Source organism: Boleophthalmus pectinirostris, unplaced genomic scaffold, assembly GCF_026225935.1.
Source record: "Boleophthalmus pectinirostris isolate CB_2022bp ecotype Guang Dong unplaced genomic scaffold, ASM2622593v1 HiC_scaffold_16, whole genome shotgun sequence".
Classification (NCBI taxonomy): domain Eukaryota; kingdom Metazoa; phylum Chordata; class Actinopteri; order Gobiiformes; family Gobiidae; genus Boleophthalmus; species Boleophthalmus pectinirostris.
Genome location: NW_026571095.1, coordinates 34,957,974 through 35,101,624, shown reverse-complemented (window position 1 = coordinate 35,101,624; position 143,651 = coordinate 34,957,974). Strand labels below are relative to the sequence as shown.

Sequence of the window (143,651 nt, the reverse complement as noted above, 5' to 3'; positions counted from 1 at the left end):
ACTCTGATCACGCTTATCGGAAGACGTTTGGAAACACGCGGACGATGACTTCCGGTGTATTTCCCGACACTGGGCATGTGATAAAACCGTGGATTCAACAGCAGCGTCTTCACAACCTGACAAAGCTTTTCATGTGGGACGGGACTCTAATCTAAGAGTGTTTACCCAGTCTCAGTTTTGAGTCTGTGTCCCCTGTCTCAGCAGATTTATCCAAAAACGTGGTTGAAATGAGTTTTCCTCCGCCCTTCACATCAAGGCGTCAAAGCGTCCAGTTTCTATGTAAAGTCGATGTGGACGCGCGACTAGAGCGTCCTGCGTTTTTGCAGCGCGAATCGACGCGAAAAGCACCAGCGCGTCCAAGGCGTCAGAGTCAAGAAGTTGAAAATTTGAACTTTTCGCGTTAGATGTGCCGCGTCAACCAATCAGGGACGAGTATCCAGAGACGCAGCGACGTTATTATCAGGAAGAAAAACCCGAGAACCAGAACGAGAACCACAAACATGAGCGGAGCATAAATATATACACCACAATCACAGAGTGGATCGCGAGGACTACACCAGGACCGGACCAGGACTAGACCAGAGACTAGACCGAGACTAGACCGAGACTAGACCGAGACTCGACCGGGACTAAACAAGGACTAGACCAGGAATAGACCGGGACTAGACCGGTATTAGACCAGGACTAGACCGGGACCAGACCGGTATTAGACCAGGACTAAACTGGGACTCGACCGGTATTAGACCAGGACTAGACCGGGACTAGACCGGGACTGATCCAGTGTCATTAGTGGAGTATAAATATATATACGCCCCAGTCGTCGACCCGATCTCCTCCGCTGATGTTTTATGTCATAAAAACACTAAAGTCTCTCAGTCTGGTCTGACATTGTTTTGGGAAAAGACCTGGACCGGGCTCTTGTTTCCAGGGCAACGGACGCGCGTCAAGTATTTTTCTCCCGTTTGTCCACAGCGTCAAAGATGCGCGTCGGGGGCGTCTAAACTCAAATGCAAAGGCTCCAAATAGAGACGTCAAGGCGTTTTTTTAACGCTTTGATGTGAACGGCCCTTTAGAGATCGGGTGAGGAGCTCAGTCACATGGGAGGAGCTTGGAGTAGAGCTGCTGCTCCTCCATGTCAAGAGGAGCAGCATCATTTCCGGTCTCTGGGCTGGCCTGGGAACACCTCGGGGTCCCCCTGGAGGAGCTGGAGGAAGTGTTCGAGGGGAAAGAAGTCTGGGAGTATCTGCTTAGACTGATGCCCCCACGACCTGACCCCGGATAAACGGAAGAAAATGGATGGATGGAGATTTATCTGTCACAACCATCACCACTGATTTGACCTTTGACCTCTGAGTGTACAGCTAAAGTGCAGAAAATGAGGTGGTCTGAGATCTTTACTGTGTTAGAGAATGAGAAAATGTGAACGTTTCAAGTCTGTGTTTGAAGTCTGTATTTTGTCCCATTTCAGAATTAGACCTGAAACACGTTGCTTTATTTGTGTCCGTGTGAGTTGTGTGAAATTCTCCAGTAAAACCCAAAAGTGCAGCTTCTGTGTTTGAATTCATCAGTTAGAACATTCTGAGCTGCTGTCACATAAACATTTCTCAAAAACGAGACACAGCTGAGACAAAATAAACCAACCAATTAAAACAGGTCGTATGAAGTCAGTTTGGACAAAATACGAATAATTGTGTTTTTCCTTTGTAGTGCAGACTAGCGAGCACCAGATTTTCTACCAAAATAACAACGCGACGCTGCCGAATCCTCCCTGTATCACCGAGTAATGCCGGGCGTACACTGTGTGATATTTTGGGTCGTGTCACTCAGCCTCAGCTTAAACTGTACGACCAAATCTCAGGGTTTAGAAATTCACAGCTCACGAATCATGTTCTCACACTGAACGAACCGATGCTGCGCACACTGTACGTTCACATAACGACCCGAGTTTTTGTTCCGGAAAAAGAAAACCACAAAGAAGAATACCACGGAATTAGAAAACCACACACACAATGCTGATCCAGACAAAAAACAGACACAGACTGGTTCTTTGGCAAGTTTGTGTCAGTCCAGTAGTTTTCTCTGCGCGCACGGACAAGCCCAAAAAGAAGAAGCGATGAATCTGCTCAAAGAAATGTCTGGGTAGACATGGCAGACGTGGGCAGTCGTGGACAGACGTGGGGCAGACGTGGGGCAGACGTGGGGCAGACGTGGACAGACGTGGGGCAGACGTGGGGCAGACGTGGACAGACGTGGACAGACGTGGTTCAGACGTGGGGCAGACGTGGACGTGGGCAGACGTGGGGCAGACGTGGGGCAGACGTGGGCAGACGTGGGCAGACGTGGGGCAGACGTGGGCAGATGTGGGGCAGACGTGGGCAGACGTGGGGCAGACGTGGGGCAGACGTGGACAGACGTGGGGCAGACGTGGGCAGACAGACGTGGGACGTGGAGACGTGGGGCAGACGTGGGGCAGACGACGTGGGCAGACGTGGGGCAGACGTGGGGCAGACGTGGAGACAGACGTGGACAGACGTGGGGCAGACGTGGGGCAGACGTGGACAGACGTGGACAGACGTGGGGCAGACGTGGGCAGACGTGGGGCAGACGTGGGCAGACGTGGGCAGACGTGGGGCAGACGTGGGGCAGACGTGGGGCAGACGTGGGACAGACGTGGGCAGACGTGGGGCAGACGTGGGGCAGACGTGGGGCAGACGTGGACAGACGTGGGGCAGACGTGGGCAGACGTGGGCAGACGTGGAGACGTGGGACAGACGTGGGCAGACGTGGGCAGACGTGGGGCAGACGTGGACAGACGTGGGGCAGACGTGGGGCAGACGTGGGTGGGGCAGACGTGGGCAGACGTGGGGCAGACGTGGGCAGACGTGGACAGACGTGGGGCAGACGTGGGGCAGACGTGGGGCACAGACGTGGAGAGATGTGGGCAGACGTGGGGCAGACGTGGGCAGACGTGGACAGACGTGGGTAGATGTGGGCAGTACGGGTTGTCAGTTCTTCAGAAGGAACTAGAAGTAAATAGCATCAAGTTTTTCACCAAACTTCTGTTCTTTGTTGCTGGATCAGCTGCGCCTCCATGTCCTGCATCCAAAACACTCACCGGCGCCATCGTCCTCCACAACCTCATATCCTGCTTCCTCTTCTGTGTCCGCACATGCTCAGTCTGACAGATTCTGGCCAATCGTCTCATGGAACGACTTCAACAGAACGAAACCCTCACGAGAGGCGACTGGATTTCAAACAAGTTTAATATTCTTGTGACCTATGAATGCCGATCTGGAGCTGGTCGTGAGATTTTCTTTACCCCATGTTTACGACACGAAGCACGACACACGATGAAGCCAAAACTCGGCCCGATCCCCAAAACAGTCGCACGAGTAAAAAATCTGCTCAAAAAGGGTCAAAAGTCGCAGTGTTCTTAAGAAGATAGCGGTGTATCTGCAAAATGTGTGTGGAAATTTGGGGTTCAACATGTAAAACTTACCTACAACCTTTATTTATTTTACAAAAAAGGGCCTTGAAAATGATCACCAACAGTCATTGTAGAGAGCCATCCAAGCCAATATTTGTTCAACTTAAAGTGTTGAAAATGCAGGATATTGTCGACTTAAGTCTCCTCAAAGTCATGTATAAAGCAAAGTGCAATTTATTACCTGTAAATATTCAAAAACTGTTTGAGATGAGAACAAGCCACTACAGTTTAAAAGGAACCTACATGTTTAAAAAACCCAGAATCAGAACCAAGGTTATGGAGCGAAGTGTCGCTGTGAAAGGAGTTAAACTTATGGAAGAGTCTTGACAAAGAAATAAAAGAATCAAGTACGGTGACGACATTTTAAAAACATATAAAATCGAATGCACTGTGTCTGTATGAAAAAGAAAACTAAGTTGTGTATAATAATGAAGATTTACTGTTTGCAATTGATCAGTAATTGTGCCTGAACTGATCTGGAATGTTTCGTGATCATCGGTGTTGATGTTTTGTCTTGAAAAACGGAAAGGGGGGCAGATAACATAAGATTTTTTCTTTTTTCTGCTCCTTTTCATTCATTTCTTGTGTGTTTGATGTTGTGACACTGTCGATGTCTTTTTATGCTTTATGAATGAAATAAATAAATTAAATAAATAAAACTAGAAAAGCACTCAGTGAGCGCAGACCTCCGCCAAGGACTACAGTCCCCCTCATATTAATTGTGTTTTCCATAAATATTTGTCTTGTAACTTTCAATTTGGAATATGAAAGAGGATCCCATTGTCCATCCCTGAGTCAAATTTCATGGGGTTTGGTCAATAATTAACCGAGATATTGAGAAACAAAATTTTTTGGCCCCATTTACCACAATGTTAACTAAAATTTCAAAGTGATCCAGAATCCAGGATTTCTTCCGGATCACCCCCAAAATGAAATCAGTTCTTCCTTTTCACATTTCCAACAAATCCTGAAAATTTCATCAAAATCGGTCCATAACTTTTTGAGTTATGTTGCTAACAGACAAACAACAAACAAACAACAAACAAACAAACGCCGGCAAAAACATAACCTCCTTGGCGGAGGTAATAAAATAAAAAATGGCGTCTTGAAACTAAGCGATTAAAGTTGACTCAAACATGCACGAATCACTCCAAGTACAACTTTAAACCATCAATGAGAAGAGAAACAACTGTAACACGGTTAAAAAAATTCAATTTTGCGTAATAGTTTATACGGTTTAAGTTTTTGTGACAGGGCATCAGGTGTAAATGTTGCGGCTGAAGTGCAGTGACGGTGTTTTTTTCCCACAGGTGGCGTCTGAAACAGGCCGTCCTGAAGCTGCGGGAGGGAGACACCATCGACCTCCTGAACCCTCCTCGGACTGAAACTGTGACGACGCAAGAGGTTTTAGACACCGGGGAGTGGGAGTGAGACTCAACCTCAATAAAACATATTTATAAACTCAAGATCTGACCTTATGTGATGATGTTTAATGAGGAGGTATTAAACTTCTACCGTTTGGTTTTCTGTGTCAAAATGTGTGTGTAAATGTGTGTCGTATTCTCCAGCAGCTTCATAAATCTGCCCCAGTCACCAAATCTTCAACCAACAAGCTCCACAAAGGATAAACATTCTAACATGAAGAATTTATCCACAACTATCAAGAGAAGAAAGACGAAAACTTAAAGGAAACAACGAAGACGACGCATTAGAGACACACTGAACAAAACTAATGTTGTGGTCATGAATAAAACAGAAGGAACTTAAATTAAAATTAAAAATGTATTTCATGATGTAAATATTGGCATGGACCAGGACTAAAACAGGACTGAAACAGAACTAAAACCAGGTCTAAACTGTCGGGTGATCAGGACTGAAACCGGAACCAAAAACAGTTAAGTCCTGGTTCAGTTTGAGTTCAGTTCTGGTTCAGTTCTGGTTTAGTCCTGTTTTAGTCTTGTTTTAGTCCTGGTTCGATCGTGGTTTAAACCTGGTGCAGTTTTGGTTTAGTCCTGTTCAGTCCTGTTTTAGTTCTGTTTTAGTCCCTGGTTTAGTCCTTGTTTAGTTTTGGTTTAGTTCTGATTTAGTCCAGTTTTACTCCTGGTTTAGTCCTGTTCTGGTCCTGTTTTAGTCTCGTTTTAGTCCCGGTTTTGTCCTGGTTTAGTCCTGGTTCATTCTTGTTCAGTCCTGTTTTAGTCCCGTTTTAGTCCCGGTTTAGTCCTGTTTTAGTCCAGTTTTAGTCCTGGTTTAGACCTGGTTCAGTCTTGATTTAGTCCTGGTTTAGTCCTGGTTTAGTCCTGTGTTTAGTCCTGGTTCAGTTCTGGTTTAGTCCTGTTTGAGTCCTGTTTTAGTCCTGGTTTAATCCTGATTTAGTCCTGGTTTAGTCCTGGTTCAGTCCTGGTTTAGTCCTGGTTTAGACCTGTTTTAGTCCTGGTTTAGTCCTGTTTTAGTCCTGGTTTAGTCCTGATTGAGTCCAGTTTTAGTCCTGGTTCAGTCCTGGTTCAGTCCAGTTTTAGTCCTGTTTTAGACCTGGTTTAGTCCAGTTTTAGTCCTGATTTAGTCCAGTTTTAGTCCTGGTTTAGTCCTGGTTTAGACCTGGTTTAGTCCTGGTTTAGTCCTGGTTTTAGTCCTGTTTTAGTCCTGTTTTAGTTCTGGTTTAATCCTGATTTAGTCCTGGTTTAGTCCTGTGTTTAGTCCTGGTTCAGTTCTGGTTTAGTCCTGTTTGAGTCCTGTTTTACTCCTGGTTTAGTCCTGTTTTAGTCCTGGTTTAGTCCGGGTTTAGTCCTGGTTTAGTCGTGGTTTAGTCCTGATTTAGTCCTGTTTTAGTCCTGGTTTAGTCCTGGTTTAGTCCTGGTTCAGTCCTGATTTAGACCTGGTTTAGACCTGGTTTAGACCTGGTTTAGACCTACAGTCCCATGTCCCGTGACCCCTGCCCCGATGCTTTTATTTTATTATTTTGGAGCTTTCAAAGATTGTGTATGAACTTAAAGGAACAGTCAGAGTCTCGGGGGCATATGCGCGTGTGGGGCTTTCATCAGGTTTCTCGCTTCCTCTCAAAAGTGTGAATAGTGTACGTGATTTTGTGCTTCCTCTCAAACCTGCCACTTTTATAATGACTCTTGATGCATATAAACAGTTTTGAAAGGAAGAAAATGATAAAGAACTGAACCAAAACAGTCAAAATACAAAAACTAGATGATACTTTCGCAAAATATTTCATGAAATTGCAATTATATTTTGGATAACCATATTTTTAGGACTATAAGTTGCACTTTTTTTCATGGTTTGGGTGTTTCCTGCAACTTAAATTTTCTTAATCGATCTTCGAGAGAATTAACGATCGATTTTTGATTAATCATTAATGTTTTTATATTAAAATTATCATCATTATAAAATAAATAAACTTTACCACATATAAACCGTAACCACTCTAGAGTCACATCAGTTTGTTTGAGATTATAATGTGTTAATGCAGCTTTGATACTTTTTTTTTACTTTTTACAGAAACTAAACTTAAAACCACATGACTCATTTGCATAAACCAGAGGTGTTCACACTTTTTCATCATGTGAGCTACTTACAAAATGACAAATGATCTACCTAATACAAAGCCAAACAAACTGCACTGAAACACTCTGTGCCCCTTTTTTGGCCCTTCCCCCACAGTTTGAGAACCTCTTCTTTAAGAGAACTTCCTCTGGCACTTTACACAAAACTGTGAAAAAAGTGAAGGAAGATTTTTAAACCTGTTTTTTAAAGTTCCAAACTGGAGTTACATTCTTTTCTGGTTTTGCAGTGATATTTACCAGCCTCTGCACGTTTACCAAATCAAACGCACATCGTGACAAACACAGATGCATTTGTGCACTTTTGTTAGACAAACTTCAGCCAAATGTGGCAGTAGGTCTGTTCTGTAGATCCGCTCTATGCTGTAGACCTGCTTTGTGCCAACACTGTAACACAGATTTAGACTGGTTTTTTGCTTCACGTTTGGTCTTGCTCTTCTAATCAGCCGCACTGTGGGAGGGGCTTGTGTTCGCTGTACGCAGGAAGGAGCGAGAGCGTGAAAAGGCGAGGGGCGGCGTGCTGACGTGAGGCAGATGAACAGGTAGGATGTTTAGGAAGTTGAACCTGCCCTGTGATGCACGCTGGTACACGAGGGCACACGCTGTTGCAGACGAGCCGTGCATAGGGAGCGTGTGTGTTTGTGATGCGCCGTAGAGTCTCCGCGGGTTTCAAATGAGCGCACAGGCTGCACTGAGACGCCCCACACGCTCCTGCACCCGCTACAAGTTTTATTACCAACAGCAGCGGCCGGAATGAAATATGATCACACTTGTTGAGTGTCAGACCTCGAGTGAGAGACAAGACCGAGTCCAAACGCGATCGAGTCCGAGACGAGACACGGCGATCTACCCACACGACCTTGGCGATCGACTGGTAGATCGCGATCGACGTATTGAGCACCACTGGCATAAACTATAAGCGCTGCTCTTATCTCTTAGTGCAGCTCTTTATTTAACATCATTTCACTTTATTTATGTTGGTCACTTTATTTATTTTGGCTACCTGTTGTGATGAAAAGACTGAAAAGTGTTTGTTTTTTGGACGCATGCGACTCAACTTTATGTTGCAGTAACCGGGATACTGCGTTTACATGCACCGTGACCAAACCGGGACACTCAAAAAAACTGCCAGAGCCCAAACTTGGGACTGTGAGGCCAAGATTCCAGTGTTTGTGTCAGACGCAGCCTCGTCTCGTTACGCTACACACAACAACTACATTCAGTTTGTTGAATAAAAATTAACGTGATCGATGAAATTCTTAATGATCAATTATCGATTAGTTGACTAATCATGCCCATCCGTAATTTCCAATCCAGTCCATTTTATTTCTAGAGCAAATTTCACAAACAGTTTCCAAAGTGCTGCACAAATACATAATTATAACAGCAATAATAAGATGATAAAATAAACAACTAAAATAATACTAGTCTTAAAATAATAAAACCAGTAAAATAACATAAGAGCAAAATCATAGAATAGAAATAAATAAACCAAAAAGTAAATTAAATCAATAAAAGCAATAAAAACACATAAAAATAAATAAAAAGACACAGAGGAGCACACAACTCATGCGGTGTTAAAAGCCACAGAATAAAAGTGGGTCTTAAGACGAGACTTGAAACTCTCCACATTGAGGGCTGTTCGGACGTGGGGGGGTAGAATATTCCAGAGTGTTCCAGAGCGTTCCAGAGCATTCCAGAGCGTTCCTAGAGCATTCCAGAGCATTCCAGAGTGTTCCTAGAGCATTCCAGAGTGTTTCAGAGTGTTCCAGAGCGTTCCTAGAGCGTTCCAGAGCGTTCCTAGAGCGTTCCAGAGCATTCCTAGAGCATTCCAGAGTGTTTCAGAGCATTCCAGAGTGTTCCAGAGTGTTCCTAGAGCATTCCAGAGCGTTCCTAGAGCATTCCAGAGTGTTCCAGAGTGTTCCTAGAGCATTCCAGAGCATTCCAGAGTGTTCCTAAAGCGTTCCTAGAGCGTTCCTTGAGCGTTCCTAGAGTGTTCCTTGAGCGTTCCTAGAGCATTCCTAGAGCGTTCCAAGAGCATTCCTAGCGTCCCAGAGTGTTCTACAGCATTCCTAGAGCGTTCCTAGCACGTTCCAGAGCGTTCCAGAGCGTTCCAAAGCGTTCCTAGCACATTCCAGTGTTCCAAAGCGTTCCTAGAGCGTTCAGAGTGTTGCAGAGCATTCAGACCACAGAGAAGGTCCCGTCCTCCTGGTTTTAAGTCTCGTCTTAGGTACCCTGAGCTGGAGCTGGACCTCGGGCCTCAGAGCGCTGGGGGAGGGGGTATAAATTTGGATGAGGTCCAAGACGCACTGTGGGGCCAAAACATTCAAAGCTTTAAAAACAAACAATAAAATCTTTCAAATCAATTCTAATTTGGAGTGAGATGGAGAGTTTGTTAAACTTGTTCTGTTCTGTTGTTTATGTTATAGTTTTTCTGAAGAACTGTTCATGTGTGACGTTAACAGTCTGTTGTTCTCTCTTCTATTGTTATTGTTAGAACTTGACTTATAACAGGAAATTTCGCTTCCTGGTCTCTGATTTTACAAAATAAATTTCCCCCAAAAAGTGCAACTTATATATGTTTTTTTCTTCTTCATTATGCATTTTTTGGCTGGTGCGACTTACACTCCGGAGCGACTTATAGTCCAACAAATACAGTAGTCTCTGGAGATGTCCTTGATCTGCCTGGAATGTTCCACAGTGTGACTTTAAGCAGCTCTCCTTTACATTTATTCAATCACAGGTGGTTTTAAAGCTCAAAAACACCTACAAAAACAGACATTCTGACTGTGAGCGGCGTCACCTTTCCACAGATCTGACACAGGTCTTCATGAAATGCAAAGTAAAATGATCAGTTTTGTGGGGCACTGCTTTTTTTGTTTTAACCGTTGGAAAGATCTTGTTTTTTTTTCCGCTGATCGTCACAATAATCAGATGAAGTGTTTGCAGTTCAGCAGAACGGGCCCAGAGCTGAGGTTGAAGTGTTGCACAAACGTCTGTGAAGCAGAAGCACCACATCCTGCCTCATTCATCTTTTATTCATTTTGTCTTTTTGCAGCTTTTCCACACTTTTACTCTTTTACAATTCTTGATTTTAATTCAATCAGTGCCAAATCTGCACAATATATTTACTCATTTCTTCTGTTTTTATTTTGAGTGTCATTCTTTGTTGTTGCAGTCAAGTTGTTGTCCTGTGTCCATGAGTCCCACACAGGCTTCAGCGTTCCCACGGTCATGGAAATCCTGGAAAAGTCACGGAAATCTGTAAAGTCAATGAAAGTTTTAGTATCTCTTTCATGCAACTACAGCATTTTGTTAAGTTTTGTGTCCACTGTCCCAGCATTTTTACCCAAAACCAGTAATTTGTCCCACTTTTACACAAGAAATGTCCCATGCATCCCTATTTTTGACTAATTTCATTCCTGCCGACAGTAAACAGAGACTAAAATTGTGATTTGTTTAGGTAAAATACAGAAAAGCTGCTTAAATACGACCAAAACACAAAGAAAATGTGACTATACTGACTCACAAATGGGCCAAGTGCAACAATTCTGCCTTCATTACACATTTCTCTTTTCACAATTTTATTATTACAGGGTTCCCACGGTCATGGAAATCCTGGAAAAGTCATGGAAATGTATAAATTCAATGAAAGTTTTGGAAAAGTCATGAAATTTGAGAATCTCTTGCACTTAACTACATTGTTCTGTTACGTTTTGTGTCCCCTGTCCCAGCAGATGTATCCAAAACTAGTGATTTGTCCCAGTTTCATACAAGAAATGTTCCCAGGTGTCCCTATTTTTGACCAATCTGATCCCTGCCAATAGTAAAAAGAGACATAATTTGACATTTCTTTGGGTAAAATACAAAAAAATCTGCTTAAAAACGACCAAAACATAAAGAAAATGTGACTATACTGACTCACAAATGGGCCAATTGCAACAATTCTCCTTATTTACATGTTACTCGTTTCACAGTTTTATTATTACAGGGTTTCCACAGTCATGGAAATCCTGAAAAAGTCACAGAAATTTGTATATTCAATGGAAGTTTTGGAAAAATCATGACATTTTTGTTTCTCTTTCATTCAACTACATTGTACTGCTAAGTTTTGTGTCCCCTGTCCCACCAGATTTACCCAAAACCAGTGATTTGTCTCAGTTTTAACACAAGAAATATCCCTATTTTTTAACAAATCTGATCCTGCTGACAGTAAAGAGAGACTGAAATTGTGATTTGTTTTGGTAAAATACAGAAAATCTGCTTAAAAACAACCAAAACACAAAGAAAATGTGACTACACTGACTCACAAATGGACCAAGTGCAACAATTCTCCTTATTTACATGTTACTCGTTTCACAATTTTATTTTTACAGGGTTCCCACGGTCATGGAAATCCTGGAAAAGTCACAGAAATTTGTAAATGCAGTGAAAGTTTTGGAAAAATCATGAAATTTTAGTTTCTCTTTCATGTAACTACATTGTTCTGTTAAGTTCTGTGTCCACTGTCGCACCAGATTTATCCAAAACTAGTGATTTGTCCCAGTTTCATACAAGAAATGTCCCAGGTGTCCCTATTTTTGACCAATCTGATCCCTGCCAATAGTAAAAAGAGACATAATTTGACATTTCTTTGGGTAAAATACAAAAAAATCTGCTTAAAAACGAACAAAACGTAAAGAAAATGTGACTATACTGACTCACAAATGGGCCAAATGCAAAAATTCTCCTTATTTACACGTTACTCGTTTCACAGTTTTATCATTACAGGGTTTCCACAGTCATGGAAATCCTGGAAAAGTCATGGAAATTTGTAAATGCAATGAAAGTTTTGGAAAAATCATGAATTTTTTGTTTCTCTTTCATGCAGCTACATTGTTCTATTAAATTATATGTCCCCCGTCCCAGCAAATTTATCCAAAACTAGTAATTTGTCGCAGTTTTACACAAGAAATGTCCCAGGCGTCCCTATTTTTAACCATTTTGATCCCTGCTGACAGTAAAGAAAGACTGAAATTGTGATTTGTTTTGGTAAAATACAGAAAATCTGTTTATAAACAACCAAAACACAAAGAAAATGTGACTATACTGACTCACAAATGGGCCAAATGCAACAATTCTCCTTCATTACACATTACTCGTTTCACAGTTTTATTATTACAGGGTTCCCAGAGTCATGGAAATCCTGGAAAAGTAACAGAAATTGAAAATGTCATTGTCCAGGCCATGGAAATTTCTATATCCAATTAAAGTTGTGGAAAAGTCATGACATTTTAGTATCTCTTTCACACAACTCCAGTGTCCTGTTAAGTTCTTATTTGACTATTCTGATTATTTCTGAACGTTTGCGCCTTTTGTTTATTAAAATAGACGACAATAAATGCACTGACAGGATTTTGAATGTTCAAAAAATATAATTCCAAACCATAAATTGAGTGGAAAGTGTTAACATTTCATATTTAGCTCTAAAAGTCTGATCAATTCTACACAGGTCGTCATGAAAAATTCACTTTAGGTCATAAAAAAAGTCATGGAAAAGTTTTGAAATTTTGTCAGACAGGGCTGTTGGGAAGAAATGATTGAATTTTTGAGACATATTTCAAGTCTGTTTTCATTTTCTAGAGCTGGATGTCTCATGTTTGTGCCGGAAATAACTTAAAGTCTGCACGTATTTATGAACCTTATGGGTGATGACATTTCCTGGACACATATTTATACACGAATATTTATGGACAAATAGACGCATCAAGAATTTCAGACTTCTGGTCATCGCTCAATTCATACTGGGAAGGATTTTCTGAAAAAGTGAGCATCAAACCTCCATGTTTGTTTTCCCAGTGGGATGTGTCGATCTTTTCAAGTCTTTTGAACCATATCACTTTTGTTTCTGGTTCTGATATTGTCAGATTTTAGTTTTGGGATTCGGACATCGTTAATTGTGTGGTTGTTGGATCCTAACAGCGGAAAACGACTCGAGAAATGTGTTTGTGAACTTCATAAATGCAAAAGTGAATCAGATGTGTGTGACTCAAACCTCTGTTCAAACTGTTTCTCTTCCCAACGGAATTGAAAAATAGTGAAAGGTGAAGGCGATGGGCAGGATTGATTAACAGGAAGAACCAAAAAGGAAACATTTGTCTGACTAAATCTTCCTGAGTTTGTAGAGAACATTTTGTATGTGGAGCGACGACAAAACAAAATCCGGTTTGTTAATGGAGAGGAGCAGAAGACAAACAGACTGAGCTGCACTTTCTTGTTCTTGTGGTTTTACAGAAACATCACGTCTTTGTCTCTTTGCAGTGGAAGATGTTTCTTAGTGCCTTTCACTTTCGCGATGACTTTTTAAATTCGTAACTGAGGTTGAGCGAGGGATCAGGGTTTTGTTTTGTCGTCGCTCCACATACAAAATGTTCTCTACAAACTCAGGAAGATTTAGTCAGACAAATGTTTCCTTTTTGGTTCTTCCTGTTAATCAATCCTGCCCATCGCCTTCACCTTTCACTATTTTTCAATTCCGTTGGGAAGAGAAACAGTTTGAACAGAGGTTTGAGTCACACACATCTGATTCACTTTTGCATTTATGGAGTTCGCAAACACATTTCTCGAGTCGTTTTCCGCTGTTAGGATCCAACAGTCACACAATTAACAATGTCCGAATCCCAAAACTAAAATATGACAATATCAGAACCAGAAACAAAAGTGATATGGTTCAAAAGACTTGAAAAGATCGACGCATCCCACTGGGAAAACAAACATGGCGGTTTGATGCTCACTTTTCACAAAATCCTTCCCAGTGTGCAAATTCTTGATGCGTGTGTGTATTCATGAACAGATATTTCCGGACAGATTTCTGTGAAGAGATAATTATTCGGAAACATTTATGGACAGATGTCTGAAAGTAAAACTATCACCTCATCACAAAGTGCAGGATGTGGTTGATGTTTCACAGTCCAACAGGTGCAAACAAAGACACGACCTGTAAGAAGTTTCATATTTACTGAAGACTCCAGTGACGAGAAAAGGTCCAGCGTCACGTTATCAGTCCAATCCTCGGCCTCTCACCTGCCTCGACTCTGCACCCACGGGCTTCTCTCTGCCTCGGGTGCAACTTTATGCTTAATTAAACGAAGGGAAACTCCAAAAACATGACTTATGTTTGAAAAGAGGTGACTGGGCCTCTTGTTCTTTTGATGGCCTTTGATAAAACAACAACTTAACCTTTTTAGATTAAAGAAACGGAAACACCTCGCAGTTTCCTCGAGATCGCTTTCTACGCTATCTGCAAACATGTGAAGCTTCTTGTCTTTGCACAAAATAAATGTGCACGTATGTAGGGATGTTTGTGCGATACTCTGCTCCTTTTAGAGTCAAATTTAAAGAGCCCAGAGTCACAGAAGTTTGAGCTGAACTATAACGAAACTCAGTAAAACCACAGTGAAACCCACAGCAACAGACGCGAGCTCCAACAGCCACATCAAATCAACAACATCCACAGCGTTTTACCATCTAAAAAAACAGCAAAAATCAAAGGTTTATGGCCCACACTGGAAAAAAAACAACATCTACACTGAAAAAATTGTTCAAGAGGGGTTGTTCAAATTGCAAAAACAAATTTGACAACAATAACAGGACTTTTTTACATTTCTCTGTCCAGCATGTTTAAATCTTACAAAGGTCGCTTGATTGTGGCGGATGTTAGACCTGCATGTTTTAACCAGACTGAGGAAGCATGACTTTATTATCATTTCTGGTGAGGCTCCTCCCTCTGGAATTCTCCTCCCCAATTTTTTGGAGGGAAAATTCAAATGCAGCAGGACACAGGACAGATCCAGGAGCAGAGACACACAGTGTGGAGCAGGAGGATTATCAGAGCTGATGTGGAGGTGAGACTTTTTAAAGATTTTATATGTTTCTCCAGCCTAGAATGTCGTCATTGTTAAAACATGTTTGTGGTGTTTTATTTGAAATTAGAGTTAATGTAAGGACAGCTTGAAACAAATAGTATTTGACTGTCCATCTACAAGAGTGTACAGAACGAGAAAGAGAGAGAGAAAGAGAGTGCAAAACCCTATAGACGCACAACTTTCAGTCAACAGGTTTTATCAGTCAAGGGCACAGAAATCTGGAACAACATCCCAGCTGCTATAAGAGACTCCACCACATTCAGTTCATTTAAAACTAATCTGAAGCGACGGCTTAAGAGAAACCAGATCTGTGATCACTAATGTTCTGCTCCTATGTAAATGTCAGTGTTGTGTGTCATGCTTGTGTGTTTGTCTATTGTGACGCGTTTTATGTTCTTATGTTTTGTGTCTCTGTGTCTCTGACCTGCCAGGGACGACAGATGAAGCCTTAGGGCTGATTCTGGCGTATTTACAAGTGTATGTTCATGAATATGCATTGTCCCTTTTAAATAAATAAATAAATAAGTGTGACAGTTGTACTAAGATGTGAATGTGTTTGTTCCAGAGTCTTGTACAAACACAGAGTGACGTCCAGGTTCTGCTGAAGCTGTGGGGAAGTTCATGAATGTTACAGCTGATGTTTCAGGAAAAAGGAAGATGTTTGAGAACCAACAAACCACAGAGCACAGATGAACAAAGTAAGTAAAACAACTAAAATGATTTTAAACGAATTTTTCAAAATGAACTTCCTATTGAAACAGTTCGTGTTTGTACAGGGTGATGTGACACTAGGAGACTTTATACCAGATGCCCTCCCTGTTACTGTGTTTAGAGGAAGAAAAGCAGCACACGGTGAGTTTTCTTTCTGCAGATACAGTTTCTAATGTTCTTGTGATTCTGTTCTGGTCCATTATTGTAGTAATAAGTGCTTTAAGTGTATTTAAACATGTACAACAGAGTAGATCATCATAATGTGATCATCATGTGTTATTCTGTGTCCACAGGCAGAGACCAGAGCTTCTTCACTGGAATAAATCTTCACACTGTCCAGCTCCAAACTGTGTGTCTCTGTACTTGTGTGTCTCTGTGTGTTTGATTCTGTTTAAGACAATACAGAACTGTGTAAAACTAAAGACTGTTTTTGTATTATTTTACAGAATTAGATCAATTAAATTAAATTATACATTGTGGGGAAGCTGGCCAAAGTGGTCGAAGTAGGAGGCAGATGACACAAAAAAAAAAGGTGTCTTACGTGGACAAAATTTATTTAAAAAAACAGACTTCTGGGTTTAACCAACAAAAATACAAATAGACAAAAAATAAGTAACTCAAAGCAAAACACCAAATACCTGCACAGAAGTCTCTCCCTAATTAGTGACACCTGCTTGCCTTTTATACTCCGCCCAGCATTCCCCCAGGTGAGTAACAATTCCAGGTAAAGCAAAGCAAAAGGTGTCTTTCCAAAATCAAAATGGTTAACATAAATTAAGGTGAGTTTAAAATAAGACAAAGGCCCACTTTGTCACATACATATTTATACATTTCATGATAAGGCAACATAAGATAAATATGTATATTCAGCATGATTTGATAAAATTTCATCAACATGAAAAAGTGATGTTCATGTTCTGAGAAAAGTATGTGTAGAGGAGATCGAAATAAGTTTCAAAGCCTAAACATAATTTTATTGCAGCAACCGCTTTCCATAACTTTTTTACACAAATCCAGCAACCTTTTTTTTTCAGTGTAGGTAAGTTAAAATGATTTAAATTAAGAATGTTCGACTTTATTTGAGTCGATTCAGCTTCACAAGTCAAATTATCCACTAATGGAATAAGAGTGGTTTTCGTTAATTCAAGCAACATTTGATTTTGTTTCTTATTTTAAGTGAAGCAAGATGTATTTTCAGATTTTAAGTACAAAAGCTCTTATTCCACTGGTAGATCATCACCCAGTGCCTTCGCTCAATTACATTTTTCTCCAGCGACTAGTTCAGGAATCAGAATACACTGGACGATTCGCAAAAACCCCAAAAGTGCGAGTTCGGGCACGAGCCAATCAGTGAAGAGACAGACATTCTGTGTTGGCGACGATTCCTGAGAGGATTTAAAGCTGGAAAAAAGAGAATGTTTGGTGAATTTTATCAAGGGGAAAGACGTTATTGTTCTTCTTCCTACATTTGGATTTGGTTCATTACATACGTCACGACCAAATAGCAGAGATTTTCTTAACACAAGTCGTCTGAACTTGGTTAGATTTTGTTTTTTGCAGTCTAAATCAAACTTGGAGAAACTTATCCATGCGTTTGTCTCCAGAAGGTTAGATACTGTAATGTTCTGCTCACTGTTCTCTCCAAACAAGCTGTAAGACGCTGCAGAACATCCAGAACATCCAGAACATCCAGAACATCCAGAACATCCAGAACGCTGCAGCTCGAGGCTCGGGGTCGTATCCAACTGACTCTGATCCAAAGGGGCCGGATCAGAAAACTCATGTCATATAAACCCCAAAAATAAAAATAAGTTCAAATATTTGTGCAGAGAAACACAAATCTATTACAGAAATCTTTTTTAATTGATGAACTCTTTTTTTTACAAAATATTATAATATTATGAACAACCTGAAACTTTAAGAAAAATACAATTTCAACACAATGTTTTAACATGAACTTGTATAAATAGGAATAAGTCAATTTTTGTTGTAAAATCCTGCACTCGGCTCCACTTTTCTCATGTTGGACATTTTTCTGATGAGGGTGTCACGGTCAACAGTCAAAACGATCGTCCTTTAAGAGCGTTTGGAAAGAGACAAGTCTTCATTTGTGCTGCTCTGGTGGGAGGGGCCACGTACAGAGACGCTGGAGACGCTGCTGTGATAAACACCACAGAAAATTAATACGATTTTAATAAAAAATAGAATTTAAATATTTGAGTACAAAATCAGACGAGGGCCAGATTAAAGGTCTTGGAGGGCCGGATCTGGCCCCCGGGCCGTATGTTTGACACCTCTGATCTACAGTGTTTATGTTTATATGTTGTAAAGTTGAATTTATTTAAGCAGATTAGTAGTGCAGATAGTAATAATAATGATGATAATTTTAACATAAAAACGTTAATGATTAATTGATAATCAATCCTTAATTCTCCCGACGATTGATAAAGAAAATTTAATCAAATGCCCATCCTTAATTCCCACCAAGACAGAGTGGGACACTTGAGTCGGTATTCGTGTCCATATGTGAATATCTTGGAGATGTGTCTCTTGTGTTTTAGATGAGAAATTATCATTTAATTGAATATTTCACATTATAATGTCAAACGGGCTGATGTGGCTCTAGAGTGTTTATGTTTATATGTTGTAAAGTTGAATTTATTTATGCCAATTAGTAATAGTAATAATAATAATGATACTTATATAAAAACATTAATGATAGTATGAAAATAATGTAATAATGAATTCAAATGAAAATACTTCAAGTTGAAGCTTTTCTCAGCAATTTTTAGTTGAGATTTAAAAAAAAAAGATTAATTAGATGAATTAATTACAGATCATAATTAATTAACCTCTCAATTTTTTTAAATCGCTTGACAGCACTATTAGTAACAATTAATAAATATTAACAAAAGGATTAGGTCATGATTAGTTACTGTGTGTGTATCCAAAAAATTGCAAAGTAAAAAACCACAAAAGCAGAGACGGGAGGGAGCGTGCAAACTTGTGAAAATAAAAAAAAAAATGCTGCAGTAGTTCTTAGTAAACGTCCTTTAAATGGGCACGTCTCCTGTCTGCTAATTCGTGCACAAAGCCACACACGCACAAAAAAAAAAAAAAAAAAAAAAAAAAAGAAACAAAGCACCAGCCCACTTTTTTAAATCACCACAGAAACACAAACGCACACACAGAGTCACATCCTCCCAGCCTCAGGGACCTGCAGCCTCCACCGACGGTGAGTCAAAACTAAAAACGCAACTGAACAAACACAAACACGCGCAATATGTTAAAGAATTTTTAGTCATATTTACGTCAAAACACACAGACGTTTCTCTGATTTAGTCACTTGGTTCTTAGTTCTCACAGATGAGCGCACACTGCAACCAAATCCATTCACCGAAATCCATTCACGCTTTTTGTAAATTAAAGCCGCACTGTGGAACTTTTTGGTTTGTCGCCTGCTCTTCCAGCGGAGGTGTCAGTGCTCCATGAATTATTATAAATCAAGGGAGTCAAAGTCAAATTCAGAGTGACAAAATTAAGAACTGGGACTAAATCGTGGACCAAACGAAATATTTATTGCAAACTTTCAACATTTCTGCAGTTATTACAGTTATTTTATCGTGTAGGATCATGTTCTGAAAACAAAATTTGATGAAAAACGACCTTTTGTAAGCTGAAAATTGAAAAAAAAAAAACACACTTTGTACAAAAAATGCACAAGAGATAGAGAAGTAAATAAAAGTGAAGATACAAAAACGTGTTTGATTTACATTTTTGTGTATTACTGTAGTACTTTTGAGGATACTACATCACAGTACTTCAGTTCATTTTGTCTTCTTATGTACTTTAACTTCTTGGGTTCTTTGTTAAAGACTTTAAAAAGAATCCAAGAAGTTAAAGTTTGTTTCTGTAAATCAGGAATGGAAAACTCAAATTCACAAAGGGACAAAAATTAAAAACTGGGACTAAATCGTGGGTCAAACTAAATATTTATTGAGAAATTTCAGCATCTCTAAAGTTATAACAGTTATTTTGTCATTAAGGATCATGTTCTGTGTATTTCCCTCTGTTTTACTCTATTGTTTTGTGTATTACTGTAGTACTTTTGAGGATACTACATCACAGAACTTTAGTTACATCCAAAGTGCACGTTCAAATTTAAGCCAAAGATGTTCATTTTGTCTTCTTTTTAAACACAGTTACATCCAAAGTAAAAAACAGAAGTGGAACGGACATGTTCTAGTTTGTTCCCGTAAATCGGAGTGTGTCAAACTCAAATTCACAAAGGGACAAAATAAAAAAACTGGGACCTTTTCTTATTAAAATAAATGTTTAATAATAGTTTTGCTTAAATATTGAATCCAGAACAAGCAAAATATAAATTAAATATGTTTTTTGTTTATTTATTTCATTCATAAAGTATAAAAAGTCATCAACAGTGTCACAAAAGGAGCAGAAAGAAAAGAAATCGTATGTTTTCTGACGCCTTTTTTTTCCCCTTTTCAAGACAAAACATCAACACCGATTGTTACTTAAAAACATTTCACATCAGTACGTTTCAGTTCAGGCACAATTATGAATCAATTGCAAACAGAAATCTTCACTTTTATGCACAACAACTTCGTTTTCCTTTTACATACAAACACTTTGCATTCGATTTTATGTGTTTTTTTTAAATGTCGTCATTGTACTTGATTCTTTTATTTCTTTGTCAAGACTTTTCTGTAAGTTTACTCCTTTCACGTCGATGCTTCGCTCCATAACCTTTTTTTTTTTAACATGTAGGTTCCTTTTAAATTCTAGTGGCTTCTACAAAGTGAATAAAGCTGCACAATTTAGTGAGAACTTTACTTGATGCAACATGGCGATCGCTTGGGAAATTTTGCCTTTAGTGTAATAACAAAATTTTAAATAAATAGTTAGGGGTGTAACGATACCCAAATCTCGCGATACGATATCGTCACGGTACGATATTTATTGCTATATCGTGGGAAAGTTCACGATTAAGGACGTAACAGCATCCGAATCTCTCTGGACGATATTTTCACGATGCACATCTCACGGTACGATATTTATTGCGATATTTTGTGGAGGCTAAAACTGTTAACATGCTTCTTTTTTCCTCTTAAAATGCCTCGACAAGATTTAATCCAAAGAACTAAGACTTAAAAGTGTTAGAACTGTACGATATTTATTGCGATATCATGAGAAAGATCACGATATGGTGGGGAGGCTCACGATTAGAAATGTAACAATATCTAAATCTCTCGGTACGATATTTCCACGATATACATCTCATGGTACGAAAAATATCAAAATATCGATATATCGTATCGTTTAATGTGATGATACAGTATCGATATCGGGGACTGCTGTATCGATATATCGCCAAGTCTATTTTTTGGTATATTTTACTCAGTTATTTTGTTACAGCGCTAGTTTTTTTTTTTTGCTTGTTCAGAAGAAAAAAAACTATAATTTATGAGAAACATTTGACATTTTCACTGTTTTGATGATTAAAATATTTGTGTTTCATATGAACTTTTGCACAAAAATTGGTTAAACAAACACTTTCGGTGTCACAGCCACGATTTAGCCACTATTTTTTATTGAACCGTATCGAATTGATTTGAAATATATCGTATCGAACCGAAAAAGCACTGTATCGAGATATGTATCGTATCGTGACCTATGTATCGAGGTATGTTATCGTATCGTTGCCTATGTGTATCGAGACATGTATCGTATCGTTGCCTATGTATCGAGACATGTATCGTATCGTTGCCTGTGTATCGAGACATGTATCGTATCGTTGCCTATGTATCGAGACATGTATCGTATCGTTGCCTATGTATCGAGGTATTTATCGTATCGTTGCCTATGTATCGAGGTATTTATCGTATCGTTGCCTATGTATCGAGGTATTTATCGTATCGTTGCCTATGTATCGAGACATGTATCGTATCGTTGCCTGTGTATCGAGACATGTATCGTATCGTTGCCTATGTATCGAGACATGTATCGTATCGTTGCCTATGTATCGAGACATGTATCGTATCGTTGCCTATGTATCGAGACATGTATCGTATCGTTGCCTGTGTATCGAGACATGTATCGTATCGTTGCCTATGTATCGAGACATGTATCGTATCGTTGCCTGTGTATCGAGGTATTTATCGTATCGTTGCCTATGTATCGAGGTATTTATCGTATCGTTGCCTATGTATCGAGATATGTATCGTATCGTTGCCTATGTATCGAGACATGTATCGTATCGTTGCCTGTGTATCGAGACATGTATCGTATCGGCAGCTTCATAATGATACCCAGCCCTAATATTTATTGCGATATTTTGTGGAGGTTAAACATCTAAAACTGTTAAAAATTCTGCTTCTTTTTCCTCTTAAAAGATTTAATCCAAAGAACTAAGACTTAAAAGTGTTGGAACTGTTATTTCTTCTTGTCGTCTGCACTGAAACGGAGCAAAGGATCATGGTCTATGTAGTTCCCTCTGTCTTTTTTTTTTAGCTCTTGCTGCAACTTAACTCTTCATTTAAGCAAAGAGACTTGTAATTCAATATCGTATCGAATCTTTGTATCGGTATCGATCGCGACGGTCCACGATATCATTGTGAAAACTCTGACGATACGATATCACGATATTTCGGTTATTCTTACATCCCTATAAACAATGTCTCTAAAGTCTCTCTGAGTCTGACATGTCTGCAGTAATTCCTCCTGTGAATAGGCTCGCCTTTCCACAGATCCGACCTGTAACGTGGTAGTCTGTGGAACGTTCTAGACAAAGCAATAACATTTACATAGAGACGAGCGGGTGGCGGACCTTTCACGAGAAAAGTTACGCCGCCGTGCTAAAAAAAAAGTACGATACTGGAGCAAAAGTAAAAGTATCACGTGAAAAAGTCGACTAAAGTAAAAGTATTAAAGTACCTGATTAAAAATGTACTTAAAGAGTAAAAAGTAAAAGTATTTTGCACAGATTTTGACATAGATTAAAGCTTCAAATGTAGTTTTCGTTTGTTTGAATTACAAAACACTTTCCGGCAGGTCTTAAACGATAATCAGAAATACTTTAACTTTTTCAGTCCTGTCCAAAAATATACTCGAGTAGAAAGTACTGACACTTGATCTCTCCACTTTAAAAACCTAAATATTCTACTTCAGTACCAGGATTTTAATACTTTTAGGACAAAACGTGCAGCTACACTCAGTCACAAAACGAACGCACAAATAAAAATGTGAAAATTTGATCTGAGAAAGCTGAATTTGGGCCAAAAAGTGCAAAAAATTGTGCTAAAAAGTGCAAAAACAAGAGCGGTAAATCTTTATATAGTACAAATTGTGAAACATACACATTATAAGTTGTTGTATTTGCAAAGAAAACCATTTTGAAAACAAGAATAGTGCCAAAATTTGATGAAAAACTACCTTCCTGCAGGAAAAAAAAACGTGTTCGATTTTCATTTTTGAGTAAATTATCTCATCTTTATAAGACGCAAAAAGAAGAAGTGAAAAACAGATGGTTTAAGTTTTCCATATCAGCGATTTCTGTTCCTTTTTTCGATGAGCAGATCTTGAGTCATTAACTAGAAGAGCGCCGCCTGTGTGTCCTTGGGCAAGACGCAAGATCCTGCCCACGAAACGAAGGAGTGTTGATGTGGTTGGTGGTTACACGTGGCTGAGGAAACGCAGAGTGACTCAATCGGAGCGAACCAGGATCTTACCTCAGCAGAAAGAGCGTGACGAAACTTTTACAACAGACTCGATTTGACTCACGATATAATTATATTTGTCCCGCGAGATCGTTTCCAATCTGGATCAGAGCCGCAGATCGACGACAGACACATTATTTATTCAAAATGTTGTTATTATTTTATATTCTGTTTGTTCTGGATTCAGTGTTTAAGCAAAACACTGAAATGTCCTGGTTTAGTCCTGTTTCAGTTCTTTTTTAGTCTTGTTTTAGTCCTGGTTTAGTCCTGTTTTAGTCCTGGTTTAGTCCTGTTTGAGTCCTGTTTTAGTCCTGTTTAGTCCTGGTTCAGTTCTTTTTTAGTCTTGTTTTAGTCTGATTTAGTCCTGGTTTTTTAGTCCTGTTTAGTTTTTAGTCCTGTTTAGTCCTGTTTAGTCCTGGTTTAGTCCTGATTTAGTCTTGGTTTAGTCCTGATTTAGTCCTGGTTTAGTCCTGATTTAGTCTTGGTTTAGTCCTGATTTAGTCTTGGTTTAGTCCTGGTTTAGTCCTGATTTAGTCTTGGTTTAGTCCTGATTTAGTCTTGGTTTAGTCCTGGTTTAGTCCTGATTTAGTCTTGGTTTAGTCCTGATTTAGTCTTGGTTTAGTCCTGTTTTAGTCCTTTTAGTCCTGATTTAGTCTTGGTTTAGTCCTGATTTAGTCTGGTTTAGTCCTGTTTAGTCCTGGTTTAGTCCTGATTTAGTCTTGGTTTAGTCCTGATTTAGTCTTGTTTTAGTTCTGGTTTAGTTCTGTTTTAGTCCTGTTTTAGTCCTGTTTTAGTTTTTAGTCCTGGTTCAGTCCTGGTGTTGTCCTGTTTTAGTCTTGTTTTAGTCTTGTTTTAGTTCTGTTTTAGTTCTGTTTTAGTCCTGGTTTAGTCCTGTTTGAGTCCTGTTTTAGTCCTGGTTCAGTTCTTTTTTAGTCTTGTTTTAGTACTGATTTAGTAATGGTTTAGTCCTGATTTAGTCTTGGTTTAGTCCTGATTTAGTCTTGGTTTAGTCCTGGTTTAGTCCTGATTTAGTCTTGGTTTAGTCCTGATTTAGTCCTGGTTTAGTCCTGATTTAGTCTTGGTTTAGTCCTGGTTTAGTCCTGGTTTAGTCCTTTTAGTCCTGGTTTAGTCCTGGTTCAGTTCTTTTTTAGTTTTGTTTTAGTCCTGGTTTAGTCCTGGTTCAGTTCTTTTTTAGTCCTGCTGTAGTTGTTTTAGTCTTGTTTTAGTTCTGGTTTAGTCCTGTTTTAGTCCTGGTTTAGTCCTGTTTGAGTCCTGTTTTAGTCCTGGTTCAGTTCTTTTTTAGTCTTGTTTTAGTCCTGATTTAGTCCTGGTTTAGTCCTGATTTAGTCTTGGTTTAGTCCTGGTTTAGTCCTGATTTAGTCTTGGTTTAGTCCTGAGTTTAGTCCTGGTTTAGTCCTGATTTAGTCTTGGTTTAGTCCTGATTTAGTCTTGGTTTAGTCCTGGTTTAGTCCTGATTTAGTCTTTTAGTCCTGGTTTAGTCCTGATTTAGTCCTGGTTTAGTCCTGATTTAGTCTTGGTTTAGTCCTGATTTAGTCCTGGTTTAGTCCTGATTTAGTCTTGGTTTAGTCCTGATTTAGTCTTGTTTTAGTCCTGTTTTAGTCCTGTTTTAGTCCTGGTTCAGTCCTGGTGTTGTCCTGTTTTAGTCTTGTTTTAGTCTTGTTTTAGTTTTGTTTTAGTTCTGTTTTAGTCCTGTTTGAGTCCTGTTTTAGTCCTGGTTCAGTTCTTTTTTAGTCTTGTTTTAGTACTGATTTAGTCCTGGTTTAGTCCTGATTTAGTCTTGGTTTAGTCCTGAGTCCTGATTTAGTCTTGGTTTAGTCCTGATTTAGTCCTGGTTTAGTCCTGATTTAGTCCTGATTTAGTCCTGTTTAGTCCTGATTTTAGTCCTGGTTTAGTCCTGATTTAGTCCTTGGTTTTAGTCCTGGTTTAGTCCTGATTTAGTCCTTGTTTAGTCCTGGTTTAGTTCTTTTTTAGTTTTGTTTTAGTCCTGGTTTAGTCCTGGTTCAGTTCTTTTTTAGTTTTGTTTTAGTCCTGGTTTAGTCCTGGTTCAGTTCTTTTTTAGTTTTGTTTTAGTCCTGGTTCAGTTCTTTTTTAGTCTTGTTTTAGTCCTGATTTAGTCCTGGTTTAGTCCTGATTTAGTCTTGGTTTAGTCCTGGTTTAGTCCTGATTTAGTCTTGTTTTAGTCCTGATTTAGTCCTGGTTTAGTCCTGATTTAGTCTTGGTTTAGTCCTGATTTAGTCTTGGTTTAGTCTTGTTTTAGTTCTGGTTTAGTCCTGTTTTAGTCCTGGTTTAGTCCTGTTTGAGTCCTGTTTTAGTCCTGGTTCAGTTCTTTTTTAGTCTTGTTTAGTCCTGGTTTAGTCCTGATTTAGTCTTGGTTTAGTCCTGGTTTAGTCCTGATTTAGTCTTGGTTTAGTCCTGGTTTAGTCCTGATTTAGTCTTGGTTTAGTCCTGATTTAGTCTTGGTTTAGTCCTGGTTTAGTCCTGATTTAGTCTTGGTTTAGTCCTGATTTAGTCCTGGTTTAGTCCTGATTTAGTCTTGGTTTAGTCCTGATTTAGTCTTGGTTTAGTCCTGGTTTAGTCCTGATTTAGTCTTGGTTTAGTCCTGATTTAGTCTTGTTTTAGTTCTGGTTTAGTTCTGTTTTAGTCCTGTTTTAGTCCTGGTTCAGTCCTGGTGTTGTCCTGTTTTAGTCTTGTTTTAGTCTTGTTTTAGTTCTGTTTTAGTCCTGTTTTAGTCCTGTTTTAGTCCTGGTTTAGTCCTGGTTTAGTCCTTTTTTTTAGTCTTGTTTTAGTCCTGATTTAGTCCTGGTTTAGTCCTGATTTAGTCCTTGGTTTAGTCCTGATTTAGTCTTGGTTTAGTCCTGGTTTAGTCCTGATTTAGTCTTGGTTTAGTCCTGGTTTAGTCCTGATTTAGTCTTGGTTTAGTCCTGGTTTAGTCCTGATTTAGTCCTGGTTTAGTCCTGGTTCAGTTCTTTTTTAGTTTTGTTTTAGTCCTGGTTTAGTCCTGGTTCAGTTCTTTTTTAGTTTTGTTTTAGTCCTGGTTTAGTCCTGGTTCAGTTCTTTTTTAGTTTTGTTTTAGTCCTGGTTTAGTCCTGGTTCAGTTCTTTTTTAGTTTTGTTTTAGTCCTGGTTCAGTCCTGGTTCAGTTCTTTTTTAGTTTTGTTTTAGTCCTGGTTTAGTATCGGTTCAGTTCTTTTTTAGTTTTGTTTTAGTCCTGGTTTAGTCCTGGTTCAGTTCTTTTTTTAGTTTTGTTTTAGTCCTGGTTTAGTCCTGGTTCAGTTCTTTTTTAGTTTTGTTTTAGTCCTGGTTTAGTCCTGGTTCAGTTTTTTTTTTAGTCCTGGTTTAGTCCTGGTTCAGTCCGGCATCACAGTTTAAGTCATGAAAACTGAAAAAAAAAAAAAAAAATCAATTTTCAGTTTTTTTTTTTTTTTCATTTTGGTTTTGGAGACAAATAATGAAGAAAATCACCGTTTCTTCATTTTCTTATTTTTGGTTTTATTTTGAAAAAACGGATGAACGAACGACACGCGGACTCTGACGTGATTTACGCGCGATCGCTTACTTTGTTTTTCTTGTTTTTCCAGTCTTTGAATCATGGACGACACTTCGGACTTGGACAACCTGTTGGACATAGAGTACCTCCTCGGCCTGTACAACCAGTCGGAGAACACCACGGACCCCGCCTACGTCGTCGAACACAGCGTCAAATTCTGCTCCAAGTCCGACGTCAACAAGTTCGGCGCCCAGTTCGTCCCCGCCTTCTACTTCGCCACCTTCGTCTTGGGTTACCTCGGCAACGGCCTCGTGCTCGTCATCCTCTTCAAGTACGAGGAGCTCCGGAACGTCACCAACATTTTCCTCCTGAACCTCGTCCTGTCCAACCTGATTTTCGCCTCCTCGCTGCCGTTCTGGGGCACGTACCACTTGTCCGAGTGGATCTTCGGCGGGTTCATGTGCAAAGTCGTCAGCAGCGCCTACCTGATCGGCTACAACAGCTCCATCCTCTTCCTCACCCTCATGACCTTGGACCGTTACCTCGCCGTGGTCCACGCCATCGCGGCCGCCAAGAATCGCAAGAAGGCGTACGCCGTCGTGGCCTCCGTCGTCGTGTGGCTGGTCAGCGTCGCCGCCAGCATGAAGGAGATCGTCTTGCGCAACGTCACGGAAAACAAGCTGCACGGAATTCTTTGCGAGGAGACCGGATATTCGCAGGAGGTCATCGAGCGCGGGCGTCTCGTCAGTTTGTACCTGCAGTTCTCGGTGTTTTTCCTGATCCCGCTGTGTTTGATTTTGTTCTGTTACGTCAGCATCACCGTCCGCATCCTCGCCACGCGCATGAAAGAAAAATGCCACACGATCAAGTTAATCTTCGTCATCATTTTCACCTTCTTCGTCTTCTGGACGCCGTACAACATCGTGTGTCTGCTGAGGGCGGTGCGGCTGTCGAGGGCGGACGACGGCTCGTGCGAGGACTGGGTCAGCCTGGACTACTCCCTGTACGTGACGCGGAACGTGGCGTACTTCTACTGCGGCATCAGCCCCGTCTTCTACACGTTCGTGGGGAAAAAGTTCCAGAGTCACTTCAGGAGACTCGTGTGCAGACACGTGCCTTGTCTGAAGAGGCGTTTGAGTCTGAGCAGCCAAAGCTCCAGGACGACGTCGCAGAAATACCCCGCGAGCACCAACCAGGCCAGCGTCTTCAGCCACGTGTGAGCCGCAGCCGGACTCAAAAGACTTGGACTCGAGACTTCGGACTTGACGTGATAAAACGGACTAAGACTTGGGACTTATCTTGGACTTGAAGGTCAGTGACTTGGGACTTGAGAAGACTTGACGCTTCTCCTAAAAATATATATCTGATTGTATAAAATACTTGCGCCGCTGACTACGAGAGAATGTTGTTGTTGTTTTTTTACATCGGGCTTTTCCGCACGTGAGCAGTGGCTGGTCGACAAAAAGTCAGTGTGGTCGCTCGTTTGTTTTGTCAGTTTCGTTGAGTTTGTTTGTCATGAGAAAAACGTGTCTTATTTTGAAGTAGGTTTTTCATTTAGTAGTTTTGACGTGACTTCATCATCTTCCTCTAAGGCGACGTTCAGACTGCACCTGAAGTGACCCAAATCTGATTTTTTGGCCCCTATGTTCCTGTATCTGATCTTTTAATGTCAGTCTGAACCACACAGATCTGATTTTTTTCAAATATGACCCATGACACTTGGATATTTGCTCCTGAAACTGATACATATCTGATCTTTTGACATGTGACTTCAGTCTGAACAGTCAGGTCACATTCATCCACCTACACGTTATCAACAAGACACAAACGTCACTATTCTGCGCTGAAGTAGGCGAAAATTGTTAATGAACTCTGTGTCACTGACAGTGTTGGGAAGTTTACTTTTAAAATGTATTCCCCTACAGATTACAGATTACATACCCCAAAATGTAGTTTGTAATGTAATCCATTAAATTACTTAAAGTGAGTAATGTAATCTGAATACTTTGGATTACTTGATTTGCTGTAGAGAAGCAAAGACTTGGATTTCTTCACATAAAATATTTTTTTCTGCTAAAAGACAATAAAAAGCCCAGACTTTAGTATTGATGGAAGAGGACGAGACACGTTCCGCAGGGCGTGGTTTAGTCCTGTTAAATCCTGTTTTAGTCCTGGTTTAGACCTGGGTTCAGTCCTGGTTCAATCCTGATTTAGACCTGGTTTAGTTTCCGGCAATGAGTGGAATTACAAAAAAAAAAAAAGAAAGAAAAAAAAAAAGGGAATAGCCCAAAATGTGTAAAAAGGAAAATGCCACCGTGTAATCCATTTATTTCAACAAAGTAACTGTAATCCAATTACCACTCACTGAAACAGTAACTGTAACTGAATACAGTTACTCATAATTTGTACTCTGATTACTTAACACATGTAATCTGTTACTCCCCAACACTGTTAACAAAACACCACGACCAAAAACCTCGTCCTTCTCCTTCTCAATCTCCTCCTTAAAACAAGTAAGTTGTTCATGTTCTGGCTCCGGTACGAGAGGAACTTTAAAATCTCCAGGTGCTCGATGCTGCGTCCATGTTTGGACAACTTCTGTAAACACAGAGACGCTCGCTGCGGTTGACGTCGTCGTGTCTCCAGTGTCACATGTGGGACACTTTTGGACCGTTTACTGTTCACACTGGAGTCACACACGTCACATTTAACTGGAAACGTGAACGACCTCGAAAAAACATGGGATTTCACAAAAAAATCTGAATTGAGCGTCAAGCCCTGCAGTCTGAACGTAGACTTAGTCACTGAATCCTGAGGATCAAAAATGTTATTTTGAAAAGTTAAAACTCACCGATGACTGTGGATGTTGTACGAACATAACTGTGGACGATGTTGATGTTGTACGAACATAACTGTGGACGATGTTGATGTTGTACGAACATAACTGTGGACGATGTTGATGTTGTACGAACATAACTGTGGACGATGTTGATGTTGTACGAACATAACTGTGGACGATGTTGATGTTGTACGAACATAACTGTGGACGATGTTGATGTTGTACGAACATAACTGTGGACGATGTTGATGACGAACATAACTGTGACGATGTTGATTGTTGTACGAACATAACTGTGGACGATGTTGATGTTGTACGAACATAACTGTGGACGATGTTGATGTTGTACGAACATAACTGTGGACGATGTTGATGTCGTATAACTGTGGACGATGTTGATGTTGTACGAACATAACTGTGGACGATGTTGATGTCGTACGAACATAACTGTGGACGATGTTGATGTTGTACGAACATAACTGTGGACGATGTTGATGTTGTACGAACATAACTGTGGACGATGTTGATGTTGACTTGTTGATACCGACGCTTTTTGCCGACCAAAATCTCTGTTGTGACGTCATTTGCGTTTTCTCGTTTTTTACAGGAACAAACTGGAACATGTCCCTCCCACTTCTGTTTGGTACTTTGGATGAAAACTGAAGTACTGTGATGTAGTATCATCAATAGTACTAAAGCAGGCATGTCCAAACTATGGCCCGTGTGCCAAATGCGGCCCTCAGACACATTTTTCTTGGCCCTCAGACTTCCAGGTGAATTGGCCCAAATGACCTTGCATCAATTAAAAATTAACTTTCTTCTGCAAGTTTTTTGAAAATCGACTTCGATAAAGCGAATATTTAATATTTAGTGTTTGGTTTTAAGGATCTTAGCGTGAATAAAAACTGATGGTTCATTCTAACGTGTTAAACTGCACATACGGCCCTCGATCTGCTTCGTCTGTGTTTAGATTTGTGGCCCTTGATGAAAAAAGTTTGGACACCCCTGTACTACAATAATATAAAGTACTACAGTAATATAAAGTACTACAGTAATATAAAGTACTACAGTAATAAAGTAAAACTGAGGGAACTACACAGAACATGATCCTTAATGACAAAATATCTGTTATCTCTTTTAAATCTGAATTCTTTCTGTTCTGACTCTAGTGATTCACACTCAGGTCTTGACAAAACATTTAAAAAGACAAAATTTACTTTCTACAACTCTTATATAAATATTCATATATAAATGTAACAGGACCAAGAACAATTTAGTTTAAAATTCATATAAACTGCAAAAATCTAAACTGTATTTGGTGCTTTTTTGGTTTAAAGATTTGAAATGACTTGAAGCTCAAAGCAGACGACTTGAACTTGACTTGGACTTATTGGCTAGTGACTCGAGACTCAACTTGGACTTGACTCGGACTTGACTTGGGACTCGACTTGGACTCATGGGCCAGTGACTCGAGACTCAACTTGGACTTGACTTGGACTTGACTTGGACTTGAATTGGACTTGACTTGGACTTGGTTTTGGACTTGACTTGGACTTAACTTGGACTTGACTTGGACTTAACTTGGACTTGGCTTGGACTTGACTTGGTTTGGACTTTTGGGCCAGTGACTCAAGACTCAACCTGGACTTGCCCATCTTTAACTTGGGACTCGACTCGGACTTGAGGTGTTCGACTTGAGACTTACTAAACAACGACCTGGTCCCACCTGTGGTCTGGGCACTTTCACACTGCCACTGTTGCCAGCAGAGGGCGCAGCACTTTTTTAAATGACAGTTTTTAATTTTTCTGAATTGAGAAAAACTGAAAAATACAACAGAAGCGTCTTTAAACTGATGATTTATTATTGTTTTTTAATCTAATGTCACAAACAGACCTGGACTTGTGTTTTGTTTGATTCCTGAGCTCTTCTCTCAAACTGAAAACGCTCTGCTCCACCTTGTGATGTCATGCGGTGATACAGGAAGCGCTCCACTGTGTTTTTAAACTCCACACACCTTCACTAGAATCATTTAGATTTGGATTTCAGCCCCGAAACTGTCCGAATCTCGACTGAACTACAAAGTAAAAAGTAAAAGATAAAAAACCGCTCATTTAAAAACCACCGCTTCGTGACATCACAAGGTGGAACAGGGCGTTTTGGGCTCGGGAGAACACAACTCCGGGTCTGTTTTTTGAGAAATTAACGGCATTTTAACGGTCGGAAGAGTCTAATTTGCGAAATACTGGACCTTTAAAACGGACTTATGATGTCGTAAGACGTTAAACTGCCGACGTGTTCAGGATCTTGTGCAAAACTCGGACTAAACCATGACTAAACCCGGACCGGACCGGAACTCAACCAGGACTTCAGCTGCACACACTGATGTCATATATAAATGTATTATTGAACTAAAACTATTTGCTTTTTCATATTTTATTGTTTTTATATTATTAGAGATTTTTTTGTAGCTTTTTCCTTTATTATTTTCGTTCATGTCAGATTATTTTATTATGTAGTTTAGGTCAGATCTGTGGAGAGGCGACGCCGCTCGTGTCAGACCGTCGGTTTTTCTGGGTATTTTTGAGTTGTAAAAAAAAACATCCTGTTATTGTTATTTCTGTTCAAATAAAAAACAAAGAGTCGAAGTTTGTAGTGATTTTCAGATTTTTTTATTACGGAAAATGAAACTCAACACATTAAACCTTAGAAATGTTGTTAATTTTCAGGACTAAACCAGGTCTAAACCAGAACTAAAACTGAACTAAACCAGGACTAAACCAGAACTGAACCAGGTCTAAACTAGGACTAAACCAAACTCTAAACCAGGACTAAAACCAGGACTAAAAACCAGGTCTAAACCAGGACTAAAACTGAACTAAACCAGGACTAAACCAGAACTGAACCAGGTCTAAACCAGGACTAAAACTGAACTAAACCAGGACTAAACCAGAACTGAACCAGGTCTAAACCAGGACTAAACCAGGTCTAAACCAGGACTAAAACTGAACAAAACCAGGACTAAAACTGAACTAAACCAGGACTAAACCAGGACTAAAACTGAACTAAACCAGGACTAAAAGGGACTAAAACCAGGTCTAAACAGGACTAAAAAAACTAAAAGGACAAAACCAGGACTAAAACAGGACTAAACCAGGTCTAAACCAGGTCTAAACCAGGACTAAAACAGGACTAAACCAGGTCTAAACCAGGATTAAAACAGGACTAAACCAGGTCTAAAACAGGTCTAAAACGGGACTAAACCAGGACTAAAACAGGACTAAACCAGGACTAAAACAGGACTAAACCAGGTCTAAACCAGGATTAAAACAGGACTAAACCAGGTATAAACCAGGACTAAACCAGGTCTAAACCAGGACTAAAACAGAACTAAACCAGGACTAAAATGGGACTAAACCAGGACTAAAACAGAACTAAACCAGGACTAAAACAGGTCTAAACCAGGACTTCAGCTGCACACACTGATGTCATATATAAATGTATTATTGAACTAAAACTATTTGCTTTTTCATATTTTATTGTTTTTATATTATTAGAGATTTTTTTTGTAGCTTTTTCCTTTATTATTTTCGTTCATGTCAGATTATTTTATTATGTAGTTTAGGTCAGATCTGTGGAGAGGCGACGCCGCTCGTGTCAGACCGTCGGTTTTTCTGGGTATTTTTGAGTTGTAAAAAAAAAACATCCTGTTATTGTAATTTCTGTTCAAATAAAAAACCAAAGAGTCAAAGTTTGTAGTGATTTTTTATTACGGAAAATGAAACTCAACACATTAAACCTTAGAAATGTTGTTAATTTTCAGGACTAAACCAGGACTAAAACTGAACTAAACCAGGACTAAACCAGAACTGAACCAGGACTAAACCAGGACTGAACCAGGACTAAACCAGGACTAAACCAGGACTAAATCAGGACTAAGACAGAACAAAACCAGGACTAAACCAAGACTGAACCAGGTCTAAACCAGAACTAAACCAGGACTAAAACAGAACTAAACCAGGACTAAAACTGAACCAAACCAGGACTAAAACAGGTCTAAACCAGGACTAAACCAGGACTAAACCAGAACTAAACCAGGACTAAACCAGGACTAAACCAGAACAAAACCAGAACTGAACCAGGTCTAAACCAGGTCTAAACCAGGACTAAGCCAGGACTAAACCAGGACTAAACCAGGTCTAAACCAGGTCTAAACCAGGACTAAAACAGGACTAAACCAGGACTAAAACTGAACCAAACCAGGTCTAAACCAGGACTAAACCAGAACAAAACCAGGACTAAAATTGGACTAAACCAGGACTAAACCAGGTCTAAACCAGGTCTAAACCAGAACTAAAACAGGACTAAACCAGGGCTAAAACAGGTCTAAACCAGGACTAAACCAAGACTAAACCAGGTCTAGACCAGGACTAAACCAAGACTAAACCAGGTCTAGACCAGGACTAAATCAGGACTAAGACAGAACAAAACCAGGACTAAACCAGAAACTAAACCAGGACTAAACCAGGTCTAAAACTAACAGGACTAAACCAGACTAAACCAGGACTTAAACCAGGTCTAAACCAGGACTAAACCAGAACTAAACCAGACTAAACCAGGTCTAAAAGGACTAAACAGGACTAAACCAGAACTAAACCAGGTCTAGACCAGGACTAAACCAGGACTAAACCAGACTAAATCAGGACTAAAACCAGGACTAAACCAGTCTAAACTAAACCAGGACTAAACCAGGTCTAAACCAGGGACTAAACCAGGACTAAACCAGAACTAAACCAGGTCTAGACCAGGACTAAACCAGGACTAAATCAGGACTAAACCAGAACTAAACCAGGACTAAACCAGGACTAAAACAGAACTAAACCAGGACTAAAACAGGACTAAACCAGGACTAAACCAGGTCTAAAATGGGACTAAACCAGGACTAAACCAGGTCTAGACCAGGACTAAACCAGGACTAAATCAGGTCTAAACCAGGACTAAACCAGGACTAAACCAGGTCTAAACCAGGTCTAAACCAGGACTAAAACAGGACTAAACCAGGACTAAAACTGAACCAAACCAGGTCTAAACCAGGACTAAACCAGAACAAAACCAGGACTAAAACAGGACTAAACCAGGACTAAAACTGAACCAAACCAGGTCTAAACCAGAACTAAACCAGGACTAAAACAGGACTAAACCAGGACTAAAACTGAACCAAACCAGGACTAAACCAGACTAAACCAGAACAAAACCAGGGACTAAACCAGAACTAAAACCAGGACTAAACCAGGACTAAAACCAGGACTAAACCAGGACTAAAACAGGTCTAAACCAGGACTAAACTGAAACCAAAAACCAGGACTAAACAGGACTGAACCAGGTCTAAACCAGGACTAAACCAGGACTGAACCAGGACTAAACCAGGTCTAAAACAGGACTAAACCAGGTCTAGACCAGGACTAAACCAGGACTAAATCAGGACTAAGACAGAACAAAACCAGGACTAAACCAGAACTAAACCAGGACTAAACTAGGACTAAAATTGGACTAAACCAGGACTGAACCAGGACTAAGACAGAACAAAACCAGGAATAAACCAGAACTAAACCAGGTCTAAAACGGGACTAAACCAGGACTAAACCAGGACTAAAACAGGACTAAACCAGGGCTAAAACAGGTCTAAACCAGGACTAAACCAAGACTAAACCAGGTCTAGACCAGGACTAAACCAGGACTAAACCAGGACTAAACCAGAACTAAACCAGGACTAAACCAGAACTAAACCAGGACTAAACCAGGTCTAAAATGGGACTAAACCAGGACTAAACCAGGTCTAAAATGGGACTAAACCAGGACTAAACCAGAACTAAACCAGGACTAAACCAGGTCTAAAATGGGACTAAACCAGGACTAAACCAGAACTTAACCAGGTCTAGACCAGGACTAAACCAGGACTAAATCAGGACTAAACCAGGACTAAACCAGAACTAAACCAGGACTAAACCAGAACTAAACCAGGTCTAAAATGGGACTAAACCAGGACTAAACCAGAACTAAACCAGGTCTAGACCAGGACTAAAACCAGGACTAAATCAGGACTAAACCAGAACAAACCAGGATTAAACCAGGACTAAAAACAGAACTAAACCAGGACTAAAGGAACTAAACCAGACTAAACCAGGTCTAAACCAGGACTAAAACTGAACCAAACCAGGACTAAACCAGGACTAAAACAGAACAAAACCAGGACTAAACCAGGTCTAAAACAGAACTAAACCTGGACTAAACCAGGTCTAAACCAGGACTAAAACAGAACTAAACCAGGTCTAAACCAGGTCTAGACCAGGACTAAACCAGGACTAAATCAGGACTAAACCAGAACTAAACCAGGACTAAAACAGAACTAAGCCAGGACTAAAACAGAACTAAACCAGGACTAAAACAGAACTAAACCAGGACTAAACCAGGTCTAAAATGGGACTAAACCAGGACTAAACCAGACTACTAAACCAGACTAAACCAGTCTAAAAATGGGACTAAACCAGGACTAAAAACAGAACTAAACCAGGACTAAAACTAAAAGGACTAAACCAGGTCTAACCAGGACTAAACCAGGACTATCGGTAAACAGACTAAACCAGTTCAGTTCTAGCTTAAACCTGGTTTATCAGATTTTTTTTCATTTGGGGAGACAAATAATGAAGAAATTTTTTTTTTTTTTCATTTTTAATGTTGGTTTTTTTGAAAACAAATGAACAAACACACACAGATTGGTGACCTGAGTCTGGGTTCAAATCACATTACAACCATGAAATAATCTTAATAGCCTAATGATAATTTAACAGAATACTAAAATTCCATGACTTTTCCAGGATTTCCATGACCGTGGGAACCCTGGACTCATAACCGGGATTCTCGAGCACATGTAAACTCACTTTATCATCACATTCTATCTGCAAATCTGTAAACCAACACCAGCAGAAGGAGGTCGTGACGCCGTCTGAAACCCGACAACCCAATAACATCACCATGACGACGAGCAGGTAGCCGCCGTCCGACAGTAAAGTTACGAAATGCAGCTTTTAAACTCTTTCGTAATCCCTCTCGTCCTCAGATCCTCTCCCGTCAGACCACCACGGGCTGGATCTCGTGGTTCTTCAGGTGCTCGTGATACAGGTCCCTGTCGTTGAACTTCTCCGCGCACACGCCGCAGGAGAACGAGTGGTTGGCGTGGCCCTCGCAGTGTTCCTTTAGCCGGGCCGCCGAGCTGAAAGTCCTCTCGCACTGGTCGCAGGACAGAGAGCCCGGGTGGACCAAGCGCTGGTGGTTACGCAGAGTCGACATGTAACTGAAAACCTACACAGAAACAAAACATACGATGCGTTTAATGGTGGCACAGTGGAGAAATTAATTTGACAGTTTTTTTTACCAGTTTAGTTCAGAGTAAACACATCCCAAGCATTAACAGTTGAGAGGATTTCAAGACGTTAATAGCGTTCATTGAAAAGTATTTGAATGTACAGTATTTTTTGGACTATAATCCTCTAATTTTCTCAAAAATCAACAGTGCGTCTTATAATCCGGTGCGAGTGTTACGGCTACCGGAGTCAGGAACCTCAAGGAGTAATACACAACGCCGGGCGAATTACACCACGATCTGCGGATGGATCGGTCTCGAGTGTCTTCCGAGCTTTCACCAAGGCCGGAATTGTTAAACTCAGACGCTGAACATGAACAATATGATGGATTTGTGCATGAAGAATGAACTGAAAAAGTGAGTGTATTGTTTTGTATTTTATGTGTTACTGAACAACTGAACAATGTTCAGACTAGGGACGGGCATTCGATGAAATTTTCTTAATCGATCGTCGGAAGAATTAACGATCGATTATCGATTAATCATTGACGTTTTTATATTAAAATGATCATCATTATTATTACTATCTGCACTACTAATCTGCATAAATAAATTCAACTTTACGACATATAAACCGTAACGACTCTAGAGCCACATCAGCCCGTTTGACATTATAATGTGTTTAATTCAGGTTTGTTCAACTCTCACAGAAACAAAACTTAAAACCACATTTGCATAAACTAAGCGAAGATAAAACTCCAGCTCTTGTGTCGCTGATGTGGTTCAATTTCTGTCGGATTAAAAGACATGACTCAGGTGAATACAGGTTAGTGTGACCAGATTTGCGTTTGTCAAAACCAGGACAGCGTACGGGGGGAGGGAGGTGGGGACTCGTCATCCACATTGAGCGACTCTCACCTGGAAAAACTTTTTCCCACTGGACACAGAAACATATGTGCTGCTTTATACACTGTGCACATGGACTCACACTTGTCCCGAACGCAACAGAAAGTGTGGAATTTCTTGTACAAATCATCGTTAAATACACATTTGTGCTTCGGTTCGTTACAGACTGACCCACTGTTTGTGTCTCGCTCCTTCTGATGCAGAGACACATGTACACACCTGTTTGGTCACGACACACACAACAACATACATTCGGTTTGTCGATTAAAATTAACATAATTGATGAAAATCTTAATGATCAATTATCGATTAATTGATTAATCATGCCCATCCTTAGTTGAGAGTATTGTGAATGAGTTGAATAAAGTTTGACTTATCTGTTTTGTTTCGCTCCATGTGCCTTATAGTCCGAAAAATACGTAAGTACGTACCTGTAGTGAACCAGCAGCGTGAATGAATTTTATTATTGTATGTTGCATACAGATATACAATAGGTCAGACTACAAACACAAATTAATTCATTTAAATATTGTAGTCTGCCGTTTCTTCTAGGCTTTACACAGAAATTATTCCAACTTATAAATATTTCAATTAAACACTCATTTGAACTTGTGATCATCATTACACCAGAACATATCAGGGCACTGGGTGAACATTCAATCAAAGGATTCCTGAATACTTGGCTCACACACAGTTTTTGAAACTTTTTGTTTGTTTTTTTTAGTTCAGTTTTTGACGTCATATCATGAGATTTTAACAAACCAAGAAATGCAGCATGTGCAGTTCAAAGGAAACAAGATCTACTGATCCTACCTGATCAGTACTTCTGCCTCTCCATCTGTCTCTCTCCATCTGTCTCTCTCTCTGTCTGTCTGTCTGTCTCTCTCTCTCTGTCTCTCTCTCTCTCTCTGTTCTATTGCTGTCTCTCTGTTCCGTCTCTCTCTCTCTCTCTCCCTCTCTCTTTCTTTCTGTTTTCTCTGTCTGTTTCTCTCTTTTCCTCTCTCTCTGTCCGTCTCTCCCTTGGTCTGTCTCTCTCTCGCTAAAAAGACCAATACAACAAAAAAATATCTTCACTTTCTTCTCCCAGCTCACACTACTCGTACTGTTTACTGTTGTATTTAGATTTTTCTACTGTATCTTTACCTTTTCACACTGGTCACACGGGTACGGTTTCTGCGCCTGGTGCGTCTGCTCGTGCCGTCTGAAGTCGCTCACTCTCACAAACTCCTTCCCACACTGGTCGCAGGTGTAGGGCTTCTCTCCGGTGTGAAGCCGAATGTGGATCTTCAGGTCTGTGGATCGGACAAAGCCTTTGGAGCAGAAGTCGCAGATAAACGGGCGGGGGTCGGTTTCGTGGTGCGTGCGGAGGTGGATGGTCAGACCGCTGGAGTAGGAGAAGGCTTTCCGGCACAGAGGACACCCGTACGGTTTCTCGTTGGTGTGGATTCGCTGGTGGATCTTGAGCGAGCTGGAGATGGAGAACCGCGAGCCGCACTGGTCGCAGCTGAAGGGTTTCTCCCCCGTGTGGACGCGGAGGTGGACTTTGAGGTTGGCGGCGCGCGTGAAGTTTTTCCCGCACTCTTGGCAGGTGAAGGGGCTCTCGCCGCTGTGGGTGTACTGATGCGCCTTCAGAGTGTTGGGCCTGGCGAAGGTCTTACCACACTCCTCACAGCCAAACATGGTCAGGGCTGAAGGTCAGAGTCTTCGCTTGGAGTTTCTGTAAAAAAAGATAAAAGATGAATGAATAAAACAGTTTCTTGGCCTGTCACGATATTTACTACACGGGCTTAGATCAGGGGTAGGCAAACTTTTTTACTCGTGGGCCACAAAGGGTTTTAAAATTTGATGGAAGGGCCAGACAAGGAGCAGATGGATGGAGTGTTTTAGTAATGCACCTCATAAGAGAAAAAAAATAACATGGGATATGTAGAAAACATGTGCTTGAATTTCAATTGAAAATCATTACAAAGCATTACAACTTTTACTATTATATTTTTATTAAAATATATTTATTATTAAAGGGCCGCATTTGGCCCCCGGGCCGTAGTTTGCCCACCCCTGACTTAGATCGTAGTTTTCAGACTACAAGTCACACCAGCCAAAAATGCGTAATGAAGAAGAAAAAAAACATACAAGTCGCATTTTTGGGGGAAACTACGAATAGACATTTCCTGTTGAAAGTCAAGTTCTAGTAAAAACAATAGAAGAGAGAACAACAGAACAACGTCACATATGAACAGTTCTTCTTCAGAACTATAACATAAACAACAGAACAGAACAAGTTTAACAAACTCTCCATCTCACTCCAAATCACTAAATCCATTAAATTCTTCATCCTCGATTCCTCTGTCACTTCTGGCAGGATGGTTTCGGTGTCACTGAAGTCCAGACTTTGTCCGTCCTTCCAGTGACTTCAGGAAAGTTTCATGGTGCATCCTCCCGGTGTCACAAGTTTCTCTCTCACTCCAAACTCCAAACTCGTTTTCAGCTGCAGATTTCACGACTCTGCAAAATCTGATTTTGTTTTCGGGGGCATTTGTGTTCAGTCTTCTCAGTCGTCTTTATAAGTTTGTTTAAGTGTTAAATTGTTCAGTGGTGCAGAAGTAATGGTGCGATCGACTGACATGATACAGACAGGACAGAGGCTCTTTCTGCAGGAGACATGCGCAGTAGAGCCAAGTGACAGTGGTACAGGAGGAACAGGAGCAGCAGATACTCACACACAAGACTAGAACCTCTCACCGCTTCACTCAAACATTTTAATATAGAAGTCACACCAGAGTATAAGTCGCAGGAAACAAGCAAACCATGAAAAAAAGTACGACTTATGGTCCAAAAAAATACAGTAGTTAAATATATGAAAACTGGAATGATTTGGGAATCAGTATTTCTCATGTTTACAATTTCTATGCAAAAATGGGGAGATTTCTGTTGTACTACAATAACATTTGAGCTGTAAAACATCGAACAAGTGACTTCTATGGACAATTATTGGTATATTTTGATCATTTATTTGTTGTAATTCATGACAGGTTTAACTTGACCCTGTTGGAGTGTAACTCTTTCCTACATTCTGATACTTTACTTATTTCAATAGTCCCTCTAGTTTCTGAATAAGAGACTTTTGAATGTAAATAATCTGCCTGTTTCCCTCTCATTACCACTTGACCAGACCCATATCTCACCTAAAAATAAAATGAACTGAACTTTGAGCTAGTTCTAAATTAAAATTGTGAACTATGAACATGAACAGTTCACTTTGACCATGTGTGAACTGAACTTTAAACTAGTTGATGAAAAGTGTGAAGTTGCACAACACGGCAAACGAACGTGCTGCAAGTAACACAAAGTTGGGACAGTCATTTTCAAATTACCAGACGTCCGCAGTTTGTACTTATGGGTTGTACTTAAAGACAGTGTTGGGGAGTAACAGATTACATGTACCGGAGTTATGTAATCAGAGTACAAATGATGAGTAACTGTATTCAGTTACAGTTACTGTTTCAGTGAGTGGTAATTGGATTACAGTTACTTGGTGTTACTTACATGGTGGTATTTTCCCGTTTTCACATTTTTGGGCTATTTTTATTTTTTTGTAATTCCACTCATTGCCGGACATTAAACCAGGTCTAAACTAGGTCTAAACCAGGTCTAAAACCAAGTCTAAAACCAGGTCTAAAACCAGGTCTCAAACCAGGTCTCAAACCAGGTCTAAAGCAGGTCTAAAGCAGGTCTAAACTAGAACTAAAACCAGGTCTAAATAAGGTCTGAAACCAGGTCTAAAACCAGGTCTAAAACCAGGTCTAAAACCAGGTCTAAAGCAGGTCTAAACTAGAACTAAAACCAGGTCTAAATAAGGTCTGAAACCAGGTCTAAACCAGGTCCAAAACCAGGTCCAAAACCAGGTCCAAAACCAGGTCCAAAACCAGGTCTAAACCAGGACTAAACCAGGACAAAACCAGGTCTAAACCAAGATCTAAACTAGGTCTAAACTAGGACTAACCAGGACTAAAAGGTCTAAACCAGGTCTAAACCAGATCTAAACCAGATCTAAACCAAGGTCTAAACCAGGTCTAAACCAGGTTTAAACCAGGTCTAAACTAGAACTAAAACCAGGACTAAAACCAGGTCTAAATAAGGTCTAAAACCAGGTCTAAACCAGGTCTAAAACCAGGTCCAAAACCAGGTCTAAAACCAGGTCTAAACCAGGTTTAAACCAGGTCTAAAACCAGGTCTAAACTAGAACTAAAACCAGGACTAAAACCAGGTCTAAATAAGGTCTAAACCAGGTCTAAACCAGGTCCAAAACCAGGTCTAAAACCAGGTCCAAAACCAGGTCTAAACCAGGTCTAAAACCAGGTCTAAAACAGGTCTAAATCCTGCTGCGTGAACCGTGTCTCCTCTTCCTCTATCAATAATATTTTTAATTTGGTTCAGTAAAATCTGAACTTTTCATTTGCTTTTATCAGACAAAACATCTTATGTGAAGATTTCCTCGTCTTTGTTTCTCTACAACAAATCAAGTAATCCAAAGTAATCAGATTACATTACTCACTTGAAGTAATTTAATGGATTATGTTACAAACTACATTTTGGGGTATGTAATCTGTAATCTGTAGGGGATTACATTTTAAAAGTCACCTTCCCAACACTGCTTAAAGACTTATGATGCACTGTAATATATTTTATCTTCTGCACAGCTGCCCTTTCGTCTGACAGCGAATACACACGGAGATCTTTGTACACTTCCTTTAATGATGTCGCAGCGTTAATTCACATCTCCAGGGTGACAAACGGACAAAAAGGATGTGAGAGTCTGTAAGTGTCTAGCAGAGGGTTTCTGAGAGTCTGAGAGTCTTGTCAAAAGGTTAAGTATTGTCCATTTATAAACGTTGTCTTGAGCTGATAAGTTTTACCCTGGGGAATCTTCCAGAGTATTAAGTATGAAATGAAAATACAGTGAGATTATTGTTCACACTGAGAGAGTTTATCATTTCTTTAAAGCTGCATTGTGTAAATTTTCTGATGGAGATGTTATCGCTTTGTCTGAAATGTTTCACAGTGCGGCATTAAACCTTTCCATCTTCACAGAGACCAAGTTACAAGTTACAGGTCAGATGTGTGGAGAGGCGACTCCGCTCACAGTCAGAACACCTCTTTTTCTAGGTATTTATGAGCTATAAAACCACCTGTAATCAGTGTTGGGGAGTAACAGATTACATGTACCAGAGTTAAGTAATCAGAGTACAAATTATGAGTAACTGTATTCAGTTACAGTTACTGTTTCAGTGAGTGGTGATTAGATTATAGTTACTTGGTTAAAATAAATGGATTACACAGAAGTATTTTCCTTTTTTCACATTTTGGGCTATATCCCTTTTTTTTGGGGGGTAATTCCACTCATTGCCGGACACTAAACCAGATCTAAAACTAGGTCTAAACTAGGGAACTAAACTAGGTCTAAATCAGGACTAAACCAGGACAAACCAGGTCTAAAACCAGGTCTAAACCAGGTCTAAACCAGGACTAAACCAGGACTAAACCAGGTCTAAATCAGGTCTAAACCAATGTCTAAACCAAGGTCTAAACCAGGTCTAAACCAGGACTAAACCAGGACTAAACCAGGACTAAACCAGGTCTAAACCAAGGTCTAAACCAGGTCTAAATCAGGACTAAACCAGGACTAAACCAGGACTAAACCCAGGTCTAAATCAGGTCTAAACCAGGTCTAAACCAGGACTAAACCAGGACTAAAACCAGGTCTAAACCAGGACTAAACCAGGACTAAAACCAGGTCTAAACTATGTCTCAAACAGGATTTAACAAGACTAAACTTCTTCTATCAATAATATTTTTAATTTGGTTCAGTAAAGTCTGGGCTTTTTATTTTCTTTTATCAGACAAAACATCTTATGTGAAGATTTCCTCGTCTTTGTTTCTCTACAGCAAATCAAGTAATCCAAAGTATTCAGATTACATTACTCACTTTAAGTAATTTAATGGATTCCATTACAAACTACATTTTGGGGTATGTAATCTGTAATCTGTAGGGGATTACATTTTAAAAGTCAAATCCCAACACTGCCTGTAATTGAATAAATGTAAGGTAGAGCTGTTTAATGTCACACTGTGGGACATTCCAGGCAGAGGAATGACATCTCCAGAGAAATGAGGAGGTGAGGGACCCCCGGAAATGCGAGTTCGGGCAACAGCCAATCAGAGAAGAGACAGACATTCTGTGTTGGCAACGATTCCCGAGATCGAGGATTTAAAGCCGGAACAAAGAGAATGTTTGATGAATTTTATCAAGGGGAAAGACGTTATTGTTCTTCTTCCTACAGGATTTGGTGCATTACATACGTCACAACCAAACAGCAGCGACTGGTTAAATAAAAAAAGTACCTGCCTACTGTCGAGCGAACGAATCCTAATGCTGCGATGTCACACAAAGTTTCTAGTGAAACCGGCTGATGAATCAGGTTTGAGGCTTGAGTGCTCCAAAAATGTCTATTTTCAACTACCCCCTATCATCACCTGTGACTCAGTGTTGACTAATTGCAGATTTAAAAATAAAACAAAAACACAACTCAGTTACACTAGGGGTTAAAAATGTCACATGGACAATTCAAATCCAAATCATGAATATAAAACAAAATATAAAAGTGAATACAGTGAAACTCCACTGAAGAGGCGGAGTCTGTCAGGTCTGCAGTTCTGAACAGGTTTAGAGTGACCAGATTTTAAAAATTCCAAACTGGGACACACCCGGGTTTGGGTTGGTGTAAATAAAGATGTGAAGAGCGTGTAACACGTGCATTCTCGTGTCCCGTTGTTGCTTTTTTTTTTTTTTTTTTTTGCTTTATGGTCATTCACAAACACTGATTTAGGTATTTCAAATAGATTTGATACAATAAGTTCAATAAAAAACAAGCACTAAATCATGTCTGTGATACTAAGTCTTTGTTAAACTACTTCTTGTGCAAAGTTCATATGAAACACAAACATTTTAATCATCAAAACAGTGAAAATGTCAAATGTGACGCATAAACGAGTTTCCTTTCTCTGAACAAACAACAAAACTGTAGCTCTGTAACAAAATAATTTAGTAAAATAAATAAAAAAAAAATACTCTTGGAGATATATTAAGGCTGTGCAATCAATTGAATTTTGATTTCTGAGTCATCTCAAAACTCATATAATCCAGTTGAAATGCTTAACAAAGTTTATCTGGGGATATTTTTTATATAAATATCTATATATATATTTTTTTTTAATAATCATGGCCATACCGGTTTGTCAAAGCCTGATCCCGTCAGATCTCAGAAGCTCAGCAGGTCTGGTTAAACTTGCATGGGAGACCAGAGGGAAAATCTGGTGCCACAGGGGGGCGCCAGTGGCAATAACTGTCGTTGTGTCCTTAGGCAAGACACTTCACCCACATTGCCTAGTATGAAACTGGTGTGTGTGTGAGTGACGGTGGTGGTCAAAGGGGCCGATGGTGCCGTTTGGCAGCCTCGCTTCTGTCACTCTGCCCCAGGGCAGCTGTGGCTACAGTAGTTTACCACCACCAGGTGTGGAGTGAATGAACAATGCTCTGTAAAGCTTCTGAGTGTCCAAAAAAGTGCTATATAAAACTGATGCATTATTATAGAGATTGTAGAACAGCTGGATATACGGTTTATTTTTGATAATTTATGTCTATTTCATGTTCAAAGTATGTTTTATTCATTTTATTTTTTATACATCGCAAAACTGCTCTAAGGCACATATTCGTAGCCTATATTTCGAATTTTAAAGTTTTGCGTAAATTATCAATAACAAAGTGCTGAATAAATGCATCGTGTAACTAATAGTTTGACTAATCGTGATAAAGATTTTTTTTCCATATAATCGATCAGCACATGATATCGATACATTAAACAATATGATGTGTCAATATTTCAACTTTTTTTTTTATTAAATTGTGATAGTCCTGTTTTAGTCCTGGTTTAGTCTTAGTTTAGTCTTAGTTTAGATCAAATTAGTCAAAAATATGGACACCTGGGACATTTCTTGTATAAAACTGGGACATATCAGTGGTTTTGGATAAATCTGCTGGGACAGGGGACACAGGGCGTTTTTTTTTTTTTTTTTTTTTTTTTTTTTTTTAAACAAAAAAAAAAAAAAAAAAAAGTAAAATAAACATCTCTACGTATGCGGTAGTTCAGTAAAAATTACCAGACCAAAAAATTAAAATTAAAATTAAAAAATAAACAAATTTGACAGAACATGGCGTCGATGTTTTGACCACGTGACTCCTAAAGCGACAGAAGTAGCTGCAGCGAGACACAGTTCGTTTCACATTTAGCGCTAAACCCGCACACTGACGAGTCAAATCTCCGCAGCCTGACTCAAAACTTACGCATTTTCACCGGTAAAAACGACAAGACACGAGCAGAGAGCGGATGAAACACGGACCCGTGACAAAAACAAGCTAACGACGCTAACCCCAAACAGACGCGACCGCAGAATCACGCATGTGCACACGTTACACTGCGCAGGAGCATCCAGCGGTGCGCAAACACAAACCTGAGATGCGCAGATGGTCGTCCGTAACAGAATCCACGTGCTTTTGGGTTGTTTTTAAAGACAAATGTCCCAAATGTCAGAGACGAACCAGAAGTACACCGCTCTTCTTCTACTGCTGTAACAAAAACAAAAAAAACAAGCGCGCCCCCTGGAGGATGTTTACTGTCAGTACAAAATAAACTGTCAATGTTTTATACTTAAATCAGGGCGACCAGACGTCCCTATTTCCCCAAGACACTCCCAGTTTTGAGCCCTGTGTCCCTGTCCCAGCAGATTTATCCTAAACCAGTGATTTGTCCCAGTTTTATACCAGAAATGTCTGAGGTGTCCCTATTTTTGCTCAATTAGATCCCTGCCAACAGTAAAGCGAGACATACATTGTCATTTGTTCAGGTAAAATACAGAAAAGCTGCTTAAAAACGACCAAAACACAAAGAAAATGTGACTATACTGACTAATGCTAGTCATGGATGGGCCAAGTGCAGAACAATTTTATTATTACCTACCACAAAAAGAGTGTCTCAGTTTTTTATTTTGAAATTCTGGTCACCCTAAGTTAAATGCGGCCCTCGGACTGATTTTTGTTAACCCTCTTCTGTAAACTGGCCCAACTGATCATAAGCACAATTTTTACAACAAAAATAAGTAAATCTAACACTATAACCTCAATAATATCACATGGCATTGTAATATACACACAATGAAAATTAATGTAAAATGTGAGGAAGTTCATATAAAATCATGTTTGAGATATTTGGTCCACCAGTTTATTGAGGGAAGACAGTCTCTGATACACACAATATAAAGGCTACATAAAGGCAGGTTTAACTGTTCTGCACATTTATGTTTATCAAAACAAAATACAAAATACTTTGAATTTTAACCTTTAACTTGTCAACAGTTACTCTGACTTCACAGGGTACAAACTATGAGCCTGACAAACCAGAACTTTTAGTTTAGTTTTATCTAAATTGCCCTCCCAAAGCCCACACACTGGACCCTTTCACTGCTGCACCGGATCAGCCGCTGTGTTCCAAATAGGAAGTGAGCATGGGGGCACTTCCGGCTCCATCGACTCTGGCTGCAGTTCACTTTACATTGAAATAATGACCACGTTTACATATTTTTAATTAAATTCCGAATTAAATGTTCTGAAATAAATAGTTTTGAATTCAAATACTCTCCTTCGAGTTTAAATGGACATAATTCCGAATTGAGGTTTACATGGAAAACTCGTTATTTAATTCCGCTCAGCATCTGGAGGTGGGGAAGAGTTCTGATTGGACAGAGACACGAATGTATTTACGTCGACCGGAAGAAAACACACACTTCAGCTGCTACCGGCTTTCCTGTCATCTCGGTTTGTCATTACGCCACGGACACAAACACGATCCAAACTTTTTCCGTAGTGGTTCTGATGATAATTGTGCAGCAGCTGGAGAATTGTCTCATCACGCTTTACGTCTGTCGGCTGAGGAGGAAAAGGGAAGAGTGTCGGAGAAGGGAGGAAGAAGACAAACTGATTTTGAGGCTGCTCTACCTCAACCCACTCCCACATCCCGCTCACAAATCTAAAGAGACGTGGATGAAAGTCCGAAGCCAGGACTGGTGGAGCCGGATTGCGAATCGCGTCAGAAGAGCGACACAACGAGCATGCGCTGAACGACCGGAATTATTTTTATGTTTACATGATCGAGGAATAAATTAATTTGGCTTTAAAATCTGAATAAACCACACATTTACTTCGGAATTAAGTTTAATTTCCAAATAATCATTCTTGTTTAGAATTAAAGCTCTCATGTAAACGTGGCAATTGTCTCCCCTTTCTCTGTACCTGCTGCTGTGAGCCTCGTCATTTTGGTCTTAAAATGTTCATATTAACCCGCTCTTTGTGATCCTGGCGTTTTTATTTCGCTATTTTGACATCACCCTCCATTAGTCCACTTCTTTATACAGTTTAAGATTAAATCACAATGAGTTCGATCTCGTGGTTCTGCAGATGTTTGTAATATTGATCTTTGGTATTAAAAGTCTCTGAACACACTTCACACGAGATCTCAAAGTCAACGCCGCCGTCCCCTGGTTCGTTACGTGAGACCGTTTGTTTTCTAGTGGTAGTGCAGCGATGTTTGGCGAGGTTTTCGGGTCGGATAAAGGCCAGACCGCAGTATTCGCAGCGCAGTTGATCCGTGTTGTGGATATCCTGGTGCTGTATGAAATCATCCGACTCCTCAAACTCCATCCCACACTCGTCGCATTTGAACGACTTGGGGTGGAAACGCTGGTGTCCGACGTAATCCGCGTGAAGCTTGAATTTCATGCCACACTCCTCGCAGCAGAACAGCGCCTTCGCTTTGTGGGTCCTGCGTTTGTGCAAAGTGAGTCTGTACGCTCTGTTGAAAGCCATTTTACAGACGCCACATTTGTATTTGTTTTCTAACCTGTGGCTGTGTTTGTGTATTTTGAGATAATACGATTTCGCGAAGGACTTTTTACACTTTTTACAACCGTACGGGCGTTTGTGGCCGCGAGAGCACGTGTGGCGTTCAAGTTCAGACGCCTGGTTGAAGGTTTGCGCACAGTTCCGACAAGCGTACGTGCTGTCGTCTTTGTGAGTGAAGCGGAGGTGCGCTCTGAGATGACCCGACTGCGTAAACGTGCTTTGACACTGGTCGCATTTAAAAGGTCGAACTCCCGAGTGAAGGCGTTTGTGGCTTTCGAGACTCGACGACAACGCGAAACTCTCGTCGCACACTTCGCACCTGAACGGACGCTCCCCTGTGTGCGTGCGGAGGTGCATTCTGAGAACATACGACCCGTTAAAAGACTTCGTACAGTACTGACAGTTGTAAGATTTGACTCGGCTGCAAGAGCTTTCTCGACTTCGCCCGTCGTCGTTGGAGTTTTGGTCTAGCTGAGTTCGCTCTGCAGTCTGATTGTTTTGCTCCCTTATGTGACGACGGTGGTGAATTAGGAAATTACTGGACCGCGCGAAACTCTTCCCGCACACGTCGCAGGTGTACGGTCGCTCGCCGGTGTGCGTGCGGATGTGCATCTTCAGGTCATACCCTCTCGTGCAGGTTTTCCCGCAGTACTGACAGATGTAGAGCCTGCCTTCGCACAGCGCGCACCGATGTTCGTCCAGTTCCAGCCAGTGTTCGAACGTCCTCTTGCAGTGCTCGCAGCTGTACGGCCTCTCCGCGCTGACCGTGGTGTCGTGGGCGCACTTGTGGCGCCTGAGATGGACTGTGCGCAAGAATCCCCGCCCGCACTGTTCGCATTTGTAAGGGCAGTCGCCGGTGTGGATGAGCTTGTGTTTCTCCAGAGTCTCCGAGACCGCGAATCTCTTCCCGCAGACGTCGCAGCTGTACGGCCTCTCCGCGCACTCTCTCGTTTCGTGGACCCACTGATGCTGTTTGAGACCGGCTGCGTGTAAGAATCCTTTTCCGCACTGTTCGCACTTGAAGGGACGCTCTCCGGAGTGAAGGAGCTTGTGCACGGCGAGAGTACTGGCAACGGCGAATCTCTTTTTACACACTTCGCAGCTGTACGGCCTTTCCCCTGTGTGGGTCCTAATGTGTTTCTGGAGTTCGTTTGGTCTGGTGAACTCCTTTGCGCAAAATGGACACGTTACATCTTGACTATCAGAACAATTTTTCAGATTTTTTAGCTTTAATGACGGTTTGACTTTGCGTTTATACTTGTACGGCTTCTCTCCGCTCCCTCGGTCTCCGTGGACCCACTGGTGTTGCCTGAGATGAGTTAACTGCGAGAATCCTTTCCCACACTGGTTGCATTTGTAAGGCCGCTCTCCCGTGTGAATTCTCATGTGCGTTTTAACACTACTGGACGACGTGAAGCTCTTGCGGCAGACCTCGCAGCTGTACGGCCTCAGTCCCGTGTGGCTCCGAGTGTGTTTCTGGAGGTCGTACCTTTTGGAAAACGTCTTTGAACAGAACTTGCAGCTGAAAAGTCTGTCTTTGTTGATAGAACATTTGTGATTTTCCAGTTCGGAGGATTGTTCGAAATATTTTGCAGTGTTGACATCTGTACGGTCGTTCTGTGGGGTCATGAGGGCAGCGGTGGTGTTTGAGAGTACCAGATTGTGCAAAACCCTTCCCACACTGGTCACATTTGTATGGACGCTCGCCTGTATGAACGCGCTGGTGTCGTATATAAGCGTTAGACAGCGCGAAGCTCTTCCCACACTTCTCACAACTGTACGGTTTTTCCCCCGTGTGTGTCCTCGTGTGCATTTTAAGATGGTACGCTCTTTTAAAAGACTTCGGACAGTGTTTACAAGTGAATGGCTCGTCTTTATTTCGCCTTTTCCGACACAGTTTAGACGACTGCGCGACGGACTTGCAGATCTCGCCCTCGTCCATGCCGTGCTGGATTCGCAGATGCTGTTTGAGGCTCGAGGACTGCGAGAAGGCTCGGTCGCAGCGGTCGCACTGGTACGGCCGCTCTCCGGAGTGGGTGCGGTTGTGTCGTAGCAGGCAGCTGGAGAGCGCAAACCTCTTTCCGCACTGTTCGCAGATGTACGGCTTCTCTCCGGTGTGGGTGCGCTGGTGCAGCTTCAGGTGGGTGGAGCGGGTGAAAGTCTTCGTGCAGAGGCCGCAGCGGAAAGGCCTGTCTCTGGTGTCTAGGCCTGCAACCTCGTGTTTCGGAGAAGATGTTTCCTCACAGGAGAGCATGATCTGAGCCGGAGATGATGTCTGTAAATGAAAAAAAAAAAAGTCAAAGTCAAAGTTAAATCAGCAGCTTTCATCACTTCTTAATTCTTTGTATCATTTACACGTTTCAGTAATCCTTTATTATTACTGTATTTTCCGCACTATAGGGCGCACTTAAAAGCCTTTAATTTCATCCAAAAGTGACTGCGTGCCTTATAATCCAGAGCGCCTTATATATCAATTTATTGTGGAGTCTTAGTACGACTTTAGTAAACTACAAAGCCGCTCCACTTGCAGCGTTACGGCTCCCGTAGTCAGGATCATCATGAGTAAAACATACTGTGATTCCTTTTAATATCAAAATGCACCTGTCAAGAGACTCGCTCACAACGCCCACTTTAAACTCAAGGCTGTTCTAAAGTGAAAGTGCGTTTAGCTGCGTGGGAGCAGTGGATGAGAGAAGGAGAACACACATTCACCAAGACAGAGAGACAGCACCAAGCAACTTACGCCACGATCTGCTGACGGATCGTGGACGCCCGGGCGAAGGATCAGTATCAACTGTGGTCCGAGCTTTCACCAAGACCCGAATCCTCACCGAACTGAACTCCAGGGGACAGTAACCACACTGACTTGGATCATGACGAGAGGGATGTGGACGTGCTGGACGCCGTAATCAACTGTTTAACTCGGACATTGAAGATGTCCTTGTGGACAAGGAATGAACTGAAAAAGTGAGTGTAATGTGTTATTTTTAGTTATAACTGAACAATCATGACTTATTGTGAATACTCTAAAATTAAGCATCTCAGACAGTATTTTTTTTATGAGTTACAATTTTTTTTACACATTTGACCAATTTATCTAACTGTTGTGTTTCGTTTAATGCACCTTATAGTCCGGTGCGGTTTATATGTGAAGTAAGTTCAAAAATAGACCATTCAATGACAGTGCGCCTTATAATCCAGAGCGCTCTATAGTGCACAAAATACGGTAGTCTGTCTACATCTCCAAAGCTCAAAATGCTCAGTTCGTTTTCATGTTAACAGCGAACTTTTGTTCAGTAGAGATTGGCAATTCCAGATTTGAAATGATCCAAATGATTCTCGTTAAGGTGTATGGAGTTTAAAAACACTCTGGAGCACTTCCTGTCTTAACACATGACATCACAAGGTGGAATGGAACAGAGTGTTTTCTGTTTCAGAGAAGAGCACAGCTTAAATCTACAGGGTTTGTGTGTTAAATATATGAATGAAACAAAACACAACTCCAGGTCTGTTTGTGTTGAGGTCATTCCACACCAAATCTCCGAATGTCCCCACTCGACCATCTCAGATTTTACTGGAAAAAATTGTAGGAGGTTCACACACTATACATAAGTAAAAGTCCCAAATTTTAGCCCCCAACTCCTTATAGTATTGTCATAAAAAAAAATTTTTTTTATTAACTACAACACTAGGGAAACTACATTTTAACTTGGATTTAAAAAATAGCATAACACGGGCTCTTTAAAACAGGAGTAAAAGCCAACACAATTAGGCTGACCAGACCCGAACAGTCCCAGTTTTGAGCCGTGTCCCCTGTCCCACCAGATTTACCAAAAAACATTAATTTGTCCCAGTTTTATACAAGAAATGTCACTATTTTTGACCAATTTGATCCCTGCCAACAGTAAAGAGAAGCATAAATTGTCATTTGTTTTGGTAAAATACAGAAAAGCTGCTTTAAAATGACCAAAACACAAAGAAAATAAGACTATAAAAAGGTGACCACATTTTATAAACTGGGACACACCCTGGTTTGGATGGTTGATATAAATAAAACTGTGAAAAGAGCGTGTAACTTTGGATTCTCATGTCAGTCATAAACTGAGGAGCTTCTGATGCTGCATTTTTCTGCGTTATGGTCATTCGCAAACACAAATTTCTGTATTTTACACAAACAAATGACAATTTATGCTCCTGTTTACTGTTGGCAGGGATCAGATTAGTCAAAAATTGTGATAGTCCTGGTTTAGTCCTGGTTTAGACCTGATGTAGTCCTGGTTTAATCTTAGTTTAGTCCTGGTTTAGCTCACATTGGTCAAAAATAGTGACACCTGGGACATTTCTTGTATAAAACTGGGACAAATCAGTGGTTTTGGATAAATCTGCTGGGACAGGGGACACAGGGCTCAAAACTGGGACTGTTCCAGGTAAACTGGGACGTCTAGTCACACTAGACGATAATAAGTCATGAAATGTCTCTGCAGAACAATTCTCCTTAATTCTGCACTCGTTTCACAATTTTATTAACCAACCACCACAAACCGAGAGTGTCCCAGTCAGAGGTGGGACCAAGTCTTTGACCAAGTCAAGTCACCCCAAGTCAGAGTCAAGTCCAAGTCTTCTGCTTTGAGCTTCAAGTCATTTCAAGTCTTTAAACCAAAAAAGCACCAAATATAGTTTACAATTTTGGAATTTATATGATTTTTAAACTGAATTGTACTTAAATAGTCACGGAATTTGATTATTTACTGTATATAAGTGTTGTAGAAATGCAATTTTTTCCTTTTTAAATGTCTTGACAAATCATAGTGTGAATTATTATGGTCAAAACAGAAATATTTATTTATTTAAAGTGCTTAATAACAGGTTTGTGTCGTGTAGTCTGCACTGAAAAGGAAGGATCATGTTCCCTCTGTTATACTGCATTGTACTTTATATTACTCTATTGTACTGCATATGCTGTATTGTACTGTGTATTACTGTAGTACATTTGATGACAGTTCTTCAGTTACATCCAAAGTAATAAACAGAGAAGTGGGAATATCAACTGTAAAGAGGAAAGAATTTTCTAAAAACATATATTTTTTTTTAGGAAAAGCATCAAGTCTAATCAAGTCACAGGTCTCAAGTCCGAGTCGAGTCCCAAGTCTTTGTCTGTTTAATCAAATCAAGTCTGAAGTCTTAAAAATAGTGACTCAATTCTGACTCGAGTCCAAGTCACGACTTGCAAGTCCCCACCTCTGGTCTCAGTTTTTTATTTTGAAAATCACACCAGGTATGTGACTAACTTATTGAAGTCTTGTTTATAAAGTAAAGAAACTAGAAAAACAGACGATAATCCGTCCTCTGGTTACAGTTTTACCACAATTTTTATTTTATTGATAATCTGTGCATGGAAAACGACAAACAAACTGACCCTTTAACTCACGAATTTCACCGTACGAGTTGCATATGACTCGACAGTACGCGTGACATTACTAGTGCATGTTATTACCGCATCGTAAAACAGTATTTACGTTACGCACACGCCAAATTCAACCGTATTTATGCCCAAACTGTGCGCGTTTGTTGTTTGTTGTTAGCACGTGCACGTCTTGGGTGATTTTGCGTTTTTTGCGTCACTACGTGGTCACGCCATGCTGCAAATCCACCGCGTAACTCTTCAAACCTTTCGTCCCTGTGGAGTCGCGTTTGGAAAAAAAAAAAAAAAAAGAAAAAAAAAAGTGGGCACACACCTGGACAGCTGTGGTCATGATCACAAAAACGCAAAAGCAGAGGAGCTGCAGCAGATGATCCTCCTCCCGCAGCGCCGTCCTCCTCTCTGTGCGTGAGGGAGTCTGCGTGGAGCTCACAGCGCCGCCTACAGGTGGGTGGTAAGAACAGCAGCCAAGTGTGCAAAATCTGAAACACTTAAAAACTCTACAATGTCTCATAAAAACGTCTGAGCAGCATAAGTAAACAGTGTTGGGGAGTAACAGATTACATGTACCGGAGTTAAGTAATCAGAGTACAAATGATGAGTAACTGTATTCAGTTACAGTTACTGTTTCAGTGAGTGGTAATTGGATTACAGTTACTTTGTTGAAATAAATGGATTACACAGAGGGATTTTTCAGTTTTCACATTTGGGAGGCGACCATAAATTAAACCCAAAATCCCTACTTGTTTCATTCTTTTTAGTGTTTATTTTGATACGATCATAAACTATAAACTTCTGTGCCTTCTTGAAAATGAAGTGAAAACAAAAATCCTTACTTTTTCATTCTCAATGTTGTTTATTTTGTACGATCATAAACGATAAACTTCAATGCCTTCCACATCACTATTATTAGTTTTAACGATCATGAACAAAAACAAAAGATCATTACTTTCTTCATTCTCAATGTTGTTTATTTTGATACGTTCACAAACGATAAACTTCTGTGTCTTCTTCATCATTATTATTAGTTTGTACGACCATAAATGAAAATATATTTGTGCGTGTACATATATAAGTGTTATGCACATGTTATGTATGTATGTGTATATATATATGTATATTGAGTATATGTACTGGATAGTGTCAACCATGTGATTATGTAAAACAATTGAGGTAGGACACTGTAAGTTTTTTCATCCAACTCCTTTTGAGCACCAGGTCCCGATATGTTCATGTACATGTCCTTGTTCCTGTTGTTGTACTTTGCTCAAACAAATAAAATGAATGAATGAGTGTGAGTCAGTGTAGTCACATTTTCTTTGGTCATTCTGAAGCAGCTTTTCTGTATTTTACCTAAACAAATCACAATTTTTGCCTCTTTTTACTGTTGGCAGGATCAGATTGGTGAAAAATAGAGACACCCGGGACATTTCTTGTATAAAACTGAGACAAATCACTGGTTTTGTATAAATCTGCTGGGATGATGTTTCCTGCAGTGCTCTTTCAGATAATATTTATTTATTTGTGTCCATCCTATGATAAGTTCTGATATTTTTTTAGTGTTTTGTTGTTCCAATTAAATCAGCTTTAAATTATTAATCAGATGGTACGTTCTAACAGTTCTTCTTTATATAACTACTCTTAATTTTCCCAAATACTTTAATATTCTTTCTTGAATAATATCTTGGAACACTACTTTGTACTTTTACTTACCAAACACTCACAAACAAACACACACACAACACATTCATACTGGGCAGTGTGGGTGAAGTGTGTTGCCTGAAGCCTCTGCTGCCCCCTTGTGGCACCTGAACACCTCATCATTCTCACATCCAACGACTAAATCCAGGCCCAGCAACCTCACGACATCAGGTTTGGACAAGCTGGACACTAGGGTGGTCCAGAAAAACATGTAAAAAAATAAAAGTTTTAAATTTCTCGATTTGAACCCAGCAAACATTGACCATAAATACAAAAGCAACAGGGTTAAAATTTCAGTGAAATCCAACATGATTTAGAGGTTGCACAAGCCTTTTTAAGTTTCAAGAATTCTCTCTCAAATAACAAAAGTGTGTCTGTTTGTCACACTGCTTTGTGTCTGATGAGCTGGCAGGATTACACACTCTACATTTTGCCACTTTTCATTAAATAATCCATTATATTCTTTCAATAAGCAATAATCTCTGCAACAGTCATACCAATTTAGCAGAGACAGAATAGTTGTCATATGAGATCAACACTCACAATCAGTTTACAGTCATGTATACTGTACAGCATGACTGCTGAAGACAAACTTTAGACAAAGGCTATGAGGAAAGATTTGTCAGTTTAACATTGCTGATAGTGTTGGTAAGTAAATTTCTGTTTTCTATATACAAAACCTATGCAATAGTTTGTCAAATTTAATATGAACAGTGCTAATATTAATTAAACACTGACTGATTTTTTTTAAGTTTGTACTAAATTTAGTGGATTATTTTGCTGCTGTAGTAGCCTCTTTGGATGACTGGAATATTTCCAGATATGTCAAAGGTCTCTGCTTTGACACAACAGCAAGCAACACAGGCCGTTTCAATGGCTATTGGACGAAATCTTCTACACTTTGCATGCCGCCACCATATCTTGGAAATTGTCCTGGACAAAGTTTTTCATGCACTGCATATAACAACCTCTTCTGGACCAGATATTGCCATATTTAAACGTTTTAAAGAGAAGTGGTCTTCACTTGACACTGCCTCATTCTCTACAGCTGCTGAAATGCCAGATGTAACCCCTTTCAAAAATGAGATATTGTTGTTTGCAAAGGAACATCTTGAAAATAAACAGCAAAGAGATGACTACAAAGAATTCTTAGAGCTGTTATCTTTCTTGGTGGATCTCCAGCAAGAGGAGTGCATATTCAGGCCCCTGGTACAGTACATAGAGCACGCTGGATGGCAAAAGTTCTTTACTGTTACAAAATCTGGCTGTTCAGGAAACAATTTAAACTAAGAGTATGTGAAGAACGTGGGGTCTTCCACTTCCTGTTGTTTGTGACCCAAGTTTACATCCGTGCTTGGTTTACAGCACCCATGGCCGCTGAAGCACCATCAAATGACTTGCAATTCATGCAGGTTCTATATACATACAGTAATCCAATTGTTAAGGAGACACCTTTGGTACTTGAGTGAGGTCATGATGGGGCTTGCTTTCTTTGATCACAATGTCAACACACATCAAAAGGTACAGATGGTTAGGGACATGCAAGAAAGAGAGGGATCACCCCACGTTCCCCACCGTCTTGATGCAAATGGAAGCTATGAACAGAAGACCCTCAGCAATTTTGTGACAAAGAATACAAATGCATTCTTTACTATTCTTGGTCTGCCACAGTCATTTCTTTCTGCAAACGCCACCTGAAACATGGAAGGAAAATGAGGAGTTCACTTATGCAGAGAAGGTCGTCCGATCCCTGAAAGTTGTGAACGACACAGCAGAACGGGGAGTGAAGTTGATCCAGGACTTCAATGCTATATTAACCAAATCAGAAGAACAGAAACAATTCCTACTACAGCTGGTTCAAAATCACAGAAAAAGCTACCCTGACTCAAAGAAAGACACAGTTGTCAAAGGTCTTGCCACTTCTTCAAGTGAGCAGGCAGTTTGAACTGACTTGGTTATCGGGTTAGTCATTTTCATCAAATGATATTTTTTTTTATATAAGTTTCATTATATTATGTTACAACATGTGCTTTATGCATATATATTATATAAATAATATATATATTAAACCTATAGCATATAAGGAATAAATACTTTGAAAATTGATATTTCTGCTGATTTATACTATTTGGCTAATAAAGAGAGATAAAAAGGTGATTTTTCTATGGTGTTGTGCAACCTCTAAATGTCATTTAATGTAGCTCAAATTTTTATGTGTTAACTTTAACTGGTAGTAGGCCAAAATGCACGGTTCAAATTAGAAGAAAAAAGAAAAAAGTTTTTTTGGGTCACCCTACTGGACACACATGATTAAGTCTTAAAACACGCAGCTTAAGTTGTGTTAGTTTTTTAATCAGAAGTGCGTGGAAATTACATGACCTCTAGTAGTTAATTCAGTGTTAAATCCACACGCCGTATAAAGAATATAAACAGTCTATGGTTAAATCACAACAAGTTCGACCTCGTGGTTCTGCAGATTTTCATAATTTTGGTCTTTGGTATTAAATGTCTCTAAACACACTTCACACAAGATCTCCAACACCGTCTAATTCTTAATCTGGTAATCTACTTCTTGATTTGATGTTTATGTATATTTTCTCCAGTGATTAAACTCCTCCTGCTCCTCTTGGTTGGTGAAAACCTTCCCACACTGGTCATGAGTGCGCCGGCTGTCCCAGGTGACTCTGTGTGACTCTTCCACGCCGTCCACGTGGTTCATATCGAAACACCGGTTGAGGGTGTGAGCGAAGAAGTTCCTTGATCTTATTAAAATAAAGATCAGATTAATTAAGGCCCTGTTTACAGGAGAACGCTTGCGGGTAAAAACAACGAAATATTTTATCGGAAGTGTCTTTTGTTTAGACGGTGACAGCGTTTTTGGAGCTTTAAAATGCAAAAATCTGAAACCACCCTCCAGAGTGGAAAAGTTGAATACGCTCCGCTGTTGCGTTTCCGTCTACACTGCCCAAGACGCAAAACTCTGGTCGGATCTGCTCAGGTCACGTACACGTTTACGTCACAAACATCACCACCGAGCGTCACCAAAGAGCCGCCTGGCATGCATACACAATCCAACTCCACACACTTTTGCGTCACCGTATGCACACAGATTTCCTCCTGAAAACACTCGTCTAAATGTGGAATAAAAAGTGAAGACGCACCGCCACTTTTGCGTCTTCTGTTCAGACCGTCAGCATATAAACGTAGCCTAAATCCAACACACATCAGCTGCAAAGAATCAAAACCTTATGAATATTTACAATTATTAACCAATTAATCTGGACATGTCAGTGGTACCGTCTGCCGCTTTTCTAAGAAGTAATGGCATCAAATAGTTGTACAAGTGTTTTAATGATTATAGTACATGCTGTAGCTCATCAAACACATTTTTGCTTTAGTGTTTTCGTCTTTCTTTCAGTGTTATACCACGACCAGCTCGATCTCGTGGTTCTGCAGATGTTCGTAATATTGGTCTTTGGAATTAAAAGTCTCTGAACACACTGCGCACGAAATCTCCAAATCCTCATCCTGAAAACTGTCCACCTCCACAGCGTAAACATCGTCCAGTTCTTGAGCTGGTGAATCGTCTCTAGACTGAACGTCAGACATTTCTACAGCTGGAGTTTTAAGTTCTTCAGCGTGTATGATTCTATGCTCTTGTAGATTTTCCTCTGTGATGAAACTCCTCTCGCACATGTCGCAGGCGAACGAGCCGGAGTGCACCAGGTGGTGAGTCCGTAGAGTGGACGGGTCGGTGAAAACCTTCCCACACTGGTCACACGGGTACGCCTGCTGTCCCAGGTGACTCCGCATGTGTCTTTTGAGATTGGCGAGGTGGGAAAACCTGGTTCCGCATCGCTCACATTTACCGAGCTTTGGGCCCGGGTGCGAGAAGAGATGTTCCTTGAGTTCATCTACAACGTCAAACGCAGCTTTACAGTAACAACAACCGAACGGCTTCTCCCCGCTGTGTTTCCCCAGATGGACTTTAAGAGAATTTGGTCGTGGAAATTTCATCCCGCAAATGTCGCAGCTGAACCTGTATCCTTTCTCCTTGTGAATGCCCTTATGGCGCTTCAGGTCGAACGATCTGGTAAAAGTCCCCGGGCACTGGTCACATTTGTACGGTCTGTGCCCGCTGTGGATGAAGACGTGTTCTCTGAGCTGCCCTCGCCGTATGAACGATTTCTCACAGTGCTCACACTTGTACGGCCGAGTGTTGGCGTGGACAGGCTGGTGTGCTTTCAGTGCAGCTTCACTGGTAAATGTTGTTCCACAGGTGCTGCACGTAAAAGGATTCTTCAGCGGGACATCAGTGGGATTTGACTGAGACATAAGCGGGTCATGCTGTAGATCACTTTCACTTTCTTGTTCTGCAGCTTCACTTGTGCTGAGCGACTGGTGCGTCACTGGTGCTTCACTTGTGAGCAGCACGGGCCCCTGTGAGAAAGGCTGGTGCTGCTCGTTGGTGCATTTGTGTTTGGCGAGGTTGTGAGGTCTGACAAATTCCATTCCGCAGTAATCGCAGCTGTAGAGTTTCTCCTTCGGGTGCGTCTCCTGGTGTTGTTTCAGCTCGTCTGCGTCTGTGAACACCACGTCACAGCGCTCGCACTGGAACTCTTTACTGTGGAGACGCTGGTGTCGGACGTAAGCGCTGCACAGAGTGAACTCCATCCCACACTCGTCACAGCTGTACTTGTCCTGGGCGCTGTGGCTGAGCATGTGCTCCGTGAGGCTGTCGGCTGTGGGGAAAACCGTCCTGCAGCGATCACACTTGTACGTGTTTTCTTCAATCAGGGCACAGTTGTGTTTTTTCAGGTCATATTCTCTGACAAATCCCTTTTTACACAGGTCACATCTGAAAGGTTTCTCTCGAGAGTGGATGCGCTCGTGCATTTTCAGATTGTATCGTCTTGTGAAAGTCTTTTTACATTTGTCACAACTGTGCAGGTGTTTGTTTGCCTGTTCGTCGCTGTGGGAGCACGTGTGGCGTTCCACTTCAGATGATTGAATAAAGGTTTTCTTACAGTTCTGGCAGGTGTAGGTCCTGTTGTCTTTGTGAGTGAAGCGCAGGTGTGCTTTGAGATGACTCGACTGGATAAATGTGCTTTGACATTGGTCACATTTAAAAGGTCGATCTCCCGAGTGAAGGCGTTTGTGTCTGTCAAGAGTCGATGACAGCGCAAAAGCCTTACCGCACACTTCACATGTGAACGGCCGCTCCCCCGTGTGTGTGCGGATGTGCATTCGGAGAACATACGGCCTCCCAAAGGACTTAGCACAGTACTGACAAGTGTACGGTTTGTAAGAGTTTTCTCCTCTTTCCTCGTTGTCCCCGGAGCACTGGTGTTGTTCTAGTTGGTCTGGTTGAGAGAACGCGCTCCCACACTGCTCACATTTGTGCAGATGCTGTTCCTTGTGAATGAGTTTGTGTTGTCGAAGAGAAAATAAGATTGAAAATCTCTTCCCACACACGTCACAGCTGTAGGGCCTGGGTCCTGAGTGCATCCACTCGTGCACTTCCAGAGTCGCCTGCGTCGGACATTTCTTTCCACAATATTGACAAATGAAAAGTCTTTCTTCGCTGAGAGAGCTGTTGTTTTTAAGTTCAGACGCGTCTTTAAAGGTGATCTCTGTGGTTTCATGGGTGAATGTGTGTCTTTTCAGATGGGTCCATTGTCTGAATCCCTTCCCACACTCCTCACATTTAAACGGCCGCTCTCCAGAGTGAACGCGCAGGTGTGCTATAAGGTTTGAGGTTCGGGAAAATGTCTTGTCACACTCGGTGCAACTGTACTGCTTCTCTGCTCCGTGGGTACTCACGTGAACCTTCTCCTGATGTTTTTTTAGAGATTTTTCACTCGGGAATTTCATCCTGCAGTCGTCGCAGCTGTACTCTTTCTCTTCGTGGAGGCTCTTGTGGCGTCTCAGATCGGCAGCTCTGGCATAAGCTCCATCACACAGGTCACATTTGAACGGTTTGTCTCCGGTGTGAGTGTAGACGTGTTCTCTGAGCCGACTCCTCTGTCCAAACGACTTCTCGCAGTACTGGCACTGATGGGCCTTAACGTCGCTCGTGTGCGCGGCGTCACGTTGCGTCAGAGCGTCAGGTCGCGCTCTCGTCCTCCTGCGCCGGTCACATCTGTAGGGGTTGTCTCCGGTGTGAGAGCGTTTGTGCAGTTTGAGCTGAGTGGAGCGGGTGAAGGTCTTCGTGCAGAGGTCGCAGCTGAAGGGTTTGCCTCCGCTGGGTTTAGGAGCAGAGCTTGGGGTCGTCTCCTGCTCGCTCTCCTGTGACATGATCAGAGCCGGAGATGGCGCCTGAAAGCACAAAAGAACAGAATAGACTACGTAAAAATCACAACAAGTAAAACTATAAAAATGTGATGTCAGAACTTAAAGACGCCCTATGGAGACGGTGTTTCTTCGTCTTCAAGCAGTAAACTTGAATAGATTTGAGTTAGAGTGACCAGACGTCCCTGTTTACCCGAGACAGTCCCAGTTTTGACTCTGAGTCCCCTGTCCCCAGCAGATTTATACAAAAACAGTGAATTTTCCCAGTTTTATATGAGAAATGTCAAGAAGGTGTCTCTATTTTTGACCAGTCTGATCCCACAGTAAAGACAAACATAAATTGTCATTTGTTTAGGTAAAATACAGAAAAGCTGCTTAAAAATGGCAACAGTAGCTTAGTCGGTAGAGTGTTTGTCCACTGTTCTGAAGGTCTGTGGTTCGAATCCCGCTCTCGTCTAAGACTGGGTGTCATTAAGAAGTTGCCGATACAATACATATCTTGATACACTGAGCTTTTGATTCGATACGATTCAATACAATATACTTCAAATCAATTCAATAAAAAAAAAAGGCAAAATAATGGCTGTGATACTAAATGTCTTTGTTAAACCACTTTTTGTACAAAGTTCCCCTTAAGCCGGGCGTACACTGTGCGATTTTTGACCCTTTTTGAGCCGATTTTTCGCTCGTGCGACTGTTTTGGGGATCGGGCCGAGTTTTGGCTTCATCGTGTGTCGTGCGTCGTGTAGTTTACATGGGGTAAAGAGAACCGATTAATGGCTCACGACCAGCTCCCGATCGACATTCGTAGGTCGCAAGAAAATCAAACTTGTTTGAAATCCAGTCGCCTCTCGTGAGGATTTCGCTCTGTTGAAGTTCTTCCACGAGCCGATTAGCCAGAATCTGGCAGACTGCGCATGCGCGGACACAGAAGCGGAAGTAGGATATGAAGTTGTGGAGGACGATGGCGGGCCGGCGAGTGTTTTGGACAGTGGACATGGAGGCGCAGCTCATCGAGCTTTGGCAGACTCACCCAAGCCTCTTCGATGTGGCCTCACAAGGCTACCATGACCGCAACAGAAGAGAGAAAAGTTGGGAGGACATTGCCGCTCAGTTGCAGCTGCCAGGTAATGTTTTTGTATAGACTAGCAAAATAGAAATGTAGTTAATTCGTTGTTGTTGTTGGTTTGTGCATGCGTGTGTGTGACAGAAAGAGACAGAGGAGCGAGAGCGATTTTGTGTAATATATTGGCTCCAGTAATTCAGATATCACTACACTACCAAGCTAGAATTAGCCTGCATTGTGTGTGTATATGAGTCAATGAAACCAATAATATTCTTTTTAGCAAGCAGTACTTGCTAGTAGCAAATAAACAACATAAAGAACATGTTAATTGTATTTTTCAGTGAATGAGGTGAAAACCCGCATGACATCACTGCGCACGCAGTACGGGAAACTTTTGAAACCCAAACCCAGCGGCAGTGGACAAAAACCTCTGACCTCCAAACAGACGTGGATTCTACAGCACTTGGATTTTTTGAAGGCCCATGTCATACACAGGCATACCGAGTCCACACTCAGAGTAAGTCCATAACCACGTTGTTGGAATAAATAAATAAAATATATATAAAATGTATAATAAATATTTATATTTAAGAAAATTAAATGCCACAGTTAATAATAATACATTTTTTTTAAAGCAGCCCTGAATTCAATGTAAATTATCCTAGTTATTATTATTATTAGATTATATAATATATTGTAGTCTAGATCAAAATCTGACCTAAACAACACTGTTAACAACTTTTGTGTAATCACTTTCTCCCTGTCTGCTTCCTGTGCTGTTTCTTACAGCTTGCTACAGAGTCAGAGGACACAGGCCCAATGGAAGAGGGAGATGAGGATCAATCAACTGTGGAAACTGAATCAGATGTCTTTACTTCTTCAGACACCGCCAGTCCGGTTTCTGTGACGCAGGAAGAAGAAAACGCCTCCAACAGTTCAACAGTCACACCGTCCACAGATCAGCCTGTCAAAAGACCCAAAGTGCAGAAAGTGAAGCCAAAATCCACAGAGCACAGCATTGAAATGGCCAAACTGTCCTTGCTTCAGCAGGTCCAGAACACACTTTCTGGATCTAATGCAGATTCTGAGGAGGTATTTGGTCAACAGGTAGCCTCAGAGTTGAGAAACATTAAGGACAGAGCTCTACAGTTGAGGCTCAGAAGAAACATAATGAACATTATTTATGACACACAGGAGGCAGAGCAGGCTGGTCATTCTCAATTTGCAGGTCCACATCCTACACCAGGTCCACAACCTAGGCCTTACACAACTACACCCATGTATCCCATGCACCCTTATCAGGCCCAGCCACCCTCCCAAGACTACCAGGCCCCATCAACCCAGCCAATGTCCTTTCTGAAAATGATAAACTCTGAGTAGCTGGGTACCTTAAAACCAAAATGTCCAACATTAGTATTTGGTCGGCTATTTCTCAGTTAACTTGTTCCTGCACAGGCTGAAAAGCTGTAGTTTCATTGCACCAAGTGCATATAAATTTAGTTTGACACAGTGTGTATGCTAAAGTGACTTTGCCATCTACCTCAATGCTGCAAGGTGGTACAGAATTGTTGGCACATTCTGTGAATCGAAAAAAATATTTTTTTATTTTCACAAAACAAGTCATTGTTGTGATGCCCCACAGAGGTAGATTTATTTATGCTAGTAATTACAAAGGGAATTATTTGTGTTATTTATTTCATACCTCAGTTTTTATACAAAAAGAAAAAATATTTAAGTATGTGTTACCAAGTTAGTGTTTCCAAAAATAAAGAAAAAAAGAACCTTTCTTTACATTTTGTGAATTTTCATTTCAAAATTCTCATAAACCAAAAAAAATTCTTCACAGTAAGGAGAAATGAGGTTTGAATCCATCCATAGCCCCGTTGCTGGAAGTCAAAGAGTTCACACACAGTCCTCTGTTATCTCAAACAATAGGGCTACCGATTGATTCACATCAGATTTGTCTTAACTTTGGCCTACACCATGTGTTCTTGCCAAGATACACTTCCTGCAGGTGACACAAAGTACTGGCAAAGGACATCTCGTTGTTTCTTTGCTTCAACTGAAGGGTTCCTAGCTTGGCCCATGGAAACAGACTGAAGCCCTCCCTCCCTTCTCCATGCTCCTTCCATCAACTGATGATTGGCATCTTCGCAGTCTATGTAGCCAGGTGGTACATAGGCATCAGCGCTGTGGTGGCGGAGGAAGTTGTGCAAACAAAGACATGCAAAGAGGATAGTGACAACCTTGTCAGGATCCAGGCAAATTGTTGTTCTGAATACTCTGAATCGATTAGCAAGAATTCCAAAAGCATTTTCTACCACACGCCGTGCTCTTGAAAGACGGTAGTTGTAGATTCTCTGATTTTGGTTGAGATTGCGTAAAGGATATGGTTTCATTAGATCTGCTCGTAGGGGATAAGCTTCATCTCCAACCAACATATATGGCATCATGGCATCAGTGTGTGGCAAGGTATCAGCAGGGGGGAAGCTCAGCATGCCTGTGTCCATCGCATGTTTCAGGTCGGAATGGGCAAATACTCCAGCATCAGACACCCTTCCCTGTGTCCCAGCGCTGGCATACAAGAACTTGTAGTTGGCATCAACTACAGCCATAAGAATAATGGAAAACCTAGATTTGTAGTTGTGAAACATGCTTCCACTCTTGGCAGGGGGTTGAATGAATATGTGTTTCCCATCAATGGCTCCTAAGCAATGTGGAAAGTGCCACTTGTCCGCAAAGTCTTTAGCAACAGCCTTCCACTCAGAGATAGTCGATGGTGTCTGTGGAACACATGCAAAGGTGATACACAAAATTAATCTCAGGTGAATTAATGTTTTCCATTTCTTAACCACCCATTCAAAACTGTCACAGTTCACTTCACCTTTTATTTACACATTTCACAAAGACTGAATGAATACATCCAGAAATCAGAGAAATGTTTCTGTTGAAAATGTATTGCTTAATTAACTGATGGGACATTTTTAATAATGTTTGAGATAACAGCTATCACCCTGGCTTTGATCTGTTTGACCTGTTGCCCTCAGGGAGGTGCTACAGGGGCATTAGCACAAAGAGAAACAGGCCATGAAGTGAAATTTACCTTCAAGTAATCTTCCCGTAGTACAGAGGTTAGGGCTGTGCATGTTTCCATCACAATCCTGCTCACTGTGGTGCTTCCAATTCTATACTGAAAACTTAACGAGTTGAAGGTTTCACCTGCCAAAGTGAAAAGAGTGTCAAAGATGTTGATTTTCTCTTCTTATATACTTTAACTTCTTGGGTTCTTCTTAAAGACAATACAGTAAAGTGTATTTTCCTTGTTGACATGTTTCGGCTGCTTTAAAAAGAACCCAAGAAGTTAAAGGTGAAGAAAGTGTCTTTTAAATACTCTAACATAGATTTTGATAGTTAATGTATGGGGAGGTGGACAAAGATGGATGTTGATAGACTGACAGATTGTGACTGATGGATGGAGGAGAAAAGAATGTAGTAGTAGTAGTAGTATGAAAGTGATTTGACAGATGTGCAGTTAGAGGGTAAGTGCAACTGATATAGAAAAGGGAAGGTATGATGAAGTTACCGGGCTGTATGTAGTTCAGTGGGTGAACTGATCTACAAGCTTAAATAGATAGATGACTTTGCTTCATGTCCACCTCTCTATATTTTAATTGGGAATGTTACTGAAATGTAATTTACATGCACACACTTACCTGTTGCCAAAAATCGAAGGGTAACAGACAACCTCTCCCTGGGACTGATGGCCTTCCTGAGATGAGTATCTCTCTTGAGGATATGTGGAGTTACCCTCTCCAGGAGGTAATTGAAGTCGTGCACAGACATTCGGAGAAGGTCCCGAAAACCCATCATGTCATCTACCTATTAACACATAACACCCCATATGAATACAGCATTATAGATGTGGGATGCTATTGCCCACTGAATAGTCTGTAACTGATTGGTGGTGAAATCTTTTATGACTTAGACATAACACAGAACTGACACTGATACTTAACCAGTATTGTAGACCTGTAATGGACCTGGATGTCACCTTTGAGTAGAACTACCTCCCTCAAAAAATCCTTTTGTAGGTGTTCAAGCCAGCCACTACAATGCTACACTTGTACAAGTTACTTGGCTAGTTTTTACTGTGCTTAAAAATACCAAATCTAACAAGAACAGAGGTGTAATTAACACAGCTCTGTGTGTCTGACATTGATTCAATACTATGATAGCAAACAAAACTAGGTCACTTCTGAAGTTAGTTGTGATTGCCCGGACCATTGATGTCAACAACACAGAACAGTGTTGTTATAAGTTTGGTGAATAACTTGATGCTACTTACCTCCAGTTCCCTCTGAAGAACTGACAATCCATACTGCCCACGTCTGCCCAGCCATTTCTTGGACCAGACTCGTCGCTTCTTCTTTTTGGGCTTGTCTGAGCACAGAATGGCACAAATTGCCAAGGCAGCGCGTCTGTTTTTTCCGTGGCTCAGCATTGTGTCTCCGCCAATAGATCCATGGTCTCCGCACATCTGTGGTTTTCTAATTCCGTGGTTTTCTTCTTCGTGGTTTTCTACTTCCGGAACAACAACTTTGACAACTCCGGTCGTTATGTGAACGTACAGTGTGAGCAGGCAAGTCGCATCCGAGCATCGGTTCGTTCAGTGTGAGAACATGATTCGTGAGCTGTGAACTTTTAAACCCTGCGATTTGGTCGTACAGTTTAAGCTGGGGCTGAGTGACACGACCGAAAATATCGCACAGTTGCCGGCCAACCACTCTAGAGCCACATCATCAGCTTTTAATGCAGCTTTGCACAACAGCTCTTGTGCACTGATGTGGTTCAATTCTGTCGGACTAAAGTGAAGTGTGTTCTTTCTGTGACAGACGGGTGTTGATGATGATGATGATGATGATGATGATGATGATGATGGTGAGTCTGTTCTGTGTGTGTCACGTTGGAGATGGTTCATTTTTTCAGATCATTCGTGTGCAGGTTTAGTGCAGCTCTTGATGTTGCAGTAACCAGGATACTGCGTTTACATGCACCATGATGGAATCGGGAGAGTGATGTGCTGTAAACACATCACTGACTGGAACAGTGTCTCAAAGGAGCCAGAGCCCAAACGTGGGACTGTGTGGATGAGACTCCAGAGTTTGCGTCAGACGCAGCCTCGTCTCCTTATGCTACGCACGCGACACACATTCAGTTTGTCGATTAAAAATGAACATAATCGACGAAATTCTTAATGATCAATTATCAATTAATCGACTAATCACGCTCATCCATAGTTGATATGAAACACAAACATTTAATTCATCAAAACCGTGAAAATGAAAAATGTGTCGCATAAACGAGTTTCCTTTCTCTAAACAAGCGACAAAACTGTAAAAAATAATAATAATAATAATAAAATATACCAAAAAATACTCTTGCAGATATATCGATACAGCAGCCCACGATATCGATACTGAGTCATCACATTAAATTATACGATATTTCAGTATTTTTGTACACTCTCACTCTCAACATAAACATCATTGGTTATGCGGTCAGATCCACAGACCCACAGGTTGCTGGTGTGATTCCAGCTCCCACAGATGAATGGTGTCATTGTGTCCTTGGGCAAGACACTTAAACCTCGCCCCTAGTGTCTGTGTACACTGGTGTGTGAATGTGTGAGTGGATCCTTGTTGTAAAACACTTTGAGACTTGAGGGTGGAAAGGCGCTGTATAAAAATGTGATAATTTAAAAATGATCAAAACAGAAAGAAAATGTGACAATACTGACTCACATTAGAGCCAAGTGCGGAACAATTTTCCTTAATTACGAGCTCGTTTCACAATTTTATTATGACGAACCAACCCAAACCTCCAGTGGATGTTCCAGTTTTTTATTTTGAAAATCTGGTCACCCTAATTTCAGTCTATTTGTGTTCAAAGGCAAAATAAACAAAAGTTAAACTAACATTTGTTTATCAAGCGCCATTACGGAGAAATAAAAGAAAAGAATGTGTTGCTCTTTGACACGAGGAGGACTTTAGTTTTACTGACCCGTGCGTTTCTGCTGCAGGTCACGGCCTCATAAACCATCCTTGACTTTATCTAAACCCTCAAATAGACCAATAAACATCAAACGCACGGGACAACTTCTTTGATGCGCGTGTCTGCGGTGCGCTCTTTTTCACGGCGCGCTCCCGCACACGCGCGTCCTGCTCTCACGCGTCTGTTTACGTGCACGCGGGGACGAGGACACAAACCTGCACCGCTGGGGTCGTGGTCTTGCTTTAATTACGGGAGCTGATTGCCTTTCGAGAGCTGCGTAAAATTGTCCACCAGAAGCACCGTCCTTCTTCTGTTTCCGATGCTTTCCGCGGAGGAGCTCATGCTGCCCCCTACAGAAACAAAATCTGTTCTGTGCAGCGTTCAGAGTGTTTCTTAGAGCTTCCACAGCCCCTACATACTTCAAAATCTTTCCTTATTAGTGCAGACTCTTATTATGTTGGGCAAATTTCATATTCACAAAACAAAACCAAATCAGAACCACTTCCAAAACGAAATACAGCAAAATTTTGTGTTAATATTTAGTGTGTTTAGGTAAAAATGTTCCAAGATGCAGAACCTCACTTGGTCAGTCGTTATTCTCCCGTAGAGCCATAAACCCCTGGAACAGCCTCCCACGTGAAATTACATCTTTTTGAAATGTTTTAATCAGACAAACCTGTGCACATGAATCTGTCCTGAATCACTGCAGCAACATGAAGTGTAAATATGTAAATAATGTTTGGACGTGATGACTCAGACTGAACGGGACTGTGACAAAGTGGGCCTTTGTCTTATTTTAAATTCACCTTAATTTATGTTAAACATTTTGATTTTGGAAAGACACCTTTTGCTTTGCTTTACCTGGAATTGTTACTCACCTGGGGGAGGTACTTCCTGCTGGGCGGAGTATAAAAGGCAAGCAGGTGTCACCAATTAGGAAGACTTCTGTGCAGGTATTTGGTGTTTTGCTTTGAGTTACTTATTTTTTGTCTATTTGTATTTTTGTTGGTTAAACCCAGAAGTCTGTTTTTTTTAAATAAATTTTGTCCACGTAAGACACCTTTTTTGTGTCATCTGCCTCCTACTTCGACCACTTTGGCCCGTTTCCCCACAGGGACAATAAATGGTAAATGGTCACATTTTTCTATAGCGCTTTTCCACCTTCAAGGCACTCAAAGCGCTTTACAACAATGAACCACTCACCCATTCACACACCAGTGTACACAGACACTGTGGGCAAGGTGGGTTAAGTGTCTTGCCCAAGGACACAACAGCAGCATTCATCTGTGGGAGCTGGAATCACACCAGACAACCTGCGGGTCAGTGGATCTGACCGCTCATCCTGATGTTTTTTTGTTTTGTTTTTTTTCAAGAGCTGGATTCAAACCGCCAACCTTCACATCAGTGGGCAAATGCTCTACCAACTGAGCTACTGCCGCCCCCAATAGTTTGACTTATTGATTGACTGGATGAATAATTGCATTAATATATGTACATTGTGTTTGATTTTATTGGCATATGTACCAATTCTGACTCAGCCTGTCCAGAGACTGAAGATGGAAATGAGTCATTTTGCTGTAACCTGCACAAACACAGACAAGGCAAGTTTATTTGTAAAGCACAATTCATACACAAAATAATTCCAAATGCTTTACAGAATAAGAAATATTTATTATTAATTAATTCATCATTGCATTTATATCACACATTTCAAAACCCCCAAAGCATTTTACAGTTCATTATTCAGTCACTTCACACTCAACGGTGGTAAACTACTATTGTAGCCACAGCTGCCCTGGGACAGACTGACAGAAGCAAGGCTGTTAATCTGTGCCATTGGTCCCTCCGACCACCACCAACACTCACACACACCACATTCATACAAGGCAATGTGGGTGAAGTGTTTTACCTAAAGACACAATCACAGTTTTTTGTCACTGATGCCTCCTGTGGCTCCTGATTTTCCCAGTGTTTCCATCCAAGTCCTGACCAGGCCCGGCCCTGCTGAGCTTCTGAAATCTGACAAGATCATGCTTTGACAAACTGGTATGGCCATAAATATAGTAAAATCAGAATAAAAAACAAATCAAAACATGAATAATCATCATAAAATTAAAAAGAGAGAGAGAGACATTAAAGGTTGTATGGAGGATTTTTTGTTTGTTTCAAATTGTCAATGAAAGTTCAAAATAGAATTATAGAGACGCAGCAGCCTTGTAATTATGATGACCAAAAAAAAAAAAAAAGAAAAAAAAAGAATGAAAATCCATCAACTGTGGACATGGTGGGGGCAGATAAACATCAGCCAATAGATAACAAGGCTACCTCATTTTCTATTGGCTGTTAGGTTGTCAATCAAACTCCCTACGTTTCTAGCGTCAACGACTTGCCGGCGCGCTGGGATTACGTGGTTTACGTTCGCCTCTCAGGCACTGATGCCATTTACTCAACCAGCGCAGCGGTTCTTGCCGTCTTTTTCGAACTGTAGCTTCCTCTCAGTTTGCACAAAGTTTGTTGTAATGGCCGACAAGAATCCACGACCAGTTCGCCGCAAAAGAAAGTCAGTTTTTGATGTCGCGGGAAGAAGAAGAGAAGGGGAAAAGGAGCAAAGCACAACATTTAAAAAAGGGCAAACAGTCGCTGCATTTCTCTTTCCTTGGAAAATCTTTTATACAACCTTTAAATGAGAGAGAAGAGTGTGGAATGAAAACCTTTCAGTCAAATGCACAGTGAAAGAGAAATGTTCTGAGTCTGGATTTAAACAGAGTCAAAGTCGAGTCTGTGTGAATCTGAAACTGACTCCCCTTGTTTAGTCCTGACTCTGGGCACCAGCAGGACACCGGTATGTAAGTGTGTGTGTGTGTGTGTGTGTGTGTGTTCTCTCACATCTCGTCCATTTCCTCCTTGTTCCAGTAGTCCAGCACAGAACTGCAGGTGTAAGATGCTGCAGGGAAACAAACATGGAGCGACAGAACCAAGTGGCGGGCAGAGTGTACAGAAACATCTGTGCAGAGTACGAGGCTGGAGACCCCAGGATTAAGGTGGGAAACACCAGATACAGACAGACAGGACGGTGATGGACCAACCAGACATAGTGGTGGTGGATAAACAACAGAGCAGAGCCGTGGTGGTGGAACATCACAACACCAAGAGATGGAAATATCAGGAAAAAGGAACATGAGAAACTAGAGAAACACCAGGGGCTCAAGGAGGAGCTGGAGAAGGTCTGGAAAGTGAAGGCATCAGTGGAGCCTGTGGTGATTGTAACAGCAGATACCAGGAAAAACCACAAACATCTCAGTCCAGAAAAGTGCAGGACTGAAACAGAAAAGATACTGAAGAACTGTCAGACTCCCAGGCCTATAAATGTATGTGTGTGTGTGTGTGTACAGTACATTATTAAAAAAAAAAAAAAAAAAAAAAAAAAAAAAGGTTTGGGGTTAAAGTTATATTAAATATTTATTAAGTTTCGTGATCAGATTTCATAAGCAACCACATCATTTCTGAAACTATGTCTTGAACAGTTTTGGATTAATATTATAAGTTTTTCTTTTTCCCACTCCTTTTTGAGAAATGTGCTTTTCTTTTGTTTACAGTGTATATGTAGTATATTTATGACTATTGTTTCTCTCTTGGCACAAACTCGAAATAAAAACGAATCAATCAATCAAAAAAAAAAAAAAAAAAAAAAAAAAAAAAAGCACCGTTATCTCCCATCAAAAATTATGTACATTTCATTGTGTAAATAATATTTTTTTTTAATTATCAAATCAAACTAAATAAAAAACGTTTGCGTTACCATTTATGTGTAATTAATAAAAAATAAAAAATAAAATAAAAAAAATTAAGTTTAAGCGAAACATAAGCCCCGCCCACTTCCGCACACGTGCCTTTGATAAGACGCGGTGTGCGGTTTCTCCCGGAGACTCGAGTTTTTCGTGATTTACAGAAAAACACACCACAAATAGAGATCGTCTCATCGTCTGCGTGAGTAAACATTTTATTTTATTGAACATCTAGAGCTGGAAATAATTTATAAACTAACCGAGGTGGACGAGGTTTTGTTTTTGTCTAAACAGAACTATTTCATATTTACCACTTTTTTCTGGTCTGGTTTTCCTCCATTTGTGAGCTGTGTTTTTGTAATTTTCTTGGGAATTATTCCATTAATATGCTTATCTGCGATTCTATTGAGTTGATTTGATTAGATTGCATTTCTATGTTATGGAGATGGTAGTGGGAGGTACAGTGGGTTTACACTTTGTCCCCTGTCCCTGCAGATTTATACAAAACCAGTGATTTGTCCCAGTTTTATACAAGAAATGTCCCTATTTTTAACAAATTTGATCCCTGCCAGCAGTAAAGAGAAGCATAAATTGACGTTTGTTTACGTAAAATACAGAAAAGCTGCTTAAAAATGACCAAAACAGAAAGAAAATGTGACTGTACTGACTCACATTAGTGCCAAATGCAGAACAATTTTCCTTAGTTACGAACTAATTTTATAATTTTAACCCCGTCCCAGTTTTTTATTTAGAAAATCTGGTCACTGTCTGTAATGGAGACGTGTAGATCTACGTCCTCCTACACAAGCATCAATAATAAAAGTGCAGGAGCTTGGATGAAAATGATTAAAATGAGTTTGAAAAGCTCAGAGCTGCATTTATCTGTCTTTAACCTAATGACTAATACTAGTACTTTCGCTTTAGTATAATCTGTAGTCAGTGTTGGGAAGGTGACTTTTAAAATGTATTACAGATTACATACACCAAAATGTAGTTTGTAAGGTAACCCATTAAATTAAAGTGAGTAATGTAATCTGAATACTTTGGATTACTTGATTTGCTGTAGAGAAGCAAAGACGAGGAAATCGTAACATAAAAAGTTTTGTCTGATAAAAGAAAATAAAAAGTCCAGACTTTACTGAACCAAATAAAAAATATTATTGATAGAAGACGAGGAGACACGTCCACACAGCAGGATTTAGTCCTGGTTTAGATCTGGTTTAATTCTGGTTTAGTCCTGGTTTAGTCCTGGTTTAGTCCTGGTTTAGACCTAGTTTAGTCCTGGTTTAGACCTGGTTTAGACCTGGTTTAGGGTTTAGACCTGGTTTAGTCCTGGTTTAGACCTGCTTTAGACCTGGTTTTAGTCCTGGTTTAGACCTGGTTTAGACCTGGTTTAGTATCCAGCAATGAGTGGAATTACAGAGAAAAAAAAAAAGGATATAGCCCCAAATGTGAAAACAGGAAACTCCTGCCGTGTAATCCATTTATTTCAACAAAGTAACTGTAATCCAATTACCACTCACTGAAACAGTTAACTGTAACTGAATACAGTTACTCATAATTTGTACTCTGATTACTTAACTCTGGTACATGTAATCTGTTACTCCCCAACACTGACTGTAGTAACATACAAGCACACAGAGGCTTAACCTGGCAAACTGTTTCACCCCCAAACGAGGTGTAAAAGTGAATAAATAACAATTGTTTTTTAAAAACACTTCCCCATCCCCCGTTTCTCTCTGAAGAAACATGTGCTCAGCAAGAATGTGGAGGACACGAATGGGGCAGTTTGTCTCCACCCTTGGTTCTTAATCTTTTACTTGTGTGTTAGGGATTTTTAATGTAGTTTATTTTTATTTTAATGCTTTTTGTTCAACGTGTGGATAATCAGAAGGTTTGTTGGGGACAGGAGTCTGTGTGTCTGCAGGTTTCTTCACACATGTTAAGGTGTGGTCCAGACGAAAAGCAAAAAACACACGAAAGACAATGAAAATGTAAATCTCAACATGAATATTCGATCGATTTCTGTGACACCTAAGTCTTTTCAAGCTTCAGTGTGTATTAGGGCCAGGAATAACTCAGAAGTTGCCGATACGATACATACCTCGATACAGTGCACTTTCAAATTGGTACAATATGTTTCAAATCGATTTACAGTTCAATAAATAAAGGTTAAATCGTGGCTGTGATACTGAAAGTCTTTGTTAATCCACATCCTGTGCTAAGTGAATATGAAATATTATACTGAGCTCCAAAGCAAGAAAAATATCTGATGATGTTTTTTGTTTTGCCGAAGCGTTATTTAAAAATTAAAAAAGCTTTTGGACATTGGCCACCTGAGTGTGCTATGCTTTTTTCACTTTTATTTTGCTGTTCCTTGTATTTTCCGCTCAATTTCATTTCTCTCCACCGACTAAGTTAGGAATCAGAATCCACTAGACAGTTCACAAAACCCCAGAAGTTGTAGACGGCGCACCGACCAATCAGCTGTGAGCTGTGAAGTCATAATGTCAAACTCGTGGCGTCTGTCTGTGTCCTTTTTTGTGGAACAGCACAACAGTAAACAAAGCGTCGCGATGGATGTAGACGAAGACAGACATTCTGTGTTGGCAACGATTCCCGAGATCGAGGATTTAAAGCTGGAACAAAGAGAATGTTTGGTGAATTTTATCAAGGGGAAAGACGTTATTGCCCTTCTTTCCTACGGGATTTGGAGCATTACAGACGTCACGACCAAATAACAGCGATTGGTTAAATAAAAAAAGTCTCTGCCTACTGTCGAGCGAACGAATCCTAATGCTGCGAGGTCAGGCGGTTTCCACGAAGTGAAACCAGCTGATGAATGAGGCTATACTTTTGCACCGCTACAAAGTTCATATGAAACACAAACATTTTAATCATCAAAACCGTGAAAAGGTCAAATGTGTCGCATAAATGAGTTTCCTTCCACTGAACAAACAACAAAACTGTAGCTGTAACAAAATAATTTAGAAAAATATTGTAGGGAAAGGTGCCTGTTCAGGGCCTGGTCCCCCATTCTGACAGAATCCACAAACCAGGAACCTAGAGAAGTCGGTTCTGCCTGACTGCCTCTTGGTATTTACAACCCCAAGAGAACCGACCTTTGGTGCTTTCACCCCTCCCTTCCCCCACGCCAGGTGGGACATGAATCAGAAGTGGGAAATTGACATGGCTCTGCTAAAGTGATAAGGACTGTTAAATAATGACATTCCTCATTTTGCTTTGAAGAAACTGACCCACATCATCTACATACCAGACCATCAGGCGCCAATGCTTGGACCGGTTAAACCCACGATGGACTGTGGTTGCCACTTTTTGGACACTAGAGAAGGACTGGATTAAACGCATCTTGATAACTAGTTACAAATGTTTTTAACTGTGTTCTATATAAGGCTCATGTTGATGCAAGATAAGTATGCCACATTGCTTAATTCATGTGTTCATGGTCTCTTGTGTGTATTTCATGTCATGTTCCCGCGGAGGTATTTACGGTAACTTCACGGCGTGTTTTCGGACAGACACACCTTTGATTTCTCTGTATGAATCATCGGCTAATGTTATCGTAAACAGTTATGAAGTACCTGAAAGTGGGAGGTTATCAAATTAATATTTACAAATGATATTTGTACGGGGACCAGTTCAGCTCAGACCTGGGCGTGCCTTAAATTTGCATATAACAACGCCCACCAAGCGCACTGACCAAAACGAAGCCTCACGCGCGAAAACATCGCTTCGCCTTTCTTCGCTCTTCGCCTTGCCTCGCCGCCGCGAGGACCCGCCGAGGAGGACCAGGGAAGACGGCCGGTCGGAGAGACCCAGGGGGAGCTGTAACAGACCTGGAGTCGCACCTGCCGAGAGCTGAGGACCAGAGCCGGTGAAGGAGGCGTGGACCGCCCTGCCCGAGTACCGTCATCACGCCGCTGCCTGCCCGTGCGCACGACCACCGCCGAACCCCGCCATCGCCGCATTCCACACGGACCGAGAACAACATCGCCAAGTAAGGCTGGTTCTGAACAGTGAATGAATAAGGGTTGGCATCCCTCTTACGATTGCGTCCAATTATTCCCAAGGCAAGCGCAGTAGCGACTTAGCGAAACGCCATAACTGAGCTAAACTGAACCCCGTTTTTATAACTACCTCAGGTTGTTAAAATCGGTGCTTTAATGTTACGTAACCAGAACTTGGAAGCTGGTGTCTAGTTATTGTTTGTTAATAAACCACACAAAGGAATTTGCTGGTTTCAGTGATTTTTCTTAAAGTTATCATCAGGTCACTTTTTCGGGTACGTTCCCTTCAGATTGATTAAATTGATAAGTTGTTGTTGTCGTATATGGTTAAGTTTGATTCGGTCAGAATCTGGTGCCCCGCAAATGTATTGTGAATGTTCGTCAAAAGCTAAACCACATGCCCAACACGCACATCTTACAACACGTCAAGTCGTATTTCTCCTACAGTATACCAAAAGATAGTCTTGGCAATATATAGATACAGCAGCCCATGATATTGATACTGCATCATCACATTAAATGATACGATATATTCACTTCATGGAAAACATCTGATCTCGCAGCATTAGATTTCGTTCGCTCGACAGTAGGAGGTCACTTTTTGTCATTTAACCAATCGCTGCTGTTTGGTCGTGACGTATGTAATGCACCAAAATCCCATAGGAAAAAGGACAATAACGTCTTTCCTCTTGATAAAATTCACCAAACATTCTCTTTGTTCCAGCTTTAAATCCTCGATCTCGGGAATCGTTGCCAACACAGAATATATGGTTCTTCGCTGATTGGCTGGTGCCTGAACTCACACTTTCGGGGTTTTTGTGAACCGTCTAGTGTATTTTGATTCCTGATCTAGTCGCTGGAGAGAAATGAAACAGCGGAGGCACTAGGTGGCACCAGCCTGACTATCTAATTATTAGTAACCACATTATAATAACAGTAAATATAGTGAGAGACTTTCCAAAAGGTTTGAACTGATTTTCTATCTTTATATTTCTCTGTTTGTTCATAGAAGCGATTTTCATCTGGACCCATGGCCTCACCGTCTTTGCCTAAAAAGTTCCGCTGTGACCAGTGTGGGAAATCCTTCTCCACCTCTGCTCACCTCAAAAGACACTCTGTGCTTCACTCTGGCGTCCGTCCGTACGAATGCGACCAGTGTGAGCAGACCTTCACCCAGGCCTGCCACCTCAAGAAGCACCTGCAGACCCACACCGGAGCCAAACCCTTCACCTGCGACCAGTGTGGCAGCAGCTTCACCACTGGGGGGAGCCTCCGCCGACACCAGCTCATCCACACCGGCGCCAAGGACCACACGTGCGACCAGTGTGGGACGGCCTTCACGCTTTTAGACGATCTGAAAAAGCACATGCGCATTCATTCCGGCGAGCGTCCATACCGATGTGACCAGTGTGGTAAAACGTTTCCGTGGGTTAAATCATACAAAAAACACCTAAAGATCCACAGCGGACTCAAGCCGTGCACCTGCGAGACGTGCGGGAAGTCCTTCATCTCGAGCACGGTTCTGAAGCAGCATATGAAGAGCCACAGCAAAGAAAAGCCCTACACTTGTGCCGAGTGTGGGAAAAAGTACAAAAGCGCTCAGGCGTTTAAGCTGCACTGCGTTCTCCACTCGGGACTGAGGCCGTATCTCTGCGACCGCTGTGGGACGAGCTTCACGAACCCGTCGTCGCTGAATTCTCACAACCTCAAACACACACGGGAGCTGGTCATCCCCTGTGAGGTCTGTGCAAAGGTTTTCTTCACCAAACCAGAGCTGAATCAACACATGAAGGTGCACAAGAAGATCAAGGCCAAACAGAAGAACTAAACCATTTATCACTTTTACATTTTGTAAACTGTAAAGCGCAATTTAATTATAGAAATGGGAAGAACCGAATGAACTCCATCAGTTACAAAATCGTAACTAGATAAAATGTGTTTTTATTATTGTTGAAAATGACCACAAGACTTGCATAACACACATAAATGCATAACACACTCAGATGGTCGATGTCCAAAAGCTTTTTTTTATATTAACGTAACATTTTGGGGAAAAAAAAAAAGCCTTCGTCAGATATTTTTCTCGCTTTGGACCACAGAACTATCCAGGCTGGCGCCACCTTGTGCCTCCGCTCAATTTCATTTCTCTCAGCGACTAGGTCAGGAATCAGAATACACTAGATGATTCGCAAGAACCCCGGAAGTTGTAGATCGCGTATCAGCCCATCAGTGAAGAGCTGTGAAGTCATGACGTCAAACTCGTCACGTCTGTCTGGGTCTATTTTGTGGAACAGCACAACAGTAAACAAAGTGTCGAGATGGATGTAGACGAAGACAGACATTCTGTGTTGGCGACGATTCCCGAGATCGAGGATTTAAAGCCGGAACGAAGAGAATGTTTGAATTTTATCAAGGGGAAAGACGTTATTGTCCTTCTTCCTACGGGATTTGGAGCATTACATACGTCACGACCAAACAGCAGTTATTGGTTAAATTAAAAAAGTACCTGCCTACAATCAAGTGAACGAATCCTAATCAGACGGTTTCTACGAAGTGAAACCGGCTGATAAATCAGGCTACCACAGAAGACAAACAAGAAAAATATCTGACGAAGCCTTTTTTTTTTTTTTGCCAAAACGTTATTCAAAAATTTTAAAAAAGCTTTTGGACATCAGCCATCTGAGTGTACTATGCATTTTGTCACTTTTATTTGCTGTTCGTTGCATTTGCAAAGGCATTTGGAAACATACGATGACGGCTCTGTTCGCAGTAGTACCGTATTTTCTGGGCCATTAGACTCACTCTTAAGCCTCTAATCGCATCAAAAAACGGCCACGTGCCACAATCCAGAGCGCCCCATACATGAATCTACTCTGGTGTCCCAGCACGACTTCAGTAAACTACAAAGCCGCAGACAGCGACTGCACAGCGAAACACACCTGCAGACACACTCGTCACTCCACGCCGACGAGGAACAGAACGGAGGAACGAACCGAAAAAGCGAGTCCAATGTGCCACTTCTAGACACGACTGAACAACTGAGTCACCGTGAACGCCACAAACCAACAAAACCACTCACCCATCCAGCTGTTGTGTTTCCTTTAAAGTCCCACACGGTTTATTTGTGAAAAAAGTTTGAAAATAGACCATTTAATGACTTAATGTCTTATACTCCAGAGCGCCTAATAGTGCGGAAAATACGGTAAGTCAAAGTCTTGGAAAAATGAGAAAATGTCCCAGTTTTCGTCATCTCCATGCCTTTGTAGTGTTCCGTTATGTTCGTCTCATCAACCACCCCTCAGTTTTAAGTGCAGAGCTGTGGGCGGGGGAAGGGGGTTGGTGCAAACAGAATTTTTCTGAGCACTCGAGCGTCGATCGCAGGAACATATAAGATTATTCTAACCTGCAAGAATCACTCATAATTACACAAATGCAACATAATGAAGAGGTGACACTGGGTAAAAGCTCATAAAGGCAATTTTGCACAATTATTCTCTTTTAAAATAATAATCTAGTCTATACTTTTGACACTAAAAGCTCCGGTTACATTTTTGTGCCAAATGTAATTGCCTTACTGTAAAAACTATGCTTATTATTGTATGTTTAATGCATCTTTTTTATTGAGACTATACAAACACTGATAGAAAACACAGACTTTTGTTTTAAATTGGAGTCTTGAAGAAGCTTTAGCCTGAATAAAGCATCAGAGATAATGATTCTAATTTATCAAACAAATGGAGAAAGTTGATGTTCTAATACAAAAGTGAAATGCGTCTGTAATGTTTGTTAAATCACTTTATAATCCTCTGTTTGATATGAATTCACTGTGATGAAATAAACCCCTAGGCCCAGTCTGCGGTCGACCTTTCCTCGTCTGCTGTTTAATTTGAGTCATTATCAAGTGTCCACATTATAATCAACTCACAGTATTTTTTTGTTGTTGTTATTTACCTTTTTTTTTAAATCTGACTCTGTCCTAGAACCTTGTTGCCTTTTCAATATAAAACCAAAAATAAGAAAACGAACAACCAATTTTCTTCATTATTTGTGCCTCCGAACTGAACCAGGACTAAACGAGGTCCGAGACCAGACCAGGACTGAGACCAGGACTTAGACAAGGACTGAGACCAGGATTGAGACCGGGAACAGGACCAGGACTGAGACTGGGTTCAGTCGAATGAACGAATGATACACGGATTCTTCTCCTTTACAAAATGCTCCAAATTCTCCATTCTGCACTCGTTCAGACTTTCAGAGCAGCCGATATTCTCATAATATTACGACTTTATTTTGACTACGACTTTATTCTCATAAAATTACTACTTTATTTTCGTAAAATTGCGACTTTTTCTGGCTTTGATTTTATTCTCATAATATTATGATTTTAATGTCGAAATGTTACGACTTTATTCTTGTAGCATCAGCATTTTTTATTTTTTTTTTTTTTTTTATCTGACCCTTATACTCCGTCGTAGTTTTATTTAATATTCTACAAAACCCTCTGTGCACATCGTTTCTTTTTGGATCTGTCCGCACGTGCGCTGCAGCTCATCCCGACTCATTAACGCCCCTTTTGTCGCGCTGTTGTGATTTATCGATTCCTCCTCCTCCTCTTTCTCCAAAAAAAAAAAAAAAAAAAAATTTAAAATCACCCGGGGGCCCTCGCTCTGTGCCCTATCCGCGCTCGGGCCCCTCTGCCTCCCACCTGGCCCCCGCGCGCGGCCCCTCCTCGCTCCTCCATTGTTGTGCGCCTCGGGTCGTACCATTCCCCGGGTAAGACGCGGGGGTGTTTCGGCTGGAGGAGGAGGAGGGGGGTTCTGTGCGTTTGTGGCTCGGGAAGATGAGATGCACCTGAGCTAGCGCGGCCATTCATCCTTTTTGCGCTTGTTTTTACGTATTTTTTTGGTTCGCGTGGCGCACTGGGCGGACCGGGGCGAGACGCGCTGTGGATTATTTTGCGCGTAAAACAAAGCGTATTTTTGGTTTTGTTTTTGGTTTTTTTTGTATTTTTGGAGGGGGGGGCTGTGGATTGAGGTGGAGGCAGAGGAGCTGGACCATTGTCTCTCTCTCCTCGAAACCCAAAATACCACAGCGGTGTCGCGAGCTCCGTGAACATGTTGTGGATGTTGGCGTTGGCGTGCGCTTGGAGGAGTTCTGCCGCAGCGTCCCGTAAGTACCACATCGCACAAAGAAGGAGGGGGCGCGGGTCCGGGCGGAATGGGACCAAAGCCTGGACCTGGTGCGCCGTTTCCAGGCCCGGTGAGAGGAAAATAAACCCGTGAAAATGTCCAGTCGCGCTTAAAATCCCCAAACGTGGGCTCGGTTCGGTTTTGGCGAAGTGTGCGCGCGCAGGGTTTGGGGTTTTGGGGGTTTTGGGAAATGAAACCAGGCCCCGGTGCTTCGCTCATAAATCATAACGCGTGACGTGGAAGGTGAATTACTCAGACTCTCGGTGTGGTGTTGTTGGGTTCACGCGGGACGATGTTAAGTCCTGGTTTAGTCCTAGGTCTAGGTCTAGTCCTGTTTAAGTTCTGACTCAGTCTTTTAAAGATTGTAAGTTTTAGTCCAGGTTATTTGCATCTAGTTTATTCCTAAATAACAGCTGGGACCGAGACTAAACCAGGACTAGGACAGGACCAAAACAAATCTACACCAGGACCAGGACTAAACCAGGACCAGACCAGGATCATCACTTCATAATTGGGACTACCAGGACTAAAACTGAACCAAACCAGGTGTACATCAGGTCTAAACTGGGTCCAAATCAGGATCATCACTTCAAAATTGGGACTCAACCTTGACCTAAACCTGGACTAGACCAGGTACATGAGGACTAGGACAGGACCAAAACAAATCTACACCAGGACCAGGACTAACCTAGGTTCAAATCAGGACCAAACCAGGATCATCACTTTTATAACTGGGACTAAACAGGGCCCCAACCAGGATCAAAAACAGGATCATCACTTCAAAACTGGGACTCAACCTTGACCTAAACCTGGACTAGACGAGGTAAACCAGGACTAGAACCGCACCAAAGCAATTCTACGTCAGGACTAACCTGGGTTCATACCAGGATCAAACCAGTACCAAAACCAGCATCATCACTTCAAAATTGGGACTAAACTCCGACCTAAACCTGGACTAGAACTAGACCAAACCATATCTACACCAGGACAAAACTGGGTTCAAACCAGGACCAAACCAGGATCATTACTTCAAAACTTGGACTGAACTCTGACCTAAACCTGGACTAGAACAAGACCAAACGAAATCTACACCAGGACTAAACTGGGCCCAAAAAAGGACCATCACTTCAAAACTGGGACTACACCCTGACTTAAACCTGGACTAGACCAGGTAAACAAGGACTAGAACTGGAATAAACCAAGCCTACATCAGGCCTAAACACGGGTCAAACTAGGACCAAAACCAGGATTATCACTTCAAAACTAGGACTAAACCCTGACCTAAACCCGTAACCAAACTGAGTCTACATCAGGACTAAACTGGGCCCAAACCAGGATCATCACTTTAAAATTTAGACTAAATCCTGACCTAATACTGTAATAGACCAGGTAAACCAGGACTAGAACCAACCCAAACCAAATTTATACCAGGACCAGGACCAAACTGGGTTCAAACCAGGACAAAACCAGGATCATCACTTCAAAATTGGGATTAAACCCTGATTTAAACCTGGACTAGACCAGGTAAACAAGGACTAGAACTTAAATAAACCAAGCCAAGCCTACATCAGAATTAAACTGGGTTCAAACCAGTACTAAGACCAGGATCATCACTTCAAAACTGGGACTAAACCCTGACCTAAACCCATAACAAATAAACAAGGACTTGAACTGGAGCAAACCGAATCTACACCAGGACTAAACTGGGCCCAAACCAGGATCATCAATTCAAAATTTAGACTAAATCCTGACCTGATACTGTAATAGACCAGGACTAGAACCAACCCAAACCAAATCTATACCAGGACCAGGAGGAAACTGGGTTCAAACCAGGACAAAACCAGGATCATCACTTCAAAACTGGGACTAAAACCTGACCTAATCCTGGACTAGACTAGGTAAACAAGGACTAAAACCGGACCAAACCTAATCTACACCAGGACCAGGACTAAACTGGGTTCAAACCAGGACAAAACCAGGATCATCACTTCAAAATTCGAACTAAACCCTGACCTAATACTGGACTAGAACCAGGCCAAACCAAATCCACACTAGAACTAAACTGGGCCCAAACCAGGATCATCACTTCACAATTGGGACTAAACCTTGACCTAAACCTCAACTAGACCAAATAAACAAGGACTAGAACCGGACCAAACCGAGTCTACACCAGGACTAAACTGGGCCCAAACCAGGACCAAACCAGTCCAAGAGTCTGAGTATGAAATGTTTTTTTTTTGTTGGTTCATGTCCTGGTTTTGTTCTTGGTCCTGAAAGATCCTCAGTTCAGATTCTGTGTTGTTCTTGATCTCCTTAGTCCTAAATTAGACCTGGTTTAGTCCCGGTCTCACTGCTCGTTGTTAAAGTTTTGATTTATCTTGTTTAATCTCTGTTTATTCTCTAGAAATTGCAGTTTTTTTCAGACTTCTCTGCGTTATTGGGTCGCCCCGTGCCGCAGTATGAATCTAAACTAGGGCCACTGCACTGAACCAAATGCAAATCCCACACTTTAAAAAACTGACTCGACAAATCTACTTTTGTTCACGAGGAACTTTCACAGCGTCTGAAACTCCAGCGCACGTTTTGTGTTCCGGAGAAGAGATGGGCTTTTCTGAAACACGACACTTCGTTATTCAATTGTGTAGAAATTAATGCTCCCAACGACACGAGGAGGAGTGTAGCTGTAGTGTGGGAAATAAAGGCAGGTGTACAGTCATTTGGTATTTTTTTATTATGGTGTAAACGTAGAAATAGATTATGGGTCATTCCTGAAAAAATTCTAGGAGGTTTACTCACTTTCCAATAAGAAAAGTCCCAAATTTTAGCTCCCAACTCCTTACAGTTTTGTCATTAAAAACAGTTTTGTCGACTCTGCCCTGACCTGTTTTGAGCAGAGTTTTTCAGATTATTGCATCTAAAAAACTATTTTAGGTCGAGTTAAAATTTGTCAAATGTACTTGTAGAATCTGGACTTTTACACGTGTGCATTTGGTTTATCACAGATTTCTAGAGGCTTGAATTTGCTCGAAAATTTTACTCTTCAAATCTGAGAGCGTCTTTGAAGGACTGTGAAAAGTGCAAGAGGTTTGATATTGAACATAAATCTTTACACTAGAGGTGTAACGATATCATCACAGACAGTGTCGGGGAGTAACAGATTACATGTACCGGAGTTAAGTAATCTGAGTACAAATGATGAGTAACTGTATTCAGTTACAGTTACTGTTTCAGTGAGTGGGAATTGGATTACAGTTACTTTGTTGAAATAAATGGATTACACAGCGGGATTTTCCTGTTTTCACCTTTTGGGCTAAATCGCTTTTTTTTTCTTTTTTTTTTTTTCCGGTAATTCCACTCATTACTGGAAACTAAACCAGGTCTAAACTAGATCTAAACCAGGTCTAAACCAGGACTAAACCAGGTCTGAAACCAGGTCTGAACCAGGTCTAAACCAGGTCTAAACCAGGACTAAACCAGAACTAAACCAGGACTAAACCAGAATCTAAACCAGGACTAAACCAAGACTAAACCAGAACTAAACCAGAATTAAACCAGGACTAAACCAGGTCTGAACCAGGTCTGAACCAGGACTAAACCAAGACTAAACCAGGTCTAAACCAGGTCTAAACCAGGTCTAAAACCAGGTCTAAACCAAGACTAAACCAGAATTAAACCAGGTCTAAACCAGGACTAAACCAAGACTAAACCAGAATTAAACCAGGTCTAAACCAAGACTAAACCAGAACTAAACCAGAATTAAACCAGGACAAAACCAGGTCTAAACCAGGTCTAAACCAAGACTAAACCAAGACTAAACCAGGACAAAACCAGGTCTAAACCAGGTCTAAACCAGGTCTAAACCAGGTCTAAACCAGATCTAAAACATTATTTATATTATATTTGGAGATCTTCCCACCGAGACAGAGTGAGACCCTTGAGCCTCTGTTCTGCTCGTGTGTGAATATCTTGGTCGTAGATGAACGTGTCTCTTGTGTTTTAGATGAGAAATGACAATTTTAGTCTTTCTGATAAACATAATTTTGTCATTTAAAGGCGTTCGGCAATAAATGGGAGTAAACATGCACTGTCTGCCTTTTTATCCCACCACAAGCTCCAGATGAAAATACTCAGTTCCACCTTGTGATGTCATGTCATACTGGATGGGCTCCACTGTGTTTTTAAACTCCACACACATTCACTATTCACGATATCAGCCTTGGAATTAATTGGGTCTTTCCACGTTAAATCTCTTAAATGTCCCTGCCCGACCATCTCAGATTTGACAGGAAAAGTCCCAAGTTTTAGTTCCCAGCTCCTTAGTTTTGTCATTGTCCAGTTTATGTTGGTGTGTGCTGTCATTTTTTTGGTATAACATGGTAAAGATGGTACCAAATTTATTTTTTTCCATTTTTTACACTTAATATCTTCAGGATCGTTCGTCACAGAGGCTCAGTTTTAAAATACAAAGTCCACAGTGGCTTGTGTGGGAAGGTTTATGTTCAGTATCAAACCTCTGTCTTTGAAATTGCACTTTCCACAGTCCTCAAATTTGAAGAGACGAATTTTTTTCAAGCCTCCAGAAATCAGTGATAAACCAAAAGCACATGTGTAAAAGTCCAGATTCTACAAGTACATTTGACAAATTTGAACCCTTTTGACCTTCAAATAGTTTTTTAGACGCAGCAATCTGAAAGTGTCTCCTCTGAAACTCTGCTCAAAACAGGTCAGGAGGAAGTTGACAAAATATTTTTTAACGACAAAGTGTGTGAACCTCCTGGAATTTTTTTTCGGTCAAATCTGAGACGGTCTGGTGTGGGCGTTTCGGAGATTTGGCGTGGAATGACCCAACTGTTTCTACGTAACAAAAGGAAAAAGGAGCTGTTAACTTGAATAGTAACTTCGGAAATGTAGCCAGACAAATAATAAAGACTTACTCAAACACGTGAATGAAACAAAACTCAACTCCAGGTCTGTTTTTGATGACGCGATGTGCAATACGGGATCATTAAAGTTTTGTTTTTTGTTTCGCAGAGAAGTGCGAGGACAGCCTGGCCACTCCTCTGCCCTACAGCTTCTTCAGCAGCTCCTCCGTGTTCGGTCGAGATTACGGCGCCGGCTACGGAAAACTACAGCGCAACCAAGGTACGTGTGTCAAACAAAGAGTCGTCCTCCCTCTGAGCCAGATGTTCAGACGGCGACAAGCGAGCGAAAAGTGAAAAAGAAGCCCCAGTAACGACTTTAAAACGTATCACCTTGGATTTTTGTCACCTCTACGTCTCTACAGTTAAAGAATTGACTCGGAGTGGCTTTATTTATCGCCTTAAAGGGGTAACTCGAGCTTTCTCCGGAGTCAGAGAATTCACGCTCGACTGTGATTGGTTAAATCCACCTGTCAGTCACTCAGAGCAGAGGCTGGAGGAGTGACGCGGCTCTGAATCGCTCTTGAACACACTTCTGGGGGTGGTAAAATATATGAAATCAACTGTGACACTGAAATAACATCATTTCTTGTGTGAAAAACTACAGAGGATTTTCAAATAACATGAAATCCCGGTCTATTTCAAACTTAAAAAACACTTTAAGACAGAAATTGGTCGACCCAAAGGACAAAACACAGAGCCACAAACAAAGCAATGTGGTTTACTCCATTCAGTGTAGTGAAGACTGAAGTGGAGAAAACGAAACAGACACTTCACAAGAGACGAGAGAGCAACACAGGACCTCAGTCTGATGTACGTCTCCATCTAAAAACCACGGGACACTCCTTTGAGGACAGTGAGGAACAGAGCTGAGCCAGAGAAAAGATTTGGTTTGAGAGGGGAGTTAAAGAGGCTGTTTTTGTTCGGAAAGATAATGGAGGACTTGGACACCATCTATAACCTATTTACAAGTCCATCCTCAGACCTAAATTAAAACAAAGGGAACAAAAGGTGTATCCAGGTCGGGTCCAGAGGTGTGAAAAGCTCCATTTTGGTCCTGAATGATTCTGCTAATCAGGACCCCACACTCACCCGGTCCAGATGAACAGGCCGAACTACAAACAGACAGTGTCGGGGAGTAACAGATTACATGTACTGGAGTTAAGTAATCAGAGTACAAATGATGAGTAACTGTATTCAGTTACAGTTACTGTTTCAGTGAGTGGTAATTGGATTACAGTTACTTTGTTGAAATAAATGGATTACACAGCTATATCCCTTTTTTTTTCCCGGTAATTCCACTCATTGCCAGACACTAAATCAAGTCCAAACCAGGTCTAAATCCAGATCTAAACCGGGTCTAAAACTGGGTCTAAACCGGGTCTAAACCAGGTCTAAACCAGGTCTAAACTAGGTCTAAACTAAACTAAGAAAACCAGGTAAACCAGGTCCAAACCAGGTCCAAACCAGGTCTAAACCAGGTCTAAACCAAAACCAGGTCTAAACTAGGTCTAAACCAGGTCCAAACCAGGTCTAAACCAGGTCTAAACCAGGTCAAACCAGGTCTAAACCAGGTCCAAACCAGGTCTAAACCAGGTCTAAACCAGGTCTAAACAGGTCTAAACCAGGTCCTAAAACTAGGTCTAAACTAAACTAGGTCTAAACTAAACCAGTTCTAAAACCAGGTCTAAAACTAAACCAGGTCTAAACTAAGAAACTAAAACCAGGTCCAAACCAGGTCCAAACCAGGTCTAAACTAAACCAGGTCTAAACCAAAACCAGGTCTAAAACTAGGTCTAAACTAGGAAACTAAACTAGGTCTAAACCAGGTCTAAAACCAGTTCTAAAACCAGGTCTAAACCAGGTCTAAAACCAGGTCTAAACCAGGTCTAAACTAGGACTAAACTAGGACTAAACCAGTTCTAAAACCAGGTCTAAACCAGGTCTAAAACCAGGTCTAAACCAGGTCTAAAACCAGGTCTAAACCAGGTCTAAACCAGGAAACTAAACTAGGAAACCAAACCCTAGGTCTAAAACCAGGTCTAAACTAAAACTAGGTCTAAAACCAGGTCTAAAAGGTCTAAACAGGTCTAAACCAGGAAACCAGGTAAACCAGGACTAAAACTGGGTGTAAAACCAGGTCTCAAACAGGATTTAACAGGACTAAATCATGCCGTGCGGTCCGTGTCTCCTCCTCTTCTATCAATAATATTTTTAATTTGGTAAAGTAAAGTCTGGACTTTTTATTATTTTTATTTTCTTTTATCAGACAAAAACTTCTTATGTGAAGATTTCCTCGTCTTTGCTTCTCTACAGCAAATCAAGTAATCCAAAGTATTCAGATTACATTACTCACTTTAAGTAATTTAATGGATTACGTTACAAACTACATTTTGGTGTATGTAATCTGCAACCTGTAGGGGATTACATTTTAAAAGTCACCTTCCCAACACTGCAAACAGAAACTGTAAACATGTAGGTGTGTTAGTTTCAGAGTAGTTTCAGTGTAGTTAGCTCCTCCCTGCAGACAGATGATAAGGAAGTTTGCACCAACATGCATATTCTGATTATTGGACAAGAAAACCCTTTATATTTCGACGCGGACAGTTCACAGCAGATTTATTTTGACCTCAAGAGCTGCTTTTACAATAAATCTGTACTGGAATACGACTTTTAGCTTGAATACTTGAGAAAAAAAACACGTACAGGGTTTTTAAATTTGAACTACTTGATAGATCCTTCAAGATCCTCTCTGAAAACCATCCTTAAGTACCAGACGTTTGTTAATCTTCTGCTCTTCTGTCCCGCGTCAGGAGCGGGAGGATGGGTGCCCCTGGACTCGGACCGGTCGCCGTGGTTACAGGTGGACCTCGGGGGGAGGCGGGAGGTGGTTGCCGTGGCGACGCAGGGCAGGTACGGCAGCTCGGACTGGACCTCGAGGTACCGGCTCCTCTACAGCGACACCCAGAGGAACTGGAGGCCCTACCTGCAGGACGGGAACATCTGGGTGAGGGGGACTTTTTGTCAGCGTAACGGACGTTAGTTCAGACGCACCTGAGTTATGGTTTTATATTTCTGTAAAACAAAAAACGGTACAAAGTTCAACGTCTTTTCTGTCAGGAGAAATGAACAAAAGTCTTCAGAATGGATTCAAATGGATTCTCGTGAGATTTGTTTGTACACATTCTCACGAGAAAACATCTTGAGATAGTTCCACTGTGAAGTTAATATTGGCCAAAGCAAACAAAACAAACATGGCAACGCTGTGTCCTGTCGATTTGAGCTCCCAAACGCTACTGCGCATGTGCACGACCCCCAAGCTCTGTTGTGGTCCGTTCAGACTGCAGCATCAAAAACGCCCCAGACGCCTTTATTTGGACGCCTTTGCATTTGAGTTCAGACACTCCTGACGCACGCCTTGAACGCCGTGGACTAACAGGAGAAAAATACTCGATGCCCTGGAAGCGCCCAGTCTCGGTCTTTTCCCAGAACGATGGCAGACCAGGCTGAGAGTGACTTTAGTGTATTTATTATTACAAGATGCAGACGTGTTATTATTTGCCAAAAAGTAATATAAAAAAAAAAAATAGGCCATGACAACTTTTGAGGATTGCCTCATGGGGGCAGAGGGGCTGGGGGCCGGTCAAAGGGGCGTGGTGGGCCAGAGTCGGCCCGCGCGCCTTAGTTTGATGACCCCTGGTGTAAAGTCTGATCACCGTGTGCAAACAGCATCAAGCCCAAAGAAATATGTTGTAAAACTGGGGAGATTTGGTTTTATTGGCTCTATAAATCTATAAACGTTAAAATGTAAGGTCGCTTATTTTGACGGGGGTAGCGTGAATCGATAGACGTCACTGTCATTTCGATAGAACATGTCAGACTTACTCCATTTTAGTGAAAATACAGATGATTTTTTTTTTTTTTTTTCACTTTATTTTTATTGGATATGATAAATTTATAAACATAACAAGAAAAACGGGAACGGAAACAAAAGCCTTGGTGACACTTTTGCATAAATAATGTCCGTTTTTCCCATTTCTTCTTCATTTGTGCTTCTTGCAATCTCAGTCTATAAGTTATTTTTTCCATTAGATAGAAGTCTTTTACTGATCCTTTGATGGCACAGAAGTTTGAATTTATTTGTTTGGAGCATAAGCCCCTTGAGATGTGTCACCATCTGGTTTTCGAGGGGGTCCTCATAAATACAACAACAAAAGACAGAAACAGTCGGGCAAACAGTAGGAGACAGAAATTCAAATAAGCATCAAAACAACAAAATCAACACAACCACAAACACACACACACAGTCACACTCACTCACGCTTGACTGTTTCACACATAATAAAACAAATTTGAAAAAAAAAAAAACTAGAAAAGCACTCAGAGAGCGCAGACCTCCGCCAAGGACTACCCCCATTTTTTATATAAATTGCGATAAAATCAGTCTTCTGGATCAGATCCGGATCAGCCTTTGGAATATGAAAGAGGATCCCATTGTCCATCCCTGAGTCAAATTTCATGGGGTTTGGTCAATAATTAACCGAGATATTGAGAAACAAATTTTTGGCCCCATTTACCACAATGTTAACTAAAATTTCAAAGTGATCCAGAATCCAGGATTTCTTCCGGATCACCCCCAAAATGAAATCAGTTCTTCCTTTTCACATTTCCAACAAATCCTGAAAATTTCATCAAAATCGGTCCATAACTTTTTGAGTTATGTTGCTAACAAACAGACAAACAAAAACAAACAGACAAACAGACAACACAGACAGAACAGACAACAGACAAACAAACAGACAAACAGACAAACAGACAAACAGACAGACAAACAGACAGACAGACAAACAGACAGACAAACAGACAGACAGACAGACAGACAGACAGACAAACAGACAAACAAGACAGACAAACAGACAAACAGACAGACAGACAGACAGACAGACAGACAGACAGACAGACAGACAGACAGACAGACAAACAAACGCCAGCAAAAACATAACCTCCTTGGCGGAGGTAATAAACAGAGTTCAAAGATAATCACAGGATACAACAAGATAAACAACAAAATTCAACAAAATAATCAAAAACAATGACATGTGTTATGTAAATGTTGAACCAGAGCATTTTTAAATAAAGGGACAGAAGTTAAAGATTGTTCCAATCAGAAGCAGCTTTATATTTAAATGAGTATTTTCCAATTAGTTTTTTGACTCTTGGGACAACAAAAAATATCTGATCTGCATAACGTAAACTATAAGAGGATCTGAATGGAATTAAATACTGTTTAAGATATTCAGGAAAAGTGAGATTAATACATTTAAAAATAAATAATAACCAGTGAAGTTGACGTCGGGAGGACAGATGAAGCCAGGACAGTTGGTGATACGTCGTACAGTGGTGAGTTCTGAAGGGACAGCGGAGAATGAATCTGCACAGACTCTTCTAGATAAACGTTGAGTGGCTGGAGAATAGAAGTTGTAGTATTTTGATAAATGATATCGCAGTCTTCTAAAATGGGAAGAATTAGTTGTGAAATAATCTTTTTCCTAACAGAAAAGCTAAAACAACTGATGGACTGATAAAGTCATTTTAAGCGATATGGAATTTTGTGCCTCAGTTCCTGGTTATTGATTTTTTTTGGCAGCTAATGACATGACTTTGAACAGATATACATCGCTTTGGTGAATAATGTTTTCTGAGAAGTTGTATAGGACAGACCAGTTCAGGTGACGAGGGGACAGAATATCCCAATATCACAAACCATTTCCCAAAATACAGTCATATTTGCACATTTCCAAAATATACGAGAACGGTCCACATTGATCTCTCCACATTTCCGCCAACTCAAAAATACAGATGATTTTGTTTGTGAAAAATGTAAAGAGGGAATATGGAGTAAGAAAGCTGTCAAAAATATTCGTGCGCATAAAATAGAAATCTGTGCATATTTGTCTGTAGTTGCGCATAAAATAAATATTTGTAAACTCTCAAATGAGTCCAGTCGTACATAAAATATATTGTGTGTATTTTGTCCATCAGAATACGAATTGAAAAATTACGACGTCATGAATTACAATCACGAAATGAAAATTTACGATTACGCTTTCATCAGTACGAATACGAATTCACAGACGGAACTTTACTGTCAAAAATACGTCATCACTTCACAGACATTATCCATCGAGCAGAAGAAACATCGATCAAGATCAAGACTGTGCAGCTCAAGTTTGTATCAGAGTAAAAACAAAAACAGAGTAATGACACAAGGAGCAACAACAGAACAACAAGTGGGTTCATTAAAATATTGTAAAAATGTCTTGTCTTGCCAATTGAATTCAGGAACCAAACGCTGCTGTATAATATTGTGTAGAAACACCTCCTCTGAACGGGAAATTGCACCTATATGTTAGAAAACATAGTGGAGCCAGTTGGTGAACATCAGACGTAACGTTATCCCAGGGATCATTAGCAAATATCAGGTTCTCTGTATGTTTAGATTAAAACATTCACGGCTACAGCCACAGCGAGCATCAGTCAGTCTGAACCTTCAGCTCAGCTGCATTTCTCGCATGAAATGCCACCAAAAGTTCCTCTGGACGCTGAAATGTCCCAGTTTACACCAAACACGACCAAACTGTCCTGGTTACAGACGTCACAGCTAATGAAATGTTACCACATTACAGTTTAATGCAGCTTCCAGCATCAATTAATGTTGTGTTTACAGGCAACACCTTAGTATGTTTACAGTATTTACCGGTAAGTTTAACGTCACCGTGACGTGGATGGATTTGCTCATTATAACCCATTATAACTCATGTATAACCCATTATAACTCATGTATAACCCATTATAACTCATGTATAACCATTGTATAACCCATATAACTCATGTATAACCCATTATAACTCATGTATAACCCATTGTCTGAAATGCAGCTGAAGGTTCAGACTGACTGATGCTCGCTGTGGCTGTAGCCGTCAATGTTTTAATCTAAACCTACAGAGAACCTGATATTTGCTAATGATCCCTGGGATAACGTTACGTCTGATGTTCACCAACTGGCTCCACTATGTTTTCTAACATATAGGTGCAATTTCCCGTTCAGAGGAGGTGTTTCTACACAATATTATACAGCAGCGTTTGGTTCCCGAATTCAAGACATTTTTACAATAGATTTTAATTAACCCACTTGTTGTTCTGTTGTAGCTCCTTGTGTCATTACTCTGTTTTTACTCTGATACAAACTTGAGCTGCACAGTCTTGATCTTGATCGATGTTTCTTCTGCTCGATGGATAATGTCTGTGAAGTGATGACGTATTTTTGACAGTAAAGTTCCGTCTGTGAATTCGTATTCGTACTGATGAAAGCGTAATCGTAAATTTTCATTTCGTGATTGTAATTCATGACGTCGTAATTTTTCAATTCGTATTCTGATGGATAAAATACACACAGTATATTTTATGTACGACTGGACTCATTTGAGAGTTTACAAATATTTATTTTATGCGCAACTACAGCCAAATATGCACGGATTTCTATTTTATGCGCACGAATATTTTTGACAGCTTTCTTACTCCATAATGAAGCTCTGTTTGCGTTTGTGGAGGGAAAGACGTCTGTGCTTTTCTGGATGTAACTAAAGTCAGAGATTTCGCTGTTTCACTGTTATAACTTCTCTTCCACAAATCAGATTCAAAACTCAAATACATGTTCTTCCTTTCCTCTTCTGCTGCGGCTCATCCTGTTTGTGTCTTTCTCCGTCTGTGTGTTTTGCGCTCAGACCTTTGAGGGAAACGTGAACAGTGAGTCCGCGGTGCGTCACCAGCTGCAGCACTCCATCGTGGCTCGCTTCCTGCGCCTGGTCCCGGTGTCCTGGAGCAGAGACGGGCGCGTCGGGGTCCGGCTGGAGCTGTACGGCTGCGCTTACTGTGAGTCACCTTCACGACAGCTCTGACGGTGTTACCGCGGCGACAGGAGACGGAACGTTACTCACACTCGCCGTCTGTGTTTACATGATCCTCAAAATAAGATGATGAACTTTTGCACCGAATATGGACTAAACCAGAACTAAACCAGGACTAAACCAGGACTAAACCAGGACTAAACCAGGAACTAAACCAGGACTAAACCAGAAAACTAAACCAGGACTAAACCAGGACTAAACCAGGACTAAACCAGACTAAACCAGGACTAAAACTAAACCAGGACTAAACCAGACTAAACCAGGACTAAACCAGGAACTAAACCAGGACTAAACAGAACTAACTAAACCAGAACTAAACCAGGACTAAACCAGGACTAAACCAGAACTAAACCAGGACTAAACCAGAACTACTAAACCAGAACTAAACCAGAACCAGAACTAAACCAGAACTAAACCAGGACTAAACAAACCAGGAAAACCAGGACTAAACCAGAACTAAACCAGAACTAAACCAGGAACTAAACCAGGACTAAACCAGAACTAAACCAGAACTAAACCAGAACTAAACCAGGACTAAACCAGGATAGAACTAAACCGGAACTAAAAACTAAAACCAGGACTAAACCAGAACTAAACCAGAACTAAACCAGAACTAAACCAGACTAAACCAGACTAGGAAAACTAAACCAGAACTAAACCAGAACTAAACCAGGACTAAACCAGGACTAAACCAGGAACTAACCAGAACTAAACCAGAACTAAACCAGGACTAAACCAGAACTAAACCAGAAACTAAACCAGGACTAAAACCAGAACTAAACCAGGACTAAACCAGACTAAACCAGAACTAAACCAGAACTAAACCAGAACTAAACCAGAACTAAACCAGAACTAAACCAGGACTAAACCAGACTAAACCAGAAATAAACCAGGACTAACCAGAACTAAAAGGAAACCGGAACTAAACCAGAACCAGAACTAAACCAGACTAAACCAGAACCAGAACTAAACCAGGACTAAACCAGGAAACCAGAACTAAACCAGGACTAAACTAAACCAGGAACTAAAACCAGTAAACCAGGACTAAACAGACTAAACCAGGACTAAACCAGGACTAAACCAGAAAACTAAACCAGAACTAAACCAGACTAAACCAGAACTAAAACTGAACAGGACTAAACCAGAACTGAACCAGAACTAACCAGGACTAAACCAGGACTAAACCAGAAAAAACCAGAACTAAACCAGGACTAAACCAGAACTAAACCAGACTAAACCAGGACTAAACCAGAGTAAACCAGGAAAATGAACCAGAAGACTAAACCAGAAAACCAGGATCTGAACCAGGAATACTAAAAATCAGAAACTAAACAGGTCTGAACCAGGACTGAACCAGGACTGAACCAGGTTCTGAACCAGGACTGAAACCTGAGCTTAGTCTGAACCAGGTCTGAACCAGGACTGAAACCAGGACTAAACCAGGTCTGAACCAGGACTGAACTGGACTGAACCAGGACTAACCAGTCTGAACTAGGACTGAACCAGGTCTGAAACCAGGACTAAACCAGCACTAAACCAGGTCTGAACCAGGACTGAACCAGGACTAAACTAGGACTAAACCAGGACTAAACTTGGACTTGAAAGAGAGCGAGAACCCCGAGCATGTGGGATGTGGAGTTCTGCACCTGTATTTCTCCTGCGGTCACCCGACGGTCTACACGGGAGCACATCCAGGCCCGTCCTGACACTCAGTCCTGGTTCAGTCCTGGTTCAGTCCTGGTTCAGTCCTGGATCAGTCCTGGTTTAGTCTGGTTTAGTCCTGGTTTTAACCTGGTCCTGGTTTAGTCCTGGTTTAGTCCTGGTTTAGACCAGTCTGGTTTAGTCCTGGTTTAGTCCTGGTTTAGTTGGTTCCTGGTTCAGTCCTGGTTTAGTCCTGGTTTAGACCTGGTTTAGACCTGGTTTAGACCTGGTTTAGTCCTGGTTTAGTCCTGGTTTAGTCCTGGTTTAGTCCTGGTTTAGTCCTGTTTTTAGTCCTGGTTTAGACCTGGTTTAGTCCTGGTTTAGACCTGGTTTAGTCCTGGTTTAGTCCTGGTTTAGTTTTCCTGGTTTAGGTTTAGTCCTGGTTTAGTTTAGTCCTGGTTTAGTCCTGGTTTAGACCTGGTTTAGTCTGGTTTAGTCCTGGTTTTAGTCCTGGTTTAGTCCTGGTTTAGTCCTGGTTTTTTAGTCCTAGTCCTGGTTTAGTCCTGGTTTAGACCTGGTTTAGTCCTGGTTTAGACCTGGTTTAGACCTGGTTTAGTCCTGGTTTAGACTGGTTTAGTCCTGGTTTAGACCTGGTTTAGACCTGGTTTAGTCCTGGTTTAGTCCTGGTTTAGTCCTGGTTCATGTGCTGTAGTCTATGGTTTATGTTCTGTAGGAGATGATGATTTTATGTGAAAATGAAGCTCAGATTAAAGTCTGTCAGAGCCTCAAACAGAGCAGTGCCTCCAGTTAGCACCACAGACCCACAGAATCCCAGCGCGGCATTTCCTCATTCGCTCGTGTGTGTTTTTTTTTTCCTGCAGGGGGCGACGTGATCAGCTTCGACGGCCACAGCGTGATCTCGTACCGCTTCAAGAACAAAAAGTCCAAGCTGGTGAAGGACTCGATGGCCCTGAAGTTCAGGACCACGGCCGGAGACGGGGTCCTGGTCCACGGGGAGGGTCAGCAGGGAGACTACGTCACCCTGGAGCTGCACCGCGCACGACTGCTGCTCAAGATCAACCTGGGCAAGTGTCTCCCGCACACGCGACCAACGCAGAAACACACGCAATGATCCTTATGACTTGTTACTGACGTTTCAAAGTCATTAGTTACATTACAATATTACTGCATTTAAAATGTCAAACATGACACGACTATTACAGCACTTTTAATATGGACTAAACCAGAACTAAACCAGAACTAAACCAGAACTAAACCAGAACTAAACCAGGACTAAACCAGGACTAAACCAGAACTAAACCAGGACTAAACCAGGACTAAACCAGGACTAAACCAGGACTAAACCAGAACTAAACCAGGACTAAACCGGACTAAACCAGACTAAACCAGACAGAACTAAACCAGGACTAAACCAGGACTAAACCACCAGACTAAACCAGGAAACTAAACCAGAACTAAACCAGAACTAAACTAAACCAGGACTAAACCAGAACTAAACCAGAACTAAACCAGAACTAAACAGAACTAAACCAGGACTAAACCAGGACTAAACCAGAACTAACCAGGACTAAACCAGAACTAAACCAGGACTGAACCAGGACTAAACCAGGACTAAACCAGGACTAAACCAGGACTAAACCAGGACTAAACCAGAAAACTAAACCAGACTAAACCAGGACTAAACCAGAACTCAACCAGGACTAACAGGACTAACCAGGACTAAACCAGAACTAAACCAGGACTAAACCAGAACTAAACCCAGGACTAAACCAGGACTAAACCAGAACTAAACCAGAACTAAACAAACCAGGACTAACCAGGACTAAACCAGAACTAAACCAGGACTAAACCAGGAAAACTAAACCAGAACTAAAAGACTAAACCAGGACTAACCAGGACTAAACCAGGACTAAACTAAACAGAAACTAACTAAGGACTAAACCAGAACTAAACAGAACTAAACCAGGACTAAAACCAGGACTAACCAGGACTAAACCAGAACTAAACCAACTAAACCGACTAAACCAGGACTAAACCAGACTAAACCAGGACTAAACCAGAACTAAACCAGGACTAAACCAGAACTAAACCAGGACTAAACCAGGACTAAACTAAACCAGGAACTAAAACCAGGACTAAACCAGACTAAACCAGAAAAACCAGAACTAAACCAGGACTAAACCAGAACTAAACCAGGAACTAAACCAGGACTAAACCAGGACTACTAAACCAGGACTAAACCAGACTAAAACCAGAACTAAACCAGACTAAAACTAAACCAGACTAAACCAGGACTAAACCAGGACTAACCAGAACTAAACCAGGACTAAACCAGACTAAACCAGAACTAAACCAGGACTAAACCAGAACTAAACCTAAACCAGGACTAAACCAGGACTAAACCAGACTAAACCAGGACTAACCAGAACTAAAACCAGGAACTAAACCAGACTAAACCAGAACTAAACCAGAACTAAACCAGACTAAACCAGGACTAAACCAGAACTAAACCAGGACTAAACCAGGAAAACCAGGAAAACCAGAACTAAACCAGACTAAACCAGGACTAAACCAGAACTAAACCAGACTAAACCAGACTAAACTAAACAGGACTAAACCAGAACTAAACCAGGACTAAACCAGACTAAACCAGGACTAAAAACCAGAAATTTTAAACCAGGACTAAACCAGAAATCTTTTTTTTTGTTTGACACTAAAACAGAATAATGAAATATTTCCCATTTTATTGTTTTTTGTTCTTAATTGAAATTGAAATGACTGAATGATCCACAGCCTGATGTCCCGTGTCCTAAAACTGACCTGCTTTTTTTCTCTAAACCTTGTGTGGTCCGTGTTCAGGGAGCAGCCAGTACGGCTCGATCCAGGGCCACACGACGGTCTCCAGCGGCTCGCTCCTCGATGACGACCACTGGCACACGGTGAAGGTGGAACGCCTCCGAAGGAACGTGAACTTTACCCTGGACCAGCACACGCAGAGCTTCAGGACCAACGGAGACTTCGACCACCTCGACCTGGACCACGAGGTACGACCGTAGACTGTAACCCGTACGTTTCAGACAGGAAGTGAGCACGGACGCACTTCCGGCTCCAAAAAACGTCGCCCCTTTCTCTCTGTAACTGCTACTGTCAGGCTTCTTCTTTTGGTTTTAAAATGTTCAGATTTTTTTGCTTTAATTTACTGCTGCCTCTGTGAGCTTCATTTGACTGGAGCTTTATAAAGTCAGTGTGTAGGACTGGACTCGAGTGGGTTGCCAGTTTGTGACTGGAACGTTATTTGAAAGGATTGTTTGAGCTCCAGCTGACTCAGTTCTAACTCAAACTGTGTGAAAACTCAGATTAAAACTTCACTAACAGAACTTCAGACAGAGCAGTGCCTCCAGTTAAGCCCAGTTTATGGTCGTGTTCTTTTTTTTTTTAACTTATTTTTATTAAATAATTTTTGGTGCAAGCCACATAGTTCAATTATTTAATAAAAAATACCGTGTTTTCCTATTAGACGCGCTCTTAAGCCTCTAACCGCATCAGAAAACGACTGCGCCCCACAATCCAGCGCGCCCCATACACGAATCCTCTCAGGTGTCGCAGCTCGACTTCAGTAAACTACAAAACCGCAAACACACACGGAGCAGACACAGACACACTCATCACTCCACGCCGACGAGGAACGGAACGGAGGAACGAACCGAAAAAGCGACGAACGCGACGTGCCGCTTCTAGACACGACTGAACAACTGAGTCACTGCGAACACGCCGACAATCCGTTGGTCCCAGACAGCACCTCCCTACACGCCACAACTGAACAAAGCCCAGAGTCACCGTGAACGAACAAACAAACAAAAACCACTCACCCATCACACTGTTGTGTTTCCTTTAAAGTCCCACACGGTTTATTTGTGAAAAAAGTTCAGAAATAGACCATTTAATGACAGTGCGCCTTATAATCCAGAGCGACTAATAGCCCAGAAAATACGGTAAGTGCCTCAAGTGGAGGAGTTGAAGTATCTCGGGGTCTTGTTCTCGAGTGAGGGGAGGATGGGGCGTGAGATTGACAGGTGGATCGGTGCAGCATCGGCAGTGATGCGGTCGATGTATCGGACCGTTGTGGTGAAGAGGAGCTGAGTCAAAAGGCGAAGCTCTCGATTTTACCGTCAGTTTATGTTCCTCCCTTCACCGTTGGTCATGAGCTCTGGGTAGTGACCGAAAGGACGAGATCGCAGATACAAGCACTTGAAATGAGTTTCCTCCGCAGGGTGTCTGGGCGCTCCCTTAGAGACAGGGTGAGGAGCTCAGTCACACGGGAGGAGCTCGGAGTAGAGCCGCTGCTCCTCCACATCAGGAGGAGCAGCTGAGGCTCGGACCTTTTGGGCATGTTCCGGACATGTCCCACCGGAAGGAAGTCCCGGTGAAAACCCAGGACACACTGGAGGGACTATGTCTCTGGGCAAACCTGGGAACTCCTCGAGGTCCCTTGTGTAGAAGCTGGAGGAAGTGTCCGGGGTGAAGGAAGTCTGGGAGTCTCTGCTTAGACTGGTGCCCCTGCGACCCGGCCCTGGATAAACGGAAGAAAATGGATGGAAGGGCCACATAGTTATGAAACAGCAGGAAAAATACAATAAAAGTAAAATGACAATAAAGTTGCAGTGTAGATCATACACACCGTCTCCTCATTTACGATTCAATAGTCCAATGAGATTCATTTGGTCTTCCAATATTCTATGTTATTAGGTTCTTTTTTTCAGACCTAGAGTGTTATTTCATACCTGACAGTTTCGACTGCTCACTAGCGTCTTCCTCAGAGTCACGTGATGTTGCTGTGACGTGTCCAGTCAGCTGAACAGGTTTTGGCGCTGTCTTCCTACCGGTGGAGGCTCTGCAGAACAGATTGTGTGCACAGAGAACGATCAAATCGGCCATTTCTGTTGCAAAGAGAGAACCACGTTATGGATTGGTGACAAACATCATCGCCAAAAGGCAAGAAATGCGCCCACTGTAACGTCGCTTTTTTACTGGGATGCTGAGGAAGTCGGACTGAGCGCTGACAGCGCGTTAAATCAGCGCTCACAGCAACATCACGTGACTGAGGAAGACGCTGTGAGCATGTCGAAAACTGTCAGGAATGAATAAACCTAGGTCTGACGATTCAAATATTGCGACGCAACTCCTCCTCCATGACAAGTGTAAAACTAAAAGGGCAGAAATGTGTGATTGGTCATTCTCACTTCATTTTGTTTACACGAATGCCAGTTTTAAATCCTAGCCCTCTAGAGTTGTGGCGGCGAATTACGTCGTGGCTCTTAGACCTCGACGTAGATCCATAAATCAAAAACAACGGCAACAAGGCGACGGCGGCAGTGTGCGTTGAGTCGATGCAGAACTGTGAAACGGCCTTTAGTATCACACTCCCGAGGATTTTTAATGACATTCGTGGGCTGGATTTATTAAAAGTTTCTGATAAAACCTCTCAAAACTCTCTGTCCGTCTCTCTGTGTGTTTCCAGATCACGTTCGGAGGCTTCCCCGTCTCGGCCAAACCCGGCTCAGGTCGCGGGAACTTCGTGGGCTGCATGGAAGGAATCACGTACAACAACGACAACATCACCACGCTCATACGCAGGAAGAGAGTCGACACCTCCAGCTTTGTGAGTGCGGCAGAGTGGTTAGCCTGTGTCCTCTTCTCAGGCAGGAGGTTGTGGGTTTTGACTCAGACGGTGCAGATAAACGAACAAACAAAGCCGTGGTCCAAACAGGAAGTGAGCATGGGGACGCTTCCGGCTCCACTTGGTTTCACATGTTTGGTTTTAAAATGTTTAACTCGTTTGTTCTGATACCGATACTGCACATTTTTCAGGTATCGTATCGGCAGGGACTCGGACCAAATCAAATACACTGCGCCTCTAAACCAGGACTAAAACCAGGACTAAAACCAAACCAGACTAACCAGACTAAACAGACTAAACCAGGACTAAACCAGGACTAAACAGGACTAAACCAGACTAAACTAAGGAAATAAACCAGACTAAACCCAGGACTAAAAGGACTAAAACAGGACTAAACCAGGACTAAACCAGGACTAAACCAGGACTAAACAGGTCTAACCAGGACTAAAACCAGGACTAAAATAAACTAAACCAGGACTAACCAGGACTAAACCAGGACTAAACAGGCTAAACAGGACTAAACCAGAACTAAACCAGGAAACAGGTAAAACCAGGACTAAACAGGACTAAACCAGGTCTAAACCAGTCTAAAACCAGGACTAAACCAGGACAAAATCTAAACAGGTCTAAACCAGGAATAATCCAGACTAAAACCAGGTCTAAACTAGGACTTCTAAACCAGGACTAAAACCAGGACTAAAAATAAACAGGTCTAAACCAGGACTAAAATCTAAACCAGGACTAAAACCAGGACTAAACCAGGAAACCAGGTAAACCAGGCTAAAACAGGACTAAACCGAGATAAACCAGACTAACCAGACTAAACAGACTAAAATCAGGTATAAACAGACAGATAAACAGAACTAAACAGTACTAAACCAGAACTAAACATCAAGCCTAAAACCAGGTCTAAACCAAAACTAAACCCAGGACTAAACAGACTAAACCAGGACCAAACCAGGTCTAAACCAGGACTAAAATCAGAACTAAAAGCAGGACTAAAACCAAGTCTAAACCAGGTCCAAACCAGGTCTAAACCAGGACTAAACCAGGACTAAAATCAGGACTAAAATCAGGTCTAAGCCAGGTCTAAACTAGAATTAAACCAGAACTAAAACCAGGAGGAACATGCGAGTCATTTTCTTTGTGATTTGGTCGTTTTTAAGCAGTTTTTTTTGTTTTTTCTGTCTTTACTGTTGGCAAGGATCAGATTGGTCAAAAATAGGGACACCTGGGACATTTCTTGTATAAAAGTGTTTAAACTCTTCACTCTCTCTGTCTTTCTTTCTCTACAGCGTAACCTGACGTTCTCGTGCGCCGACTCGGACTCATTCCCCGTCTTCTTCAACTCGTCGTCGTTCGTGCTTCTCCCCGGGCAGTCGGACAGCGACACTCTCTCCGTCAGCCTCTCGTTCAGGACGTGGAACCCTCACGGCCTGCTCCTGTTCACGGCGCTGGCGGACGGCTGGGTGGAGGTGGGTCTGTCCGAGGGCCGGGTCACCGTCTACATGAACGTCACGCAGAAGAAGAACACGCACATCGACATCTCCTCAGGTGAGACGCCAACACAGATGAGTTATCTAACAGACTTTATCTACGCTCACGAAAGAAGCCATGACAACTTCCGGCGGGTTCTGTTCACGGTCGTAAGTCTGACAAATCTAGAAAAAATTAGAAAATCTCCATGTCATTGTAGCGTTCCGTTATGTTCGACTAATCAACAATTACAACCACACCTCAGTTTAATAATAAATAAATAGTAAATACATAAATACTTCATAATTTATACTCAATTCATCTCAATTTGCTGGCAAATAATACTTACCCTTGTAGCCAAACAAGCATTTTTCTACAAAGAACTTGTGGTCTTTCTCTGGTTTCAATTCAATTTCATTTCTCTCCAGCGACTAGGTCAGGAATCGGAAGACACTAGACAGTTTGCAAGAACCCTGGAACGACTGGAATTATTTTTAAGGAGAATAAATGTTTACATAAAAAGACAGAATTTCTAGGTGCAGTCAGGGGCCGGAGGGGGTCCGGTTTGGGGACCACAGGATCTCGTCTCTGCTGTTCAGAGACGATGTTGTCCTATTGGCTTCATCGAACCAGGACCTGCAGCACTGGGGCAGTTTGACCCGAGTGTGAAGCGGCTGGGATGAAGATCAGCTCTCCCAAGTCTGAGGTCATGGTTCTCGACCGGAAAAAGGCGTCTTGTCGTCTCCGGGTGGGTGGAGAGTCCCCTGTCTCAAGTGGAGGAGTTCAAGTATCTCGGGGTCTTGTTCTCGAGTGAGGGGAGGATGGAGCGTGAGATTGACAGGTGGATCGGTGCAGCGTCGGCAGCGATGCGGTCGCTGTATCGGACCGTTGTGGTGAATTTACTGTCAATCTTTGTTCCTCCTCTCACCTATGGTCATGAACTTTGGGTAATGACCGAAAGGACGAGATCGAAATGAGTTTCCTCCGCAGGGTGTCTGGGTGCTCCCTTAGAGACAGGGTGAGGAGCTCAGTCACACGGGAGGAGCTCGGAGTAGAGCCGCTGCTCCTCCACATCAAGAGGAGCAGCTGAAGCTCGGGCCTTTTGGGGGTCTTCCTCAGGAGGTGTTCCGGGCATGTCCCAACGGGAGGAAGTCCCGGGGAAGACCCAGGACATGCTGGAGGGACTATGTCTCTGTACTGGCCTGGGAACACCTCGGGTTCCCCTGGAGGAGCTGGAGGAAGTGTCTGGAGTGAAGGAAGTCCGGGAGTCCCTGCTTAGACTGCTGCCCCTGGATAAGTGGAAGAAAATGGCAGAATGGATGGATGATCGAGGAATAAATTGATTCGGCTTTAAACTCGGAATAAACCACCCACTTACTTCGGAATTAAGTTTAATTCCAAAGAATCATTTTCATTAAGAATTAAATGTTTACATGGTCTTTTTTAAAGCAGAATTCATTTTTATTCAGAATTAAAGCTCTCGTGTAAATGTGGCAACTCTAATAGAAATGTGATTGAAAACATTAGAATATAAGTGTTGGTGGTTTTTATTCTTCTTAGGTTCGGGTCTGAATGACGGACAGTGGCACACGGTGCATTTAAACGCTCTGGAGAACTACGCCATGCTCACAGTGGACGGAGACGAGGCTTCCACTGTCAGAACTGCCATCCCCATCCAGATCCAGACCGGAGGGACGTACTATTTTGGAGGTAACACTTCATCTGACCCTCACCTCTGCATCTTCATCCTCTTCCTCTGCTCCTCTGTCTCTGTTTAAAGTCTGTTGTTCGTTTCGTTCCAGGATACTTCGAGCGCACGAACAGCCTGTCCCTGCAGCGCTCGTTTCAGGGCTGCATGCAGATGATCCACATCGACGATCACCTGGCCGATCTGAAGGCCGTGGAGCAGGGGCTGATGGGAAGTTTCGAGAACGTCAGCCTGGACATGTGCGCCATCGTGGACAGGTGACGATAAACGAAAGAGCACGTAAACATCCACACCCTGTACCCGTTCAGGACAAACAGTTCATTAAAAGTTTAAATATCACATTTCTAAAGTGATTAGTGTGACTCTGGGGCATTTCCTGTTTCTGATCACTGCTTAATCTGCTTGTCTCGTCTGTTTCATTGCTTCATTTTTCTGCTTTTCTGATTTTGAGCTTCAGAAAATCACTTAAACTGATCTTCCCTTTGTGTTCCAGGTGTGTGCCAAACCCGTGCGCTCATGGAGGCCTGTGCTCTCAGACCTGGGACTCCTTCAGCTGTAACTGCTCCAACACGGGCTACACAGGAGCCATCTGCCACATGCGTGAGTCTGTAATGTTTGCTCGTTACTCGTTAGTTCTTTAAAAAATAATCCCCTACTTTACTTTGTTACCCTCTGTGGAAAGTCACTTTTTACATACATTTTTTGGTGGTAAACTAGTCAGGCTGGTGCCGCCTAGTGCCTCCGCTCAATTTCATTTCTCTCCAGCGACTAGATCAGGAATCAGAAAACACTAGACCAGGGGTGTCAAACTCAGTTTGGTCCAGGGGCCGTATCCAACCGACTTTGATCCCAAAGGGGCCGGATCAGAAAACTCATGTCATATAAACCCCAAAAATAACAATAAGTTCAAATATTTGTGCAGAGAAACACAAATCTATTACAGAAATCTTTTTTAATTGATGAACTCTTTCTTATTATAATATTTTAATATTATGAACAACCTGAAACTTTAAGAAAAATACAATTTCAACACAATGTTTTAAAATGAACTTGTTTGCAAACAGGAATAAGTCAATTTTTGTTGTAAAATCCTGCACTCGGCTCCACTTTTCTCATGTTGGACATTTTTCTGATGAGGGTGTCACGGTCAACAGTCAAAACGATCGTCCTTTAAGAGCGTTTGGAAAGAGACAAGTCTTCATTTGTGCTGCTCTGGTGGGAGGGGCCACGTACAGAGACGCTGGAGACGCTGCTGTGATAAACACCACAGAAAATTAACAATATTTTAATAGAAAATATAATTAAAATATTTTAGTAGAAAATCACCCAAGGGCCACATTAAAGGGCCTTATGTTTGACACCTGTGCACTAGACGGTTTAAAAGACCCTCGTAATTACAAGTTCAGGCACCAGCCAATCAGCGAAGAGGCAGACATTCTGTGTTGTCAATGATTCCCGAGATCGAGGATTTAAAGCCGGAACAAAGGGAATTTTATCAAGAGGAAAGACGTTATTGTTCTTCTTCCTACAGGATTTGGCGCTTTACAAACATCACAACCAAATAGCAGTGATTGGTTAAATGAAAAAATTACCCGCCTACTGTCGAGGGAACAAATTCTAATGATACGAGGTCGTACGGTTTCCACAAAGTGGGAGCGGACTCTCCTCAGCAGGGATCTGCCCGCGTACACGGAAAAGTAACGTTGCGCCAATTGAAAAAGGAACTACGTTTTGTTACCAGATTTTCAGTAGTATCACATTACATTATTTTTACCCGAAAAAAGTAGTTACGTTACTTTAACTTCTTGGGTTCTTTTTAAAGATAATACAGTGAAGTGTATTTACCTTGTTGACATGTTTTGGCTATTCAAACTTCCAACGCTGGATCGGGGAGTCTATTGAAATCAGGAAAACGAGGCACGGACAACATTAACCGTAATGACGGAGCGTTCCTCCTTTCACACACCTGGGATGTTCCTGCGCCGTCCGGATGCCCTCCCTTAGTGTTTGTTGCATAATTCATTCACTTCATAAGGCAGATCCGTGTCTCAGCTGCCTTGGAACAGACTGAAACAGATGCGACTGCCGTTCTGTGCCGAGGACTTCTCTGACCTTCAAACATAACACGTTCTGTTGTGTAATAATGCAGTGTTAGGGAGTCATTTGGTTCTGTCGCTGCTGTTGTACTAATGACATTTACGAGTGAAAAACTGCAGCGAAACAAAATCTACAGGACACTATTCCAAACAGAAACCTCCTTCTTTTCTTTTGTGCGTAATCGTGTCTCCCGTGTTCCTGCTCCACAGCCTTGTACCAACAGTCCTGTGAAGAGTACAAACTGAGAGGGAAAGGATCGGGGAGCTACCTCATCGACCCGGACGGCAGTGGACCTATCGCCCCCTTCAGGGTCAGCTGTGAAATGACAGGTGAGGACCACACGCCTCTGTTTGTCCAAATACAGTAAAAAAAAAAAAACTGGTCACTACAGATGATGCGACTTTCATTTGAAGAGATTTGAAGATAAGTTTTTTTGTCAAAACTTTTGTCATTTTTTTATGTTTCAGGGGACGAAGTTTGGACCATTTTGAAGAACAATGTTTCAGCTCAGAGCCCGATGCCCAGACCGGACCAGAGCGGGAAGGTCGTCATCCACATCGACTACAACGTCACCGATGAACAGGTCAAATTAAACACACTGTACAGGCTTTGATTTAACTGTGGTAGTGACAAATATGACCAATGTACTTTTTAACTGGCCTGTTGTAGAAATTAAATCTTTTGTGAACTGGAAAAAGTGTATTTACTGTTAGAAATTAGACTTAAATTTTGTATTGTAAAATATCCAATGACAAAAGCTCAAACGTTATCCCCAAAGATTAGGTGCTGTAAAACAACCCTGACATCTAGTGGTACTATGTGGTACTACCAAATGAAACAAAACGCAAACTGAAGTTTTTGTAGAGATGCAAATGCAAGGAACAGTAAAATAAAAGTGAAAAAATGCATAGCACATTCAGACGGCCAATGTCCAAATGTTTTTTTTACCTTTTAAATAACATTTTGTCATATATTTTTTAAATACTTATACTTTTAAATAATATTTCCTCAGATATTTTTAAATACTTATACTTTTAAATAACTTTTCATCAGATGTTTTTAAATACTTATATTTTAAATAACTTTTCGTCTAATATTTTTAAATACTTCTACTTTTTAAATAACTTTTCTTCCAATATTTTTAAATACTTATACTTTTAAATAACGTTTGGTCAGATATTTTTAAATACTTATACTTTTAAATAACGTTTTGTCCAATATTTTTAAATAACTATTTGTCAGATATTTTTAAATACTTATACTTTTAAATAACTTTTTGTCCAATATTTTTAAATACTTATACTTTTAAATAATTTTTGTCAATATTTTTAAATACTTATACTTTTAAATAACTATTTGTCAGATGTTTTAAAATATTTATACTTTTAAATAACTATTTGTCAATATTTTTAAATACTTATACTTTTAAATAACGTTTTGTCCAATATTTTAAAATACTTATACTTTTACATAATGTTTCCTCCAATATTTTTCTTGCTTTGGACCACAGTATGAAGGCTTTTTGCCAAAACGTTATTTAAAAGTAAAAAAAATCTTTTGGACATCGGCCGTCTGAGTTTGCTATGTATTTTTTCACTTTTATTTTACTGTGTGGTATTACTGTTTATCTGATATGATTCTTGTAACATGACAAAACAAACGGCTGTTGTTCTCCAGGTGCTGTCGGTCACAAACAGTGCAGATTACTGTGAGCAGTACTTTGGCCTACGCCTGCAGGATGTCGCGCCTCCTCAACACTCCAGGTGCTGCTCCTCTGAGACTCTCACATCCTCCTGCAGAGTTTATTTATATCTGTGTCTTTAACATGAGTTATGTCGAACGCACGGCAAATTTCTCTGATTTAAAAACTTATATCAGGTTATTCATCTTGTTTTCAGATTTATTTTCTACTTACTAGTTCAGAGATGCGTCATTCTAGCCTAGAGGTTGTTTATTTGAAGATAATTTGTCAAGTAAAATGATCTTGCCGCATGGACATGGATCATTTCACTACTTTTATGTCATTTTGTGATAGATTTAAAGGTTGTATAGAGGATTTTTTAAAGGGAAAAGAAATACAGCAACAGTCCTTTTTCAAATGTTGTGCATGCGTGACACCACCTTCCTCTTCCACAGCCTCAGTAGAAACATCTCCTCCCGCCTCCTTGCTCTAGAAATCATGCTTGTTTACATCCAGCACGTGTTCAGAATTACTGCTGAAGTGACCTGTCTAGAAATAATTTAACGACCGGCATGTCAGTTTTTAGACTCTTTGCTTCATTCGCGCAATCGCTGGAAGAGATCTCCAAGAATCACGTGTTTGGCTTTGCTCCTTTTCTTCTTCTCTTCTTCTTTCAGCGACCTCAAAAACGGACTTTCGTTTGTGGCGAACTGGTCGTGGATTTTTGTCCATCATCTCAACAAACTTTGTGCGAACTGCGAGGAAACTACAATTTAAAAAAGCCTCTAAGAACTGCTGCATAAACCACATAATCCCTGCGCATCAGTTACACTAGAAAGGCAGGGAGTTTGACAACCTAACAGCCAATAGAAAATGAGGTAGACTTGTTGTCTATTGGCTGATGTTTATCTGCCCTCACTATGTCCACAGGTGACAGATTTTCATTCTTTTTTCTTTAATCAGCATAATTACAAGGCTGCTGCATTTCTGTAAGGGTATTTTAAACTTTCATTGACAATTTGAAACAAAAAAAAATCCTCCATACAACCTTTAAGTGTTTATATCGTAAATATTGTCCAAGTGCAGAAGTTTATTTTATACAGAGTTCCCACGGTCATGGAAATCCTGGAAAAGTCATAGAATTTTAGTATCTCTTTCACACAACTACAGCGTTCTGTTAAGTTTTCATGAGGCTCTTGTGATTATTTCTAAACGTTTGCACCTTTTGTTTAAAAGAGACGACAATAAATGCACTGACAGGATTTTGAAAGTTAAAAAACTATAATCCCAAAGCGGAAAGAGTTCACATTTCATATTTAACCCTAAAAGTCTGTTAATTTCTACGGTTGTAGGTGCTGTAAAGTCATGAAAAATTCACTTTAGGTCATGAAAAAGTCATGGAAACGTTTTGAAATTTTGTCAGTGAAAAGATTTTTATTTATTTATTTATTGAATAGGGACGGTGCATATTAATTGCAGTGTAAATATGACAGATTATAGCAAGAATGTTCATTTCCATCTGGAGTCCCTTGGCAACAGGGAAAAAAACTACAAAAACAAGTGACAGTTCTAAATTAAAGGTTGTATAGAGGATTTTTCAAGGAACGAGAAATCCAGCGACTGTTTGTCCTTTTTCAAATGTTGCGCATGCGTGAAACCACCTCCCCTCCCCCACAGCTCCTACGTAGAAACACCTCCTCCCTCCTCCTCCTTACGCCACAAACAGGTTTGTTTACAGCCGCTGCACATGACTTGTAAACAACTAACTACAGTGTTGGTTAGACAAGACGGAGAAGTGAGGAGCGGGGGAGGGGGTGTGTGGACATTTCGTGCCGAAAAGAAGTGAGGAGCAAGGGAAGAGTGGATCGGGCAGCGGGGAAAGGAGCAGTAAGGGGTGCAGAGAAGGGTGCGCGGAGATTCAGTGCGAATGAAGCTACTACTACAACACGCAGCGGCAAGCGGACTCTTTCTTTGCCTTGAAAATTACGTTTTCAGACATAGGATATCGCATTCGTGTCCTGAAAAACGTTTGTCTAGCTCTTGGAAATAAAGTACGTTTTCATAATAAGCAGAAGTTTCCTGTCCAGGAGTAATTTGTGGACCAGTGCGTCAGTCTTTAGACCCTGCGTCTGCTTCAGTCGCGCCATCGCTGGAATGAATCTTCAAGAATCACCTTAGTTTGGCTTCGCTGCTTTTCCCCTTGTCTTCTTCTTTCAGCGACCTCAAAAACAGACTTTCTTTTGCGGCGAACTGCTCCTGGATTCTTGTCGCCATCGCAACAAACTTTGTGCGAACTGCGAGGAAGATATAGGTCAAAAAAGCCGCTAAGAACTGTTGCGTTGGTGGAGTAAACAGCGTCTGTGCATCTTGCGTCTGTGGACTGCGTGACAGACGTACGTAAACCACGTAACGGCGGCGCGCAGGCAAGTCAGTTACACTAGAAACGTAGGGAGTTTGATTGACAGCCTGTCAGCTCACAGATAACGAGGCAGTGTCGTTATCTATTGGCAAATGTTTAGCCCCACCACGTCCAGAGTTGATGAATTTTTATTCTCTTTTTTTTGGTCATCATAATTACAAGGCTACTGCATCTCTATAATCTATCATTGACAATTTGAAACCAAAAAAAATCCTCCATACAACCTTTAAAAGTGTCCACAAGTCTGGTTTTCCTTTAAAAGTGTCCAGTGTTGGAGTCTCTTTTATTCATGTTCCCTGTGTCCAGACGGCGTCCCGTTCTCCTCGTGGGTCGGTCGCTCCAATGAGAGACACTTGTACTGGGGCGGCTCTGGACCCGGGATCCAGAAGTGCTCCTGTGGAATCGAACACAACTGCACCAACGCGGCTCACTACTGCCACTGTGACGCCGACCTGCGCTCCTGGTCCGGACTCTAAACACAAACACGGCTCATGAGTCTGTTCACTCGTGTGGCTCTAAAGCGACGTCTCTGTTTGTTTTAGGAAAGAGGATTCGGGTCTGCTCATGTACAAGGACCACCTCCCCGTCAGCTCTGTGGAGGTGGGAGACACGGGGAGAGCGGGATCTGAGGCCAAACTCACCGTGGGACCCCTGCGCTGCCGAGGAGACAGTAAGACACAGAAAATAACAACTACTTGACTTTAAATTGTGTTAAAATAGCAATAAGTTGGAAAAACAGTGGACACTGATCACTTTGTTTGTAGTCCTGTTATATATTTTGGGTATTTGGAATCACTGTTGGGCGAGTGACTTCAAAACTGTTATGTGTTTTTTATTTATGACTTGTTCCTGTCGTTTCAAAGTGATTTTTTTACATTATAATATTATTGTGTTTAAAATACAAAACATGACACGACTATTACAGAACTTTAACTCTCACCAAAAGAACTGAGAGAAGATGAAGAACTTTTGCAGCGAATATGGACTGAACCAGAACTGAACCAGGACGTAACCAGGACTAAACCAGGTCTAAACCAGGTCTAAACCAGGTCTAAACCAGGTCTAAACCAGGTCTGAACCAGAACTGAACCAGAACTGGACCAGAACTGTCTAAACCAGGACTAAACCAGGACTAAATCAGGACTAAACCAGGTCTAAACCAGGTCTAAACCAGGAACTAAACCAAGAAACTAACCAGGTCTAAACCAGGACTAAACCAGGACTAAACCAGGTCTAAACCAGGACTAAACAACAGGTCTGAACCAGGACTAAACCAGGTCTAAACCAGGTCTAAACCAGGTCTAACCAGGTCTAAACCAGGTCTAAACCAGGACTAAACCAGGTCTAAACCAGAACTAAAGCAGAACTAAACCAGGTCTAAACCAGGACTAACAGCATTACAGTAATTTGTTACTTTTATAACGTGTTACTCCCAACACTGTTTAAAATTATTAATTTATTAAATGACACCAAAGCAGCAAAAGCAAGACTGTCAATAAGAAAAAAAGTATTTGAAGGGTTAATAACAATATCTGTACAGAGATACTCGCTGACTTTAACAGTCCATAAATACTGTGAAGTCCAGGATATTTTGTAATAATGTTTATTTTTCTAGAAAACTTCTGGAACTCTGCGTCCTTCTCGAGTCCGGCCGCACACATGCTCTTCCCCTCGTTCAGATCCGACCGCAGCTCGGACATCTCTTTTTACTTCAGGACCTCCTCGTCTCACGGCGTCTTCCTCGAGAACTCCGGACCCAACGACCTGATCCACGTCCAGCTCAGAGGTAACACCTGCCGACACGAGAGAGAGGAGCTCTGTTTAACAAAGGTTCTACAAACACATCTGAACCTGGGCTGTCACTGACTTAACCTGCAGAATCATTCTCAGCACATGTCTCGTGTGAAAGCTCAGAACCTAGAATCCACTCCCTGAGCTGCAGAGGCTGCACTAGCACTGACTCAGCAGGTGCTGGGGTTCAGGCTGTGATCATTCAGATCAGAGAGAATCTTTTTTTTCTTCAGATAATTATAACATGAACAACAGAAAAAGTTTACCAAACTCTCCATCTCACTCCAAATCACTAAATCCATTCAATTCTTCATCCTCGGTGTCACTTCTGAACAACTCCTCGACCTCCGGAGGTAAACAGAGCGCCGCTTCCTCTTCTGTGTCGCTGTCGTCAGACTCAGCATCAGTTCCAGTTAGAATTATTCGGGTCTTTCTGAATCCCGACAGGATGGTTTCGGTGTCACTGAAGTCCAGACTTTGTCCATCCATCCAGTGACTTCAGGAAAGTTTCATGGTGCATCCTCCCGGTGTCACAAGTTTCTCTCTCACTCCAAACTTTCTTTCTGCTGCTTGATTATCGTTTTCAGCTGCAGATTTTGCTACTTCTGCAGAATCTGATTTTGTTTTTGGGGGCATTTGTGTTCAGTCTTCTCAGTCTTTGTCTTTATAAGTTTGTTTAAATGTTAAATTGTTCAGTGGTGCAGAAGTAACGGTGCGATCGACTGACATGATACAGACAGGACAGAGGCTCTTTCTGCAGGAGACATGCGCAGTAGAGCCGAGTGACAGTGGTACAGGAGGAACAGGAGCAGCAGATACTCACACACAAGACTAGAACCATTTTAATATAGAAGTCGCACCGGAGAATAAGTCACAGGAAACACCCAAACCGTGAAAAAAAGTGCCACTTATAGTCCAAAAAATACGGTAATTGGTAAAAAGTTAATGTAATGTATCAAAAACCTTAAAATCATACAAAGACGCCAAGCATGTTGGTCAGAAAAACTGTGAGTTTCATCAGACTGCAGCGCATGTGGAGCACAGGAGGGTCCTCTCTAATGTAGCCTACCCCACAGCGCCCTCTACTGGAGACGCACACAAGGCACATGGCTCCAACACACAAAATACAGAATGAAACAGAATCGTTATCAGTTAAACCTACATTTATCTTGTATGTGGTTCGTGAGTCGTGTTTATGGTTTTTAACTTTTGTCCCTGCACTAACCCTCCTGTGTCCTCTCCTGTGTCCTCTCCTGTGTCCTCTCCTGTGTCCTCTCCTGTGTCCTCTCCCCTCGTGTCCTCTCCTGTGTCCTCTCCCGTGTCCTCTCCTGTGTCCTCCCCGTGTCCTCTCCGTGTCCTCTCCCGTGTCCTCTCCTGTGTCCTCTCCTGTGTCCTGTCCTGTGTCCTCTCCTGTGTCCTCTCCGTGTCCTCTCCTGTGTCCTCTCCTGTGTCCGTGTCCTCCCCGTGTCCTCTCCCGTGTCCTCTCCTGTGTCCTCTCCCGTGTCCTCTCCGTGTCCTCTCCGTGTCCTCTCCTGTGTCCTCTCCCGTGTCCTCTCCTCCTGTGTCCTCTCCCGTGTCCTCTCGTGTCCTCTCCGTGTCCTCTCCGTGTCCTCTCCGTGTCCTCTCCCGTGTCCTCTCCGTGTCCTCTCCGTGTCCTCTCCTGTGTCCTCTCCCGTGTCCTCTCCGTGTCCTCTCCTGTGTCCTCTCCTGTGTCCTCTCCTGTGTCTCTCTCCGTGTCCTCTCCGTGTCCTCTCCTGTGTCCTGTCCTCCGTGTCCTCCCCGTGTCCTCTCCGTGTCCTCTCCGTGTCCTCTCCTGTGTCCTCTCCCGTGTCCTCTCCTGTGTCCTCTCCCGTGTCCTCCCCGTGTCCTCTCCGTGTCCTCTCCGTGTCCTCTCCTGTGTCCTCCCCGTGTCCTCTCCGTGTCCTCTCCTGTGTCCTCTCCCGTGTCCTCTCCTGTGTCCTCTCCCCCTCTCCTCCGTGTCCTCCGTGTCCTCTCCTCCGTCCTCCTGTCCTCTCCCGTGTCCTCTCCTGTGTCCTCTCCTGTGTCCTCCCCGTGTCCTCCCTGTGTCCTCTCCGTGTCCTCTCCGTGTCCTCTCCTGTCCTGTGTCCTCTCCTGTGTCCTCTCCGTGTCCTCTCCTGTGTCCTCTCCCGTGTCCTCTCCGTGTCCTCTCCCGTGTCCTCTCCGTGTCCTCCCCGTGTCCTGTCCTCTCCGTGTCCTCTCCTGTGTCCTCTCCGTGTCCTCCTCCGTGTCCTCTCCTGTGTCCTCTCCCGTGTCCTCTCCTGTGTCCTCTCCCGTGTCCTCTCCTGTGTCCTCTCCTGTGTCCTCTGTCCTCTCCGTGTCCTCTCCTGTGTCCTCCCGTGTCCTCTCCGTGTCCTCTCCTGTGTCCTCTCCTCCTGTGTCCTCCCCGTGTCCTCTCCGTGTCCTCTCCGTGTCCTCTCCCGTGTCCTCTCCGTGTCCTCTCCTGTGTCCTCCCCGTGTCCTCTCCTGTCCTCTCCGTGTCCTCTCCTGTGTCCTCTCCGTGTCCTCTCCGTGTCCTCTCCCGCAGCCTCCTCGGTGGTGTCCTTCTCCTTCGGCGTGGGCTCTTCTCAGACGGAGCTGCTCGTTCGTTCTCCGGTTCCTCTGAACGACGACCAGTGGCACCGCGTGGAGCTGGAGAAGAACCAGCAGGAGGCGACGCTGCGCCTGGACGGACAAACCGAGAAACCAGAACACTGCCCCAAGGAAACAGCCGCCCAGAGGAATACACACAACTCATACTGGGTGAGACGAACGCACAACACACACACACACACACACGACACACACACACACACACACACACACACACACACACACACACACACACACACACACACACACACACACACAACTCATACTGGGTGAGACGAACGCACAACACACACACGACACACACACACACGACAACACACACACACACACACACACACACACACACACACACACACACAACACACACACACACTGGGTGAGACGAACGCACAACACACAAACACACACAGGTGAGACGTATACTTGATATTTGGATTTATCCGTATTTATAATCCATAAACTGTTTATAGAAATGGAGAGAGAGAGAAGAGAGAGAGAGAGAGAAGAGAAAAGCGAGGGGGAGAGAGCGATGGAGGGAGGAAGAAAGAGACGGAAGGAAGAGAGAGAGGGACAGAGAGGAGGAAGAGAGATAGGGGGAAGAGAAAGAGAGGAAGAGAAAGCGCGCGAGAGAGGAGGAAGAGTGAGAGGGGGAGAGAGAGACAGAGAGAGAGAGAGAATGGGAAAGAGAGAGGGGGGGAAGAGAGAGAGGAGAGAGAGATTAAGGGAGGAAGACAAAAGCAGAGAGCGAGGGAGAGAGGAAGAGAGACAGAGAGAGGGAGCAAGAAAGAGACAGAAGGAAGAGAGAGGGGGTAGAGAGAGGGAGAGAGAGAGGAGGAAGAGAGAGCAAGGCAGGGGAGAGAGAGAGAGAGTAAGAGAGAGAAGGAAGATAGAGAGAGGGGAGGAGAGAAAGAGGGAGGGGGAGGAGGAAGAGATAGAGAGGAAGGAAGAAAGAGAAAGACGGAGAGCGCGAGAGGCAAAGAAAGAGGGGTGAGAAAGAGAGAAGGAGGAAGAGTGAGAGGGGAGAGAGTAGAAGAGAGAGAAAGAGAGGAGGGAGGGAGGAAGAGTGAGGAAGAAGAGAGAGGTGAGACAGAGAGGAGAGAAAGCGAGAAGGAGGAAGAGCAAAAGGATGAGAGAGGGGAGGGAGGGAGGAAGAAGAGAGGGGAGAGAGAGACAGAGAGAGAGAGAAGAAGGGAGGGAGGGAGGAAGAAGAGAGGGGAGAGAGAGACAGAGAGAGAGAAGAAGGGAGGGAGGGAGGAAGAGAGAGGATGACAGACAGAGAGAGAGACGAAGAGAGATGAGAGAGAGAAAGAGAGGAGGAGAGAGAGAGAGAGAAAGAGAGAGAGAGAGGAGGAGGACGAGAGAGAGAGAAAGAGGAGGAATAGCGAGAGGAAGAGAGAGAAAAGGAAAAGAGAGAGGAGGAAGAGAGAGTAAGAGAGGGTAGAGAGAGAGGAAGAGAGCAAGGGAGGGAGGAAGAGAGAGGAGAGAGAGAGACAGAGAGAGAGAGAGAGAGAAAAGAGAGAGGAGAGGAGAAAGAGAAAAGGGAGAAAAAGGCAGGGAGAGAGGAAGAGAGGCAGAGTTCCAAACAGGACATGATCACGGTCACACTTGAGCTCCATCGACACTGGTCCTGATTCTCTCGTCGATCTGCGTCGTCTGTGGTTTTTCCTTCACGCCCGTGTTTGTCGTCCAGGTGCGTCGAGCGGGCAGAGGGCGTTCCTCGGCTGCATGCGCGCCCTGAGGATAAACGGCGCGACCTTCGACCTGGAGGAGAGGGCGGAGGTCACGGCGGGGGTCACGGCGGGATGTAGGGGCCACTGCAGCAGCTTCGGGGTTCACTGTCAGAACGGAGGCCGGTGCGTGGAGCAGTACAACGGATATCACTGCGACTGCACCAACACGGCCTACGACGGACCCTACTGCACCGAGGGTAACACACAACCACACTAATGTGGTTTTTATTGCACATATTCAGAAACAAACAAAAATGGCACCTTGTAAAAAATATGGGCTCGGTCAAGCAGAAGTAAACAACAAGGCCAAAAATTCAGGTTAATTCATCTGATATAAAAATGTATTGAACAGATACATATGTGCTCTAGTTTATGAAACTGTTGACCTTTTTTCTGTACCATTTTTGGTTCTAAAGTTCCATATGTTTTAAACAGACCATGTATGAAACATGGAACAAAAATTATTTCCCAAATTTCAAAGACCTGAAAATCATGTAAATAAATGGATGTATTTCATCATATCTTGTGTTATTCCATCTTTGAACTGTTGATGAAGGTTCATGATTTTTCAAAAAAAAATTTATTTAAAATGATAAAAATTTGCTTGGAAGGACTGACATATTTTATAGAAATAGTTTCCTTTCATTTTGAAGTAATATTAAAGTATTCAGAAGAAAAAAGTGACAAATTATGTAAAATCCTGCACCTTCTACTTGTTTGACAATTTTCCTCCGTTACTTTTCCCTCCGTTACCAGGACTTTTCTTCATAAAAAATCTCATGAGTCAAAAAGTAAGAGGTTTTTCAACCTAATCTTGTACCATATGGTAGAAAACTATATGAAGCAAATATTCAAACCAGTTTGTTAAGGATATGTAAGTGAGAACCAAGAGTTATCACTGTTTGGATTTATTGTCCAAAAAGTGCTGCATATTTCATTCCCTCCATTACCGACATGAGTTTTTAAATTTTTTGTCAACAACTTGAAAGAATATCACAGGTTTAACTTGACCCTGTTGGAGTGTAACTCTTTCCTACATTCTGATACTTTACTTATTTCAATAGTTCCTCTAGTTTCTGAATAAGAGACATTTGAATGTAAAAAAATCTGCCCGTTTCCCTCCGTTACCACTTGACCGGATCCAGATACAGGTTACATGAAAATAAAATGAATGCATAAAAAAACAACAGTGAATAAAAACATATTCACATATAAAAGGGGCAATTTCAAAGCTCTAATTTGAAGGAATTAATTAAAATTATTCCAAAAATCTGCCTCTTTTCTCTCAATTATGCCCAGTGAGATAACAAAAAGTTTCAGGGCATTCTTCAAGTAAAAAAACGACATTTGTGAATAAAATGTTTACCTAAAATCATTAAATTGTTGATACCAAATTCCATTGTTTTATCATCTATTAATACACCAGATTTATTTATTTTTTTATGGTTAGACTGACAGCAAACTGAATTCTCCTGGACTGAAACCAAGATTGAAAATCAAACCAAAATTGTTTCACAAAATACATTTTTGTTCATGGGACATTTTAAATTGTCTCTCCTTCACTTTAGAGAAAACTGGAAAGTAAAGATAGTTCTAATTGTTTGAATTTCTTTCTTTTTAACAATTTTTTAAAGAATGTAATCGCTTTTAACTGATCATTTTGTAAGGAACATGTTAAAAAATGTGTTATTGCACTTTGAATCACAAAATTTCAAAAAGACGAGCCTTCTACAGTCTGGCTCCTGATTGGCTCTGTAGTTGCCATGATACTTGTGGGTGGAATTGAAAATATGGAACTTTACTGAACATTTTTGTTATGTAAATATCACTTATCGCCTGAACCAACGACGCACAACTGCTCAACATAACAGCTGCAAAGGTTTTTGGACTTTGTCAATTTGATACTTTGATTATCAAAAATTATAGTCAACAAGACTAATATTTAACATTATACTTACTTTACTTTTTTACTTGTTACTTTACTTTTTTACTTTACTTCTTTACATTTTTACTTTACTTTACTTACGTGCTTGCTTTACTCTACTTTTTTACGTTTTTTAACTTTACTTCATTACTTTACATTTTTACTTTACTTACGTACTTATTTACTTTACTATTTTACTCTACGTTACTTTACATTTTTACTTTACTTTACTTTTTTGTTTACATTTTACTTTACTTTTTTACTTTACTTTTTTAGTTCTTTACATTTTTACTTTACTTACGTGCTTGCTTTACTCTACTTTTGTACTTTTACTTTACTTCATTACTTTACATTTTTACTTTACGTACGTACTTACTTACTTACTTAATGTTTTTGCTTTATTTTTTATTTTGCATTACTTTGCTTTACTTTTTTAATCTGTTACTTTACTTTGCTTTACGCTACAAAATTTTTTACTTTTTTACTTTACTTTTTTTTTTTAACTTTTTTTTTTACTTTACATTTTACGTTACTTACGTACTTACTTTAGTTTTTCTCTTTTTTTTATTTTACATAACTTCGCTTTTTAACTTTACTTTTTGCTTTATTTTACTTTACTTTTTTACTTTACTTACATTACTTGCTTTATATTTACATTAGTACAACTCTCAGGGGGCCTTTCTGTGTGGAGTTTGCATGTTCTCTCTGTGTCTGGTGGGTTTACTCCAGGTAAGGTCCAGACCAAGACTAGACCAAGATCTGGAGCTGGTCCCACTGCTCCTGACAGGTGTAGCTCCTGACAGGTGTAGCTCCTGACAGGTGTAACCCGGCGACCCTGAAGTACGGGTCAAACGCAGAGGATGAGTTTGTCGTTCTTGTTTCTCTGCAGATGTGGGCGGTTACTTTGAGACGGGGACTCTGGTGCGTTACGACTTCCTGTCGGAGCAGAGTCCTGGACTGGAGACCAACCTGACCCAGGAGGATTTGTCCTTCAGCTTCAGCACCTCCAGCGCCCCCTCTGTCCTGGTGTACGTCAGCTCCAGGACGCAGGACTACCTCGCTGTGGTCCTCAGGCACAACGGTACGACTGCAGGTTCATCCACGTCAGCGTTACACAAAACAAATGAATAAAGAGACTTCCATTTGTGCGTACTGTTGTTGTGTCGTTTGGCAGCACACTTCACTTCAGTCTCAGTCACTCACTTATTTTATCAAGTTAAAATACTGCGTCAACATGGAAACACAAAACTTTGGAAAATTATTTATTTGAGCAACGACTGAAATTTTATCTGCTCATTTTTAAATCTCACTATCCATGTGTCATTTTTTCATTCGTCTTTCAAAATAAAAACAAAAATAAGAAAATTCTCAACAACAAAACAACCATTTGTCTCCAAAATCAAAATGAAAAAAAAAAAAAAAACAGATAATGATTTGTTTTTTGTTTTTTTCAGTTTTCGATTTTGTGTTTAAATGAAGAACGGAAAAAAAAAACCCAAACCAGGACTAAACCAGGACTAAACCATCTAAACCAGGTCTAAACCAGGACTAAACCAGGTCTAAAACCAGGACTAAACCAGGACTAAACCACTAAACCAGGTCTAAACCACGTCTAAACCACTTCTAAACCAGGTCTAAACCAGGTCTAAACCAGGTCTAAACCAGTCTAAACCAGGTCTAAACCAGGTCTAAACCAGGACTAAACCAGGACTAAACCAGGTCTAAACCACCAGGTCTAAACCAGGTCTAAACCACAAACTAAACCAGGTCTAAACCAGGTCTAAACCAGGACTAAACCAGGTCTAAACCAGGACTAAACCAGGACTAAACCAGGTCTAAACCAGGTCTAAACCACGTCTAAACCAAAACCAGGTAAACCACATCTAAACCAGGTCTAAACCAGGTCTAAAACCAGGTCTAAACCAGGACTAAACCAGGTCTAAACCAGGTCTAAACCACGTCTAAACCACATCTAAACCAGGTCTAAACCAGGTCTAAACCACCAGGTCTAAACCAGGTCTAAACCAGGTCTAAACCAGGTCTAAACCAGGTCTAAACCAGGACTAAACCAGGTCTAAACCAGGTCTAAACCAGGTCTAAACCAGGACTAAACCAGGACTAAACCAGGCCTAAATCAGGCCTAAACCAGGTCTAAACCAGGTCTAAACCAGGTCTAAACCAGGTCTAAACCAGGACTAATCTTGGACTTGAGAGAGAGAGATGGGACCCCGATGAGATCCTTTCACCTGAGGTCACCTGACGTCTACGCGGGCAAACCTCCAGGCCCATCCTGACACTCAGGTCTGGTTCAGTGGTTCAGTCCTGGTTCAGTCCAGTCCTGGTTCAGTCCTTGGTTCAGTCCTCAGTGGTTCAGTCCTGGTTCAGTCCTGGTTCAGTCCTGGGTCAGTCCTGGTTCAGTCCTGGTTCAGTCCTGGTTCAGTCCAGCATCGCAATTTAAGTCACCGGATTATCAGTTTTTTTCATTTAAACACAAAATTAAAAACTGAAAAAAATGACTCATTATCTGTTTTTTTATTTTGGTTTTGGAGACAAATAATGAATAAAGAGATTTTAGTTTTTAGTTAGTTTTTTTGTTTTTAGTTTTTTTTTTTTCTTATTTTTGGTTTTATTTTGAAAAACGGATGAACGAACAACACACGGATTCAAATGGAAAGTTGAAGAAATAAACATTACTCAATCTATAATTTTACCGTTTACAAAATACATAACTGTTTTCAGATTTGTTTTCCTTCTCTCTGCAGGGACTCTCCAGATCCGCTACAGTCTGGGGGGACTTAAAGAGCCGTTCACCATCGACATGAGCCACAGGAGCCTGGCCAACGGGCAGCCTCACTCCGTCCGAGTGTCCAGGAGGCTCAGGGACGTCCGCCTGCAGGTCAGAGGGGGAACTGAGTATTTTAATTCAGAACAATTAATTCAGAATTAAAAAACACCATGTAAACGTGGCCAGTGTGTTTATAAATGTAAAATGAGTCTAATATAAACCTTCTCTCGTGAACAGGTGGATCATTACCCAGAATCTTCCTACACTTTACCTGCCGCCTCCGACTCTCAGTTCAACCTCATCAAAAGCATCTTCCTCGGAAAAGTGTTTGGTGAGTCACACTCCAGAGCCGGTGTCTGGGCGTCTCATTGGTCTTGTGAGGAGAAGGGGTTTAGTCGAGAACTTTTGGTCCAATTTTTTGCACTGAAAAGACTTTCCCAACTGTAAAGGGAGAGCAGAAGTTTGAACCCCAAACTATTTAACTTACACAGGGGTCTCCAGCCTGTAGCTTGAGAGCAACCAGAAGCTCAACAAGGGATTTCGGAATTACACGTATTGTCCTGAATAACTCAAATTTCATGAATTAAATACCTATTTTTACTGTAAATCCATTATTCATAAATAAATACTGTATTTTTCAGACTGTAAGTCGCTCCGGAGTATGAGTCGCACCAGCCAAAAAATGTGTTATGACGAAAAAAAAAACATATAAGTCACACCGGACTATAAGTGGCACTTTTTTGGGGTAAATTTATTTTATAAAATCTGAGACCAGGAACTGAGGGATGGGCATGATTAGTCGATTAATCCATAATTGAACATTAAGAATTTCATCGATTACATTAATTTTAATCGACAAACCGAATGTAACAGTTGCTGGTGTGTTGTGACAAACAGGTGTTACATGTGTCTTGCATCAGAATTAGCATAGACACAAACAGTGGGTCAGTCTGTCAATATTTACCGAAAGCACAAATGTGTATTTAATCGATGATTTATACAAGAAATTCCACACTTTCTGTTGTGTTCGGGACAAGTGTGAAGTCCATGTGCACAGTGTATAAAGCAGCACATATGTTTCTGTGTCCAGTGGGAAAAACTGTTTTTCCAGGTGAGAGTCGCTCATGTGGATGACGAGTCCCCACCTCCCTCCCCCGTACACTGTCCTGGTTTTACAAACATCAAATCTGTCACACTAACCTGTATTCACCTGAGTCGTGTCCTTTAATCCTACAGAAATTGAACCACATCAGCGACACAAGAGCGTGTTTTTTTATTTCTTCGCTTAGTTTATGCAAATTAGTGATGTGGTTTTAAGTTTTGTTTCTGTGAGACTTGAACAAATCTGAATTAAACACATTATAATGTCAAACGGGCTGATGTGGCTCTAGAGTCGTTACGGTTTATATGTTGTAAAGTTGAATTTATTTATGCAGATTAGTAGTGCAGATAGTAATAATAATGATGATAATTTTAATATAAAAACGTTAATGATTAATCGATAAATCGATTGTTAATTCTCTCGATGATCGATTAAATGAAAATTTCAAGTCGAATGCTCCATTCCTAACCAGGAACCACCATTTTCGGTGAGATTAAAAGTCAAGTTGTTAGTAAAAACAATTAGAAGAGAGAACAACAGACGGTTAATTTTTCACATATTTGAACAGTTCAGATAAACTATAACATAAGTACAGGTACAGGAGGAACAGGAGCAGCAGATACTGACACACAAGACTAGAGCCTCTCGACGCTTCAGTGTGAACATTTTATAAGTCACACCTGAGTATAAGTCGCTGGAAACTCCCAAACCATGAAAAAAATACAATTTATAGTCTGAAAAATACAGTAATGGTAACTGTACTTCATCTAAGTCTCTTATGTATACTTTATTTCCTGTCACCACTAAAATTTGTATCTCTCTGGAACCCATTTAAAAAGGTTGGAGACCCCTGAACTAACACATAAAATCAAAGCAAACCAATCTGCAAACCTTCACATCTCCATTAAAATGACATTAACAGACCAGGACTTCTTTCTGTTCTTTTTTTACGACAGGATCGGTAACACTTGTGGACGAATCTTTGCATTAATCTTTCTTCGTTACTGTGTTGTTTCAGAAACGGGCCAGATTGACCCGGTCCTGATCGAGCGTTACAACACTCCGGGCTTCGTGGGCTGTTTGTCCAGAGTCCAGTTCAACCGTCTGGCTCCTCTAAAGGCAGCGCTCCGATCAGGGCAGAGCTCACCCATCAGCACCCACGGGATCCTGGTCCCGTCCAACTGCGGCGCCTCGCCCCTCACCATCTCGCCCCTCACCTCGCAGGACGACCCCTGGCACGTGGAGACCGGTACGAAAAAATAACACAAGAGCCTCATTAAAACAGATGAAAGAGGAGTTTAAATTCAGCTTTTAGTTTAGACGAGTTTAGTTTTAACTTTAAATTCTGTCCCACAGCTGGAGTTCACCTTCCCTCCAACACGGACAAGGCTGTTTCTGACGGAGGGGATCGAAACTCAGCCGTCATCGGAGGTAAGTTTACGTGAAAAACTTGATGTATAAGGTAAGGCACAGGTGTCAAACATACGGCCCGGGGGCCAGATCCGGCCTTCCAAGACCTTTAATGTGGCCCTTGGGTGATTTTTCTACTAAAATATTTTAATTATATTTTCTATTAAAATATTGGTGATTTTCTGCGTCGCTGAGCATAGCAGCGTCTCCAGCGTCTCTGTACGTGGCCCCTCCCACCAGAGCAGCACAAATGAAGACTTGTCTCTTTCCAAACGCTCTTAAAGGACGATCGTTTTGACTGTTGACCGTGACACCCTCATCAGAAAAAAATGTCCAACATGAGAAAAGTGGAGCCGAGTGCAGGATTTTACAACAAAAATTTACTTATTCTTATTTACATACAAGTTCATGTTAAAACATTGTGTTGAAATTGAATTTTTCTTAAAGTTTCAGGTTGTTCATAATATTATAATATTATAATAAGAAAGAGTTCATCAATTAAAAAATATTTCTGTAATAGATTTGCGTTTCTCTGCACAAATATTTGAACTTATTGTTATTTTTGGGGTTTATATGACATGAGTTTTCTGATCCGGCCCCTTTGGGATCAAAGTAGGTTGGATACGGTCCCCCGGACCAAAATGAGTTTGACACTCCTGACGTAAGGTATGAGGTGCACATGTTCAGATCAAATGCAGCTTTTACTCTCATGCGGATTTATTCTTAATTACAAAAACATTGCCCACGTTTACATGATGTTTTTTAATTCTGAATTAAGTGTTCTAATTCCGAATTGAGGTTTACATGGAAAACGTTAAATTGTCTTTATTTAATTCGGCTCAGTGTCTGGGGGTGGGGAAGGGTTCTGATTGGACAGAGACGCCAACGAAAACACACACTTCAGCTGCTACCGGCTTTTCTGTCATCTCGGTTTGTCGTTTCGCCGTGGACACAAACACAATCCAAACTTTTTTTTGCAGTTGTTCCGATGGTAATTACGCAGCAGCTGGAGAATTCTGTCATGACGCTTTATTCTCAAGATGTGCATACAGTCCTTCAGTCGTCGAGGTAGAATCCATGGCAAAAGAAGAAATGAAATTTGTCAACTGGACAAAAGTTTATTTGGTTTCGCTGCGAAAAACTATTCGACCAAATACCGTATTTTCCTCACTATTAGTCGCTCTGGATTATAAGACGCACTGTCATTAAATGGTCTATTTTTGAACTTTTTTCACAAATAAACCACTTCGGACTTTAAACGAAACACAACAGTGTGATGGATGAGTGGTTTTGTTTGTTTGTTCGTTCACGGTGACTCTGGGCTTTGTTCAGTTGTGGCGTGTAGGGAGGTGCTGTCTGGGACCAACGGATTGTCGGCGTGTTCGCAGTGACTCAGTTGTTCAGTCGTGTCTAGAAGTGGCACATTGGACTCACTTTTTCGGTTCGTTCCTCTGTTCCGTTCCTCGTTGGCGTGGAGTGATGAGTGTGTCTGCGGGTGTGTTTCGCTGTGCGGTCGCTGTCTGCTCCGTGTGTGTTTGCGTGCGCTGGGGCTGGTACGGATTTGTAGTTTACTCAAGTCGTGTTGGGACACCCGAGTGGATTCGTGTATGGGGAGCTCTGGATTGTGGCGCACGGTCATTTTTTGATGGGGTTGGAGGCTTAAGAACGCGTCTAATAGCCCAGAAAATACTGTAAACTTTGTCCAGTTGACAAATTTAATTTCTTCTTTTGCCATCACACTTTACGTCATTTTTACGAGGAGGAGAAGGGAAGAAGAAGACAAACTGAGTGGGAGGCTGCTCTACCTCAGCCCACAAATCCAAAGAGACGTGGATGAAAGTCCAAAGCCAGGACTGGTGGAGCCGGATCATCCGGATCACGTCAAAAGTTCGACCCAACGAGCATGCACTGAACAACCGAAATTATTTTTAAGAAGAATAAATGTTTACATGATCGAGGAAAAAATGTATTTGTCTTTAAAATCAGAATAAACCACCCACTTACTTTGGAATTGAGTTTAATTCTAAATAATCATTGTCATTATTAGGGGTGTAACGGTTCATGTATTCGTGCCGAACCGTTTCGATACAGGAACTTCAGTTCGTGCAGGGCTGTACATAAGTGAATTTGCGCAATCTGTGTGTGTTTTATTTTCGGCCACTACATGTGCAGCTACAGCAAAGGCTCGGCTCTTTAATATTCACGAGGGAACTTGTCTGTGATTGGGGCAGTGTTTCCTGCAGCGCTTTATAGTTAGGGCGGCCGCTTCGACAACAACTGCCCCCCCGCCTTGACTACATCCCTCCAAACCACGTGAATCCTCGCAAAACTACGGTCGTCGCGCCCGGGCTTCACTTTCGACTGTATTTCGAAACGTATTTTCAGTCTCTGGGAACGTTGTAACTGTAACAGATCTGCTCTTACTGCAGACAATGTGGACAAGTTTGTTTTTTCTCGCCAAAAATATGAAGATTGAGTAAAACTTCATGCTGAAACTGTTAACGCTTCACTTTTTGAAAAGCTTTCTTTATTGTTTACAAGGAATATATTTTTTATAATATTTCACACATTTGTCGCTTATTTGAGAAGATTTTATTAGTATTACTGTATTATTATAGGACTACTTTACATTTAATTAATTTTACTGTTTGTATAATGTTAAAACAAGTTGCTGGTTTAATAAACACACAAAAAAAAAAAAAAAAAAAAAACACGCACATGGTTTTACATTTTATTCCCAAACTTTACTGAAAATGAACCGAACCATGACTGCAAAACCGAGGTACGTACCAAACCGTGATTTTTGTATCGTTACATCCCAAGTCTTTAGGAATTAAGTGTTTACATGGTCTTTTTAAAACAGAATTCATTTTTATTCAGAATTAAAGCTCTCATGTAAACGTGGCAAATCAGAAAAATCGTGTTCAGTTGTGATTGTTGTACCTTTGTTAAAACAGTCAGACTTCGTACAGTTTCCTTTAGGTCCATCAAACTCTTCGGTCTCCTCTTCTCTCTCCTCAGGCATCGTCTCCGTGGTGATCTTCCTGGTCCTCTGCTTCCTGGTTTTCCTGATCCGGCACCTGTTCCGACACAAAGGCTCGTACCACACCAACGAGGCCAAGGGTCAGGAGGCGGCGGACTGCGCGGACGCCGCCATCATCGTGAGCGACCCGGCGTTCACGGAGACCATCGAGGAGAGCAAGAAGGAGTGGTTCATTTAACACAGATCCAACACGGACTGGACGAGGAGGACGAGGAGGAAGAGGAGGAGGAGGAGGAGGGGGGGGTTTTTAGACAGACGTAGAATTAAAGTTGGACCACGAGGATGTTTTTATGGATGAACGTCCGTAGGAGCAGGACCGGGTCGACTTTGGCAGTGCCTGAGGGAGTTCCGTTCGTGTTTTTTTTTTTTTTTACAATGGATAAAATGAGACTCTTCAGATCATGCAAATAATGGCCTTGGGAGGATGAATGCTCACTGTCTGTACTTAACTTAAGCTTCAGTTTGTCTTACGTAGAAGAGCGGGGATAGTCCGGTGTTTTGTTGGATACGTAAGGATTTGTCAACGGAAAACCTTTCACTTACACCGAATTATCGACTTGTTTCATGTATCTGGTAAATGTAGTAGATTATCCAGCAGAGGTGAGGACCTGGACTTGGACTCGATTCAGACTTGAGACACTATTTTTAAATCCGTGTGCCATTCGTTCATTCGTTTTTTAGTATAAAACCAAAAATAAGCAAACAAAAAAATAACTGTCTTCTTCATTATTTGTCTCCAAAACCAAAATGAAAAAACAGATGACGATTTGTTTTTTCATTTTTCGATGAATAATGGAAAAACCAGGACTGAACCAGGACTGAACCAGGACTAAAACAGGAATAAATTGGTCTCAGTCCTGGTCCTGGTCCCGGTCTGGTCCTGGTCTCAGTCCTGATCACTTGACAGTCTATGCAGACGAACCGCCGGGCCCATCCCAACACTCCTGGTTCAGTTCAGGTTTAGTCCTGGTTTAGTCCTGGTTCCTGGCTCAGTCCTGGTTCAGTCCATTATCCATTTTTTCCATTCTTCATTTAAACACAAAATCGAAAACTGAAAACAACAAATCATTATCTGTTTTTTTCATTTTGGTTTTGGAGACAAATAATGAAGAAAATAATTGTTTTTTTTTTGTTTTCTTATTTGTGGTTTTATTTTGAAAAACAAATGAACGAATGATACATAGATTTTTTTAGGACTAAGACTTGGACTTGAAGGTCATTGACTTTGGATTTGACTCGGACTTGAGGCCTGTGACTTGAGAAAACTTGAAGACTTGAAAAGCATTTTTAAATCTGAATTTGTTTTGCTATTCTGACTGTAATGATTCACTCTAAGATCTTGTCAAGACATTTTAAAAGGAAAAAATTGCCTTTCTACAACTCTTACATACTCTATAAATACACAAATATAAATATACTATGATTTTTGAAGTACAATTTTGTTTAAAATTCATATAAATTTCAAAAATCTGAACTATATTTGGTACTTTTTTGGTTTAAAGACTTGAAATGACTTGAAGCTCAAAGCAGACGACTTGGACTTGACTTGGACTTATGGGTCAGGTGACTCGAGATTCAACTTGGACTTGCCTGTATTTGACTTGGGACTTGACTCGGACTTGAGGTCAAAGACTTGAGACTTGCAAAACGATGACTTGGTCCCACCTCTGTTATCAAGACTCTAAACTCTGGAATAATTGTGGTTCTAATCAATTTAAATTGACAAAATCGGCAGAAAATCTGAGAAATTCCTGTGTAGCACCAAAAAAGAGAGAAAACAGGAACAAAGAGCGTATTTCATTAGTCATTCACCCAAGTAAGTTAGTAAAACTCTACTTCCGTTTGAGCTACATTTATGTTCTTCAAATTGAGAATTTCCATCCAGAAGTAATTTTCAATTTGAAGACTCTGGTTTGAGGAGCTAGAATTAATACTCCCCTTTATCAAAAACAATGAAACACACTCATTTTGAAAGTTTTCGTCCTGGATTATTCCAGAAAGAAAGAAGGATTACGCTGATGAGGCTTTTCTGTACACAACAAAAAGTGGAGAGTTAAAATTGACTCTCACAGAATCATTTTTTACATTTTCTCAGAGTTTATATGAGTCCAATCTGTTCTAGAGTTAATTTAACTTTCTTGGAAATTTTAACTAAGTAACACTGGACCAAAGTTCCTGTTTAACCCGAAAATCAAGAGTTATATTAACATTTTCAGAGTAAACGGATAACACTTTGTAGAGTTATCCTGATTTAATTAAACAACACACAGAAGTGTTTTATTTTTATACTTTTTTTTAAAAGATGAAATTATTAACAAAACTGGTTCAAACTGGTCTTTTTCCAATTTAACACTAGAGGAAGTTGAATTAACACTAAGGGATGCTGAATTAACATTAGGCAAAGTTGAATTAACACTAAGAAAAGTTGAATTAACACTAAGGAAAGTTGAATTAACAGTAAAGAAGTTGAATTAACACTAAGGAAGTTGAATTAACACTAAGGAAGTTGAATTAACACTAAGGAAAGTTGAATTAACAGTAAGGAAGTTGAATTAACACTAAGAAAAGTTGAATTAACACTAGAAGAAGTTGAATTAACAGTAAGGAAGTTGAATTAACACTAAGAAAAGTTGAATTAACACTAGAAGAAGTTGAATTAACACTAAGAAAAGTTGAATTAACACTAGAAGTTGAATTAACACTAAGAAAAGTTGAATTAACACTAAGGAAAGTTGAATTAACACTAAGGAAAGTTGAATTAACACTAAGGAAAGTTGAATTAACAGTAAGGAAGTTGAATTAACAGTAAGGAAGTTGAATTAACACTAAGGAAGTTGAATTAACACTAAGGAAGTTGAATTAACAGTAAGGAAGTTGAATTAACAGTAAGGAAGTTGAATTAACACTAAGAAAAGTTGAATTAACACTAGAAGAAGTTGAATTAACAGTAAGGAAGTTGAATTAACACTAAGAAATTTGAATTAACACTAGAAGAAGTTGAATTAACACTAAGAAAAGTTGAATTAACACTAGAAGTTGAATTAACACTAAGAAATTGAATTAACACTAAGAAGTTGAATTAACACTAAGGAAAGTTGAATTAACACTAAGGAAGTTGAATTAACACTAAGGAAGTTGAATTAACACTAAGAAGTTGAATTAACACTAAGGAAGTTGAATTAACACTAAGGAAGTTGAATTAACAGTAAGTTGAATTAACAGTAAGGAAGTTGAATTAACACTAAGAAAGTTGAATTAACTAGAAGAAGTTGAATTAACAGTAAGAAGTTGAATTAACACTAAGAAAGTTGAATTAACACTAGAAAGTTGAATTAACACTAAGAAAAGTTGAATTAACACTAAGGAAGTTGAATTAACAGTAAGGAAGTTGAATTAACAGTAAGGAAGTTGAATTAACACTAAGAAAAGTTGAATTAACACTAGAAGAAGTTGAATTAACACTAAGAAAAGTTGAATTAACACTAGAAGAAGTTGAATTAACACTAAGGAAAGTTGAATTAACAGTAAGGAAGTTGAATTAACACTAAGAAAAGTTGAATTAACACTACAAGAAGTTGAATTAACACTAGAAGAAGTTGAATTAACACTAGAAGCTGAATTAACACTAGGGGAGATTGAATTAACTTCAACCTTATCAACTTTGGCAAATAATCCCAAATTGAACCACCATTTAACTTTCAAATAGTTAAAATAACACTTTTTGTGGTTAAAAACAGCTCTGAAATATTTTACTCTGAATTTACTCCTCCAGTTTTTGTTGTGTAGCCTCACCCGCCGAGTCCTGAAGTGGCTCCTGTCGTTTTTTGTTTTTTTTAAATCATCAAACGTTCGCTCTTGTCTCTTAAAGGACCTGTTTTCTAAATTTAATCCGTCCTGAACGAAACAAAACCCCGGACTGTCCTTTGCTTTTTTAATTTCACGATTGCCAAATCTCCATGCGTTGCCTGTTTTATGAATATTGCTGAATTATCGTAGGAAATGTCGGACCGTTCTAATGTACGTGTGGTTTACAAACGTCCTTATTGTTTTTTGAATCTGAGAATGTAGCAGATCTTCCAAATCCGGGACCACTTTACAATAACACGCTGGATTTTATTTGGAGCGTCACGAATGTCTTTGGAAAATATTTAAAACCCTCTCCACAGTTTCGCCTCATGAACAGCACAGATTGTGAATTTACTGGGTTAACGTTAGAAATCTGTGGAGCTTTTACAATTTTCAAATGCTTTCCAAAGTGATCTGCAATTTGCTGCTTTATTTATTTTATTTATTTAATATTTATTTAATTGCCAAAACGTTTTAATGAGCTGAACAATACTGAACTTTTCCAACTCATTCAGCTGTTTACGAAAAACAATTTGAAAGATACAGTTTGTGACTCAATCCGTGTGTCAGTCGTTCATTTGTTTTTCAATGTAAAACGAAAAATAAGAAAACAAAAAAACAACTATTTTCTTCGTTATTTGTCTCCAAAACAAAAATGAAAAAACGGAAATGATTTGTTTTTTTTCAGTTTTCGATTTTGTGTTTAAATGAAAAATGGAAAAAACGGATAATGACCGTTTTCTGTTTACGTGACTTAAACTGCAATGCCGGACTAAACCAGGACTAAACCAGGACTAAACTAAACCAGGACTAAACCAGGACTAAAACAGGACTACACCAGGACTAAAACAGGACTACACCAGGACTAAAACAGGACTACACCAGGACTAAAACAGGACTAAAACAGGACTACACCAGGACTACACCAGGACTAAAACAGGACTAAAACAGGACTAAACAGGACTAAACAGGACTAAACCAGGACTAAAACCAGGACTAAACCACTAGGACTAAACACCAGGACTAAAACAGGACTAAACAGGACTACACCAGGACTAAAACAGGACTAAACCAGGACTAAACCAGGACCCAGGACTAAAACAGGACTAAAACAGGACTACACAGGACTAAAAACAGGACTAAAACAGGACTACACCAGGACTAAACCAGGACTACACCAGGACTAAAACAGGACTAAAACAGGACTAAAACAGGACTACACCGTTTTCAATCCCGATCTGGTCCTGGTCTCAGTCCCAGTCTTAGCCTTGGTCCTGTTTCCGGTCTCAGTCTTGGTCATAGTCCTGGTCTGGTTCTGGTCTCAGTCCCAGTCTCAGTCCTGGTCCTGGTGTCCGTCTCGGTCTGGTCTGATCTGGTCCTGGTCTCAGTCTCGGTCTAGGTCCTGGTCCCGGTCTGGTCCCAGACTCAGTCCTGGCCTAAGTCCTGGCCTAAGTCCTGGCCTAAGTCCTGGCCTAAGTCCTGGCCTAAGTCCTGGCCTAAGTCCTGGCCTCAGGCCTGTCCTGGCCTAAGTCCTGGCCTCAGGCCTCTCCTGGCTCCTGGCTAAGTCCTGGCCTCAGTCTTGGCCTCCTGGTCTTGCCTCAGTCTTGGCCTCAGTCCCGGTCTGGTTCTGGTCTGGTTCAGACCTTATTCAGTCCTGGTTCAGTCCTGTTTTAGTCCTGGTTCAGTCCGTTATCCATTTTTTTCCATTCTTCATTTAAACACAAAATCAAAAACTGAAAAAACAAATCATTATCTGTTTTTTTCATTTTGATGAAGAAAATAGTTTGTTTTTTTTCCATTTTCTTATTTTTGTTTTTATTTTGAAAAGTGAATGACCGAACGACACACAGATTTGTCTCTTATTGTAACGTGGTGCCCTTCGGTGTGTTCTTAAGTTTTTATTTCCATCACGTATTTATTTATTTATTTAGATAATTTATTTTTATAATATTTATGTACTTTTATTTATTGACCCGTGTATTTATTCGAGTGATTTCTACAGCCTTAAAGTGGACGGAGAGCCTCGCTTGTGTTCATTCTCTGCCTGTGTCCGATTCTGTTGTTTCTCGTTGAAGCGTCATTACGGCTTTGCACACACCGTTCCAGAGCACAGAGCTCCCGGGCGCTGTCCGAACGGGGCCCGGACACGTGTTTACAGACCGGAGGGGGGTGTTCTACTTGCATGTCTACGGCGGAATGTTCAGCAATTACACCATGGTGACACAAAAACGGTTTTAAAGGTGCATCGAGTGGCTTTTCTCGACAGAGATCTTAAACGTGCATCACGAATTTTGGACTTCTGGTCATCGCGCAATCCAAACTGGGAAGGATTTTCTGAAAAAGTGAGCATCAATTCGTCATGTTTGTTTTCCCAGTGCGATACGTCGATCTTTTCAAGTCTTTTGAACCATATCGCTTTTGTTTCTGGTTCTGATATTGTCATATTTTAGTTTTGGGATTCGGACATCGTTAATTGTTGTGGTTGTTTGATCCTAACAGCGGAAAACGACTCGAGAAATGTGTTTGTGAACTTCATAAATGCAAAAGTGAATCAGATGTGTGTGACTCAAACCTCTGTTCAAACTGTTTCTCTTCCCAACGGAATTGAAAAATAGTGAAAGGTGAAGGTGATGGGCAGGATTGATCCACAGGAAGAACCAAAAATGAAACTTTTGACTGACTGAGAAATCATCCCGAGTTTGCAGCGAACATTTTGTATGTGGAGCGAGAACAAAACAAAATCCTGATCCCTCGCTCAACCTCGGTTACAAATTTAAAAAGTCAGCGCCAAAACGAAAGGCGCCGAGAAACACCTTCCACTGCAAAGAGACCAAGACGTGATGTTGCTGTAAAACCACAAGAACAAGAAAGTGCAGCTCAGTCTGTTTGTCTTCTGCTTCCTCTCACTTAACAAACGGGATTTTGATTTGTCGTCGCTCCACATACAAAATGTTCGCTGTAAACTCAGAATGATTTCTTAGGCAGACAAACATTTCCTTTTTGGTTCTTCCTGTGGATCAATCCTGCCCATCACCTTCACTTTTCACTATTTTTCAATTCCGTTGGGAAGAGAAACAGTTTGAACAGAGGTTTGAGTCACACACATCTGATTCACTTTTGCATTTATGAAGTTCACAAACAAATGTCTCGAGTCGTTTTTCGCTGTTAGGATCAAACAACCACACAATTAACGATGTCCGAATCCCAAAACTAAAATATGACAATATCAGAACCAGAAACAAAAGTGATATGGTTCAAAAGACTTGAAAAGATCGACTTTGTCAACAGACACATCCCACTGGGAAAACAAACATGGAGGTTTGATGCTCACTTTTTCGGAAAATCCTTCCCAGTATGAACTGAGCGATGACCGGAAGTCCGAAATTCATGATGCATGTATTGCCTTACCTCTGATATATTCCAAAGTATGGCATTAAAATTTAAAATCTCCGTAGAAACAAGCAGGAGACGTCACTGGGGCGAGTTTACAGGTCAGATCCGCGAAGAGTTGACCCCACTTAAAGCTATTTTTGAGCAAGAAAAACACCCGTAATTGAATAAATGCATCTTATATCATTTAGGAAAACCTCCAACATGAAAAGTCATGCAGTGCACCTTTAAGATCATCTGAAAACTACAAAAAATATAAAGTTAGTTTCACACCCTCAGGGAATTTTGAGATATCAGCAGCAAAGTATCAATAAATAACGATCTCCAAATTTCTTCTGATCCACAAATGTTTGGGGTCGGCTCCACAAACTTGTCATTTTATAATCTTCGGGTTTAAAGTCCTTTCAGCTGAAACACTCACGTTTTTCTGAAGCTGTTGTGAAGAAATAATTGGACTTTAGTTTAGAAGACGCTGAACTTTGATCCAGTTTTTGTTTCATATAGATAAGCACAGGAATTACAGAGATATAAACCATAAACGAGGTCAACAAATCTTGGTCTGACAGTTATGGGTCAAATGCCGAGGACAATAAAGTCGACCTTAAACTAAAAACCCTTTTTTGACAGAAAATCTCGTGTCTTGTTTACATGTTTCCAGGCCCCTTTGTGAATGTCGCCGCGTAAACCAGGTCTGTGCAGTGTCCGGGAGCTTTCCCTTTAAGTTTCGAGTTTTGAATTTTGACATTTTTTTAAAAAATGTGATGATGTGTATTTTACTTTCTCTTAGTGCACGGCTCACATGCGGATATCTCACTGTCCCAGAGTTTTTTAAACAAATAAATGAATGAAACTGAAGTCTCTCTTTTTCTCAGCCTGTTTAAGCAAGACTTAAGTATAAATATGTTTACTAGTGTTTAAACACACATCTTATATTGGATTTGGTCTTCATATTATTAAAGAGAGGGGTTAGTTTGACTATTATTGTCTACATGATTAAAATTTTAAGTTACTGTTTATGATAATGCACTGTTATTATTATTATTATTATTTTATTTTTTTAAATTTATTTATTGCTCTGACAAAAAAAATATAATGTGACAATAAATAACTAAAACGAGGATTTGAATAATGATAAATGCATTATAAATCATGATCTAAAGTAAATAGATTAAATTATTATTATTATTATATTATTATTATCAATCAATCAATCCAATTATTTATTTATTTATTTATATATTTATTTATTGCTCTGACCAAAAAATGTCACAATAACTAAAATAGGGATTTGAGTAATAATAAATATAAGATAAATGCAATATAAATTATGATCTAAAGTTGTAATATCAAAACTTTTTATTATTATTATTTATTTATTTATTTATTTTACAATTTTATTTATTACTCTGACAAAAAATAATAATGTGACAATAAATAACTAAAATAAGGATTTGAATAAAAATAAATATACGATAAATGCATTGCAAATGTTATATCGAAATAAATTAAAATAAGGATAAAAATATAAATTAACGTATGAAATATCTAGAAAAATAGTCTCCATTCCTCACATTTTTTCAACATTATCTTATTTACGAATGGTAGAACTCTAACAGCAGAGGGCAGTATCGCGCGTCCGAAACGTCAGACTTTGGACTACAGCTCCCATGATGCACCGCGGCACCAGAACCGCACTCAAGGGCGAAGGGAAACATGCTAGGTACGGTTCTCTGTTTATAACGCGTTTTTTATTCTATTTTCATTTAAACAACGCGGTATTTACGCACAGAGATGTATATTTACGCGCAATTACGTCTACACGTGTCGTAATTAAGCGAAATGTTGTAGTTTTTACGTTTAAGGGCCATGCTAAGAGGTAGTTCCACTCATTGTTATTATACTCTACGCAGTATAATATTTATCTTTGTAAATGGCAGCGTTGTTCAAATATTTGTATTTCGTAATATTTTGTTAGGTTGATAAAAGTAAAAACAGATTAAAAACGTGTTCGGGGCTCACGAGACGTTCATAACAAAGGGGCGGGGCCAGGACTAGAAAAGGACCAATCACAAACCAGCTCATAGTGAAAGTATAAATATATCTAAATACTCGTAAATATTCTCCATATATCCAGAATGCTAAACTCTTTCCCTCCAACTTGTGACGTCATCTGGTGGTACTAACTAATGCACAACTGCTCCTCTGTGTTTTTAAAGTCAATAAATTCTCCACTGACATGAATGGGATCCTCGATTAACCAGAAGTGCCTCCACAAAAAAGCGAGATTTCCGGAACATTTGTAAACAAAAGTGGGCGGGGCGGAATAAAGTGGATTATCGTCGTGGTATCAGAATCAGTATTGAGTATCGAGTCTAATCCGTGTATCGTTCGTTCATTCGTTTTTCAACGTAAAACCAAAAATAAGAAAACGAAAAAACAACAATTTTCTTCATTATTTGTCTCCAAAACAAAAATGAAAAAACGGATAAAGATTAATATTTTTCATTTTTCGATTTTGTGGACTGAACCAGGACTAAAACAGGACTAAATCAGGTCTAAACCGGTCTCAGTCCTAGTCTCATTCCCGGTCTCAGTCCCAGTCCTGGTCTCAAGCCTAAACCAGAAGTGAACCAGGAGTGTTGGGACTGGTCCAGACATGCGCCCGCGTAGACTGTCGGGTGATCAGGAAACTGGGACCAGACTGGAACCAGACCGGGACTGAGACCTGGTTTAGTCCAGGTTCAATTCTGGTTTTGAGCTAGTTTAGACCTGTTCAGTCCTGGTTTTAGTCCTGATTTTAGTCCTTTTTTGGTCCTGGTTTAGTTCTGGTTCAGTCCTGGTTTAGAACTGGTTTAGTCCTGTTGTAGTCCTGGTTTTGTCCTGTTTTAGTCCTGGTTCAGTCCTGTTTTAGTCCTGGTTTTAGTCCTATTTTAGTCCTGGTTTAGAACTGGCTTAGTCCTGTTTTAGTCCTGGTTTAGTCCTGTTTTAGTCCTGGTTTAGTCCTGTTTTAGTCCTGGTTCAATCCTGTTTTAGTCCTGGTTTAGAACTGGTTTAGCCCTGTTTTATTCCTGGTTTAGTCCTGTTTTAATCCTGGTTTAGCCCTGTTTTAGTCCTGTTTTAGTCCTGGTTTAGTCCAGTTTTAGTCCTGGGTTAGTCCTGTTTTAGTCCTGGTTCAATCCTGTTTTAGTCCTGGTTTAGTCCTAGTTTTAGTCCTGTTTTAGTCCTGTTTTAGTCCTGTTTTAGTCCTGGTTCAGTCCTGGTTCAGTCCTGTTTTAGTCCTGGTTTTGTCCTGTTTAGTCGACAAATAATGAAGAAAATCGTTGTTTTTTCATTTTCTTATTTTTGTTTTTATTTTGAAAAACGATTGAACGAAACGACACACACATTGACTCGGTTCGTTAGTTATCGAAATCGAGTTTGAAATTCCCGTTTTCGCGCCAACACTCTCTTAAACTCTTTCGTGTTTTTGTCAGTGTGGGTGTGTTATAACCAGGGAGCGCCCGTCGCCGTCGAGGTCGAGGACGAGGCCAAAGTGTGCGACCTGAAGCGAGAGGTCGGAGGTCGTCTGGGCGTCCAATCAGATCGTCTCCGGGTCCTGTTCGCCGGGAGAGAGCTGCTCAACGGCGCCACACTCAGGGTACTAAAACTCAAGTCAGAACTAAACCAGGACTACAGCAGAACTAAACCAGGACTAAAACTGCTCTTTTTCCTCAGAGCTGTGACCTCCCGGAGCAGAGCACGGTTCATGTGGTTCTTCCCCGGACTAACCCAAGACCGCCGGACCAGGATCTAAACCGGGAACAAAACCGGGGGCCGGTCCAGGGTGCGGTCCGGGATCTAAACCAGGACTACGTGAGTCTGACCCGAGTGGACCTGAGCCCTCCTGAAGAGAGTCCAGAGTCCGGAGACGGAGCGCAGGAGCTGAGAGCCGAGGAGGAGGGGCAGGGAGGTGAGTTTGGTTTGTTTTATTTTAATAATATTGCAAAATTAAATTAAAAGTTTAAAAGTCAACGTACTTTTTCCGTGTTTATCTCCTGTCGTTTAAACACCTGTATCTGATGAATTTTGAACCGGGACTGAACCAGAACTGGACCAGGGCTTAACCAGGACTAAACCAGGACTAAATCAGGACTGAACCAGGACTGAACCACGTAGGGCTGGGCGATATGGATCAAAAAATATATCTGGATATATTTTGCTATGTCTCGATATACGATATATATCTCGATATGTGTACAGGAAAAAATAACTCCCCAAAACTGAAAACTGCAAAAACAAATATGTCAAATTCCACAGTGTCTTTTTTATTAAAGTGCAAGAGGCAGTTCATGTAGGAACAAAGTGCTTCTGCCATTTAAGATTACAGAAAATCCCTAATTATATAAATAATAATTTAACTGTAAAATAAAAGAAATAATACTTATTTCCTTCTTTTCATTCATAAATAAAACAACTCAAGCTCATCTTTGCATTAACTCTGTGATCCAAACCATAACCAGAACCATGAGCTCCTTCAGCACAGGAAGCTCGGGAGGTTCCTTATTTTAACAGCTCTCTCCTTGTGCGCTGATGCGGTTCAGCTTCTTTCGGACTAAAGGACACGACTCATTGGAATATGAGTGTTTTCTCTGTGACTGAGGATGTGCTGATGATGTTTTTGTCTGTAAATGGTGGAAAGGTTTCGTGGTGCTTGAAGCTTTTCATTGGCACCAACTTTGGGCGTTCACGGCGGTAGTGAGGAGTGAATGAGACACAAGCAGCAAAATCAGTGCGGCGGGGACACACAGAGGTGACGACAGAGAAGACAAACAAGCAAACTGAATAAAAGCATTATGTCGATATATATACGATATGTCAGAATCCATATTGAGTTAAAAAAATATCTCAATATATTTAAAATATCAAGATATCGCCCACCCCTAGAACCATGACTGAACCAGGACTAAACCAGGACTGAACCAGGACTAAACCAGGACTGTACCAGGACTAAACCAGGACTGAACCAGGACTAAACCAGGACTGAACCAGGTGTAAACCAGTGTCATTAGCGGACCATGATGTGTTTTATGTAATAAATACACCAAAGTCACTCTCGACCGGGAAAACAAGGCACTCGCCGACCGCAGCAGACACCCTGGACGGACGTCAAGTATTTTTCTCCCGTTCATCCACGTGTTGAGGGCGTCTGAACTAGAATGCAAAGGTGTCCAGGGTGTTTTTTGAGGCTGGGGTCTGAACACAGCATAAGTGTCAATCTTGATAATACACCATGATGGAAAATCTAGTGTTTTGGATAAAGTCAGGCACTTTTTTCTATGATTCTTAGTAACAGGCTGTGTTACTTAGTGCTTGATTGGATGAAAAAAGGTGTTCCTGACAGTAGTTTCCTGATTAGTTATTACTCAACGTGTATAAACTACATATTACGGTCAAATTTTTTTTCTTATTTAGGTGCTCTGCTGCTATAAAACATGACATAAGAGCATTTAATTCTCAGTTTAATGGTGTGTTTTTGCGTTTTCTTTCCTCAGGACGTAGTTCATTCTTCGTCTTCTGCAAACGCTGTGGAGGAGTGAGGGAGGGGAAGCTCCGAGTCTGCTGTAAAACCTGCCAACAGTCCACGCTCACGCTCACACAGGTCAGAGCGCACAGCGTGATGTCAGAGAAGCTTTGATTTCAGGCTCCAGACGGTCCGTACAGAACATTTAAAACAGACACAAGACAAACACGACAGGAAGAATAATCGTCTATCGCATTTTGAGCTTTAGAGATGTGGACAAACTAATAATAAAGAGTTACTCAAACCTGAAACATGAAACAAAACACAACTCCAGATTTGTTTTTAAGGAGGTAACAACATTAAAACATAACCTAAAGCTCACAAGATTCTATTTTACGTAATGTAGGACCTTTTTATTTTAGTACTCTTGTCTTGGAAAGTCGTGTTTTTTATATTATGTAATATTTATTGTGATTTTTAGCCAAACGAGATGAATGAATGAATTATTTATGGAGCAAAACCATTCTGTCCTGTAGCTCTGTAACACTTTATTTGTAATTGTGTTTTTATGTGTGTTTATTGTGTAGATTGTGGATGAATGAAATGTGAAATGTGGGACGAGACTCTTAAATCAAGCAAATTTACCTACAGATACGAATAAAGTACTGTAATTTTTGGATTATAAGTCGCTCCAGCCAAAAAATGTGTAATGAAGAAGAAAAAAACATATAGAAGTCGCACTTTTTGGGGGAAATGTATTTTATAAAATCAGAGACCAGGAGCAGATATTTACTGTGTAAAGTCAAGTTGTAGTAAAAACAATAGAAGAGAGAACAACAGACTGTTAACGTCACATATGAACAGTTCTTCAGATAAACTATAACATAAACAACAGAACAGAACAAGTTTAACAAACTCTCCATCTCACTCCAAATCACTAAATCCATTCAATTCTTCATCCTCGGTGTCACTTCTGAACAACTCGGCCTCGACCTCCGGAGGTAAACAGAGCGACGCTTCCTCTTCTGTGTCGCTGTCGTCAGACTCAGCATCAGTTCCAGTTAGAATTATTCGGGTCTTTCTGAATCCCGACAGGATGGTTTCGGTGTCACTGAAGTCCAGGCTTTGTCCATCCATCCAGTGACTTCAGGAAAGTTTCATGGTGCATCCTCCCGGTGTCACAAGTTTCTCTCTCACTCCAAACTTTCTTTCTGCTGCTCGATTATCGTTTTCAGCTGCAGATTTCACGACTTGCAGTTTGTGATCTGCAAAATCTGATTTTGTTTTTGGGGGCATTTGTGTTCAGTCTTCTCAGTCGTCTTTATAAGTTTGTTTAAATGTTAAATTGTTCAGTGGTGCAGAAGTAATGGTGCGATGGACTGACATGATACAGACAGGACAGAGGCTCTTTCTGCAGGAGACATGCGCAGTAGAGCCAAGTGACAGTGGTACAGGAGGAACAGGAGCAGCAGATACTCACACACAAGACTAGAACCTCTCACCGCTTCACTCAAACATTTTAATATAGAAGTCACACTGTTTGTTCTTTCTCTGTTCCCAGGGCCCCTCCTGTTGGGACGATGTGCAGACTCCGGGTCGGATCAGAGGAGTTTGTCTCTCAGACGGCTGCAGCGGAGGAGACGCGGTGAGGGAGTCTGTGTTTTAAAGTCAATACTGTGGAACATTACAGGCAAAACCATAACATCTCTAAAATTAACTTAGACTTAGACAAACTTTATTGATCCACAAGGGAAAGAGACCAGAGTCAGATAAGGCGTAATGATATAAATGTATACGCACAAGTCAAAATAAAGTAATAAAAATATCTCAGCTGTATAAACACTTGCTCCAGAACTAATTTCCCTACGGGGAACATACAATCTACCACAACATTAACATTCACAGCCCTCGTCTCCTTTTATGGACGGACGATCAGATATTTACATTTGCATTTGTTATTCTGGTGTAACGCGGGGCTCAGTGTTGGAAACCGTCCCATCTTTTACGTGAAGGTTTTAGCATTTTTTTCGGAGGACCTTTTCTTTAAAATGGAGGTAATAGTTTTGGATTATTTTATTGAATGTGTATTTTTTTGCATTGTGTCACTTTCTTTGTGGGGGAGTCGGGAGATTTGCTCTTCAAAAATACAGTATGTTTCAAAACTTGCGTCGTAACTCTGAACGGGGTTGCCTCTCCGTAGATCTGACCCGTAACTTGGTCTAGTGGTGTCATCTTCTTGTCTCTGTATGCCGTGGGGATCAGTATAACCTGTAAAAGTTACACCGTGCATCTTTAATTTAACTCTCAAACTGCATTGTTCCACATCGTAACAAGAAATATTTTGTCTTGAACACAAAAA

The 143,651-nt window shown here is 41.2% G+C and overlaps 9 protein-coding genes and 1 long non-coding RNA gene across 12 annotated transcripts in view; 7 read left to right on the top strand and 3 right to left on the bottom strand.

The window, feature by feature from the left end:
• Nucleotides 1-4,953, top strand: part of LOC110168036 (cytochrome c oxidase assembly factor 1 homolog) — a 16,113-nt gene extending 11,160 nt beyond the window's left edge. Inside the window, exon 4 of the mRNA XM_020933442.2 lies at nt 4,798-4,953. Within this exon, the coding sequence (XP_020789101.1) occupies nt 4,798-4,918 (121 nt within the window). The 3' untranslated portion in view covers nt 4,919-4,953. The remainder of the gene's footprint in view (nt 1-4,797) is intronic.
• Nucleotides 4,954-13,942: 8,989 nt separating this feature from the next.
• Nucleotides 13,943-15,809, top strand: LOC129408303 (uncharacterized). The gene is made up of 3 exons (XR_008631870.1): nt 13,943-14,936; nt 15,523-15,655; nt 15,734-15,809. It is a non-coding gene; the product is annotated as an uncharacterized LOC129408303 (long non-coding RNA).
• A 3,007-nt stretch (nt 15,810-18,816) lies between these two features.
• Nucleotides 18,817-29,995, top strand: ccr12a (chemokine (C-C motif) receptor 12a). The gene is made up of 2 exons (XM_020933439.2): nt 18,817-18,903; nt 27,003-29,995. Exon 2 carries the CDS (start codon nt 27,013-27,015, stop codon nt 28,129-28,131), a length of 1,119 nt encoding a protein of 372 aa, XP_020789098.2. The 5' UTR covers nt 18,817-18,903; nt 27,003-27,012; the 3' UTR covers nt 28,132-29,995.
• Nucleotides 29,996-36,567: 6,572 nt separating this feature from the next.
• Nucleotides 36,568-46,729, bottom strand: LOC110168034 (gastrula zinc finger protein XlCGF49.1-like). The gene is made up of 3 exons (XM_055151482.1): nt 46,583-46,729; nt 39,158-39,731; nt 36,568-37,107 (listed from the first exon to the last, which is right to left on the bottom strand). The coding sequence occupies exons 2-3, from the start codon at nt 39,692-39,694 to the stop codon at nt 36,877-36,879; spliced, it is 768 nt and encodes a 255-aa protein (XP_055007457.1). The 5' UTR covers nt 39,695-39,731; nt 46,583-46,729; the 3' UTR covers nt 36,568-36,876.
• Nucleotides 46,730-47,345: 616 nt separating this feature from the next.
• LOC110168031 (zinc finger protein 729-like) lies at nt 47,346-69,687 on the bottom strand. The gene is made up of 4 exons (XM_055151400.1): nt 69,563-69,687; nt 59,572-62,463; nt 51,215-51,300; nt 47,346-51,159 (listed from the first exon to the last, which is right to left on the bottom strand). Exons 1-4 carry the CDS (start codon nt 69,599-69,601, stop codon nt 48,546-48,548), a joined length of 5,631 nt encoding a protein of 1,876 aa, XP_055007375.1. The 5' UTR covers nt 69,602-69,687; the 3' UTR covers nt 47,346-48,545.
• On the top strand, nt 63,116-65,289 carry LOC129408299 (uncharacterized). Its single transcript, XM_055151478.1, has 3 exons — nt 63,116-63,563; nt 63,844-64,019; nt 64,292-65,289. Exons 1-3 carry the CDS (start codon nt 63,383-63,385, stop codon nt 64,880-64,882), a joined length of 948 nt encoding a protein of 315 aa, XP_055007453.1. The 5' UTR covers nt 63,116-63,382; the 3' UTR covers nt 64,883-65,289.
• LOC129408296 (uncharacterized) lies at nt 65,347-68,257 on the bottom strand. Its single transcript, XM_055151468.1, has 4 exons — nt 67,848-68,257; nt 67,216-67,381; nt 66,606-66,721; nt 65,347-66,285 (listed from the first exon to the last, which is right to left on the bottom strand). The coding sequence occupies exons 1-4, from the start codon at nt 68,037-68,039 to the stop codon at nt 65,479-65,481; spliced, it is 1,281 nt and encodes a 426-aa protein (XP_055007443.1). The 5' UTR covers nt 68,040-68,257; the 3' UTR covers nt 65,347-65,478.
• A 3,756-nt stretch (nt 69,688-73,443) lies between the features above and the next one.
• Nucleotides 73,444-81,235, top strand: LOC110168030 (gastrula zinc finger protein XlCGF8.2DB-like). 2 transcript variants are annotated; one of them, XM_020933435.2, is made up of 2 exons: nt 73,444-73,540; nt 78,376-81,235. In XM_020933435.2, the coding sequence occupies exon 2, from the start codon at nt 78,397-78,399 to the stop codon at nt 79,192-79,194; it is 798 nt and encodes a 265-aa protein (XP_020789094.1). In that variant the 5' UTR covers nt 73,444-73,540; nt 78,376-78,396; the 3' UTR covers nt 79,195-81,235. The 2 variants fall into 2 exon arrangements, with proteins under 2 accessions (XP_020789094.1, XP_055007456.1); XM_055151481.1 differs by having other exon boundaries at nt 73,459-73,540; nt 78,379-81,235.
• A 1,176-nt stretch (nt 81,236-82,411) lies between these two features.
• On the top strand, nt 82,412-128,734 carry cntnap2b (contactin associated protein 2b). Its single transcript, XM_055151444.1, is given in 27 exon segments — nt 82,412-82,535; nt 87,587-87,697; nt 90,288-90,481; nt 95,259-95,406; nt 97,964-98,171; nt 99,967-100,147; nt 102,622-102,762; nt 104,076-104,334; nt 105,817-105,966; nt 106,059-106,221; nt 106,458-106,564; nt 108,271-108,390; nt 108,529-108,644; nt 109,739-109,780; nt 109,782-109,824; nt 112,468-112,624; nt 112,704-112,831; nt 113,777-113,947; nt 116,498-116,638; nt 116,641-116,712; nt 118,253-118,489; nt 121,106-121,297; nt 122,979-123,112; nt 123,239-123,332; nt 125,122-125,352; nt 125,460-125,534; nt 128,535-128,734. Coding segments are annotated over 27 exon segments (3,870 nt in total). The 5' UTR covers nt 82,412-82,480.
• Nucleotides 128,735-137,481: 8,747 nt separating this feature from the next.
• The window catches only part of prkn (parkin RBR E3 ubiquitin protein ligase), a 14,958-nt gene continuing 8,788 nt past the window's right edge, over nt 137,482-143,651 (top strand). For both annotated transcript variants that reach the window (XM_055151464.1, XM_055151463.1), the window contains exons 1-5: nt 137,482-137,512; nt 139,266-139,429; nt 139,507-139,741; nt 141,324-141,430; nt 142,854-142,937. In XM_055151464.1, coding sequence (XP_055007439.1) covers nt 137,506-137,512; nt 139,266-139,429; nt 139,507-139,741; nt 141,324-141,430; nt 142,854-142,937 — 597 coding nt within the window. In that variant the 5' untranslated portion in view covers nt 137,482-137,505. The remainder of the gene's footprint in view (nt 137,513-139,265; nt 139,430-139,506; nt 139,742-141,323; nt 141,431-142,853; nt 142,938-143,651) is intronic.

Coding starts and splice junctions, on each gene's coding strand:
- LOC129408299 (XM_055151478.1), top strand. CDS start 63,383: ATGAAGTTGTGGAGGACGATGGCGGGCCGGCGAGTGTTTTGGACAGTG. Junction 63,564..63,843: donor CGCTCAGTTGCAGCTGCCAG/GTAATGTTTTTG, acceptor TGTATTTTTCAG/TGAATGAGGTGAAAACCCGC. Junction 64,020..64,291: donor ATACCGAGTCCACACTCAGA/GTAAGTCCATAA, acceptor TGTTTCTTACAG/CTTGCTACAGAGTCAGAGGA.
- LOC110168030 (XM_020933435.2), top strand. CDS start 78,397: ATGGCCTCACCGTCTTTGCCTAAAAAGTTCCGCTGTGACCAGTGTGGG.
- LOC110168031 (XM_055151400.1), bottom strand. CDS start 69,601: ATGGTTTATGAGGCCGTGACCTGCAGCAGAAACGCACGG. Junction 51,301..59,571: donor ACGAGATCGAGCTGGTCGTG/GTATAACACTGA, acceptor TTTCATTTACAG/ACATCATCTCCGGCTCAGAT. Junction 51,160..51,214: donor GGCCTAGACACCAGAGACAG/GCCTTTCCGCTG, acceptor ACCCACCTGAAG/CTGCACCAGCGCACCCACAC.
- ccr12a (XM_020933439.2), top strand. CDS start 27,013: ATGGACGACACTTCGGACTTGGACAACCTGTTGGACATAGAGTACCTC.
- LOC129408296 (XM_055151468.1), bottom strand. CDS start 68,039: ATGTGCGGAGACCATGGATCTATTGGCGGAGACACAATGCTGAGCCAC. Junction 66,722..67,215: donor CCTTCGATTTTTGGCAACAG/GTAAGTGTGTGC, acceptor TCACTTTGGCAG/GTGAAACCTTCAACTCGTTA. Junction 66,286..66,605: donor TACGGGAAGATTACTTGAAG/GTAAATTTCACT, acceptor TGTGTTCCACAG/ACACCATCGACTATCTCTGA.
- LOC110168034 (XM_055151482.1), bottom strand. CDS start 39,694: ATGTTTGGCTGTGAGGAGTGTGGTAAGACCTTCGCCAGGCCCAACACT. Junction 37,108..39,157: donor CGTGTGACCAGTGTGAAAAG/GTAAAGATACAG, acceptor GTTTCTGTGTAG/GTTTTCAGTTACATGTCGAC.